The sequence below is a fragment of the Orcinus orca genome, chromosome 16 (assembly GCF_937001465.1).
Source record: "Orcinus orca chromosome 16, mOrcOrc1.1, whole genome shotgun sequence".
NCBI classification, from domain to species: Eukaryota; Metazoa; Chordata; class Mammalia; order Artiodactyla; family Delphinidae; genus Orcinus; species Orcinus orca.
This window is the reverse complement of record NC_064574.1, coordinates 28,804,966-28,946,980: the sequence shown is the minus strand read 5'-3', so window position 1 is coordinate 28,946,980 and position 142,015 is coordinate 28,804,966. Positions and strand designations below refer to the sequence as shown.

The 142,015-nt window shown below is 47.8% G+C and overlaps 3 protein-coding genes and 1 long non-coding RNA gene across 26 annotated transcripts; 2 read left to right on the top strand and 2 right to left on the bottom strand.

Annotated features, from left to right (window-relative positions):
- The first annotated feature begins 14,319 nt into the window (after positions 1-14,319).
- On the top strand, positions 14,320-38,860 carry FKBP1A (FKBP prolyl isomerase 1A). Of its 3 annotated transcripts, XM_004272662.3 has the most exons (5): positions 14,320-14,504; positions 14,584-14,631; positions 32,020-32,132; positions 35,679-35,843; positions 37,771-38,860. In XM_004272662.3, the coding sequence occupies exons 1-4, from the start codon at positions 14,468-14,470 to the stop codon at positions 35,805-35,807; spliced, it is 327 nt and encodes a 108-aa protein (XP_004272710.1). In that variant the 5' UTR covers positions 14,320-14,467; the 3' UTR covers positions 35,808-35,843; positions 37,771-38,860. The 3 variants fall into 3 exon arrangements, with proteins under 3 accessions (XP_004272710.1, XP_049555857.1, XP_033289278.1); XM_049699900.1 differs by lacking the exons at positions 35,679-35,843; positions 37,771-38,860 and adding an exon at positions 26,026-26,203 and having other exon boundaries at positions 14,330-14,504; XM_033433387.2 differs by lacking the exons at positions 14,320-14,504; positions 14,584-14,631 and adding an exon at positions 26,078-26,203.
- A 4,424-nt stretch (positions 38,861-43,284) lies between these two features.
- Positions 43,285-56,916, bottom strand: LOC117202439 (uncharacterized). 5 transcript variants are annotated; one of them, XR_007472343.1, is made up of 5 exons: positions 55,672-56,884; positions 54,685-55,200; positions 51,864-52,047; positions 51,452-51,527; positions 43,285-43,717 (listed from the first exon to the last, which is right to left on the bottom strand). It is a non-coding gene; the product is annotated as an uncharacterized LOC117202439 (long non-coding RNA). The 5 variants fall into 5 exon arrangements; XR_007472344.1 differs by lacking the exon at positions 43,285-43,717 and adding an exon at positions 50,495-50,839; XR_007472342.1 differs by lacking the exons at positions 43,285-43,717; positions 51,452-51,527 and having other exon boundaries at positions 51,664-52,047; positions 55,672-56,875.
- Positions 56,917-66,067: 9,151 nt separating this feature from the next.
- On the top strand, positions 66,068-83,781 carry SDCBP2 (syndecan binding protein 2). Of its 4 annotated transcripts, XM_033433397.2 has the most exons (9): positions 66,068-66,216; positions 74,154-74,226; positions 74,891-74,957; positions 75,590-75,690; positions 79,669-79,827; positions 80,483-80,658; positions 80,738-80,909; positions 82,913-83,004; positions 83,263-83,781. In XM_033433397.2, the coding sequence occupies exons 2-9, from the start codon at positions 74,173-74,175 to the stop codon at positions 83,315-83,317; spliced, it is 876 nt and encodes a 291-aa protein (XP_033289288.1). In that variant the 5' UTR covers positions 66,068-66,216; positions 74,154-74,172; the 3' UTR covers positions 83,318-83,781. The 4 variants fall into 4 exon arrangements, with proteins under 4 accessions (XP_033289288.1, XP_049555842.1, XP_033289290.1 ...); XM_033433396.2 differs by lacking the exon at positions 66,068-66,216 and having other exon boundaries at positions 73,233-74,226; XM_049699885.1 differs by lacking the exons at positions 66,068-66,216; positions 80,483-80,658 and having other exon boundaries at positions 73,226-74,226; positions 80,700-80,909.
- A 543-nt stretch (positions 83,782-84,324) lies between these two features.
- On the bottom strand, positions 84,325-126,267 carry SNPH (syntaphilin). 14 transcript variants are annotated; one of them, XM_049699876.1, is made up of 8 exons: positions 126,150-126,165; positions 125,799-125,905; positions 98,720-98,747; positions 97,759-97,901; positions 97,249-97,345; positions 96,456-96,662; positions 91,845-91,994; positions 84,325-88,738 (listed from the first exon to the last, which is right to left on the bottom strand). In XM_049699876.1, the coding sequence occupies exons 5-8, from the start codon at positions 97,296-97,298 to the stop codon at positions 87,550-87,552; spliced, it is 1,596 nt and encodes a 531-aa protein (XP_049555833.1). In that variant the 5' UTR covers positions 97,299-97,345; positions 97,759-97,901; positions 98,720-98,747; positions 125,799-125,905; positions 126,150-126,165; the 3' UTR covers positions 84,325-87,549. The 14 variants fall into 14 exon arrangements, with proteins under 14 accessions (XP_049555833.1, XP_049555831.1, XP_049555836.1 ...); XM_049699874.1 differs by lacking the exons at positions 97,759-97,901; positions 98,720-98,747 and adding an exon at positions 125,131-125,320 and having other exon boundaries at positions 126,150-126,267; XM_049699879.1 differs by lacking the exons at positions 97,759-97,901; positions 98,720-98,747 and adding an exon at positions 125,131-125,320 and having other exon boundaries at positions 96,456-96,563; positions 126,150-126,267.
- Positions 126,268-142,015: the final 15,748 nt, after the last annotated feature.

The following is a 142,015-nucleotide window of genomic DNA, read 5'->3' as shown; positions in this document are numbered from 1 at the left end:
TCACAAACATAAAGTTAATCAAAATAATCCAGACACAAAAGAGCAAATACCCCATGATTGCATTTATATAAAACTAATCTGTGGTGTTGGAAGTCAGGATAGAGGGTACCCTTGGGAAAAGAAAAGGAGCCAAGGAAAGGGCCCAAGGGGACTTCTTACTTAGAGGCTGGTCATATGCTATTTCTTGTTTGGGTGATGGTTTCTCAAGTGTATTCACTTTGTGAAAATTCATCAAGATGCACACTTTTCATTTTGAAATTGTCTATATGTATGTTACACATGAGTAAACGACTTTAAAATGAAAAAGAGAAAAGCATGGAGGGGTTTGCAATCGGCAGGGTGGGAGATGAGAGAGTGATGGAACCAGGCCTGCGGAGCTGGCAGTGGGGTAGGGAGAAGTGGGTGATTTGAGGGGTGGGGAGGGAGTAGGATTTTCTCAGTTGGTGAAGGGGGCATGAGAAGCCAGGAGGGTGCCCCGCTTCTGGCCGCTGCTTGTGGTGGTGCCACCAGAGACATGGAGAAGCTGGTGGGAGACACAGGCCTTGCCTGCGAGTGTGCAGGAAAAACGTCATGCAGAGAAGTGGCTGGAGGGGTCTGGATTCACAAGAAAGATCTGGAATCTTTCATTTCACAAAGCCCAACCTGGAGCTCAATCCAGGAGGAATTCTACTCACTGGGAGCCTATCTGGTCGAGAGAAACACAGCCTTGTGCCTCTGAGATTTGTCACTGGAGCCCTGGTGGCTTTATGGAACCTGGCAGGTCTAGCTGGTTGGGGGCAGAGTGGGGACAGATCCTGCCTTTCTCAGTGGTCAGGGCTCTGGAGCTGGGCCTCAGGAAGGTCAGTGAATGAGAAGGGGTGGAATAGATGTCCTCCGGGGCCACAGCCCTTTGCTTTAGGAGAAGTTAGGTCAAGGGCGGGCTGAGTTATAGTAACAGCGGGCCATTGCCAGGTGGTTCTGGTGTGGGCCACCGGGGCCCATCTGTACCACAATCAAGGGGGTGGACACAGGAAACTGATGTTTCACAGAGAAACTCAATGTAGTCTCTCGATGGAAAGTGAAATATGCTCCCTCCTTAGAGAGGTCGGAGGATCCCACTACAAGGTATCTATTTCCAAGTGGTCACAAGACGAAGCGCTCCAAGCCACATGCACCACTGCCTGCACCACCGTCTTCCACCACTCCTCCCCCGGCAGCCATCACCTTTACCACCATCCCCACAATTATCTGTACCTCCCCCTCCTCCACCATCTCCCCCTCCCCCTCCTTCCTCCATCTCCCCCTCCTCCACCCTCCATTTCCACAACCATCATCCCTATTTCTTCCAAACCTAAGCTATCTGAGAATGCCCCCACTGCACAAGGACGCTTTTTTTAAGGAAATATATTAATAGCTATTTTTTCTGGGTATACCTAATCATTTGAAACATAAAAAAAAAAACACAGATAAAGTTACTGGCCTCCATAATCCACTATCACCATCCAAGATAGGGGCAATGTGTCATTTAATGTAGATACTCCCCGACATTTTTCTATAATGACAGCTAATATTCACTGAGTGCTTACTTCCTGCCAAACACTCTTCTGAGTGCTTAAATGAAAATTTTCCACAGCAGAATGAGAAATTAAATCCTGACAACAACCTTATGAAGGGTGTACCATTGTCTCCTCAGTTTTGCAGATGACGAAACTGGGGCACAGCGAGGGGGACTGAGGGCCCCCCCAGCCCTGCCCCCCACGCTGGGCGTCCCTGCTGTTCCTCAGATGCACCCAGCACCCTCCCACCTTTGCACATGCTTTTCTCTCTGCCTGGAACACACTCCGCCCAGATCTTTACATGGCCTGTTCTCCACATAGACACACACACACACACACACACACACACACACACACACACACACACACACACACTGTATTCAGGTCTCTTCAAACGTCACCTCCTGGAAGTGGCCTCCTCGACCCCCAACTTCAACCAGCTTCGTTTTGCTTCATAACAATTTCCTCCACCTGCCACATTAATCATCCATTCAGCATATATTTATTGAGGCCCTACTGTGTGCCGGGCACAGTTCTGTGCACTGGGGCTGCAGCAGGGAAAAGACAGACACAAGCTCCACCCGCGCAGAACTGATGTCTGTGGGGGAAACAGACATTACACATAGGTGAGTGGTAAGCAGAGCACAGGAGGGACCCGAAGTGTGTGCTGTGGGGAAGCAGGGAAGGGGAGATCAAGATGCAATTTTAAGTGGTGAGTTCAGGGGGAAGCCTCACTGATAAGGTGACATTTGAGCAGAGAGCTGAAGGAGGCAAGGGGGTGAGTCATGCAGGTACCCGGAGGAAGAATGTTCCAGGTCCAGGGAACAGCAGTGGGAGGGCTTAGGCAGGAACAGCTTATGAGCACCAGGAGAGCAGGGACTTCGCTCTGCTCACAGCTGAATCCACAGCACCCAGCACAGCGCCTGGCACATGGTAGGCACTCAGTAAATGCTCTCTGGATGGCTGAGCACTTTCTATACCCCAGGCACAGTTCTAAGTGCACCGTACACTTTTCCCCATTGGTTCCTAACAGCTGGCCTATTTCTTGGCTCCATGTATGAGCTGTGTGGCTTGGGCAGCTTCTTAACTTTTCTGAGCCTCAGTCCTCTCGCCTGTAAAGTGGGACGAATCATAGAGCCCGCCTTTGAGAGATGTTGCAGGGATGAAATGAGTTAATATAATAGGAACTGTTCAATAATTGTTAGCAATTATTATTGTGGTTTTTGTTAGCATCACTAGGCTCTGTAGGGAGGCAGAAGAAGTAGTCACTATTTCCTCCGTCAACGAGGTGGCAGCTGAGTTAGGAAGTCGGGAAGGACACATAGGAGATGACCCTGTGTCACAGAAGTTTTTCAGGGCAGACGGAGAGATCAGTGGGGGCAGAGAAGGCATTCGAGAGAAAGCAGGCCTTGAGCCAGGACTCAAAGAGGTGGTGGGATTTGAAGAGGCGGGAGATGGGGAGAAAAGACCCTCCAGGAGAGAGTCACATACAAACAGAGGTGCGGAGGTGGGACTGAGCACCCAGGCCCAAGTGTGCCTCTCGTTCCTTCCTCTTGTTGCTTAGAGGAGGCCATGCGTTCCTGATGGCGCCCCCAGATGCCTCTCCTGCCCTGGGGACTGTGAGCATGAGGCTGTGGTGACATCCAGACAGAGGAGACTTGTCACCAAAGTATTAAATGAGGCTTCATCCACCCCTGAACCTGGTTGAGCCCCAGTAGTTTGCAGAGTGGAGCCCAGCCTGGCCAGAGCCACTTGGCCCTGGTGAAGACGGCGCAGCCCAGGTGTGATGATCATTTTGCCCCACCTTTCTGCTCTGTCACATTCATCAACACCTCTACTGCCAAGTCCAGTGGCCACTGCTCTGAGCCTTTGTCCTCCTGGGAGCCTCCACATAGGGCCCACTGGCCCCTTGGGGCTTCTAGGCTACCCCACTCTCACGCACCTGGCCCCTCCCAGCCTCCTTTGCTAGATTCTCCGGGGGGTGGGGCGTGCCTGAGCACTTTTCAACTTCCTATCACTACAAGATGCTCCAGCCTCATCCTGTATATTTCTACCCTCATTCGAGAATCAACTATCTATCCAAGGAGCCCCAATTTCTTTTATTGGAGAATGGTATTAGAAACCAAGATCCGGGTGTTAGGTATGCTCTTTGCTCTTTGGGTGTCTTTCTTTTAGGCCATCTCAGCTAACAGAGCAAAGAAATACATGCATGCATACTAACCCATAATATACACATACCTATAAATGTTTCTATCGGTAACCATCTGTATCTGTATTAAATTAAACATGAGTTTCTACTGAAGCCTCTTTTTTTATAAGGTCTATTACCTTGCTGAGATTTTCTCTATTCTCCCCCCCTTGTTTCTGTCATTGATTACTGAAACATTTTTATGATGGCTGCTTTAAAATCCTTGTCAGATAATTCTAACATCGGATTCAACTCAGTGTTGGAGTCAGTTGCTTGTCTAGTATGTTCGGAAACTCTGGGTCCTAGTTATAGTCTTTATTTTAGCAGCCAATCACCCTGTTTAGGCTGAACGTGCAGGTCCTGGACTACTTTTGCAGGCTGTGGTTCAGTTTCATTTTCAGAGCCTCTGGTGGTATTATTTTATTCTGCTTGGTTTATCTGGTGCTCCTGGGTTTCCCAGTGGCCTCAGCTTATGCTGCCAAGAGGGTGGAAGGGGTTTCCTTGGGCCTGGCCGCTGTGTGTCTCTTGCTGGGGAGGGAAGTGTCAGACCTGCTGTGGTTGCTTGCTGTGGCAGGATCCCTCCTGCCTGCCCCACCTGCTCACCCCATGTCTCCCTGTGGGGAAGGGGGGTGCTTCCCCTGCGTGCTTATTGTTGGTGGGACTCCCCATCAACCCCCCTTGCCAGTGGTGTTGGGATCACCTGATGTTGGCAGAGGGGCTCCCCTTTCATCCAGGGCTGCCTACCTGGGCTGCCTTCTGTTGGGCTGCCTTCTGTTGCTAGGTTGGGGGTTGGGAAATGATAGGTCCAGGTCGCCTTCCTCTGTTGGGTAGGGGGACATAAGGTGTCCTGCCTCTGTGTTGTTCCTCCAGTGCTGGGGTTCCAAACCGGTTCACCTTCCTCTACTACCTGTCAGAGTTGCTCCTCTGGTTGCCCCTTGCTTTATGGTCTTCCTCAACAGGCAGGAGCAGGGAGAAATGGGTCAATGTCAACTTGTCTGACCACAAGTCTGGTAAGCACATATTTAAGGCTATTGATTTGTGTGGCCGAACTGCTTTCTTGCAAGGCCATTCTAATATATATGTCCCCACAAACGATGCATGAGAGTGCCTACTGTTCTCCTGTCACAGAGAAGGAAACTGGCACTCAGAGTAAGGTCACCTGCCCAGTGTCACACAGGAGCACAGAAGCAATGCGGAGTCCTGCCCAAACCCTGCGTTCTTCCCCTGACACCCCAACATGCTCAGCACCCTCCCCAGTGCTCCGGGAAGCTCACAGCCGGCCAGGAGAGCACACCCCAGTCTGAGTTCTAGGCCCGGTTCTTTACTGACGAGCTGGGTTAAGAAGACCCTGGGCTATCGGAGAACTTGCTGACATGATGGAGAGGACATGCGTGCGATTTGCACACCCCATGGGAATTCAGCCAGTGTGGGTGCCCTTACCCAAGTCCCCCATCAGGAGCTCACAAAGAGCAGACATAGTATCAGTACCAGCTACCCAGCAGGGCACCCAGAGTGTGGGAGCCAGAGGAATAGGAGCCATGGCTCTGCCACCACAAGCCTCCTCTAATCACAGAGAACGCGCAAAACCCAAGGGCTGTGGTTGAATTGTGTCACGCGCACGTTTAACCGTCAGGGATTGGACTCAGACACAGAGCAGAGAGAGAGGAAGAGGGAGAAGGAGAGGGAGGGAGAGACACTACTCAGCAGTAAAAGGCTAACTCAGCAGGAAAAAAACTTGCTGGACAACAGAAAATAGAATGGTGGTTGCCAGGGACTGGGGAGAGGGGAGAACAGGGAGTTTTGTTTAATGGGTGCAGAGTTTCAGTTTTACAAAAAAGTTCTGGAGGTGGATGTGGATAATGGTTGCACAACAATGTGAACGTATGTAATGCCACTGAAGTGTACACTTAAAACTGGTTAAAATGGTGAATTTTATGTTATGTATATTTTACCACAATTAAAAATAAATTTCAGGGCTTCCCTGGTGGCGCAGTGGTTGAGAGTCCACCTGCCGATGCAGGGGACACGGGTTCGTGCCCTGGTCCGGGCAGATCCCACATGCCGCGGAGCGGCTGGGCCTGTGAGCCATGGCCACTGAGCCTGCGCGTCCGGAGCCTGTGCTCCGCAACGGGAGAGGCCACAACAGTGAGAGGCCCCATACCGCAAATAAATAAATAAATTTCAAAAAAATTTTTAAACTTACTCCTGAGGCAAATGACAACATGAACAAATCTCAAAGATGTTATGTTGAAACAAAGAATACAGTGTTATCCACTATACATTTAAACTAATTAAAATTAAATAGAATAAAAGATTCAGTCTTCAGTTGCACTTGCCACATTTTAAGCACCTAATAACCATATGTGGCCAGTGTATACTGTAAATGTGTGTGTGTATGTGTGTGTGTGTATCAGTTATAGAACATTTCCATCATTGCAGAAAGCTCTATGGAATAGTGCTGTTCTAGAACTAATCTGCAGGCATAAAAATCAGAGCAGTGATTGCCTCTTGTGGGGTGGTTGACAGGAAAGTGGCCATAAGGGAACTTTCGAAGGAGATGGCAATGGTCCATATCTTGTTTGGGGTGTTGGCTACAACTGTGTATACATTTTTCAAAACTCTATCTGTACACTTAAGATCAGTGCATTTTACTATACTAATTCATAAAGACAGTGGAGAATTCCCCAAATGGGCATCAGGAGAGAGGCAGGTTCCATCCCTCACCTCTTAGAGGGAGGGAATTTATGCACTGTGGGTGACCGGGTCTGCCTTTCATACAAACACAGTAGACTTGTCTGGAGCTCATCCAAGGAAAAGGCGGCTGAAGGATAAAATGGTCCTGGAGGACTCAGTGAGAGCCAGACACCTCCAACAGGGCAGTCTCCGAGGAACTGTCAAGAGTGATATCCACTTTCTGCAACTTGTGTCTTTCACAGAGAGTTTGGAAATTAACTGTGGACTAGACTTCGGCTCTCCTGTAATCGACAGCAGCCCACACTGGCTGAGGAATGTCCCTAAGCCCTTCCCAAGAGCGTTCGGGCACCACTGGGCATTTTAGAGGGGTGAACACATTCTGCCTCTTCCTCTGTTGCCCCCATCTCACCACCAACAGAGGGGAGGCCTCAATGCATAACATTTCCCCCACCCCCTCACCGATCACGACCTTATACTTCATTCAGCAACTCACATTTGAGCCTCTACTATGTGCCAGGAACTGTTCTAGAGTCACAGATCGTTACAGCCTTCCTGGGCCTTGGCGGTCATCTAGACAAACCCCTTCTCTTTACAGAAGCCCACAGAGGGGGACGGACTTACCCAAGTCACACGTCAAGTCACTGGCAGTGCTGGATCTAGAACCCAGAACTCCCACCCCCCTGCCCACAGCTCTTCCCACTTCACCCTGAAAACTTTCACAGGGATCCTTGTTCCCTGTGAAGGGCTCGTATTTGTAGGGAAATGCTCTGTGCTGGTGCCCCGACAGCACTGCACGCATCCACCTAGACCACAGAGGAAAGGCTTAACCACAGCTGACCTAAGCCTTGGTGGAACCCGCGAGATCTGCCGGAACGTGGGAAGTCAGGCAGTCTTGTGAGGAGCTGCCACGAGGCCCGTTCTGCTGTCTTGGCTACCCTGGTTCTGATGAGGTGGGGCTTCCGCGCGCCCTCCTCCCCGCAGGGTACAGCTCAGGCTGTAAAACCCCGTCGGTCCTGGTGCACGTCGTCTGGCCCCTTTCATTTCAAAGTCATCCTGTGGACAAGGGAGGCAGGGAGCTGAGAGCACGGCTGATCTTGCTTCTGCTGCTTATGTAAACGATAAACAACTGCCATCCATCAGGGCTTGATGTGCTCCCATCTGCTACATCCATGCTAACCTAACACTTGGAATCTATTAGCCTGTCTGACCATATTACTTTCAGGTCAGCATGGCTGTCCCCTCTGAGGAGCATCTGTGGCACATCCCTCATCCTGGGTTGTCCCTGCCCACCAGCCTGGGGACCCACATTAGGATCCCCAGTGATTCAGAAGCCTGAGCATTTTTCAGACTACCACATGTAGCAAAGTCGATCTACTTAACAATAATTTTTTAGAAGCACACCATGCTCCCCAAGCCAAATAATGGTCCCAAATGGGTTCTCCACACCCACTCCACCTCCATTAGTGCCACCATGGTGGAGGGGAGCATTTGTTTTCTCCACTGTGGCTCCACGGTGCACGGGAAGCAGCGGAGCTGTTGGGGCCAGACAGACCTGGGCACATTTCTGGCCTTATGTGATGTATTAGTTTCCTGAGGCTGTGGTAGCAAATGGCCACAGACTTGGTGGCTTGAAACAACAGGAATTTATTCTCTCAGTTCTGGAGGCCAGAAGTCCAAAATCAGTATCACTGGGGTAAAACCAAGGTGTCGACAGGGCCATGCTTCTTCTGGAGGCTCTAGGGGAGAAACTGTTCTTTGGCTCTTCCAGCTTCTGGCTGTTAATCCTTGGCTTGTGATGGCATCACTCCAGTTTTCAAAGCCAGCATCTTCAAATCTCTCAGCTCCATGATCCCATCCCCTTCGTGTGTGTGTGTGTGTGTGTGTGTGTGTGTGTGTGTGAAGTCTCCCTCTGCTTGCCTCTCACATACGTGTGATTACATTTAGGGCCCACCCTGATAATCCAGGATAATCTCCCCATCTCAAGAACATTAGCCTAACCTGCAAACGTTCTGTTTTCATGTAAGGTAACATTTACAGTTTCCAGGCATTACGACCTGATTTCTTTGGGAGGCCACTTTTCAGGCTACCTATAGGCAACTTACCCAATGTCACTAAGCCTCAGCTTTCCTTTTGGTAAAAGTGATATTGGGATGGGGATTGTATAAACCACTATATGCAAAGCACCTATCAATGCATTTCTTGCAATCAGGTCAGCTACCTGTTGCCTTGCTAGAGGGGAAGAAAGATTCCACTATGGGAGAAGCGTGGGGGTCACTAAGGGTGGGAGGCAGGTGGGTAGACATCTGTGTGTCCTGGCTTCCTCACAAATCTTGGGGAGGGCAGTGTTAGTTAGGATAAGGGGGAAATCAAAAGCACCGGAGAAAAGTCACACCAGGAAGTAAAGCCCTACATCTTAGGTGAGGCATACAATGTTTCCTGAAGTTTCCCACACATCTGGTCGGGCTGGGGCCCTGCTGCTATGTAGTAACTGTTTTGGAGGTATTTCAGTATGTGAATAATCATTGAGATCTTTGTGGCAGATTGTACATCCCAAAAGGGCCAGAACAAGATCCACCATCCGACATCCACCATCCACATCCATTCTTCTTAATGATGTGACTTTGACACTCCTCCCATTGAGAAGTGGGGTCTAATTTCCCTTTCCTTTAATCTGAGGAAGGGGGTTAACTATGGAGTAAGTAATGTGATGTGAGTTCCAAGATTAGGTCATAAAATGTGATATAGCTTCCACCTGGTTCTCTTGGGACACTCCCTATGGGAACCCAGCCACCATGCTGTGAGGAAGCCAAACAACCATACAGAAAGTCCACACATAGGTATTCTGGCTGTCATGGATTGAGTATCCGTGTCCTCTCTGAAATTCATATGTTGAAGCCCTAACCCCTGATGTGATGGTGTTTGGAGGGGGCCCCCGGGAGGTAATTAGGTTTAGATGAGGTTATGAGGGTGGAGCCCCCACGAAAGGATTAATGCCTAATTAGAAAAGGAGGAGACACCAGAGCTTCCTCTCTCCACCATGTGAGGATACAGCAGAAAGGCAGCTGTCTGCAAGCCAGGAAGAGGGCCCTCACCAAGAACAGAATTGGCTAGCACCTTGATCTTAGATCTCCCAGCCTCCAGAACTATGAGAAATAAATGTCTTTTAAGCCACCCGGTCTATGGTATTTTGTTACGGTAGCTCAAGCTGACTAAGACCCTGGCCAAGAGACCAAGCTGAGATCCCAGCAACAGTCTACATCAACTACCAGACATATGAGTGAGTGAACCTTCTGATGATTTCAGCCTCAGCCTTCAAGCTGCCCCAGATGACAATGCATGGAACACAGACTAGCTTTCCCCATCAAGCCCTGCTCAAATTGGACTGCATTCGGGGTCAAGAGACAACCAGAAACATCTTTAGCCATAGATGCCCAGAGGAACATCAGACTGGCCACCTCTCCATGGGTACTACACATGAACACCCAAGGCAGCACCCCCTGCCTCTAGTTCCAAGAGGATCTTAAGCCTTTACCTTCCCAGACACCATCTTGGGAAGGGGGATAGGGAGGCAAGAAATAGCTTTGAGGAGTTGTCTCAATATTTACCCCCAGACTGATTGTTTTAAATAAAAAGAAATGGTTCTGTTGTTGTTGTTATTTTTTATTACCATTTTTAATGAGGACTTTCCATACCAGCCACATTTATCCAGTTTAACATTTTTTTTGAAAATAATTTCAAACTTACAAAAAAGTTGCAAAAGTGGTATGAAGACTTCACATTATAGTCATTCAGATTCCCCAACTGTTAACATTTTACACTGGCTTTATCACTCTCCCTCTCTGTCTCTGGAAAAAGCTCTTTCTAGAATCAAACAGGACTGGGTCTGGCTCAGGTAGGACAGAGTAAGCACACTGCACTTTATTTATTCCAATGAATGCAACTATAAAACCCATACAAAATGCAGAGAGTAGCTATTTAAGAACTCTGAAGAATAAGTAGTAGCAGGTAGATTGAGGAACCAGACCAGAATCTGAGGTACTACCAATCCAGCCGTGAGTTAACCATTTTTTTCTTCCAGTACTTCCCAGCCTGGACTCAGTGCAGCTTGAAAACTAGAAGTATAGGAATTCCCTGAAGGTCCAGTGGTTAGGACTCTACACTTTCACTGCCAAGGGCCCAGGTTTGATCCCTGGTCAGAGAACTAAGATCCCACAAGCCTCGCTGCACAACCAAAAACAAACAAACAAAAGACTGGAAGTATACACCAGGGCAGACAGAGAAGCTCTAGGAGAAGCCCTCTAATTCTGATTTGAGGAGCAAGAAAAAGTCTCCTAATTCTCAGCATAAGGGCAATCTCCCAGCTTTTTCTTTCTTTTTTCTGTTCACGTTCACTGCAGCCCCCAGGAAATCCTATGATGAGGGTGGCAGCTAAAGCAACAGCAACGATGGCCTGTACCTGTAGGAGGCTAAAACTCTGAAAGATGGGAACCTGCCTCTCCAGTCAGAGGAGCGATGGCCCCAAGAGCATAGGGCAAACTCCTGCTGCTTTTTCTTTCTCTCTCTTCACTCACTGCTTGGTCCTGAATACAGGTGCAGTCATGGGAATTGACTGACATAACAGGGTAAATAACATCCCAGACTTCTGCTTAGAGGACCAAAAAGGGAAGCCCCAGTGAACCAAACATTATTGAGGCAATCACAGGGAAGAGTTCAGGAAAGCTACCCAATAGCATTGTTTATGAACTTCTGGGCTCCTCCCCCTGTTTTGCATGTGTGAGTTAAGTACTAAACAGCTCACACGGACTTTGAGAATTTATTACAGGATAAACTACTGCCCAAGTCCCAGATAGACCACTGAGTGGTGCATACCCGGGAAAGATCCAAATGACATTGGAAAGGCTCTGGAAATAAAAATAACATTAAAGCCACAGAAGGCTGGTTGAAACTCACAGCCTAAGCCCAATCTGGTCAATTTCCTGCTAAAACAGAAATATCAACATTCTTTATAGGATTTTTAAAAGACTCAAGTATTATAATATGATATTCAAAATGTCCAGGGTATATTCCAAATCACTTGACATATGAAGAAACATGGAAATCTCAAATTTTATGGGAAGACAATCAACAGATGCCAATGCTGAGACAACACAGCTGTTGGAATTATCTGACAAAGTCTTTAAAGCAGCTACTATAAAAATGCTTCAGCAAGTACAGCAAACCATCTAGAAACAAACAGAAAGATAGAAAGTTTAAACAAATAAATAGAACATATAAAGAACAAAATGGAAATCTTAGAACTGAAAAATAAAAATAACCAAAGATTTTAAAACTCCTTGGATGGGTGTGTAGCAGAATAGAGATGGCAGAGAAACAAGTCAGTGAAGACAGAAAAATAAAAATTATCCAATCTGAACATCAAAGAGAAAAAAGATTGGAAAAATGAACAGAATTTCAGGGATCTGTAGGACAATTCCAGAAGAGCTAATGATTGTGTCATCAGAATCTGAGAAGAACAGGAGAAACAGAGTGGTACAGAAAAAAATTTTTAAAGAAATAATGGCTGAAAACTTTTCATATTTGTTGAAAGATATAAACACACGGTCAAGGAGCTGAATGAAACACAAACAAGATAAACCCAAAGAAATCTAAGCCCCCGTTTTTCAGATTTTGGAGCTGCAAGGAAGGAATCACTCACCCTGTCATCAGGGATGCTTACACTTTGAGATTCAAATTACTCCCTGTCTCCTTTATAAACCATAAAAATAATACACACACAGAGTAAAAATAAAGTCAATCAGTTAAGAATGATATTAAAGGAAAAGTGAAATCTCCTGTTCTTTCTCCCAGTCCCACCTCTTAGGGTCACTCACTATTTCTAAGTTCTTCTGGTTGCTAAATAGGTGATTTTAAAAGATTTGAACACTTAACATTTTTATTAACTAATAACTAGGCTTAAAATAACAACTAACAAATTAACAATTTTGTTGTTAATCGACAATAACATATTAAGTCACGTAAGAAAATAAACCACATTTTTGTGGAAAAATTAATAACTAAGGCTATAGATTATGAACATAGAGTCAAAACCAATTTGGAAACGAACTCTTCCAGTTATTATAAAAATCTTACAAATGTTTAATAAGTGTTCCTTGTGTTGCACAGCATGCATCAGTTCTGGCGTTCAATTCACCTCAGGCCTACCCAGTACATCAACACTGGTGGCTCAAATGGGCACCACATGTTTTCTTTCCTTTCCTCAAAGCAGTGAAGAAGAGGTGGTGCAAACATGAGGTCCTTGGTGAATCCCCACAGGAAAAGGTAAACAAAGTCTTATATTGGACCCAAGAACTCTCTGCAGTCTGACTTTCTCTAGGTAGTGGTACAGTGAAGAGGGTATGCGTGGCATAGTGTCCTGGCAACTGCTGGGATCTCCCTTTTAAACTTTGTCTCTTAATATTCATTTTTCTCTTCTTCAGTAGGCACAGAATGCCTGATTTTCCGTTGGGCAAATGGCCACCCAAAATGAAGATTATATTCCTCAGCCTTCCATGCAGCTACATTTGGCCATACAATAGGTTGTTGCTAATGAGGTGTAAGAGGAAGAGATGTATGTAACTTCTAGGTCATGCACTTAAAGAGAGGGGGATATGCCGTCATATTCCACCTTTCCCCCTTTCCACTGGTTGGAATGCAAATATGTTGGAGAGCCGTCTTGGACCATGCGTATGACAGCAGGATCTTAAGAATGGAGAAGCACAAGTAGAAAGAGCACGGGTTCCTGGACAGCCTGTGAAGCCAAGCTGTCCTACCTGCCTCTAGACTGTTATAAGAGAGAGACACCAACTTCTGCCTCATTTCAGCCAGTTAATTTGGTTTCCGTTACAGCCCATATCCTAAATAATGCGAAAATTGCCAAAGCAGTCACAAGGCTCCCTGAGATTCTAGGGAAAGAGGGGACACAGATGCTGAGAAAAGTGTTAAAGAACTTTGGGGCCATGTTTAAAACACCTCAGGAGCACATGCAGGGATGTGGACTGGTCCACATCTGTCTCCCTCAGGTCCTAGACTGTGTCACAATGCTCCTTCTGGCTGCAATGCCTCTACCTGTTCCTTCTGCCTCACCTGCCCCAACACACACACAGCTGGTCAACACGTTCCGACCTAGACTAAACCTGGCTACCCCAGGGAAGCATGTCACCACAGTCCACGTTAAGTCAGGCATCTCTATTATATGTCCCTCAGAGCACAATGCCATGAACCGCTCTCACAGTACTTACAGATTTGAAACTTTACATTTACCTGCGTGGTTGATTGTCTCTTCCTCGCGAGACCGTTAAGTTCTGTAAGGTCAGGTACGGAGTTTCCTTTACCCACGTTTCCCCAGCACCTAACACAGTGCATGGCATAGAGTAGGTGCTCAGTAAGAATATATGTATGCAAGCTGTGAATGGATGAATGAATGAATGAATGAATGAATTCGGACAAGAGAGGACAGGCTTCATGCAGGGCAGTGTAAATGCTGACGCCTCCTCCAAATCAGAAAAACAGAACTCAGAATCGTGACCCACTGATTGAATGCTATCGCGAACGCACATTTGCTCGGACCTCTCACAACCATCCTTTTCACAGGGCAGGTGTGGACTTATCAGTCCCCTGGTCAGTAACTGGTAACTGGCCGACCCCCAACTCTGATTTCCATTTCTCAGATCCGGAAACTGGGCTAGAGATGCCTGCCCGGCTGGAAAAACGGAGAAAGGAAAGGTGAGGGAAGAAGCCCGGCCCCGCGGAACGACTGCATCCGGAGGCCTCGGGGCTTCCGGGCTTCCGGCCCCCCGGCCCCGCGGCCCGGGCTCCGGGGACGTGCGCGCCGTGTGGGGCGCGCACGCAGGGCGGGGCTGCGGGGGCGCGCGCGTGCGCCGCCGTTCCGCGGAGGGACGAGGCACAGCCGCGGAACCGCCGCCAGATTCGCTCTCTGTCCACGCCGCCTGTCGCGCCGGCCGTCGCGCCGCCCGCCCGCCCCGCGTCCGCCGCCGCCGCCGCCGCCGCCGCCATGGGAGTGCAGGTGGAGACCATCTCCCCCGGAGACGGTGAGTAGGTGCGCCCAGCGGCCTCGGAGTGCCCCGGCTGCCGCGCGCATCCGCTCACCGCGCCCGTCTGTCTCCTCAGGGCGCACCTTCCCGAAGCGCGGCCAGACCTGCGTGGTGCACTACACGGGTGAGTCGGCGGGCGCGCGGGATGGGGTTGGGGGGCGACCAGCGCGGCCTGGGGGCAAAGGCCCGGGGCGTGGCGGCGGCGGGCCCGCGTGGCCCGAGGCCGAGGCCTGGGCGGTGGCAGCGCCCCCGAGGGGACAGCGTCGGGCCTGCGGAACCCCGGACGGTCTGAGCCGGCGTGTGCGAGCGCTGACCGCGTGCCCGACGTTATCCTGCACTTCGAAAGCGGTTCTGTGCCTCAAATGCTGCCGTTTTGCCCACAGCGCGGATGGGGAAACTGAGGCTTGGGGAGGCGAAGTCACTTTTCCAAGTCACACGCTCAGTAATGGGCAGAGCACTGGCCAAGGACCATCAGAGAGGATTTATATCATTTCTGTGTCCCGGTTGACACCGTATACCCGCTTCCTCCCCGCCCTTCGATGGAGATAAGAAGGGCGAAGTAATTCTCAGTCCGTGGGAATTCAGCCTCTTTCCCGAGGAACTCGACCCTGCGCTGCGGGTGGGGAGACGTCCCATTTTCTAAGTCATTGCTCTGGCCCAGCCCGGCCTTGGAAGAACCAGATCTGCACGGTCTTTTTCCTCTTCTTACTTTTGAGCCACTTCACAAATCCATGCCTCAGTGGCAGTGATGGCCCAGGCTGACAGAACATGTAATTTAGCCCCCCCAACCCTTCTAAGAGTAGAGACCTATCCCCATTCTAAAAATAAGGAAACTGAGGCCCAGTTAGGGAAACAGACAGTACTGTAAGCCAAAGGAAATATTAGACTCTCAGCCACAATTCTAACATGACAGTCATATGCCTTGAGACCATCTTTTACTCCATGCCCTTACAAGGTCCTCCTGGGTTGTACTTGGTGGGGGAAGGGAGGGAGGAGGCTGAACAGGCGGAGACTTCTTAGCTGTAGGGGTGTGCTGGTGATTGGTGTAGCCCCAGCTGTTCATATGAACAACCTTCCCTCCCTTTCCTCCTTCCCCTTTCTCTGCTTTCCCACCCTTTCCTCTGTTCCTCCTCCTCCTTCCTCTGTTTCTTCTCCTTCCCTCCCTTTTCCTCCTCCTCCTGGGTAGTCTTCTGTAGGCAGTTCTGACCCCGCTGCTCAGGGATTAGCTCTACCCTTCTCTTCCAGATCATGGGGGGAGCCCCCTGTTGAGGGAAATGACTTTCTTTGGGAAGGAAAAAAAAGCAACTAACATTCCCTCCTCCCGTGCTCTTTTATTTCTCTGGCTTTTTTATTTCTCTGGCCCTTCTCCATGTGTAGAAAAGGGGGCCGGGGGTGGAGGGAGTTAGGGACTTGAACTTTTAAAAAGGCTACCAAAGGAGGAGGTACTGAAACCTGTCTTCACGGGAAGATCTCGTGCCTGCAAACGAAGCTGGAAAGTGGTTTTGATGTTTTAAATGGCTGTCTTTGTGGACCACAGTCAGCACCTAGGAGGTCTGCTGGAGGAGAACCTGCCAGTTTGGTTGTTTTTGATCTGCAGGATGAGAAGGGTAACAGTTGCCTTTTACAGTGCTGGGTGAGTGGGCAGTTCATTCAGTTCCCACAGACAACTGGGGCAGAGACTGGGACTCAGAGAGATGATGAGGTGACTTCTGACCCCTTCCCCCAGTTTGTAGGTAGACACATTAGGATAATTGGCTACACCTGTCCCACTCCCAAGTCTGTGCCTCTTGTCCTTGAATCACCCATCTTCTGGTGCTGATGGTAGGACTGGACACCCACATGTAGGCAGAACAACATTTCACTGTGCCTCTTGGTGAAGTGTCCCCGCACAGCATGTCTGGAGCCTTTTCCTAAGAGAACAGATGGTCGTGGGACCCAGAGCACCATCAGGGCTCCCATTGCCTCTTCTCCAAGTCTGTGTTTTCCTCGAGGGCGGCACCCACCCACACGTTCCCAGAACAGCAGCAGGACCCTGGCATGCATTAGGACAAAAGCTTTCTTTTTTATTTCATTTTTGATAAGCCCTACAGAGACGCCCTGGTGAGAAGCCAGCTCTGCCTCTCACACTCACAGAATAGGCTGTTCTTGGGCAGGCGGCTTTGTTCCTGTGGGTCTTTGCCACCAGCCTCCCAGAAAGAACCCATTTGAGACCTGTGGGGGCGTGAGAGGAATGGGTAGGCGCTTTGAGATTTCATCTAGAGCAGTTATGGCTTTTAAGGCACTGGGAACAGAATCCATCTCGAGGGAACATGGTGGGGAGTATCGTAAAAATCTGGGGGTCCTCAAAGGCAAGAGGCCCACTGGACCTCGAGAACGGAGAAATTCTCATGATGCTCCTACTTTTCATCTGTGTTTTTCTCTACCTGCCTGCCTCAGTAGTCTCCTGTTACAGCTCTCTCTTTTCCTGCTTCTCCCAAGTTGTAGATGGTGGACGTTCCTGCCTGCCCACCCAGCCTCCTCCCACCCCCGTGCCCCGTTTCAGTCTTCTTTTGCAGATCTAGCTCAGATTGCTTGGCTGTGTGGCTCCAGTGGTTACAGTTCCTAGGAGGGAGAATCTCATTGACCCAGGTTCAGGTCGGGTGAATACTCTAGATCCAGTCCGCTCTGGTCAGGTGTCTGCTACAGCTGATTTGGGGGCAGCTTCTAAGAATCAGCATTGGAAGTAAGGAAGCCAAAATCTTCTCTCAGTCACCAGAGATGTGATCATCACAGACTGACTTTGACCACATGGATGTTTTAAATGCTACTGGTGGCTGCCAGTTGTATCCTGGATGCTACTCTCTGGGCTCCCTCTGATACGGTCTGTGGCCTCTAGCAGAGCACAGCATGGGCACCGCCCCAAAAAAGGCCTGTGCCGCCTCATCGTAGTGCCAGAAGGGAAAATGCAAACTGTACTGTCACCAGCCAAGCACCTCCTAGTAGCATGACAGGCAGGCATTGAGGTGGGAGGAAGGAGGTGGAATGGTGATCTGCCAGATATGTGCCTTGAGGATCAAGTGGATCCTCATGGCTCTCTCCTTGCCTCCGGTAGCTTCGTCATCTTTATAGTTGAGCTTGTCCTGACACACAGCTAGGCTTACGTCCCTTTTACTCACATCAGCAGGCCACATGCCTGCCATTGTCAGAGCAGCCTCAAGCAGATTGAAGAATTCTGTTTTTATAGTTGACATCTTGTCCTTGGGATCGGGTTTAAGGTGTCTATAGCCTGGCTTCTGACTGAGGAAAACCAAGGGTCTCTTGGCTTCATCTCCTCAGGAGGTCCACTTGGAGGGACGATGCAGCTCCCAGGGCAGGTGTGGTCCCTTTCCTGCAGCCCCCCTGCCCAGCCCAGCCCCTTGCTTTTCTTTAGCCTCTGTCTCCCCTCTCCTCTGCTTTACTCCACCCACTCCCCTGCTGGGTGTTTCTTGGCTGAAGATCTGATGTCTGGAGGAAGGCTCGCCCCCAGCGGAGACTGCTCAGATGGATTCTGCGATGTGTGGCGGCTTCAGGCAGACAGGCTGTAACTGTTTGGGCGGGGCCACAACAGGACCCTTTTCCTTCCTATAGCAGATTGAGCAACAGAAACCAGCCAGGCACAGGGACACAGCCAGTGAACTAAACAAAGACCTGATCTGGTGGGGATGAGAGTAATAGCACGAAGGTGTGACACATCAGGTGGTGAGAAGCTCTGTGGAGAGAGATTAAAGCAGAAGACCTGGGAAGGGGATTTGCTGCTTTTAGTGAGGGTGGTTGGAAGAGGCCTCTGACAAAATGACATGTTAATATTTGCCCGAAGGAAGCTGGGGAGTGAGCAGTGTGGCTGTCTAGGGAAGAGTGTTCCAGGCAGAGGGAGGAGCTACTGCAGAGGCCCTGAGGCTGGAGCATGCTTGGTGTATGAGAGGGACAGTGAGGAGGCCAGCATGGCTGGAGTGGATTGTGTGAGGGAGAAAGTGGCAGGAGATGAGGTGATGGTGGGGCCTTGTAGGTTATTATCAGAACACTGGCTTTCTCTCTGAGATGAACCATTAGAGGGTCGTGAGCTGATTTGGGCTTTAACAGGACACACTGCATTCTGGCTACTATGTGGGCTCTTGGTGGCAAGTGCAGAAACAGGGCCCCGGTTGTGTCCTGGGTGTATAGAGTGTGCAGAGGTTGTACCAGGTGGACAGTGATCCCCAAAGAAGATGTGAGTCCTTTGCTGGGTTCAGATCTTAGCTTGGGTGAATTGATCCGCTTTTCTCAGCTTCCATGTGCCATCTGTAAAATGGGAGTAACAGTGCCTGCTATGAGGAGTTGCTGGGGGCAGGTGCATTCTGGGATGGGCAGCAGCAACAGTGACGCTGTTATTGCACATAATCTCATTAAAGGTCCCTGCGTCTTAGGCACTAAGTGGTGTATTGTCCCTGCAGTTTAGCATTGGCAGAGTTGGATAGGCTGAGACCTTATCACCCTTCCATTTCACAGATGGGGAAATAGGTAATTATAAAAAAGAGATGAATCTGAGTGAGGATTCACCTCAAAACAGGCCTACACATTGCCTACAAAATACATTGGCTAAGAAAGCTGCAGTTGTTCTCTTCAATTTGGGGACCAAGGGAGGTTTTTAGTGTTTGTTGTTGTTTCTTGGTGGGTATGAGAGGGGCAGGGTTGGGCTACATCAGCTTGGCTGTGTGAGCAAGTTAAGGTGTCAGTCCTTTTTCTCCTCAAGTTTCCTTAACATAACTGGATTTTAACATTTTGAAAATAGACCTTGCTATGGAAGCATTATTTTCTTTCCTCTGGGACTGTGATTACCAAAAAACAGAATCACACGGATGCCGAGCTCTCTTCTTCCACAGGTGAGAGCAGAAGAAGGCTCACTTTAAGTGAACCAAAGACTTCATAGTATTGTTGCATCTACGTGCAACTCTTATTTGTGAAGTTGTCAGACATAGAGAAAAATCAAAAAAGAATAATAGGGCTTCGCTAGTGGCGCAGTGGTTGGGAGTCCGCCTGCCGATGCAGGGGACACGGGTTCGTGCTCTGGTGCGGGAAGATCCCACGTGCCGCGGAGCGGCTGGGCCCGTGAGCCGTGGCCGCTGGGCCTGCGCGTCTGGAGCCTGTGCTCCGCAACGGGAGAGGCCACAGCAGTGAGAGGCCCGCGTACCACAAAAAAAAAAGAATATTAAATACCATGTGCTCACTACCTAGATTCCACGATGGTTGACATTTTGTCATATTTGCCATTTCTGTCTACTTATAGGTATATGTAGGTAGATATCTATGTCGGGTTTTTTGCTGAGCCATGTAAGTTGGAGACATCATGATACTTCTCCTCTAAGTTCTTGAGCATGCTGTAAGAATGAGAGTATTCTCCCTATCCTGCTACTGGTCACATCTGAGAAAATTTTAAATGATTCAGTAGTATCTAAAGCCAAATTCATATTGAATCTACCCCAGTTGTCTTCAAAGTGAAAACCAGAATTCAGTTGAGGTTCAGTTGGGTATTATGTCTATAGTAACAATCTAGAAGAGTCTTTATACCTCACACTCCTTTTCCAAAGAGAGAAGGCTTATTATCTTATAGAATACCCCATGTCTGTCTCATTGTTTTCTCTTGGCTGTTGTCTAACTCCTTCCACTGCCTTGATTTCCAGTAAACTAGGAGTTGAAATGTCTAAATAGTTTCTGGTTAAAACATTTTAACGTGAAGACTTCTTACAGAATGTTGTGCACTTTGTACTCAGCACACCGTGGGGAACATCACTATTTGTAATGCTAAATTTGATCTTTTTTATGAAGGTGCATTTTACCCTTTGCAATTAGTGGGCGGTCTGTGAAGTGCTTGGACATCCTCCATGTGCTCTGCTCCTCATCAACCTTTCACCTACTGGGTTTTACATCAATTGATGATTCTTACCAGAAGAAACTATTTCATTGGCATTTACAAAGTGGTAATTTAAAATTTTTTCTTCATATCTTCTACATTTATTAACTACCATTCTACTATTACACAGGGTAAAACTAATTCTTTAATCACCAATCACCAACGTCAGGAGTTGGCTTTATAGTCATCCCCCATGGTGACAAGGGACGTCCCCCCTCTGTTTGTTTGTTTGTTTTTAGTATACTAGGAGCTCATATTTTACTTGGAGCCTTAAAATCATAGATATTCGTTATTCTTTTTGGTGCTCACATTGCCCCAAAATTGGCCAGGAGGAGCCCCTTCAGGCAGGCTCCAGTACCTTTTTGACATGCTCCCACTATTTTTAATCATTTCCTTGTTTTACTTCTCTGATACTGGCATCAGTCACCTCTGCAAAGAGCTCTGGTTCCTTTCAGTGGGTCTCATAGACTTTTTTTTTTTTCATTAACAACTTTATTGGGTATAATTTATACCATAAAAATTTTAACTTGAACATGTTTGGTGGTTAAAAACTGATTTTTATAAAGTACTGATTGAGTTCATTGTATCTATAAACTCATTTGTCTGCCTTGGAGTTTTCTTTAAAAATAGTACTGTCACCTGCTATTTCCCATGGAAAAGGCCAGGGGTGTTTTGGATAACTTAGGCATGTATTATCCAGTTCTCCCTTTGGTGCTCATGGCAGTACTTGTTGATTCATATTTCTGTTTTTCCTATTTTTTTTTTACCTACTGAGGAACTCAATTGAGTCCTTGCATTTCTTCTCTCAGGCCCCTTTAACTTTGGCCTGATAAATTCTAGCAGTATAAAGAGCAGGAGGAGGAAAGGGAGAGAAAAGGGGGAATAATCAGCTCCTGGATGCTGCTGTCTCTGCTCTCATTGCCTTTACTTTTCCCTTCCCAGGAGCTCAGGCCATCCTGGCCTGCATTCAGTTCCCCAAACACACCAAGCTTTCCCCCCAGGAAGGTCTCTGCCCCTGTGCTTAGGTGCAGCCACACTGCCCCCACTTCCCACCACGTGGCAGGCTCTTCTTGCAGCTTAAGTGACACCCCCTCAGTGGGTCTCCCCTGACCCTTGACTAATGTGTGTCTTCACACATGCACACACACTCACGCCTCTGTCTCCAGCAAGGCTCCCGTCCTTTGCTTTCCCCACAGTCAGGCTGTGTGTAGTTATATCTGCCCTTTCCTCAGGAGACGGCAGGCTGCAGGAGGCCAGACCCACACAAGTGGTGTTCTCCAGGTTCTCTCCCCGTTGGTGCCTGGCGTGGAGTAGGTACTCAGTGACCATTTTGAGTGGTCAGTTAGGACCTGGCATTAGACTCCAGCTGGAGTGTGGAAAGCCCACATTCCTGTTATGATTGGTATCATACTTCTGTTGCCTTTGGGTTAGAATAAGAAAGAGAATATTTACAACATTTTGGACTTTGCCCAATCCCTGTGGATTGATACAGTTGTAACCACTCCTTCCTCTCTCACCCACACACTCAGGTCAGCACACCAAACCTTTCCCTCAGTCATTCAACAAATGTATTAGGAGCTGGGCAGCGGGGGAAGCCTCAACCTTGCCCTGGAGGTGCCTACCTTGTAGGGAGTGCCTTCCCTTGTGCTTAACATTATAAGGGAAGTGCCTTGAGCAGCCCACACTTGGGGCTAGAAGTGCGACATGGTCTTGGATGTGTGTGGCTCAGGGGCTTGCCAAGTGTGTGCAAGGCCTGGTAGGGGCAAAGGTGCCTTTGATTTTTCTACAAGTGTTGTTGACCATCTGTTATATGCAAGGCACTGTTCTGGGAACCAGGAATATAGGCGTGAAGAAGACAGAGTCCCTGCCTTCATAGATCTTAAACTGTAATGGGAAAGACAGATGATAAATAGGATTAATAAGCAAACATTGGACATTAGCCAGTAGTGCTGAGGGAACAGGAGAAGGTTGAAACTTTAGATAGAACAATGAAGGTGACATTTGAACAAAGACCTGAAGGAGGTAAGGGAGTAATCCGTGTGACTGGGTAAGAGCATTTTAGGCAGAGGAAACAGCAAGCTCAGAGGCCCTATGGTGGGAGTATTCCTGGTGTGTGTATACAGAACATAAGAAAACAGTGTTCTCGAGTGGAGAAGTGTGAGAGGAATCAGAGATGAAGTCAGAGAGGTGGTGCTGTGGGGTGGCAGCTCTTACAGGGCCCTGTAGGCCATTTTAAGGACTTCAGCTTCTATTCTGAGTGAAATGAAGAACTAGGGGAAGGTTTTGAACACAAGGGTAATAGGGTCTGACCTGTATTTTAAAAGAATGTCACTCTGGCTGCCATGTCAAATTTAAACTGTAGGAGAGCAAGGGCAGAAACAGGGAGACCAGCAGGGACTTACTGTAATAATCTGGAGCCAGCCTCCAGGATTCATGCCTTGAACCATTGTACCTGACAGCTCCTGCCTCTGTGTTTTCTAGAAAACAGAAAAAAGAAAAAATTCAAGATCATGCATATTTCTACCATTTCCAGATAGCCACTGTTAAGTAGTGTTTCCTTTTGTGCATCTCTTCCCTACCCGTATGAGACATAATGTGGCAGTCTTCTTATATTGTGATAAAATAGAAAATGGAAAGGCATGCCCACCAGAGCTTGCATTCTGGTTTGCATCCTGCAATTCTGTGCATGGGCCCTCCTTTGAAAATACACTTTTGGTCATAGAACCTAAAGGAATTTAACCAAAGGTTAGAAGCATTTTCAGAAAACAGATAAGAAATGTTCTTGCACTTTGTGTGATGGGGAAGCAGAAGCTGGTTCTCTCTTTGGGTCGGAATTTGACTTGTGATCATAGCACGTGCATGGGGTTCTCAGAATTCCAGTTCAGGAAGGCTACCCTGAGTTCAACTGCAGAGGCCTGGAAGTGGAACAAAGACATAAGCTTTGAATTAATGCCTCATTGTGTAGAATCTCACCCATCATGATTGGGACAAGGGGATAGTTGATATTTTAATCATAAAAGTGACTTGGTTCCTCTAAACATTTTATTTAAATCCAAACATAAATCATTTACTAAAGGGCCGTGTCTTTCTTTTAGGGTGGGTCTTCTGGTGGAGTTTCCTATCAAGGTTCTTGCACAAACTAATTTTGGCTTCTTTAAAGTAGAGCAAGGACTGTTGTGAGGTCATCTAAGTGCCAAACCTTTCCAGGTTTTTAAGACTTCTTTCTCTGAACATACATTTAGTCTCATCCACACACAGTTATTCACTAGCAATATTTTTTAGTGAATTGCCTTATTGAGTATTTCCAAAATATCAGCTAGGACTGTACTTTTTCTGTTCACACTCATATTTCATTTATTTACACACTATTTAGTTATATTATCTATCTTCAGTAAGTATAACTGACATAAATGGATTTGGGAATAAACATAGCTGATTGACCCTTGGAAAGCATAAAACTCACATGGGAAAGATGGAGTGAGGATGAGCTAGAGACTGGGGCACGAAGGAGCTTTCACAGCCCGAGGCTGTGCAGGCTGTGGTTTCTATAAGAGTCTCTGGCCAGGCAGCTCAGTAAACGGTAGTTGAGAGAGCTTCTGTATATAGTAAGGAGGAAGGGAGGCAGCTCAGCCTAGGTCAGTGTGCCCATCTGTGCCTAGGTCAGTACATCCATTTGGGGATGTTCCAAGTAGCTTCAAAGGCAAATCTTCAGAAAAATTGGTGATTTTCAGTTTGGTTCCCCCACCACCATTCAACCATTGCACTTTTTTGTACTCAAGAAACTACCTGGTATTGAGTTAAAAGTAGAAGTCCTTTCTCTGTCTCCCAACTGTAAAGTGGCAAGAATTTTAATATAGTTTGGGAAGTTTGGGGTTTGGGATATTCTGTTTTGTTGTTGTTGTCATTGTTTGGTTTAGGTTTGGGTTTTTTGTTTTTTAGTTTTAAAACTTGGCATATTTGGGGCCCTGTAGAATGCTGCCTGTGAAAACCACCTGCAGAAATTCATCAGCTACTGAAAACCACATTGTGAGTCATGAGCTTTAACTACAACAAGTGGTGAGGCCATAGCTTCAGTGCCTTCTTAAGTCATCTTCCTTTACCCGGTAGAGGGTGTTTGCGGACTGTTCCTTCCACAAAGCAGGGTGCCCTAGAGGTGGCTCCTTTTCTGTTGGATTGTAAGTGAAATGATAAGCTAGGGGTGCTCCTTGGGTCTTGTCTTTTTTTTTTTTTAAACATTTTTTTGTTTATTTTATTATTTATTTTTTATTTTTAAATTTTTTTCTACTTTTTGGCTGCGCAGCATGTGGGATATTAGTTCCCTGACCAGGGATCCAACCCGGGCCCTTGGCAATGAGAGACATAAGGACTTCAGCTTCTATTCTGAGTGAAATGAACTAGGGGAGGGTTTTGAACACAAGGGTAATAGGGTCTGACCTGTATTTTAAAAGAATGTCACTCTGGCTGCCATGTCAAATTTAAACTGTAGGAGAGCAAGGGCAGAAACAGGGAGACCAGCAGGGACTTACTGTAGTAATCTGGAGCCAGCCTCCAGGATTCATGCCTTTAACCATTGTACCTGACAGCTCCTGCCTCTGTGTTTTCTGGAAAACAGAAAAAATAGGATTAATAAGCAAACATTGGACATGAATAAGAGAGCAATGAGAGCCTGGAGTCCTAACCACTGGACAGGCAGGGAATTCCCTGGCCTTGGGTCTTAACCACTGCTTCTATGACATGGGCTGAGCATCAGAGACACAGTCCGAGGGACCTTTGCACAGGAGCTGCTGGCCAAGTCTGCCTCTGCTGGTTCATTTGGAGCAAGAAAGAACCCTCCCTAACAGATGAGCAGCAGAAAGAGCCGAGCCGTGGGAGGAGTGCTGGGGGGAGAGGACCTGGAGACTTCCCCACGCTCATGCGCACGCGCTGTTTTTTTAAAGCCCTCCTGCTCCCTCTCCAGGGATTTGAGTCTAGTTCTTCCCCCAAAGAACAGCTAAAACAGTTTGGGAGGAGACCCAGGCGAAGGTGATGTCAACTGCCTTCCAGCCAGAGGCTGCTTTAACAGTCCCTCAGGCAGCCATAGCTTTCACTCTTTTCATGGCCTTGTGCATTTAACTGGAGACCCCCCAAATTTTCACATTTTTCTTACTGACTAGTAAATTAAAAGTGCCAAAAGTAAAAACTGCCATTCTGGGACTACCCCTCAGATTCTTCTCACCATATAGGGAAGAGGTCCAGAAATGGAAGCCTCACGCTTGTCCTGCTAGTTCTTAAAAATCATGCAAATGAAGCAAATCGAAAAGTGCTCATGAGTGCCAGTGTTGTGAGTGCCAGGGGTTGAGCTGAGTGCCACAGGGACATAGAACTCTGAGTCCCGGTCTGTGACCTTGAGCTGCGTTCAGTCAGGAGAGACGAGAATTCTTGAAATCGAGAATACTTGGCTATCCTAGGCAATTTCTGGGTCATGAGGTATAGATTTGTGTGGAATCAGAAGTGGAATCAGTCAGTTCTGCAGATAGAAGGTCATGCTGGTGATCCAGGTTTTTGCTAAGAGTGGCTGTCACGTCTGAACTGTAACCTCAGTTGCCTTCTCTCAGCAGAGCGTGCTTTCTCTAGGAAATTACAGTGCTAACTTGGCAGGTGGTTTCACTGTTCAAGGGCTCCAGGTCCTGGCACGGAGATGTCCAGAGTTAAAATGGGAACAACTGCTGAGGCTTGACTTGCTGCCTGCTTTACCTGCTCCTTCCCAGACAGAGGAAGCACCTGCCATCCACTGCCAGGTTGGGTGTAGGAGGTAAACATATGTAGGATTTTAGTAAATCTCACTTTTTTCCCTTTCTCCCTGTTTTTTTAAAATAACAGTTTTACAGAGGCATAATTGACATGCAGTAAACTGCTGCTACTTAGCGTGTACAGCTTCATAAGTTTTGGTATGTTTCTTTGTTCCTCTTTGAAACCTCCCCCTTCTTCCCATCGCCAACAACCCCTGATATGCTTTTCTGTCAGCATAGGTCAGTTTGCATTTTTCTGAAGGTTTGTGTAAGTGGAATTATATAGTATGTACTCTTTTGGCTGGCTTCTTGCACTCAATAATTCATTCGTTTTTAATGCCAAATAATTTTCTGTTGTATGGATATATTTGGTTATCTGTTCATCAGTTGGCAGATGTTTGGGTTGTTCCAATTATTGGCTGTTACAGGTAAGTCTGCTGTGAATGTTTGTGTATATAAGTCTTTTTGTGTAGCCATAAGTGTCATTTCTCCAAATATCCAGGAGTAGAATGCCTGGGTCAGATGGGAGGTGTATGTTTAACTTAAACGGCCAAACTGTTTTACAAAGTGGTTGTTCTGTTTTAAGTTGCCACCAGCCATGTGTGAGAATTCCAGTTCCTCCACATCCTCACCAGTACATACATGATATGATGAGTCTTCTTAGTGGTACTCATTCTAATCGGTAGTAGTCATACCTCCTAGTGGTTTTAACTTGCGTTTTTGTAATGATGATAAGGTTGAACATCTTCATGTGCTTACTTGCCATTTTTTTATCTTTTTCAGTGAAATCTATTCAAATCTTTTGCCCTTTTTTAATTAAGTTGTTTTCTTGTTGAGTTTTGAGGGCTCTTTATATATTCTGGAAACAAGTCCTTTATGAGATACATGCTTCATGAAGATTTTCTCCCAGTCTGTGGCTTGACTTTTCATTCTCTTAAAAGTATTTTTTAAAGTGAAGAAGTTTTCATTTTTGATGAAGTTCATTTTATCCTTTATGGATTGTGCTTTTTAACCTCATATCTAAGAAATCTTTGCCTAACCCACAGTCACAAAGATTATTTCCCTATGTTTTCATCTAGAAGTTTTATAGTGTTCATTTAGAGTTGATTTTTAGTTGATATTTGATTATGATGTGAAGTTGATCCAGGTTTTTACTTTTTGCCTACGGATATCCAGTTGTTCTAAAAGCCCACTGTAGTTTTCATCTCAGGCATTGTAGTTTTCATCCCTGGAAGTTTGACTTAAATCTTATTGTCCTTCTCTGCTAATTCTAACCTCTGTATCAGTTCTGAGTTGTTTTCAGTTGATTGATTAGTTGCATTGTGGGTTGTGTTTTCCTGCCTCTTTGCATGCTTGGTAATCTTTGGATGCTAGACGTTGTGAATTTTATGTTTTGGGGTGCTGCATATTTTTATTCCTAAAAATATTCTTGAGCTTTGTACTGGGAAACACTTAAGTTACTTGGAAATAGTTTGATCCTTTGGGGTCTTGCTTTTTTTTTTTTTTTTTTTTTTTAATTCTTCCTTTCTTCCTTCATTTTTTGGCCGCACCACGCGGCATGCGGGATCTTAGTTCCCCATCAGGGATCAAACTCATGCCCCCTTCAGTGGAAGCACGGAGTCTTAATCACTGGCCTATCAGGGAAGTCCCTGGGGTCTTGCTTTTACGATTTGTTAGGGGGCTCCCGAGCAGTGCTCAGTTTGGGGCTGATTATTCCTCACTGATGAGGCAATATCTTCCTGGGTTTCCTACCCAGTGCCTCATGAACCATTACTTTCTTCAGTCTGGCTGATGGGAACAGACACTGATCCCAGCCCTGTGTAAGCTCTGAGCACTGTTTCTTCTAAACCTTTGGATGCTCTTCCAGGCCTTGAGAAGCTTCCTCAAACACATGCATTGATTAGTACTTACTATACCGAATACCCAAGGGGGACCCTCTGTATACCTCTGGGGGTCTTCCTCTACAGCTCTCTCCTCCCTGGTACTTGTCCTGTGGACTTGAGCTCCGTTCCACTTTCTTCTCCCTGGAAACTCCCAAGGATATAAGCTGGGGCAGTCATAGGGCTCGCCTTGTTAGTTTCCCATCTCTCAGGGATCACAGTTTTTCATTGCAGTGTCCAGTGTCTTAAGTGTTTAACTATTGTCAGGGTTGTTTCTCTCTCTTCTTTTCATTTCATTTCGCTTATTTTCTTTTGTTAGTTTGTTGTCTTTTTGTTTTCGTTTTAATTTTTGGTTGTTTAGTTAGGAGGGTAAATCTGATCCCTTTTCCTCCATCTTGGCCAAAACTACTGGTTTTGATGTTACAGCTTCTCTTATGTTCTGCATTCAGTACCGACAAACCTAATTCCCACTCCAGAAAGCATTGTATGCACATTCATTCCTGCTTCTTAATGGACATTGCTTCCTCTCTTGCATCACCTCCTTCCTCACCCTGCAAATTATAGCCATATAGAAGGTGGTCTCTTCCTCCGCGTTGGAGAAGCCTTTTTTCTAGCACCTCCTGGCCCCTTTAGCCTTTGCCAGTTGTGTGACATCCTGCTCAGATCTTTGGATATCGTTTACCCTTTGGACTTAGATTATAGGAAATTCCCTCTTCACATATAAGGAACCCATTACCAACACCACCACCTAACCGTCACTGTGAAGATTTCTTCTCCGAGGAAGTAGGTGAGATTGACAGAGGATGACCATGCTCTCAAGTTCTGGAGAGAGGCTCATGTCCTCTTCCCAGGGACAACAGCTCATCTGAAATAGGGTAGGAGAATAAGGATCCTTGGCAAAGCTCCTGCTTAAAGCCCCTTTACTTAGAAATCCTGTATCTTGGCTTTAATGTTTTCTTTTTGCCCCTCAGTGTCCCAGAAAAGCTTAAGGGGGACATTTTCCCAGACCCACAGTCTCTGCACTGAAGAGCATCCACTTCTCCAGTTTGGCTCAGCAGCAGGTAGAGGCTGAGTCTCACCTGTGCCTCCAGCCTGGTACCAGTCAGACAGTTGAAACATCTCACCTTCAGGCAAAGCAGGATGGATGCATGTAACATCTAGAAGTTGCTTGGCAATACGTTTGATCAGGAATAAAAGGAAAGTGTAGGGAGTCTGTCTCAGTACCCAGTGGTTTTTATTGCAGTTAAAATACGATCTTGCTCTGATTGGGTGCATGTTCAAATTTGGTAGGAAATAGTATAATTCTTTTGTAGGTATACTGTATTTTTTTAAACTGTGAGTTGCAACCCATTAATGTATCATGAAATAAATCTAGGCAGTCAAAATCAGCAGTCTTTTTAAAAATGAGAAGTGCGTGCCACATAGTAACTTACATGTAAATTTTGCTTCATTTATACACATTTATGTGTGTACTGGTTCCTGCAATAACACACTGGTCTGTCGTCACAGTGATAGCTCTTACTGATGTGGGTTGTTGAGTTCCATTTCTTCGTTACTTCTCTCATGGCAGCGCTGCAGTGGGGTGTACTAAGTAAATGTCAAATAAAATATTTACCTCATTCCAATTAGGTTACTTTCAGTTGCAAGTAACTAGAAATCTGACTTAAGGCAAAACAGATTTTTAATCACCTCAGAATGCAGGTCTTAAAGGAGGTGGTTTGGGGCTGGTTCAGAGCAATGGGACTACCATTCTGGGGTTCCTGGCTGACTTTGTGGTTACAAGGTGGCTGCCATGGCTCCAGACATCACATCCTTACATGACAGCATGCAACAGGAAGGGAGGGCAGGAGCTTTCCTCCTGGATGTGTTTCTTTTTTTAACCAATGAGGCAGGTCTTTCCTGCAAGATTCTAGTAGATTTCACAGTTGGTCCAAGTGCCCATACTGGCCCATACAGCCACCTCACACCAACTCTGGCATAGGAGGAAGGCTTGGATTGATTCCAGTTCGTCTCCTGGGCCAGGCTGTTGCTGCTCCTGGAAATTTGATGTTGTTAGAATGGGGGGTGGGGGTGCTGCGTCTGGGTTTTCCAAAGGTCTGGAATGTGCTACAGCCTGTGTTTCAGGTGCCCCTCTGGGCAGGTTTTCTCTTTGAGTTTTGTCCAGCCAGCCTTTGCAGATAGTCAGGACTTAGAGGCCAGGGACCACCCTCCCATCCTCGGCTCTTTCCCACGTGGCTTCCTCACCTAGTAGTTACCTGTCTACCGTGGTTGCTCAGGAAGCCCTGGGGCTCTACTCAGGGTCTGCTCTAAAGAGCATAGACCAGGAAGAGACTAGTTCTGGTCTTCAGTCTCCTCTCACCCTTAATGGCTGAGTTCAGTTGGGGTGGGTTCAGTGTATGAAGAACCTGAAATGGGTTAAAGGGAACGTCCATAGTATTATGGAAAGTGGAGACCTAGTCTTCTCCCAGTTTCTCATTTATAAAAAACTATTCAAGTCCTGCCGTTTATCATTCCTTTTATCAGGTAGTGATTGTGTTCTGGTAAAGGAGGAGCTACATGCACACCCCAGCTTGTTAGTTCTGGGGTGCCAGTTCCTGGCTCTGCACTGACTTGGCATGGGTAGATCTCCATCCTCCCGTCTCCCTCTCAGCCCTCAGCTCCAGGCTTCAGGCAGTGTCAGCACCCACTCTGCGCCCAGGACATCTGTCTCTCCCTCCTATTCTGTTAGGACAGCAGTTCCTTCCCGCCTCCCCCACCCCGTTTCCTATTTTGTCAAAATACAGAAAGTCTGGTGGCTGTGATAAAGCTGTCAATTGGTCTCTGCTTCCCCATTCCACCTACCAGTGTTGACATTGTTTTTTAGGCTGGGATTTCCCTCCACCTCTGAAAACATACAAACACAACAGACTTCTGTGTTTTGCTGGGTCTTCTGAGTGTTGCTTAATTTAGAACCATGGTGGCTGCCCAATCTCCGCCTCCAATGAAATCAGCTTTGTGTTAGTTACATGTCAGCAACTGGCTGGCCCCTTCCAGTCTAGGATCCTGGTGTGAGTTTTCAGAACCTCAGTGACAGCTATCACAATTGGCTGATACTGGCTTCCGGAGAAACCAATGTGATGGTCTTTTTTGAGCAAGGAGTTGCAGGTGTCTATTCGTCTTTTGTCGTGGCACTCACCCTCTGGCATCTCCATCTCTGGAATGCCCCCATTTAGTTGAGGTTGCCATTATGGGTTGTCTCGCTTCTGGGAAGCTGGAATAGTAGAATGAACATGGTTTTTGGATTTATAGCCTAGCTTTACAAGTTCACTTCTCTCTGCCTCCGTTCTGTGAAATGGGGACAGTGCTGTGGGAAGGATTGAATAAGTTCATATGTGGAGAGTGCCTAGCCCAGTCTCTGACTCGTAGTAGAAACACTGCCCACAGTTCAGAGTCGTTAGCAGTTCACTGGTGAAAGGTTTTTGGTGTCTTCCAATGCCACTTCTCGGATTCTCCGACACCAACTGGTATCCTCCAGTTCAGTTAAGTTCTGACACTACCCACATCTCTGTAAAAGGTGACGAATGAATTGAGGAAGGAATATGGCTTCTTGCACATGGAGTGACTTTGAGCTGTTCTGTGTGCCTAAAGGGCCCACAGTTACTCTGTCTGGGAGGAAACCCACAGGGTGCTGGGAATTCCTGCTAGGAGTGTGTCCACTTCCCCATTCTCCAGAACAAGGTAGACTACTGCCTGCCTCTGTATCAACTTACTGCTTGGAGCTGGGGAAGAGCGTTCACAAGCCTGGAGTAGAAGGACTACCCCAGCTCCTCAGAGGCCCACTGAGGACACAGGAAATCCTCCTAGGACACCCTGCCAGGCCCTCCAGTGCTGGCCCGTGGGACTGGCACTCTGCTGCTGACTCTGACTTGCCTCATGTCATTACTCCTCGTTGTTCATGTTACAACTGCCCTTTTCCACAGGGATGCTTGAAGATGGAAAGAAATTCGATTCCTCCCGGGACAGAAACAAGCCCTTTAAGTTTGTGCTGGGTAAGCAGGAGGTGATCCGAGGCTGGGAAGAAGGGGTTGCCCAGGTATGCTCTCCGTTGTTTCTTTGTGTTTCCTAGTGTCTATTTCTTAAATTACGTTTATAGGTGGGAAAAATTTCACTCCTAGCTCTGTCACCCAAATAACTCCTTTTATTAATGTTTCTTGTAGAATTTCTTTAAGTGCCCCCCCTTTTTTCTCTTAGACACACACACACATTGTTCTGTGCTTTGCTTTTTCACTTAATCCATATCTGATACTTTATATACCAGGATATAAAAGAGGAGGAAGCTCTCCTCCTCATAGAGCTACACAGTGTAGGCAGACCTCAGAGATATTGCAGGTTTGGTTCCAGACCACCACAATAAAGCAAATCTTGCAATAAAACAAGTCACGTGAAGTTTTTGGTTTCCGAGGGCATATTAAAGTTATGTTTACACTGTACTATAGTCTGTTAAGTGTGCAATAGCATCATGTCTAAAAAAACAATGGACAGTTTACCTTTGAACAATGTGGGGGTAGGGGCATCCCTCCCCCGCCCCCTGAACAGTTGAAAATCCACGTATAACTTTACAGTCGGCCCTCTGTGTCTGCAGTTCCTCATCCAGGAACTCAGCCAACCACGGATCACGTAGTATTTAGTATTGAAAAAAATTCACGTGTAAGTGGACCCACATAGTTCAAACCCGTGTTGTTCAAGGGTCAACTGTACATACCTTAATTTAAAAATACTTTATTGCACAAAAATGCTAACCATCATCTGAGCCTTCAACAAGTCATAATCTTTTTGCAGTAGTAACATCAAAGATCACAGATCGCCATCCAAATAATAATAATGAAAAGGTTGGAAATACTGAGTGAATTACCAAAATGTGGCAGACATGAAGTGAGCAAATGCTATGGAAAAAATGGCACCAGTAGATTTACTCAACAGAGGGTTGCCACAAACCTTCAATCTGTAAAAAACACAGTATCTGTGAAGCACAGTAAAATGAGGTATGCCTGTATTCCCTGGATTCCCTTGGGTGTGCTGTAATTTATTTGACAAGTACCCTATTGATGGCCATTTGGGTCATTTCCAGTATTTCGATATTGTAAACAATACTTCAGTGACTAATCTTGAATGGACTTTATTTTACATTTGTGCAAGTGTTGCCATAGGCAGATTCTTAAAAGTGGAGTGAGTGGTTCAGTGGCTGTGCGCACTGGATTTTGACCTACTGCCAGGTTGCCATCTGTGGGGATTACACTGAGTTGCCACCAGTGGGCTGTGAAGGTGCCTGCTCCTCCCAGGCCCTCCAGCACAGTGTGGTGTTAAAAACTTTTGGCTTCAGGACAATATAATGAGTGAAAAATGTTATCTCGGTATCATTTTAATTTGTGTTTGTCTTACTATTGACCATGTTGTGTCGGACCACTTCTGAGAGGTCAGACTCATGGAGAAAGTCATTTTGCTTGTCTTAAGTGTGTTTCTTCACCTCTCACCTCCCAATTTGTGTAAACAGCTTTTGTTCTGCCAACTCTTCAAAATTCCCAGTAGATAGTAGGGGACCCAGGGTTGCCAAATTTCAGTTGGATTTTATCCTTCCACTAAGCCCAGGAATTTTCTTCTTGGCACTAACCAGGTAAAGGGATGTTTACGGTGGCGTAAGACCCAGCGAGCTTTATAATAGGCCCTGCCACGATGGATAAATTAGTCTATTTCCTCTCACCAAAGAGAATTGGAGATTTAACCAGTGTGGAGAGAAGGATTTGTCTTTCTCTTTTCCAGAGTACACTTTGCTCTACTTCCTCTATAAAATATCACTGATTTATCTCCAAATAAACTGCTTAACTTTCAGAAACTTTAAGCTATCCTATTCCCAGGTGTCTAGATTTTTGTTCCAGCATGACTGAGGGTTGGCAGTACAAAAAGGAGAGGATCTTTGTGGCTTACTTCCCTTTGGAAACCTCTTCAACTATACCTTTCTGTCCCGTCCTGTTCCCACCCCAGAAGTCTGGCAGGCTCTTGCGTCTGTAGCCCATCCCCCATCTCCCATGCCAACCATTGTCCACCCCACAACTCATCTTCTGTGGCTGTTCCAGCACTGGAACAATCATTGTGTTGTGTGTTCCAGGAGCCATAGCTGCCACCAAGATAGTGTTACCAGTCTATTTCACATCCCAGGCTTGGTGAGGCATGGTGGGGTGTTGGGGAGATGCCCAGTCTCCCCCTGCACCCAGGGTTCTTTGGGTCAGTCACAGCTCTGTTACTTGTGAGAAGTCTGGGTGGTCTGAGACCTACATAGAGCATCTTCTTTTAAATGCCTCTGTAGAATATTTATTTAGCAACTAAGTTAAAAGCACAGGAAGAAGGGAGGTTGTCTTGTGCCCCTTTTCCTATTCTCTTGATGTTGTGTTCTGGTTTTCTGTGTTTACAGGTCTGCAATCCTGCCACATGTACTATTTTGGCAGCTTGCTTTTTTCATCTAACGATGTGTCTTGGACGTCTTTCCATGTTAGTATAATTAAGGCCACTGTATTCTTTCTGTTGGCTAACCCGTGGTGCACATGTGCTGTGAAACCACTCCCCTTGCAGTGGGCATTTGGGTTGCTAGCAGATTCTGGAAGTGGAATTGCTGGGTAAAAGGATATGATAGTTTTGAATTTTATTAGATTAAGCCATATGCTTTCAACTATCCTTACTACCTTGGTCCAACATGTCCCAGTTTCTGAAGGGAGCTGTAGGAAGTAAGCCTGAAGCTTTCTCTTCAGTCACCATCTCTTGTTCTGGGTCACCCAGAACCAGGAACGCACACATGGAGACTTAAAAAAGATAGGTAAAGGGTGGGAATAGAGCAGAGAACCTGTTCACTGTTCAGAAAATAAGTACTTAAGCTTGTGTATTTGATTAGAAAATGAAAAACTACAAATACATTTTAATAAGTGAAAAATTTCCCTCCACCCTCTGTTCTCCCCATAGAGAAATGATGGTATTATTTGTGTCCTTCCAAAGATGTTTTCTGTTTATACAGGCAGGTATAAATATATACTTTCCTCTTTTCCACACAGTTGGTAGCATGCTGCTTTGTACAGTGTAGTTTGTACCCCAGAAAATCATACTGTCCTTTTTAGTTTTTCTGTATTTCTGAGTACAAGTATAAATCTAGAAAGTATAGAAAAGTATACTGCCTCAAATATTACTTTCTGTGTGTTTTCTTTTAAAGCAAAGTTTTGATCAAAGCACTCCTTTTTGAAGAGTATAGATGCCTCTAGTGACAGGCCACTGAAGGATTAGGTGGTGACACCTCTAGAGTGATGGCTGCCCAGAGTCAGATCGGTGGGACCTGGACAGAAAGCTTGAGAGCCTGATGGTTCTGGGAGGCGAGAGGGAATTTTATCTGCTGTCGGCTACCTTGGAGCCAGATATAGGGCTCATCCAGCCTGATCGCCTACCTCCACATCCCATAGAGGGTGTGCCCGCTGCCCAGGCAGCCTTGCAGTCACTGGAATGTCCTAGTCACACCGTCCTGGCAGGTAACCACAGCTCTGCTTCTTAAGGAGATATTTGGGGGGTGCCTCAGCTCATTCATTCTTCCTTGCTCTTTTCACAGATGAGTGTGGGTCAGAGAGCCAAGCTGACTATCTCCCCAGACTATGCCTATGGCGCCACTGGGCACCCAGGCATCATCCCACCAAATGCCACTCTCGTCTTTGATGTGGAGCTTCTAAAACTGGAATGACAGGAATGGCCTCCTCCCTGATCTCCCCATTCTTGGGTAAGGATCTTAGTGCTGAAGGACCTTCCTTTAACTCCCTTTGCTCCTCCCAAGTCAGGCACAGTGTTTGATGAGCATCGGAGAGAACCAAAAATGCCATGCGTTTTTTTTCCCTTTACATTCTTCCTCTATTGGCTATCCTTTCAGTTTTAAGTGTACACCTTGGAAAGGAATGGCATGTGCTCTTGAAAGAACTCGTGGGGATGGGGAGCTGATGGTAGCTGTTTAAATTAAGTATTTTTATATGTAGCCTATAAACTAAAACTGAGTTGGGAACTGGAAATATAGGCCAAATTTTTAGTGCCAGCATTTTAGTTCTTTAGAGGTAAGATTGGGATGACTGACTTTGTTTGCCCTGCCTAGTTTCTGCAGCTCCCTCATCCATACAGTCTGTGGTTACTGCCTGTTAGAGGATATGAGAGAGGCATTACCACCTGGGCCACCTGCCTCGGGGAGCAAGCCCAGGACACACGAGGACAGACAGCAGGCCAGCTTGTTATCAGTGGGTTGAAAGGTGAGGCCTAAGGATGCTTATGAAGTGTAAAGGATGCTCTCAGTCTAGGAGAGGCTCTTAGGGACCTAAGCCTTTCTGTGCAACAGGTGAGGAGACTGAGGCCCAGAGAGAGAGAGGTCTTACTCAAGGTCACATCCAGACAGTGGCAAATTAGGACAGAACCCTTTTCTGCATCTCCTTCCTGGACCTTTTTTTCCTTCCTCTACCCTCATTTCTAGGCAACCAAACTCAATATCCTAATGGCGTCTAACTTTTCATGTGGGTATTAGAATCATAAAACACATGAATGTCTGTCATCTTCTTTCCACTTGGCCCCAGACCTCTGCATTTGCTCCCCTCCCGCCCCTGGAACCAGAGGGTCACAGCCAGGGGCTGGGTGAGAATGCTTTTGTTTGAAAATGGTAGCAAGTGGCAGCCAGCCTGTTATGGAGTACCTTTGTCCTACTATGGACTTTTTAAAATAGAGGAGCCTTTTTTATTATTAGCTATTTCCTCCCAGTGGTTTGATCCCTAAACACCTGGGTCATCCAGGCCTGGTCAGGTTTGAGGACGCTGGCTGCTCCACTTGTCATTCCTGCCGGGAGGGAATTCTGACACTTTATAGAGCCTCTCTCTGCCCAGAGGTCTACACCTAGTCCTCACCCTGGAAAGCTGAGTCCTTTGAACATAATGTACTTGAGGAAGCCTTGGAGTTACCCTGATTTGGGAACAGGCTTTCTGGAAATCTGGAAGGACAGAGGAAGGGGAGAAAGAGGGGAGAGAGGGCTGAATGGCTATGAGTCACCCTGGCCTAAGCCTCCCCACACACTGCCAAAGCACAGCTCAGAGCTTCTCGAAAGGGTCTTGAGGGAAAGCCCAAGGGCAAACCCAGAAAGTTACAGGTTCGAGTGAGTGAATGAAGACTGCAGACATTTTCTCGGTCTGTTCAACATGAGGAAAACCAGCTTCGGGCTGTGCACATTAAAGCCCCTGGGAAGCTTTAAAGACTCTCTTGATGCTCAGGCTACCCCCCAGACCAGTTAACCGCCACCACTGGGAGTGGGGTCCAAGTGTTCAGGTTTTTTAAAGCCCCCAGGTGATTCCTATATGCAGCCAGGTTGGAGACTCATTGATAATGGGAAACTGTATTGTCAGCTGCATTGGTGGACTTTGCCTCTCCTGCTATCCTCAGCAACAGAAATGTGACCTTAGGTTTAAAAAAACACAACCAAGGTGAGCAGAAAGAGGCTGCTCACCTGGGAATCCAGCCCGAGCCCAGTGGGCCCTCCCCAGCTGGAGCAGAAGGGGCGAGGGCCAAGTCAGACCTCACAGCTGTTAGGGAAGGGACTTGGTGTGGCAGCAGCCTGTGGCTGTCCCTACTGCACCCAAAAAGCACTGAGTTGCTGGAACTCACCAACTTTCTGTCCCCAACAGATGTGCCATGGAAGGATCTGGCGCCTCCAGATGCGCACAGCGAGTCCGTACGGAGCTTTTCCTGATGTTCCACTACACTCTTTGTATAAACATCTTCCCTGACTGAATGTGTTCTGTCACCGGCTTTGCTCTTCCCCTTTCTCCTCGTATGTGTGTTGACCTGAACTATATGCCATAAACCTCAAGTTACCCATTTTAGTTTGTTTTCGTTTTGGGGTGAAGATTGAGTTTCAGTCCTTTGGATCTAGGTTTCCAGTTAAGTACTAGTCAAGTATTAACAGCACAAATAATGGGTTAACTTTAGAATAGGAATTGGTGTTGGGGGGAGTGCAAGAATCTTTATTTTATTTTATTTTTTTTTGGATGAAAGTTTTATCTATTATATATTAAACATTCTTGCTGCTGCGCTGCAAAGCCATAGCAGATTTGAGGCGCTTTTGAGGGCCGAATTATTCTCCAAGTTGAGAGATGTCCTCGGGTTGAATTAAAAGCCCTACCCAAAACTAAAGTGGGAAGGGGAGAGCCTTTGCCTCCACTGCCCCACCCCCACCCTCCCCTTAACCCTCTGCCTTTTGAAAGCAGATCATTTTCACTGAGATGTTGGACACTACAGGTGTGTGTCACCGGGCCAGCAGGGACCTCTGAAGCCTTCTTCATGGCCTGGCTTTTTTTTTTTTTTTTTTTCCCATCCTGTGGTTTTTCTAATGGATATTTAGGACTTTTGTAATCTCATAGCTATCCAGGCCCCACTTCCTAAATTTTAAGAACTTTAATCGAAAGTTAAATTGAAGGTGCTGTTTGTAGACACTTAACACCCATGAAAGCCCAGCCATCATGACAAATCCCTGAGTGTTGTCTTAAGAAAATGATGCTGGTCATCACAGCTTCAGCATCTCCTGTTTTTTGATGCTCAGCTCCCCCTGCTGATCTCAGAGTTTCCTGGCTTCTCCTTCCTCCCTCTCACCCTCTGCTGTCCTGTGTAGTGATTTGGTGAGAGAAATTGCTGCCTTCTCGCCCACCCCCACCCCACCCCCTGCACTACATATGAGTTTCAAGTTTTATTATTGCAATAAAAGTGCTTTATGCTGGCTTTTCTCAGCTCTGTGTGATGGTGGTTACTTTCAGGTGCCTCCCCCTGCCCTTTGGTGCAAGGGGATGGGGTTGGGGCCTGGCAGTGGGGGTGCAGTGCTGGAGGATGTGTCTTAGCAGAAGAACTGCAGCAGGAACGTCCTTCCCCGGTGCCCTCTTGGGAGATGGGATGGGGGGCAGTAGATCTGCATCTTCACCCATGGAGGGAACTTTGTGGAGTTCAGGCTGGGGTCGTCAGGGAACCCCACCCCCTTGCCCATCATCAGATGTTCATTAAATGTGTGGTCTGGGTAGAGTTCTATGCTGGGTTCTCTGTGGTTGCCAAGAAGTCGGGGATGCAACCAGCAGCAGAACCGAGCCACCACCCATTTGGGGATGTGTTACCAGCAAATTGATGAAATGTTACGAAGGGGAAGATTTGGGTTTTAAATACGTGTTCCTTGGTGACACTTGGTGTGGAGGCTTTTTGTCACGTGGACGGTTTGGTTGCAGTAGCTTCCCTGGCCCTACCCTGTATATGCTAGTCATATTCCCCTCCTCTGGTCACGGACACCAAAAATTGCGGTGTCCCACACCTTTCTAGACACCTTCCACAATTTCCCTGGTTGAGAGCCTTTGATTTTAAATAGAGAGATGGTTTAAAGACTTGCTTAATGATTTTCCAAATCCATCCTTTTATTAATTTAAGTCACCAGAGTATCATTTCAGGGTTATGTCTTATTTTCCCCAAAATTCTTTTATAAAAATTGCCAAGCAACAAATAAAAGATTTTTCTCATGAATATCCATATACCCACCACCTAGATTCTGCCATAAACATGTTACTGTACACCTGTTTATCACATATTTATTCATCCCTCTGTCCCTTTATGTTACATTTCAGAATAAACAGCAGACATCGCTACAATTTCCCCTAAATAGATACCATTAGAATTTAATATTTGTTTACACTTTTGTACCCTAAAACCCTATCAAAATACAGAAAATCATCTCAGAAAGTTCCCTTATGCCCTTTCCCAGTCAGTCCCCAGCCCACCCCCAGAGGCAACAGTTGTTTCGCTTTTTCTACCATAGTGTTGCCTGTTACAGAATTTAATTTCAGTATAATCTTAAATGCTATGTCTTCCTTCACTCAGACACATAGGGAAAAGTTCAAAGAAATCGTCTGGATCAGGGTCAGGTATCTGACAGGCAGAACCATGGGCCCCAAAGATGCACACATCCTGATTCCCAGAGCCTGTGAGTACCTTACATGGCAAAAGAGATTTTGCAGATGTCATTACATTAAGGACCTTGATGTGGGGAGACTGTCATGGATTACATTGGTGGGTCTAGTGTAATCACAAGGGTCCTTAAATGAGTCAGAGATGTGAGGACGGAAAGACATCTGAAGATGCCATGCTGCTGCCTTTGAAGATGGAGGAAGGGGCCACAAGCCAAGGAATGCTGGCAGTCTCTAGGAGCTGGACAAGGTGAGGAGAAGAATCCTCCCCTAGGGCCTGAAAGAACCAACCCTGCCAACACTTGGATTTTAGCCCTGTGAGAGCCATTTTGGACTTCTGACCTCCAGAACTGTAAGATGATAAATCTGTGTTATTTTAAGCCACTAAGTTTGTGGCGATTTGTTACAGTGGCAATTTGAGCAAGAGGAAACTGGTACAGAGTCTTTGTTTCTTTTAATGTATAACAGAACAGAAAAATAACAAATCAGGATTTTTTTAAAATCTCCAGGATTCTACAGCTCTAACAAATCAGACTTCAGTTTTTTTCTGCTTCTTCCCCTCTAGTTCTTGCCCTAGGCACCTGCCATTTTTAGTTTCAGTCACACAGCCTAGTATAAATTTTGCATTCTGGTTTTTTCTCCACTGAATGTTTTTGATTAAGAATATTTGTTCTTGTTGCTGTAAGGTCTTTATAACTATCTTAAGAGGGCTGTAAATAAAATCAAATGAATACACTAAATTTAACTGCCTTTTTTTTTTGTCCATGGCTTGCAGGATCTTAGTTCCCCGACCAGGGTTTGAACCTGGGCCCCGGCAGTGAAAGTGCCAAGTCCTAACCACTGGACCGCCAGGGAATTTCCCTTAACCAACTTGTTAAAGGACAAATGTTTTTAGGAAGTAAAATCATGACTCAAATACAAAATGAACATGTTAAAGACTTTAGTTAACTCATTAATTAATGAGAGAACCAGTAAGACGTTTTAATAATAAGTCCAGTAGGAATGCTGAAATGAATTTGCTTAATATATACAAAACTGGCCAAATTGGCCAGTATCCACAGACAATCAGTTAAATTCCACTGGATGAAATCTGCATTTCTCTGCACAAGAATCATCTGCATTATCAGTTTCCCTCAATGTACGTCATTGTAAGGTAGCTTAAAGAGAGTGAAAGGTGGAGACAACCCAGAAGGGTGGAGGGTGGATGGGTAAATGGAACACCCAGTAACTGGGGAGGGAGGGAAGCTCTTTCAAAGTCTTTCACGTTTCCTGACACCCTATTGTTGGTTACTTAGGTTATTTCCAATCTTTTGCTTTTATTAAAAAGTCAGTATACATCTTTAAACATGTAGTTTTTTTCTTTCCTAAATATCTTGATTCTATAGGATAAAACACTAGAAGGAGGGCTGTAGGGTCAAAAGATTTTTATGACTTTCAGTTCGTGTTGCCAAGTTGTATAAGCCTCTTCCCACACACCGAAAACAAACCCCACCTACGTCGCATGGCAGAAAATGGGTTGTCTCTTCCATGGTCTCCTTAAAAAACAAGCACTTTCTTTTTCGAGACACCCACCCACCCATCCACCCACCCACTTTTCCCTCATGGTCCTTGGTCAGAATTAAATCTGTGGAGAATTGACTGATCTGGACCAGAGATACATCACCCCTTCCCCAGTGCTGGCTCCCCTGAAGCCCAGCGCCTCTGAGCCCCAGAACGGTATCCAGGATCTACTGACTTTATTTTCCTTTTCTTCGTTTTTGTTTTATTTTTGAGAAGCATGACAGTTATATTCACAGTCCTAAGATTCAGGAGAACTCTAATTCTGCTTCTGACCTTTGCTACAGCTTAGGCACTGAACTACCCTGTTTCTGAGTGTTTCCATTTGTTGAATGGATTCGGGGTGGGGGCTGGGGCATGCATGGTAGGTCAGAGTGACCAGGTGAACTTTAAGATAACTTCCAGCTCTAAAACTGTAATTATCATGTGGCCACACACCTCCCCTGCCCCCCAATAACCAGGATGACAGTTTTGACTACAAAAAAGCGTTCTACTGACCCCTGTTTGTTCCAGGAAAGGGCTGGCCACACACCCTCTGCCCCTTCCTCTTTTGAAATGTCCCGAAACTGCCTGGCCCCTTGCAGCTAACCGAGGATGGCCAAATGTACTTGACTGGTTAGTCTGTCCGTCGTTCCACAAATCCTGCCTTACGGGAACGTTTTCCAATGAGATACCGCGTCGGTATTTCCTTTTTATTCAATAAAATATACTCCCTGACACCTTTGAACTGCTGCTGAAGCAAAGGTGACAGCAAAAGAGTTCCCATGCTGCAAGTTTCTGAATAAACAGGCTTTATTAACTTTATCTTGAACTTAGATTTGTCTTTGACACATGTGGGATGTGTGTCTGTAAGAATTCTGCCCTCAGCATGCACCTGCTTCCTGGATAAATGTGGGTTCACTTTGGTTGACAGCCTTGGACTGAACCGTGTTCTTAGGAACCACCGAGAAAGCAGAGTTGAGGGATTCTTGTTCAGCTCTCTAATTAAATTCAGTGAATTAATAAGAGACAGCTGACAGCAAAAATGCATTAAAATTAAAATGCCAAGGGCAGCACTCCCCTGGCTTCTGCCCAGAGTGGGTCTTCTGAGTTCCCCGAGTTCCCTACATGCATCGGGCAGATTGATTACAAACCATCAGAAGCCAGGCTTTGCAGCAGCTGCCCTTTAGAGTACACGGGAAAACAGCTGTCAGCTTTTATTAGGAAGGTGGAAATATTTGCTAGTGAGTGTGTAGGTCTGATATATTGTTGGATCTGTCTGCCAAATGCCACTGTAGTTTTTCCTAGTTTAGAATTAATTTGTATATTTCTCAAAGCAATCGATTCCCAAGATTTAGGGAAATAAATTCAGTTAACCACAGAGTATATATATTATGGTATGCCATCCCTGTGATCAGTGCTGTTCTAGGTGTTAGAAGTGAGTACAGGATAGGAAAGAGAAAGGTGCCACCCGCAAGGACCTTCCGTTCTAGTGGAGTTCCAAAACATGCACAAATAAATAATGTCAGGTATCCAGAGTGTGACGGCAGTGAGGAGAGTGGCAAAGTAGCCAGCTGAAGGCTGGGAGGAAAACTGTTCTAGGATAATGGAACAGCACATAAACGAACAACCAGCTCAGGGAAACCACAGAACTGTGAGACTTAAGACCCGGGTTTCAAAGTGGTTTATTTCACAGCCATGGATAATTGAAACGGGGGTAAGGAGGGAAACACACACCAAGGAGCCGGCTGTTGGGGTTGCTTCAGCCAGAGATGAAGGAGGCCTTGACCCGACTGGTAGGAGCGAGGGTAGTAAGGAAGCGGTCAGGTTCAGGACACACTTTATCAGTGTGATTTTCAGGCTGGACTGTGAGGGAAGGAGTCCTCCTTTCCTGCCTGGCCCTTACCCCAGCCAGTCCATAGAGACAACTAGTTCAAACTCCTCACTCTCTCTTCTACAGTTACCACCATGTTGCACCAATTGCTTATACTGTTGTTGTTGTTGAAGAATATAAGATTAAAGTAAATCTTTGGAAAGAGCCTGCTTAATCAAGAAACAGAATCTCAGACACACAAGGGAAATTATTGACAGATGTGACCACCTAAAAATGAAATAAAGAACAAAACTTCTGCATCATAAAGAATACCATAAGCAAGAGAGCCATAATGGAGAGAAAATTTTTGCAAAATATAACAAAAACCTCATACCCTAAATATATAAATAATTCTAAAGAAAAAGGCAATTTAGTAGAAAATAACATTAAGCTACTCTAAGAATTTTACATTACGTTGCTGTGTCTCAACCTATCACTTTTAGATATCTTCTCATGTGGCCTCTTGTCCTCCAGTAGACATGCCCAGGCCTCTTCACGGCATGGTGGTCTCAGCTCCACCCTGCACTAATGTGATGGGGGGGGGGCAGGGGGACACCCCTCCCCCACACACACACTCCACATTGTGCTATGGACAGTGCAGGGTGGAGCCCTGTCATTCTCCATGCTCTGCACTAAGCAAAGGTGACAAAGGGGCAGCACCCACCCCCTCACAGCCAGAGTGTGTGGGGAGGGTTACAGAGAAGGGGGAGCTGCAGAAAGATTCTTTCAGTTGGTGTATGAAGTCCTGGGCACACACTAAAGTGTCTTATGCGTGAAACCCACCAGAATTAACATACTGAAATCGTTGAGAACTGAACTGTGAAGTGGAATACTGCGTGGTTTCAGATTGGCCTCTGGGTAGCACACAAGCAAGGCAGACCAAAATAGCCCTGAATTTGTAACTAAATTGACCTTCAAACACACAGACCACAAAAGTGAGCCGTGATATGCATTCTGAACTGAAACAGGTTGAATGCGTGCTAAAATGGAAGGTTTTAAAAGGGAACAGAGTCTTATAACATAATACCCAAAAAGTCCAGGATAAAATCAAATATTACCAGTCTGAACTGGAATGAGAAAAGGCAATCAACAGATGCCAATATCAAGATGACACAGATGTTGGGGTCATCTGACAAGGATTTTAAAGCAGCCATCATAAGAAAAAAGGAAGAGGGGAGGGGGAGAAAGGAAAAGGAAAAGGATAAGGATCAACAAGCAACTATTAACACCCTTGAAACAGAAATACAAGATATAAAGGAAAACCAAATGGAAATTTTAGAACTAAAAAATACAAAAATAAAAAACTCGTTGGATGGACACAGTGGCAGAATGGAGATGACAGAGGAAAGAAGCAGTGAACCTGAAGATGTACCAATACAAATTATATAACCTGAACAAAGAAATAATAGATGAGAAAAAGAAACAGAACTTTAGGAGCCTGTGGAACAATACCCAATCTGCCAATACTTACGTCATTGGAGTCCCAGAGGAGAAGAGAAAGAGTGCAGTGCAGAAAACATACAAACAAATAATAACTGGAAAATCCCCAAATTTGGCAAAAGAACATAATAACCTTCAGATTTAAGAAGCTGAGTGAACCCCAAACTGAGAAGACATAACAGTCCAAAAATAGTATGCACTAAAAGCCAAATTCATAGAGACAGACAGTAGAATGGTGGATTCCAGGGGCTGGAGATGGAGGAAACTGGGAGATACTGGTCAAAGGGTACAAACTTCCAGTTGTAAGATGAATAAATTTTGAGATCTAAAGTACTGCATGGTGACTATAGTTAACAATACTGTATTATGTACTTGAAAGTTACTAAGAATGTTTTCACCACAAAAAAAAGAAATGGTAGTTCTGTGAAGTGATGGAGGTATTAACTAATGCTACTGTGGTAATCATTTTGCAATACATAAGTGTATCAAATCATCACATTGTATACCTTAAACTTACACAATGTTATACATCAACTATATCTCAATAAAGCTGGAAAAAATGCAAAGTGGAAAAAATCTAGAACAGAATATCTATGAATTGTGGGACATTTACAAAAGGTATAACATACACATAATGAGAAAACGAGAAGAAGAGAGAAAGAAGCAGAAGACATATCTGAAGTAGTAATGACTTACCATTTTCCAAAATTAATGATAGACACCAGTCTACAAAGCCAGGAAGCTCAAAAAATACCAAGCAGGATAAATACCAAAAAATCTACAACTAAGCATGTCATATTCAAACTACAGGAAACCAAAGACAAGAGAAAACCTTGAAAGAAGCCATAGGGTCGGGGGGACATCTTACTTGCAGAGGAACAAGGATGAAAATTACACTGGACTTTCTCATCAGAAACCATGCAAACAAGAATAGAGTGGAGTGAGATATCCAAGTGCTGAAAGAAAATAACCACCAACCTAGAATGTTGTATCCAGCAAAATTATTCAAAAATGGAAAAACAAATTCTTTCTCAAACAAAAAAGTGAAGGAATTTGTGCTAAGTAGACCTGCCTTGCAAGAAATGTTAAAAGAAGTTCTTCAGAGAGAAGGAAAATGATACAGGTTGGAAACTCAGATCTACCTAAGGAAGGAAGAGTATCAGAGAAGGAAGAAATGAAGGTAAAATAAAATCTTTGTTGCTTGTATACCTACCTAATCTTAGAGATAATCATTTGTCCAAAGTAATAATAGCAAGAATGAACTGGGTGATTATAGCATATGGAAAGTGAAATGAATGGCAGCAATGTTACAAGGGATGAGAGGGAGGAATTGGGAATACACTGTTATAAGGCACCTGTACTGTATACCCATGAAGTGGTATAGTGTTATTTGAAAGTGGACTTATAAAAAAATATCAAATCATTATGTTATACACCTTTCAGGTAATATAATGTTATATGTCAGTTGTACCTCACTAATTAAAAACATAAAAGAAAGTGGACTTAAATTAGTTGCAAACATATATTGCACACTCTACGGAAACCGTTAACAACTTTTTTAAAGACGTAATTGAGAGGAGAAAATGGAATCATAAAATTAAAACCCAGAGAAAGTCAGGAAAAGAGGGGACATTTTTTTTTTTTTACGGTACGCGGGCCTCTCACTGCTGTGGCCTCTCCCGTTGTGGAGCACAAGCTCCGGACGCACAGGCTCAGCGGCCACGGCTCACGGGCACAGCCGCTCCGCGGCATGTGGGATCCTCCCGGACCGGGGCACGAACCCGTGTCCCCTGCATCGGCAGGCGGACTCTCAACCACTGCGCCACCAGGGAAGCCCGAGGGGACATTTTTAAAAGAAAAAAGAAAACAAAGAAAAGCCAAATGAATAGAAAACAGTTACAAAACAGTAATAGCAATAATTACTTTAAATGTGAATGGTTTAAATACACTAACTAAAAGATCAATTCAAATCCATTGTCAGCGTGTATGAAAAAAACAAGACCCAACTATGTTTTCTACAGGAAACCCACTTTATAAAGACACACATGGATTAAAAAGTAAAGGGATGGAGAAGGATATACCATGCCAACATCAATCGAAGGAAATCTGGAGTAGCTATATTAATTTCAGACAAAGCAGACCAGAGCAAGGAAAATTATCAGGGATAGAGAGGGGCATTACATAATGATGGAGTCATTCTATAAGAAGCAATAAAAATCCTTAATTTGTATGCACTTAACAACAGAGCAAGAAAGAATATGCAAGGCAAAAACTGATAGGACTGTAAAGAGAAACAGATGAGTCCACTGTTAGAGTTGGAGATATCAACACCTCTCAATCAGTAATTGACAGATCCAGCAGGCAGAAAATCAGTAAGGATATAGTTGAACTGAATAGCACCAATGATCGACTAGATCTTACTGATGTTTACAAAATACTTAACAGCAGCGGAATTCACATCCTTGTGAAGTTCACATGGAACATTCACCAAGACAGACTACATTCTGGGCCATAAACACACCTTAAAATTTTGAAAGAATAGAAATCATACAAAGTTTGCTTATAGACCACAATGGAATTAGTTAGAAATCAATAACAGAAAGACAACTAGAAAATCTCCAACTATTTAGAGATTAAACAATATACTTCTAAATCGCACATGGCTCAAAGAAGTCTTGAGAAATTTTAAAATATTTTGAGCTAAACGAAAGTGCAAATACAATTATCAAATTTGGGGGATGCAGTAAAAGCAGTGCTTAGGGGGAAATTTATAACATTAAATACATACTTTAGAAAAGACTATTGATTAATCTTTTTGCTTAATTATTGATTAAGCAATTATCTGAGCTTCCACCTCAGTAAATGAAAGAAGAGTAATATAGGCAGAAGAAAAGAGATAATACAAAATTAGACTAGAAATCAATGAAATTGAAAACAGGAAATCAACAGAGATCAATGAAACCAAAACTGGTTCTTTGAAAAAAAATCAAGAAAAAGGAAAGAAAACACAAATTACAAATATCAGAAATGAAGGAGGGGTCACGTTTATTGATCATGTGGACATTGAAAGGATAGGAGAGGAATATTATGAATAGCTTTATGCCTACAAATTTGATAACAGGTGAAATGGACCAATTCCTTAAAAAACAAAAACTACCAAAACTTATAAAAAGAGAAATAGATAATCTGAATAGACCTATATCTATTAAAGAAATTGAATCAATAATTAATAACCTCACAAAACAAAAAGCACAAGGCACAGATGGTTTCACTGGCTAATTCTACCAGACATTTAAGGAATAAATGATATCAGTTCTCTATAATCTCTTCCAGAAAATACTTATAGAAGCAGAGGGAATACTTCCTAACTCATTCTGTGAGGCCAGTGTTACCCCAATACTAAAAGCAGATTAAGACATTTATAAGAAAGGAATATTACAGACCTATATCTCTCATAAACACAGATGCAAAGATCCTCAAAAAAATCATCAAATTGAATCCAACAATGTATAGGAAATTATACAGCATGACCAAGTGAGATTTATTCTAGGTATGGAAATCTGGTTCACCATTCAAAAATCGGTTATTATAATCCCTCACATTGATAGGCTGAAGGAGAAAAATCATATGATCATATCAATAGATGCAGAAAAAGCATTTGACAAAATTTAACACCCATTAGTGATAAAAACTCAGCGACCTAGGAATCATAGGGAACGTTCTCAAACATTGATAAAGGGTATTTACAATAATCCTACAGTTAGCATCATACGTAGTGGTGAGAAATTGGATGCTTTCCTCCTAAGATTAGGAAATGCAAAGATGTCCTCTCTCACCACTCCTATTCAGCATCATACTGGACATCCTAGCTAATGCAATAAGTAAAAGAAAGGTATACAGATTGGCAAGAAAGGAATAAAACTGTGCACAGATGACATGATTATCTATTTATAAAATCATAAAGACTTGACCAAAAAAAACTAGAACTAATAAATGATTATAGCAAGGTCACAGGATATAAAATTAATATGTAAAAATTGATTGCTTTCCTATATGCCAGCAATGAACAGTTGGAATTTGAAATTAGAAACACAATACCATTTACATTAGCACCAAAAGTGATTAAATACTTAGGCATAAATCTAACAAAATATGTACAGGGTCTACATGAGGAAAGTTATAAAACTCTGATGAAAGAAATAAATAAATGGAGAGATAGTCCCTGTACATGGATAAAAAGATTCAATATTTTTAAGGTGTAAGTTCTCCCCAGTTCAATCTATAGATTCAACACAATCTGAATAAAAACCCTAGTAAATTTTTTTGTTGACATTGACAAACTGATTCTAAGTATATATGAAAAGGCAGAAGATCCAGAACGGGCAGCACAATACTAAAGAAAAGTCACAGGATTGACACCACCTGACTCTGAAGCCTTATTATAAAGCCACAGTAATCAAGACAGTGTGGATTGGTGAAGGAATAGACAGATTGATCAATGGAACAGAATAAATAGCCCAGAAATAGACCCACGCAAATACAGGCAACTGATCATTGACAAAGGAGCAAAGGCAATTCAATAAGGGAAAGGATAGTCTTTTTAACAAATGGTGCTAGAAGTCTTTTTAACAAATGGTGCTAGAATAATTTGACATCCATAGGCAAAAAAAGTGAAGCTAGACATAGCCTTTAAATTTACTACAGAAGTAAATTCAAAATGGATCTTAGACCTAAATGTAAAATGCAACACTATAAAACTTATAGAAGATAAATTAGAGCAAATCCAAGTGAACTTGGGTTTGATGATGAATTTTAAATTCAGCACCAAAAGCACAATCCATAGAAGAAAAATTGATTACACTGGACTTTATTAAAAGTAAAAACTTCTGCTCTGTGTTAGAATGTTAAGAGATTGAAGAGGTACGTCACAGATTGGGAGAAGATATTTGCAAAACACATATCTGATAAAGGACTGGTATCCAAAATATACAAAGAACATTTTAAACTCAACAGTAAGAAAACAAACAACCCAATTCAATAATGGGCAGAACTTCTGAACAGACACCTCACCAAAGAAAATGTACAGGTGCAAAATAAGCATGTGAAAAAATGCTCAACATCATATGTCATTAGGGGATTGCAAATTAAAATGAGATATCACTCCATACCTTTTGGAATGGCTAAAATCCACAAAACTGACAATACTAAATGCTGACAAGGATACAGACCAAAAAGAACGCTTATTCATTGCTGATGCAAATGCAAAACAGTACAGCCACTTTGGAAGACGATTAGCAGTTTCTTACAAAACTAACATATTCTTACCATACGATCCAGCAATTGTGCTCCTAGGTGTTACCCAACTGAATTGAAAACATGTCTACACAAAAAACTGCACATGCATGTTTATAGCAGCTTTATTCATAATCTCCTAAAACTGGAAGCAACCAAAATGTCCTTCCGTTGGTGAAAGGATAAACAAACTTTAGTAACAAACCTTGGTATCCATTCCTTTTGAGGAACTACCTATATTACTATATTGGTTCTCCTGGAATTCGAGGGAATGTGAATGTGAAAGACCTTGTGGCATAGCAAGCACTCAGCCTTGTTCTCTGCTCTGGAAGGATCGTAACCACTCAGAGAAAGTAGCAACAACTGCCAGGTCCTGCAGGGAAAGGGAGAAGCCCAGCCACCACCTGCTGCATCTGCTCTTGCCCCTGTGGCCACCTTGCTTCCATGAGATCTGTACCCTTGGCTAAATCCTTTTGATATTAGGGTGTGCATTTGAGTGTGTATTCTCTTCCAGGCAGCCTGGTGTCCCCACGGCCATCAGATTAAAAGTGGAAAGGGAGCAGAGGTTCGGAGCAGGGAATGAGGCTGCCTCTTAACCAACTTCCCCTGCAGCACAGCCTACAAGAAAGGAGATGGCCGAGTGACAGGATTGAAAGAGGAGGTCATTTGGGGCCCCAGTCCGCAGCTGTGGGGCCTCTGCAACAGCTGGACACTGGGAGGACATTTCTGTACAGGCTGGGAAAGAGGTGGCCACAGTGGCAACCATGAGGCAACTCCAGTGGCAGGGGTCACTGGCAGTTGGGGGTATCCAGGGCACTGGAGATCAGTCCCTTCACGTGAAGGGGGCATTACAGCACATTGAAGGCCTACAGATAGCTAGGCAGCTGAAGCAGGACGGGTAACAGCGAGCGAGGCTGCGCCAGCGTGGGTTCGACTCCTAGAGTGGTGTCCAGGGCTGGAGCAGGCATGCATTTGTCACTTGCTTCTGCCCCTAGGCCCGACCTCTCCATCACCCAGGCTGAGTAAAGCAGGGGAGGGATAACCCATCCCGTTGGAAGCACAGAGAGGGTGTGACTTCTTAAAGACACACAGCTTGTTATAAGGAGTTAGGCCTGGGACTCAAGAGGCGATGGCTCCCTGTTCTGGTCTCCCTCCCTCCTTCCCTCATTCACCCCTCTCTGGGGGTGCCCAATGGTTAAAGCTTGTGTTGATCATCAAAATGACACTTACCAGGGAATGAGCACAGTGGAGGGCCAAGGGTGGGCAAGGGGAGGCTGTGCAGTGCAGGCAATGAGCGGGGTGTTATCTGTGGAGTTTAGAAGCAATAATGAAACCACTGAAAGTCGCCTGCTTTTTATTATCACCCTGCACTGGCAATTCTAACCGAAGTCAGTGCTTAAATTTCTCCTCCTGGTAAAAATTTTTTGTTAGTCTAGGTTCTAAATAGTCACTGTAGTTACTGTTAAGTTTTAATAATAGGCTATTAATACATTTTAAAACTACTTTTCCTGTAATAAACATTGTGTTCTGCATGGAAGCTAATGCAGAGAACTTCATCATACACTTGGCTCCCAACACACCCAGATTCAACTACAGGCATCTGTTTCAAGTTTGGTAACATTTTGTAACGGTTAAACTCAACTCCAGACACAGCTGGTGCTCCCTCCGGTGTTCTGCACACCCCCGCACCTGAACAGCAAGTGAATAAGCAGTTGACAGCGCTGTGACCATGAGGGGCAGAAACGGAGCCCGAATGACCTCCTGCCATCGCTCCATGTACAGATCACACTCCAAACTTCTCGGATTCACTTTTTTTGGAAGCATTTCTTAATGTGTTGTTTTTTGTAAAAAAAATAAATAAATAAAACATTAATATGACTTAAAAGTATTAATTCATTACTGTTTTCCTTTTTTTTGTACTATAATACTGTATTTGTTGATTTAGTTCATTATTTTTCACTGCCACAATTATATAAATGTGAAGTCTAATAAAAACATTTTCACACTGAATTTCTTTTCTGTACATTATTATTATTTATTTTATTTTGTGATTATTAATGACAATAACTATGTTGCATACAGGAGGGGGTAGTGAGAAAACAGCTGATCATGAAGGCTAATTCCTAGTCAGGCTGTGCTCAGCCCTGACCTCACCTGAAATTTCCCATCAACCCCATGAGATGGGCTTTTGTAGCCCATTTTACAGGTGAGGAAACTGAGGTTCAGAGAGAGGGGGAAAGAACCCAGGATTACACAGGTAATAAGTGGCAGGAAGAGGATTCAAATCCAAGCTTGGCCTGACTCCAGAGGCCATGTCTGAAATGCCAGCAAGTATTGAGACCCTGCCAGAGAAATGAACAGGGACATGGACTGGGGTGGTCAGGCAGGGCTTCTTGGAGGATGTGGTGCCAGGAGGGTCTATGGGGAGCAGTGAAGCATGAGGACCATGTGAGGAGTCAGAGAACAGGGGTTCCAGCCTGAATCCAGGTCACTCCCTGGCCATATGGCCTTGGACAAGTCCCTGGGCCTTGGTGTTTCCTCTCTGGAGTTTACAAAGGCCCAGGATTCACGAATCAGGCTGAGACAGTGGTCTGGGCAGTGAGCTTGGCTGGTGAGCAAGTATGATCTTTCCCTGCCCCGGCTAAGAACTGGACCCACAAGCCCTCCCTGGCCCACCCCACCCCAAACCTCTGGGGTTAGGAGCCCCGCTACTGGCTGGAAGTCCAGATGGCATTAGTTACAGACATAAGGCTGGGTACTGGACAGGCCTGGCTTTGAGTCCCAGATCCACCACCTCCTTCTCAGATGAGTGACCTTGGACTTGACACTTCTTGTCCCTGTTCTTAGTGTCCTAAACCTTAAAGTAGATCATATTGATCTCAAAGAGCAGTTGTGAGAATGAAACAAAATAATAATACCTGATATTTATTGGGCAATTCTGATATGCCAAAACTTCTCTAAGAGTTTTACATTGATTTTTATCATTAAACCTTCCCAATGACCCTGTGAAACTATTATTCTCATTTACAGATGTGGCAGTTGTGGAAGAGAGTGATGTTACTTGTCCAAGTTCCCACCTCGTTCTGCTTAGCTCAGTGCCTGTCCCACAGCAAACGTCTCATAGTTATGATAGTAACTACAGTAGTTCTGACACATGGGTCCCACACACACATTTCACTGGTTCTGGAATGAGGATGTGTCCCACAACTGATGTCCAAGGAACATGCCAGCCAGCAGGCAGAGGGGGAGTTTGGTGTCCTCACTGTCTGCTTCCAGTTGCTCGGGCGGCTGAGATCCAACCTGATGGAATTTTACCAGATTGGATCCTTAATTATCACTTAAAGTGACTTCTAAAGTGATGCCACATGGAAATAAAAGGTTACTGAGTGTTCAAAAGGCTATCATCAGGCAGGCAAAATAAAGATTGCGGAATTCATCCAAAGAATGTGAAGAACTTTGATCAAGTCACCAAAGTGACTGTGATGTGCAATTTTAGAACTAAAAACATACTACTCTCCATTTTTAAAGGGCACACCTAATATGCTTCTTTTTTTCACCGAGAAGTTATTAAATACTGTAGATATATTTTTCTTAAAAAAAAATCTTACAATTGATGGTGTCATAGAATCAAGTAAACCCCAAAATGGTCATGATTCTTTAGGTTGTGAGCACCAGAAAATCCACTTCAAACTGGTTTAAGTGAAAAAGGTATTTTATTGGCCCTTGGACAAGGAAAACCTAAGGGTAGGCTGTATGCTTCAGGCACAGCTGGACTGGAGGGCTCAGGCTACGGCGCCAAGCCCTGACGCCCCAGTCCCCAGCTCTGCCTGCTCTGCAAAGGCTCCATTCCCAGCAGAGGCAACTCCAGCCGCCAGCCCTCCCAGGTTTGATGCTTCCATTCTTCTCAACATTTGGGACAAGTCCTAAGCCCGACTGCTGGTGACGGGAACAGGGCTGCATGACTACCCCCTGGACAGTTCACCGGAGCCTCGGGGAATGGAACTCGGGTGTCGGCCTGGCCTGGTCACTCTCATCCCCTTGTAGTCAGGGGTAGACTCAACTCCACCCACTGCACGAGGCTGAGGTGGGAGGAGGAAGGCTTCCCCTGAAGAAAATTGGGGGTTGATACCATAAGAAGGGAAAGTGGATGCTGGGTGACCCCAAAATTACAGCCATCTTTGGAAGATAATAATTGGTGATGAAAGGAAGGTTCAGAGAGGTGACTTGTACCAGATCATACACCTGGGCAGCTCAGGTGGCCCCAGAAAGGGAAAGTGCTGTTGTCAGACCACCTGTCAGAGTGGGAAGAGTCCTTGGAGGTCCCTGGTGTGGTAGGGATGGGAAGCTAGAGGCCCAGAGAGGGAGAATGATTGGTCCAAAGCCATACAGCAGCCCCCGACGGGGATAAAACCAGAGCACAGATCTCAGGTATCCTGGTTCCCCATCCAGTGCTCCCAGCTGACCTTGTGAGGGCAAGAAGGCTTCGGGAGGGGGGGTCTCCAGCTGGTTCATCATTTTTGGAGGAGAAGCCCCATCAGCCTCTTTGGGAAAAGGGCTTTCTCCCAGCAGATGTAGTGGAGTGGCTTTAACAATCCCCCGCCTCATCCCTGCTGCACCTGGGGATCCCAGTCTGTCTCAGTTGGGAGTAAGAGGTGCCCTAGATTCTCACGTGCCTTCCCAGTCGTTGGCGGTGCCACTTTGACGCCTTAATCTCGTATAAAATGCAAGCCCCAGCCCGGTGCCTCCACCTGCTCCAGCTACCCAGGCCTTCCGGAGATTCTGGAGCCACCACCGCTGGCCAGGCTGGGTCTTCCCGTGTCTCCCGCGGCGCTAGGAAGGGCCAGTCTTCACCCAACCGGATCCTAAGAAACCTGCAGTGTTTCCTCACCTTGTGTTCAACGCTGGGAACCGGGCAAGCACGAACCCACCAGCCTGCTGTCTCCGGAAATTCTCTGTGGGAGGAGCTTGGGTGCAGCAGTCTAATTGGGGTGGGAAGGAGGCCGGTCTTAAAGTTTCATTTGCATAATAAACACGTCATTTTATCTAGACGGTGCGTCTTTTTAGGTGGTGGAGGTGCTTCTGATGGAGATTAGGAGGTTCTTAAGCACCCACGAGCCCACCCCTGGGTGCCACCAATTTAAGTTAGAGGAACCAAACCTAACTCAATGATAGGGCACCAGTGGTGGAAACGCAGGCGCCTCAAATGGTGGGAGAGACGTAGGGGGTGGGGGCTGGGTGCATGGACAACATCTCCTCAGAATGTTAGGACTTTAAACAAGGCTGAGGACTATATTTATGACATAGAAAGCTGCAAATGCTTTAAGTGAAAAAAGGAAATTTACGAGAAAATGTGGGGGTGGGGTAGGGTGTATAGAGTTTATGCTGGTTAAGAGCATAGGATCTAGAGCCACACTGACTAGGTTCAAATCTCGCTTTCACCTCTTACTTACCTTGGGCATTTTATTTAAACTCTCTGTGCCTCAATTTCTTCGTCTGTGAAATGGGGCTAAATAGGGATAAGGTGCGGATTCCTCTAAAGCGTTGAAAGCAGGTCCTGGCACACAGTGAGTGCTCAAAAGATGTTAGTCGTTAATCTCATTAGTCTCCTGCGCAGGGACCTCGTTCCCACAGTCTTTGTGGCCGCCAGGCCCCAGCCCGCCCCACCCCTGCTCCGGAAACCAGCAGCCCCGCTGCAGCCGCTGCCCATTGTTCCCGCCTTCCTGCTCAGCCCTGCTCTGGGAACCCCGCGGGGCAGCTCCAGCCGGCTGGGGGCGCATCCGGGATGAGGGGCCCGCCCCCGCGCCCCGCCCCGTGTGGCGCTCCGCCAGGCCCCTCCCGCCTTGAGCGCCGTGGGTTGGAGCACTGGACTGTGAGTCCCGAGGCCTTGGTCCTACTCACCCCAGTTTCCTCTCTGGAAAAATCGAAAACAGCGGAGGTGCTCAACTCACAGGGTTGCCTGAGGGTTCAATGAGATCACATGTGCAGAAGGCCGAGCCCCACGCCTGGCTTCCCACCCTGGGCACGGCTGTACTCGCAGGTACTGTCTCTCTGGGGTGGGCTCGCCAGGGCGCAAGGGGGACCGGTTCAGTCCTAGTGTCTGGGCCTGAGTGGAGTTCTTAGATCATGCTGCCTCTCCTCATCCCACCTGCTCCACCTCTCGCCCAGCACAGGCCAAAAGTGGGTGAAAGAGCTGGGCAGCTTTCCCAGGCTGGCAGCCAGAAGAGATAGGACCTGGAGTCCCTGCATCCTGGCTCTGCTATGGAATTGCTGTGTGACCTTGGGCAAGACCTTCGCCTCTCTGTGCTCCAGTTTCTATCCTCCAATGGCTGTAGAACCCTGGCTGTACCACTGGCTGGCTGGGTTACTGTGGGAAAGCTGAGCCCTCCAGGACTCAGTTTGTCCTATCTGCCACGTGGCCTGCACACCTAGATGAACGGGATAACTCCAGATCTCGGGAAGTTTCTTTCTTGTCTTTCTGCCACCCTGTCCCCCATTTCTCCGCTCAGAGGAGGAGCCGCGCCACCACACTGGGGCTGGCCATTTGAGGCTTCTGGAAGTGTACATACAAGCCTTATTGGCGTGTCTCTCTGTGCTGGGCAGGACCAGGATCCGGGTTTTTTTTGTTTGTTTGTTTTTTGCAATACGCGGGCCTCTCACTGTTGTGGCCTCTCCCGTTGCGGACCACAGGCTCCGGACACGCAGGCTTAGCGGCCATGGCTCACGGGCCCAGCCACTCTGCGGCATGTGGGATCTTCCCGGACCGGGGCACGAACCCGTGTCCCCTGCATTGGCAGGCGGACTCTCAACCACTGCGCCACCAGGGAAGCCCAGGATCCGGTTTTTGATATGCTTTCTCATCATCCTCTGCCCAGGAAGCAGAGCAGGCCTCCATGTCCACGGTTGGCTTTGATGTGACATGGACAGCACAGAGCAGCATGTTGACTGACCGCTGTGCAGGAGTGAGCCTCCTGTCATCAGAGGGAGTTTGCTCAAAACCTGAGGAGTGGGAAGGAACTGCGGCTTACATCACATCTCACCTTCAAAGCCTCACCCTATTCTGAGAGTAGCCTCCTGCTGCCTTCATGCACCCAGAGGACTTCCCTGGCGGTTATGTACACGCCACCCTCTGTCATCACGCTGCCTTCCCTCTCCTGCTCCCCTCTTTTTGCTTCCCCAGCTTGTGAACTGCCGCAGGAACCCCCAAATCTTCTCTTCCTGTTATACAGAAAAATTGATCTGTTCCCAGTTTCGATAGGGGCAGTTGTGGGGGCTTGGATGCCCCCATAATCTCCATCAACTCCCCCCAAACCATCCCATATAAACAAGGTCGCCCCCAAAGAAATCTTAAGAATATTTTGTGCTTTTTAAGCACAATTTTAAAAATAAGCCCCTTCCAACCTGCCTCCCCCAAGCTGCATTTCACCAAGCTCCTGCTGTCAAATTTTCCCACACGAGTTCATCAAAGGGCTCACAGGGCAGAGGGCCTTCCACTGAAAAGTTATTTCCTTCCGTGGAAGGCTGCTGGGAGTATAAAGGCGCATTTCCCCATGTTACTTGTGTATTTTAATTAATCCTCACTAAAATCTGCCGGATGGGAAATACTATTCCAGTTTTGCAGAAGAGGAACCTGGCTCCTGGCTGGATTGGAAGGCCTGTCTGGCATGACAACCCCAGGCTCTGGGGTGTCAGATGTCTTTCTTCTCTTCAGCCCCCTCACGCCAGGTGGGTCCCCGCTGGGCTCAGTGCAGCACCACCTCACCCCCAAGACAGAGCTGCTCCCTCTGCCCCTGCACAGGTGACCACAGCTGCCTGGCAGACACCCCAGACAGAGGCCTGAGGTGGTCCTTAGGGTCATGCTCCATTTATTTCCCAGGCTCTGCCCTCCAGGCATGTGAGTAGGCGCTTCCTGTCCCCTTGTGACCGAGTGGGGTCATATGTCCAGCCCTGGCCGATGAGGTGTGAGGAGAAGTGACTTGTGTCACATCAGGCTGGAGCATTCAGTTGCCAGGTGGAGACCCTCTTCCTCCACTGTGGCTTCGCACAGCCTTTGAGGTGGTGGCTGCCCCATGGTCTGGGCCCTGGGGGGAGCCCCGCCAGCCCTCCGTAGACGTGCAGGTGCCTGGGAAGTAACTTCATGTTGGGAGCCGCTAAGACGGGTTATTTGTTATTATTGCAGTACGACCTCGCCTCCCTTGACTAGTACGGATCTCTGGAAAGGAAAACCAAGATGGAGCTGAGAAATGGCGTGGAGGACGTTCTGTCTCTGGAGACCTGTTTCATATTCTTTTATGGGATGGCCCATCAGCTGCAGCCACAGAGGAGACAGAGGAGAGGCTCAGGAAAACGAAGGTTCTTCTATGCACAGGTCCTAGAGACAGGAGGCATGTGTGCCACATGTGGAAGAACCCAGGGTGCTCAGGAGGGGCAGGGGAGAATGCTTAGGCCACAGCCTTTACTGGGGTTTCCATGGGAAAGACAAGACAGGGCAGGGTGAACAGTTTGGGCTAGACTGGTCTGAATACTTATAGTGGGCTCTGGGCTGTAGGGGTCTTTAGCTGCTGGGCCCCTGGCCCTGGGGTGTTTAAGGCAGAGGAGTATGGCCTCCTGGGGTGCACAGCCTGATGGAGGTCTGGCTCAGCATGTGTGATGCCAAAAGCCCAGGCTGGACACCTGTGGTGTCTCGGCCCAGCAGGGACCAGGTGACGCTGAGGTGGCCCTTTGTTGGACCTTAGCACATCTTGACATGAGTGATTGAGATTGCTTGTTGCCTATGCAGTACCCACGCTTCCGTTGTCCTTTGTAACAGAGCCCCAGTATTACCTGGCAACATGCCCAGCCTCGCATGCCACTGCGTGGCCACGTGATTAGATTCTTGCTGCCTAAGTAAGTTGAAGTCCACTTGGACTTCTTGGTGGGCTTCCTACAGGAGCTGACTCAGCTGGAGGTCCTTCTGCCTCCTCCTTCCTGCTACTAGAAACATAGCTGTCGAGGCTGCAGCCCCAGCAGCTGTCTTGGGTGGTACAGGTGGTTGACAGTGAGTGTGAAAATTGTGAAGACTGGGAAGAAGTTTCAATATCTAATGAAGGTGTCATAAAATCTCCTATAAAAATTGACTGTCTAGGAAGATGGGCCACAATTCCCATGTGGCTTTTGTACCCAGCTAGCAAAGCCCTACTGTATCAAGTAAGTCACAGAAGGGGCTGGAAGAGATATCTCTGGGTGGGCTGAAGGCACTGGGGACATTTCTCCAGCCCTGGAGGAGGGCAGTTCTTTGGCAGAGCAACTCAAACAGCTGGAGAAGCAGGGCTTTGATCGTATATTCTAGGGCTCTCTTCACCTTCCTTCTCCTGCCCAAGTTGCACCAGGGCCCCCGCACTCCCACCCCACAGCCTCCCGCAGAAGCTGGCTCTCTGCCAGGCTAAGGTAGTGGGTGGGGTGTTCCCAGCTGGCTCTCCAAGCCACCTTCAGAAGAGCAGCCGGGCCTCCCCAGGAAATGGGGCAGAGAGTAAGTGAGAGAAGGCCGGTGTGGGGAGACCTCAGACCTACAATGACTGCTTCCTGATCTAGACAAATCCCTCCCCGCAACTTAGGTTCCCCATCTATAAAATGGGATAATAGTACTCACCCTGCCTCCCTCCCAGGGATGCTGAGGGGTCAGCCTGCTGAGCTAGGAGGCGTGCAGGAGGCAGGTGAAAGGCAGGTGTGCAGTCTGGAGGGGTGGGGGGCTGGTCCCAGTCACAGGAAGCAGAAAGCAATCACGTATGTCCTGGTGGTCCCCAGCCCTGGCTCAGGTGTCTGATGGACCCAGGCTCGATAGCGTCACCTGTCACTCACGCATCTTATGATCCTGGGCCTGAGCTTTCTCATCTGTAAACTGGGCATTATTTCTGTAGCTAAAGATTGAAGCTAACAGATGTGAACCACTTGGCACAGTGCCTGGTGCATGGCAGCCCTCAGCAACTGCTGGGTCTTTGACCACCCGTTCCTGGTCTCAGCTGGACATCTGCATTCTTACTGGATGCCCTGTTTTCAAGCCACCTTCCCATGTCTGGTGAATTCCCCACCTAATGACACTTCCGACAGAGCAGCCTCAATTTACCAGCACGCTTTGTAGAAGGGCTGAGCACAGGACCCAGACTCCCCCAGTCACACCCCCCAGCACAGAGCTCTGAGGGAATCCATGGCCGAAGAGGCAGGGGCCACACAGACCCACTTTGGCAGTGCCTACATCCAGTGTCTGGAGTCACCAGGGACAGAGGTTCTGCAGGGACTGGCCAAGATCTGGGTGTCAGTGGGACAGGCTGCTGTGTCAGTGCCTCATGGTGGGGGGCTGAGGGGTGATCTGGCCATGAGACCTCCAGGCTGGGCTCTCTGAGTCTCTCAGAGGTTATGGGCTCCCCAGTAACCTTTAGTAAGTTCCCTTCCTGCTTAAGTAACCCGCAGCCGGTTTCTGTTGACGGGTGATCACAAACCCCAGCTCAGGCCCAAATGCTGACACCTTCCCTACCCCAAGCTGCCCGGTATGTTTAGATGCTCCTCCTGTGCCTTTGGCCAAGAAGCTTGGCTGTAGCAACCAGCTTTCACCAGCAAGTTACAAAGTTAGACCCCGGCCCAGACTAATGAGGGTACTCAGGCACAGCCACATTTACGGGAGAGCAGCATTTGCAAGGGGAAAGAAGACAGATTCTGGGTTCAAATCCCAGGTCCACGGCTTACCACATGTGATCATGGGCCCACAGCATACCTCTCTGAGCCTCAGTTCCTTTATCTGTCACAACTCCCCAATGGTCATTTGTTGTATGTTTTAGGGGTTTAAAGGAGGTGAGGGATGGAAAGCCCCTTGCCTCATGCTTAGCTCTCTGTAGGCATTGGATCTGAGAAGAAACTGGGTCAGGAAGGAGCAGGACATCCGTTCTCACGTTATAGTTCACATCTCAATCACCTGGAAAGGTAAGTCAAATGCAGAGCCGGATGCAGCAAGCCTGGCTGTGCCCCTGGGATCTGTATTTTTAGCAAGTGTTCCCTGCCCAGAGGTCTTTGTTGCAGGTGGCTGGGGTCAGTGCACTTGGAGAAATACAGGATCCAAGTCCAAGAACAGAGGAGGGGAGGGCGCAGATAGCTGGGCCACTACAGCAGTGGGGCCTCTGAGGACCTTAGCTTCCCTCTTGCTGGAAGCTTCTACAGTGACCGTCTGAGGGAGGATCCAACCTGGATTTATGTTCCAGAAAGGATACAAGTAATTTCTGTTTGTTTGATCTTTGATCACATTTAGAACAGTAGTGGATACATTTTTCTCACTTGGATAATGCAAAAATCCAATAATGTGCATATTATAATAGTTCAAATTTAGCTGGCTCTTCCCATGAGCCCCGCAGTACTTTGTCTGTGCTAATAAATACAAAGTGAAATCATTCTCCCCATCTCACAGGTGAGGAAACTGAGGCCCAGAGAGGTAAAGTGACCTGCCCAAGGTCACGTGGCCTAAGCGTAGGGATTTAAGCCCAGCCAGGCTGGGATTCCACAGCCATACAATATGCCCCTTTAGGATATCACTTTGGGGTACTGTAAGGGCATTATAGGTTGTAGTCTCTGGCAGGTGCCTGTGCTTCCAAGCAAGGGGCTGGGGTCCTGGGCAGGACTAAGTGGGGTGAAGTGTGACGGGGTCAGCCCCCCACCGGGCCTCTGACTCACCAGGGCCCTTGGCCACCACCTGGGAAATCCATGACTCAGCTGCGTGGGGATGGGAAAGGCTCCCGGAGCCCCAGTGGCCCCATTCAGTTCACAGCCAAGGCCTGTTCACACACTCAGGCTGTGTGACCTTGGGCAAGGTGCTCCACTCTCTGAATCTGGGGGCTGCTGGGAACAATGTGAGACCGGGTTCTACCCCATGCCCAGCAGAGTGCCCAGCATGCAGACAGAGCACTTCCTGTTATCATTCAGTGGTACTGATGCAGCTGTGGTGATGTAACCTGGGTTTTCTACGCCATCCCGATTCCATGCAGAGGGTAGAAGTGCACAGCTGGTGCTTCTCTCCGCCCAGCAGCCATTCTCCCTTCTTCCCCAAAAAGCACCCCGATTTTCACTTGAACCGATGACTTTTGTTTCTGTAACTTGTAGCTGGACTCATTCCAAGAGGAAGTTGGAAACTTACATTTATTGGGTGCCAGCCACGTCCTAGGCACTGCACATGATTCATTTAATCCTCAGGACAAGCCTGTAAAGCAGGTACCAACACTCCATTTGTCGATGTGGAAACCGAAGCTCACAGAGGTTTAGTAACTTGTGCAATGTCACAGATCTGGGACACAGATCCGATGCCCCAGCCCAGCCCATATTTTAAATGAGTTAGCCATTACATTTATAACTGAGATTGACTTTTCTAGGAGGGGCATTCATTCACTCAGTAGATACTTACTGAGAGCCTACTATGTGCCAGGCATGATGCTAGGCCCTATGGATAAGAACCCCACAGACAAGTCCCTGCCCTCAGGGAGTGCCCATTCCAGATGGCACAGAGGTTTCATCTCACAGGCCAAATCCAGGTGGCACTAGCTACCTGCAACATTACTGTGAGAGAATTCTGAGCCACCTCTGGGCTCAGCAGGAAGGGGTAAAGTGGCTGATTACTCAGATCTGTGAAGGGTGCTGTTAGAGAGTTTCCAAGTATATGGTCCACATTGGATACCCATGGTTTAGACTTTTGGAGATTGTTCATACAAATGTATAACAAAGCAGAAACATACCCTGGTCAGAGCACAGGTTCCAGTTTTCATTTTGAAAATAGCCACTGTAGATCTAATAACTAGGCCGTACCCTCAAGGAACTTACGGTCTAATTTGTAGCCTAAGACAGATGAACAATACAAGATGATTACTATGAAAGAACAGAACGGGACAGCACAGTCTGATCCAGACCTCAGAGGCGGGACAGGCCACGTGGATGGGCGTGACAGGGAGACTTCCTGGAAGACGAGCTCAGTGGGTATGGCTAGGTGGAATGGGGGCAGGGGGAAGGCATTCTGGGAGAAGCAGCAGCACAGGCAAAGGTATGGAAGTGTGAGGTGGGAGTGGAGAGGATTGTGGCTTGGCTGGGGTAGAAGCACTGGGGGAACAAGGCTGAAATGGTAATGATGGGGCTGGACCATGAGTGTCAATGTCAGGCCCGGGAATTCAGTTCTGATCCTCACACTCCCTGCTTCCCCCTCCAGTAGGGAGCCACTGAGGACTTTGGGCAAGGGATGCCAACAAAAAGTACCAAAATGTTCATTGCAGCTCTATTTACAATAGCCCAGAGATGGAAACAACCTAAGTGTCCATCATCAGATGAATGGATAAAGAAGATGTGGCACATATATACAATGGAATATTACTCAGCCATAAACAGAAACAAAATCGAGTTATTTGTAGTGAGGTGGATGGACCTAGAGTCTGTCATACAGAGTGAAGTAAGTCAGAAAGAGAAAGACAAATACCGTATGCTAACACATATATATGGAATTTAAGGGAAAAAAATGTCATGAAGAACCTAGGGGTAAGACAGGAATAAAGGCACAGACCTACTACAGAATGGACTTGAGGATATGGGGAGGGGGAAGGGTAAACTGTGACAAAGCGAGAGAGAGGCATGGACATGTATACACTACCAAACGTAAGGTAGATAGCTAGTGGGAAGCAGCCCCATAGCACAGGGAGATCGTGACCGCCTGGAGGGGTGGGATAGGGAGGGTGGGAGGGAGGGAGATGCAAGAGGGAAGAGATATGGGAACATATGTATATGTATAACTGATTCATTTTGTTATAAAGCAGAAGCTAACACACCATTGTAAAGCAATTATACTCCAATAAAGATGTAAAAAAAATAAAATTAAAATTAAAAAGTACTTAATTGTTGGCTGGAACAGGAGAGAAGTTAGAGGTGGAGGTGGCTGTAACACCAGGGCATGGAGTGAGTGCCCCTGCACGTAGGTGGAGGTGAGGGGATGTGGGTTCTAGTCCCAGATCTGTGCCAATGTGCTGTGCGACCGCAGGCAAGTTCCATACCCTTCTGGAAAAGGCCCCTTTTAGACCTTGGCTGAGTGAACTGAGGTGTGTATGGGGGCAGTGGTGTCACTTGGTTCACTTAGGGTCTCTATTTTCTACTTTTCTTTGGTCTTGAAGACCTGACCTAAGGTGAGTCCATCACTCATGGTTTACCACATGCTTCAGGACCATATGGCTCAGCCCTTGGGTGTGTCCACACCTCAGCTTCAAGTGCATTTGTCTCACAGATGAGAAAACAGAGGCTTGGAGGCACTCTGCAGCTGTGTTACTTGAGAGAAGGACTTTGCCTCTCACCTGCTTCACAGGGATGGCAGGAGCCCCGGAGATAATGACTGTGAAGCACCTGGGGCCGGATCTCGTACTCTGCAGGCCATGAGGGCTCCATTATTGGCCACTGCCTTTCTTGCCGTGGATCCTGCTTCTTGCTGTTGTCTCCAGCGTGGGCCTCTTGGCTGTAAGCCCCTGAGGCTGGCAGTGTCTCCTGCATGGGCTGAACACCAGCTGGGCCCCGGTCAGCATCTGACGCCCAAGGCTAGTGCCCCTCCACCCAGGATCGTCATGGGGACTGTGACGTGGGCCCGCCTGGCCTGCCGAGCAGCCCCGATGCTCACCCCACCCTGGGCGGCTGCCCTGCATCATTCCTCCCAGGACCACCCAGCACGGGGGGCTGCGGCCCTCCCCAGGCACCTCTATACATCCAAACCCACCAGGACCTCTGCTAAATTCCTCCCCCTTTTCTGTTTAATTTTGTATGATTATTTGGAGGGATAGTCAAAAGTTAAATTTTTTCAAAATTTAAAAGGCACCAAAAAGTACGCTATTCAAAAATCCCCTCCCACCTCAGCACACAGCCCCCTAGTTCTCCTTCCTGGAGACAACCCATCTAAATTCCTTTTTAAAACAATTAACCTTAATTTGATCCCCCCCGATTACAAAAATCATAAACATTCAAAGCAAAAACTAACTTCAAAAGAAAACAAAACAAAATCCCACCACCTTGAAACAGACACAAAAGTACAAACCAAAGCCCCACCCACAATCCCACCATCCGGATTTCCAGCGTTTTAGGATATGCCCTCCCAGACTGTTTTCAGTGCATATTCACTTTTCAAAAAATGAAGACAAAACACAAGATGGTTATCATGATATTGATTTTTCAATGTCTTGCCGGAACACTTCCTCATGGCTTCTTCCTTAATGACGTTGCCAGCTTTGTGATCTTCCACAGATGCTGCCTTATTTAACTGGCCCTAGCGATGGGCATTTGGGGATTTCTAGATTTCTCTATTATAAGAAACACGGTGGGCCCTGAGACCTCACTGCCTACTTGTTTATTTTCTTGTAACAAATTCCTACAAGAGGAAATGCTGGGTCACAAGGTACAGCCTTTTTTTTTTTGCGGTACGCAGGCCTCTCACTGTTGTGGCCTCTCCTGTTGCGGAGCACAGGCTCCGGACGCGCAGGCTCAGCGGCCATGGCTCACGGGCCCAGCCGCTCCGCAGCATGTGGGATCTTCCCAGACCGGGGCACGAACCCGTGTCCCCTGCATCGGCAGGCGGACTCTCAAGCACTGCGCCACCAGGGAAGCCCAGGTACGGCCATTTTTTAAGACCCATCAAACTGCCCTCAGTGAGTTCAGCAGGACTGGTTGTCCAATCCAAATCCGATTTCCTCAAGGCCAAGAAGTCTTGGTTCATCACCCTCTCAACAGGAGCTGTGAGCCCCTAACCCCACCTCCACATCCAGACTACGGCCAAAGCCCTCCTCTGAGCCTGGTGACCTAGGGGCAGGCTGAGTCAGCCGCAGGTCCTTACCTGGGCCCATCCCAGTCCTGGGTGAGTCAGCTGACCAGGGAGCAGGAACCCAGCTGGGACAAGGGCCGCCACCTTCCAGGGAGGGGACCAGACTCCATCAGCAGTGGCTAGACAAGGACGAGCAGCAGCACCTGGCCTGCAGGTAAGAGTGGGGCAAGGGGCCCCTAGAGGTGGGCACAGGGATAAGGGAGACCTGCTCTCACCTGTCTTCTTCCCTCCCTGTCCTGACCCTTCTGGGACTTCCAGGCCTTTTTCTCTCAAAGTGCTTTTCTCTGGCAGTGAAATGTGAACTGGGGCTTCCTCTTCTGAGCCCAGCCCTGGGCCAGGTTCAAGGGCTGGGTGATACTTATCCAGACATCACAAGGGCTCCAGGCTCCTCCTCACTGCCTGGGTCAGTTCTCACGGAGATGGGACCCACACTTTGCTCCTTGAAATGGGCCCCTGGAAAGCCAAAGAGCAACTCCCACAGGGAACTGAGTGGGGGCCTCAGTTTCTGTCACTTACTTCTCTGCCTGAAGCTGTTTCCATTAACAAGCTCCCTACCACGGCAAGGAGAACCTGCTGGGGGAACTGGGCCAGTGGCCTGATCTGAACACTGGTTTCCTCCTGCGGGAACTCCCATGCAATCAGGGGAACTGAATGAGGCAATGGATATAAAGGGCTGGAACATGCCCTCCACACAGCAAGCCTCAGAAAATGCTGCTTAAGATGGGGCTGCCGTGTGCTGGGCCAGCACTGCACTGGCTGCTGTACATACGGTGGCCCCAACTACTAACAACTGCACCACCATCACTTCTCGCCTGGGCTCGCTGTCCACCCGTGTCCCCTAATCTATCCTCCAGATGAAAGTCAGACCATGTCACTCTGCTGCTCAGAATTCTCCAGGGGCTCCCATCTCATCAGAGTAAATGCCAAGCCCTCGGCATGACCCACTAGACAGGACCTAGTCCCTCTCGCTACCTCTCCAGTCTCCTCTCCTGCTACTTCCCTTATGAACTGACTTCAGTCTCACTGGTCAGATGTTCCCTAAACGGAGGGCAGTGCCTTGCCCTCAGCCTCAATGCTTCTCCCTCCCCACTTAGGCTTTTACTCAAAAGCCACCTGTCACCCCACCCACCCACCCGCTGGCAGTGAGGCTCTTCCGCACCTCCAGGCTCTACCCTCCACTCTGCTTTATCTTTCTTCCCATCTCTTCCCACCACCTAACATGACATAAGCACTTATTTAATCCAGCTAGAAAGTGACACTCAAGGACAGATTTTTCTTTTGTTCCCTGCCTTATTACTGGTACTTAGAACAGTACTGGGACTTAGGTGCCCAGTAAATGTACTGAATGGACAATAGCTAACGATTACTGCATGCCCTTTATGTACTAGTGCTTTCTATACGTATCTCTTTTATTTAAGAATCTTTTAATTAATCTCCACAATAACTCTGTGATGCAAGTATTGTTACCCATATTGCAAAGGAATGAATGACATGCCGAAGGGACTTGTCCATGCTTGCTCTCCCAAGTCAGAGGCAGCAGTCTGAACCCATCCTGCCTGCCTCCAAGGTCCTTGGCTTCACCCTGCCTCTCCTGCGCCTGGGTTCAGGAGTGTCCGCACTCCTTGAAGAAGTCCACAGCTTTTCTCCAGCAGGTAGTGCAGCCTGAGAGAAGGAGGGGAGTATATGCTGGTGGCTTAGCAACAGCCTCTTCCCTTCCAACTCACCACGTCCCTGGGCTAATTTGGCCTTCCAGGAGCTGTTCCTCTGACACTCTAACCCACGCTTCCCTCCCGCACGCTGTCTTCTGAAGGATGGATGAGTTGTCCATGGGAACAAGTGGGCGTCCCATAGTTTCAGCTCTTTGGAACAAAGTGTTCCAAAGGAGTGTTCTCATTCCGAAGTCCAAAGATGGGGGCTGGCGACCCCTTTTCAGCCCTGCTGGTCTCTGAGGACCTGATTGCTGCTTTGTTGTGGGAGTTGTTATTGCTCAGAATACAGCAGCTCAGGGATGGAAATCCTGGAAAATGCAGTGGGAGAGGAAAATTTCTCTGGGTGAGATAGGTTAGATGGGTTCCTTTCTTTTCAGAGGAGCCAGTTAATTTCGGGAAGTCATCAGCACCGAACTGAGCAAACTCTTCCATGGTCAGACCGCAGGAGCCAGCCTTTCAATCTACCTCATCAGGGCACTGTTTTTACTCCCCTTCTAGGCCAGGGTTTTTCTTCAAAGGACTTTTTGGGGCTTTCTCTTCCCCTTGGGTCTGCTTTTCTACTTCTTTAAGGAACAGTAACTGGATGCCTGCTGTGTAGCAGGCAGTGGGCACAGCACTGGGGCTTCAGAAATGAGCGACATTCCTGACCAAAGAGGGCGACAGGCAAACAAATACAGCTCAGTGGAAATCCAACCCAGGAAATGCAGAAGACCTTGCTCACAGTGGGTGCTTAATAAACAGTAGTGGAATGAATGATGAATAGGCAAATATGAGATTCTGTGGTCTAGAGAAGGGAGGCTTGCCTAACGCTGTGTTTGTTTGGCTGTGTGGGGTATTAGTTCCCCGACCAGGGAAAAAGCAAGAAGCCGGGTGAGTTTAGCCGGCCAGCAACCCGCGGGGCAAGGAGACCGCCATTTGCCACCCCACAATCGCAGGATACCCTGGGAAGCGCCCGTAGGCACGCGCAGCCCCGTGCGGGTGACACGCACGCGCCCTATCGGCGCGTTCTAGTGGCTTGGCGGGGTTTTTGCGCAGGCGCTGTAACCCATAGCAACCAGGGGAGGTCGCCTCAGGCGGAGTTTGGAGCTACCGGAGCGTCAGGGTGGGGAGTCGTTTGAAGAGCTTTGATCCAAGATCGTTGGCCAGATTGGGAAACTGAGGCCTGGGGTGAAGAACAGACCCTAGGAACCGTTGGGGCTTTCTCCAGTGCCCGAGTGCTCGGAGTTTTGTGCCTGGCTGCATTCAAAAAGCGGGAAATTGAGGCTGAGGGAGGGGGCGGGTTCGTCTTGAGTGGTGGTTCAGTGTCCCCCCACCCCGGGTTAAAAAAAAATAAACGTGATGCCCTCTCTGTACTATAAAGGAGAAATGAGAGCAATGAAAGTAATTTATAATAAACGAATATGCCCTTCATTATGTAAAAACTCAGGCTGGATGACGCCTGGTCACGTCTGTACCTAACTTAAAATGAGAAAGTTTGGATTTAATAGATAGTATTCAACTAAGTTTTGCCAAAGTTTACATTCATCATCTTTTGTTTGTTTGGCTGTGTGGGGTATTAGTTCCCCGACCAGGGATGGAACCTTCTTCCCCTGGGTTGGAAGGCGGATTCTTTACCACTGGACCACCAGGGAAGTCTCTCTATGTGGCATCTTGAGTCGAAGGTTAAATGTATTGTATACAGGCATGCCATCACTGTGACAGCTACAAACGCAGACACACATGGGTGCGTTCTGGTGACTCACCTGTGCTCAAAAGGATTGACAGTGATTTTCCACAATGGTGAACAAAACAATAACTTCCTCGGTTAAGCTGGTGTATACATTTCTGGATAATATATTGTATATTAAAACCAGGGAAAGTTTCATTGTATTTGTATATAAAACAGGTTATAAACAGGTTTTTTGCCTCCATGAAGGTTTGGCAGGGTATTGGAAAGTTGTGCAGGACAGCTTTGTTGGGGTGAGCTGTTCTGTGCATTACAGGGGGTCTGGGTCTCTACTCCCTGCTTCCTAAATGCTAGTAGTGTCCCCTCAGTCATGTGACACCCAAAAATGCCCCCACAAATTTCCAATCTGTTCCTTGGAAAACCACTGATTTATTCAGTCGAGTAGCAATTTTTGCCGGCATCCATGTGCTGGGTGCTGCTTTGGTGGGGAGGCATAGGGTGGTGAACAGGACACAGTCCCCACCCTTCCGATTTGGGGCCCGGTATGAGGAAATACCCAGATAGTAATCACACAATATGATAAATAACTTGACAGTAGGGGCGGTACAAGTCAGTTTGGGAACACATGAAGACCTGGCCAACTAGCAGGGGGTCCCATGGTCTGAAAAAGCCAACCAGAGAAGAAACATTTGAGCTGAGCCTTGAAAGAGCACCATGCAGAGAAGGCTGGTGTGCCAAGCAGAGGGATCAGCATGACTGAAACAGATCCAGTGTTGCTAGCACGCAGTGGACACTCCAGTGTTGTGAATGAGTAGATGGATGACTGAATGAGACACGCATATTTGCTGGCAGGGAGCCATTCCCCACTATATCATGAACCGCTAAACCTGCCTCTTGATTCCACCCAGGGCCCAAACCTTAGTTGAGAGTAGGTGGCAATGGTGAAAGGGTCCCAGACACAGAGGAAGGGTTGTGTGGTCTTAGCCTGGGAGTGATTTCCAAGAAGTAGATCTCTGATTCTGCTCTCCCAGAGGGCAGCTGTTAAAATATAACCAGCTCTGCAGCTTTAGTGTTTGAAAAAGCAGGGCAGGAGTGCCTAATTTTCACACCTGTCGTTCATGTGTGATCCTGGTAGCAGGGCATGTTTTTGGCAAATGGTACCTCCTGAGGACTGTCCCGAGATAAAAGTTTCCCAGAGTGTGTGCACAGTGGAGAAGACCACAGACGAAGTGGTCTCTTCCCCCAGCTGATTTAAAGGAGGTCAGGGCCAGTCTCTCTCACCCCCTAGGACAATCCCTGTCCTCTTGAGATGATCATTCCTGCCCCAAAGGCTAAGGCAAAGATCTGCAGCTGCCTGCCTGCAGGAGCCAAGCAGGCAGCATAAGTCAGCTGGATGGGCACTTCGGGAAGCAAGGAGGTGCGTGCAGCCCCATGTTATGGCAGGCTGCGACTTGGGCCTGGCTGACTGTTGCCGTGTATGATTCCTGCTCTTGCATTGCCAAATAGTGTGATTTTTCTTTTCTGTACAAGTTAGAAGTGAAGAATTTTATATCTCCAGATTTTAAAATGTTGGCACTAATTCAAATGAAAACAAAACAAGTCTGCGAGAGGCGAACAAAACCTGTTTGGGACCTCTCATCCTTGTTTCCATCCTAGGAAGGTGCATGTCCATAGGACATCAGAGCTTTACTTTACAAGGAGAAAAGTGGAAGCCCAGGCAGAATGCATTGCTTCTGGAAATATTATTGCGTTGGTGTCCGTGCTAGGGGCTAGGAGTTCCATAGCAAATTAGAAGGTCCAGTTCCTGCCCTTCTGGAACTCCCAATAGGTAGACAAAGAGGCAACTACAGGAGTAGTGAGTGATCAACAGAGTAGGAACATGAGTTGGGTGAGGAGGGGGCTTTGGGGGCGGGGGGAGCACAAATCAAGGCAAGCTTCCGAAGCGAAGAGCCTCTGGTCTGGGACTTGAAAATAACTGGGAGTTAGCTAGGCAGGGAGTGGAGGGGGTAGAAACGTATTCCAAATAGAGGGAACAATAATACATGCAAAGGCCTGGGGACAGGAGAAAATTCGATTAATTCGAGGATCTGAAAGCAGCTCATTATGGCTGAAGCTGAGGGTGGGGGCTGGGAGAAGGACGTGTGGAAAGAAAGAAAGCAGGAGAGGGCTTCCCGGGTGGCGCAGTGGTTGAGAGTCTGCCTGCTAATGCAGGGGACACGGGTTCGAGCCCTGGTCTGGGAGGATCCCACATGCCGCGGAGCAGCTAGGCCCGTGAGCCACAACTACTGAGCCTGCGCGTCTGGAGCCTGTGCTCCGCAACAAGAGGCCGCGATAGTGAGAGGCTCGTGCACCGCGAAGAAGAGTGGCCCCCGCTTGCCACAACTAGAGAAAGCCCTCGCACAGAAACGAAGACCCAACACAGCAAAAATAAATAAATTAAACTCCGACCCCCAACATCTCCTTTAAAAAAAAAACAAAAAAGAAAGCAGGAGAATTAGGCAGGGGGGTGCAAGCAAATGTCTATAGGGTCTCAGTGCCAGTGAGTAAAGCGGTCTTGATGTAAGAGACAGCAGAGGCTGGTGGGGTCTGGGACGCCCGGGAGTCAGCTGCGACTCAGCTGTAGCCACTCAGCAGCGGTCCAGGGTTGCCAGAATGTCGTGTTTTTCAGGAGCAATGTGAAGTTAGATTATTAAAAGCAGCGTCTTGGACTTCCCTGGTGGAGCAGTGGTTGGGAATCTGCCTGCCAATGCAGGGGACATGGGTTCGAGCCCTGGTCCAGGAAGATCCCACAGGCCTCGGAGCAACTAAGCCCGTGTACCACAACTACTGAGCCTGCGCTCTAGAGCCCCTGAGCCACAACTACGGAGCCTGCGTGCCTAGAGCCCGTGCTCTGCAACAAGAGAAGCCACCGCAATGAGAAGCCTGCGCACCACAATGAAAAGTAGGCCCCACTCGCTGCAACTAGAGAAAGCCCGCGTGCAGCAATGAAGACCCAACACAGCCAAAAATAAAATTAATTAATTTTAAAAAAAAAGCAGCGTCTTGAGTTATGCATTTAGGGGGCTAGTTTGAATGTATAAAGCACTTGGCAACAGATTTTTTTTAAAACATCTTTATTGGAGTATAATTGCTTTACAATGTTTGCATCTGGCCTTTGAGCCACCAGTTCCAATCTTTGGAGGAATCGTAAAGGGAATGTGGGCTTGATTCTGAGAGTGTGGAGCCACTGGGGGTTTTCAGCAGCGCGTGACATTCCAGCCTCATGCAGAAAGGGCCTGGCGGCTGGAGAACAACAATAGAGGAGCTAGGACTCATTGGAGATGTTGTGGTACCTGCAGAAGGGCGGGGAGATGGTGGAGGTCTGCAGACAGCATGGGGATTAGGGATGGGATGTGGGAGAGATGGGATTTGACGGCAGATTAGGAGGGATGGGGGAGGTCGTTGGGGAGTGTTAAGGTTGATACAAGGGTCAAGGCAGCAGGTACAGAGGAAGGATGAGGAACAGGGATGGATGAAGATGACCTTAGCCCCTGTGGGTCACTCAGGGGAGATGCCCAGAGGATCTGGACCTGGTCCAGAGAATGTGGGCCCAGTGGGGTGAATAGGACACCCCTTGACCCCAAGGAACTGCAGTTCAGGTGGGAAGACAGACTGAGGACGATTGAAGAGTCCAGGGCCGGAGGCTGGCCCAGAGTCTCTTCTGAGGGCAGGGCCCTTGGGAGCAGCAGTGACCTCATTGTCTGAGAAGCCAGGGTGGGAGGGCGGGGCAGAGACATCCAGCTAGTGACGACTGGCCCAACAAAGGCCCGGAGACGTGACAGAGACAATGTGTTAGTGGGTAAACGGAAAAGAATCCAGAAAGACAAACTGCTCCTTCCTCACATTTCAACTAGGAAGGAAATAAAGCATTTCTGTGAGGTAATTTCTTTGAATTTCTTTTGGTACCTTGCTCTGAGGTCCCTGGTTCTCCTCTGGACAGGTAGAAGGCATTCAGTAAATGTTTATCGTGCTTCCCCCCATTTCCTTCTCCCTCTGGAGCAATACTCTACTGAGTGTATAAATTCTGCTACAGTTTGTGTGCATGTTTTTAAGAGTTGCCTTTGGCCTTACCTCATTGTGGTCAAGATCAAGAGTCACCAGTGAGACCGGAAGTGGCTGGTATGCAGCAGGAGCTCAAATGCCCAGAGATGGAGAGGGCTGTGGGGGCTGGGGAGGACTCCTAAAGCGCCTGCTGCCTTTCTGTTGTAATATTAAGTCCCCGCCCACTTGACACTGGACTGAACCCTGCGTAGTTGCGGGATGATGCTGTGCAAACCCCTGACGGTGGCCGGGTATACAGCAGGTACTCACTACCCACCAGCTGGACTGGATCTAGGTCTTGAGTGATCAGACCTCATAAGCCTCTCTGACCTTTGAAACAGGACAGGGAAGGACGTGGCCCCCAATCCTGCTTTGCCTGGTCAGCATGTGCTAGGTGACCCTGGGTCTCAGGTTCTAAAGCCCAGAGTCAGCTGAACATGGTGGGATGGGATTTTTGCGGGGTTGAGAGCACAGGCTTGGGAACCAAACAGACTTTGGGTCAAATCCCAGCTCCCCCATCTCTAAAATGGGGATAATAATACCTTTGTGACATCTTTCTCGTCCTGAGAGTGCTGAGTGGCACATGTCCGTGCCTCCTCTCAGCCCTCAGCCCTCCTCACCCTCTGTGCCCTGCAGCGTGTTCCAAAGAGCAGCCATGTCCACCCTGTACCCATCTCTGGAGGACCTGAAGGTGGACCAAGCCATGCAGGTAAAGTGCCAGGCTACCAGCCTGGGGTCCCCTGACGGGGCCTTCTGGATTGTGCCAGGGTAGCTAAGAGAGGCTTGTCTTGGGTCAAGTGCTGGGGACCCCTGGGAGTTCCTGACTGGCCCCAGGGCATGCAGGTCCCCACTGCAGGGCCTGCTGGGCAGAGCAGGTGTCCAGAGGCCAAGGCAATGGAATTACAGCAGGTGGAGAAGACCAAGCAGCTGCAGACCGGCCGTCTGGTGCCTGCTCTATCCCAGTGCTTCCTGCATCCGGGTTCGTGTAGAACCCGTGCTCTAGGACAAGCTTCCAGAGTAAACCCCCGTGGTCGTGGCGTTTGGCCTACTCGGCCCCCAGAAGCCCTTTTCTCCTTCCGTCCCACATGAGGGCCTAGTGGGTTTTGAGAACTGGGGGCTTTTCGACTGAAAATCTGCCTTGGCTGCCTCAGGTAGTAAACGAGTGACATTTGGTGGGTCGCGGGCCCCTGGGAGAACCTCCTTCCAGAAGCGTGGACATCTGCAGACGCCATATTTACTCCAAGGGTCATGGACACCCCCCCTCAGGCCGCCAGCATACCTAATGCCCTGAGCCCCAGCCTCAGGGAGCCCCAGGCCTCAAGGGCTCTGGGGCTCATGGCCACAGCTGACTGGCACTCCCCATCCATCCCCAGGCGGAGGCCAGAGCCGTACCCAGGATGCCCGCCCTGCCGGGGCAGGGAACAGACTCCCAGCCTTCAGGTGAGTGGGCTGGGGTTCTCCTGCCTCAGAGTGACCTCTGCTGGACATTTCCGAGAGCCTGCGTCCTTCCTGCCGCTGAGCCGTGGGCACTATGCAGGTTGACCCTCCCTAGAACCCCCCCTTTGAGGGGGACACTGAGAAACCTGCAGCTTTGTGAGGCCACTGACTGCCCTGACTTGGGGCCACCAAGGAAGGCTGCATGTGGAGACCAGGACGTGTGTGGTGGCCCTGGAGCTGCTCGTGGCCGTCTTGATTCAGGCCCCGTGGTAGCAAACTTGAACTCAGGCCCAGCTCTTCTCCTCCTCACCATACAGGTCCCCAGCGCTGCCCTCGGGTCTGGCCGGTGCCAAATAAAATCAGTTAAATTGAACACCAAAGTGATACATGAGGTACTCAGCGTCCCAGGCTGCTCCTGGAGAAAGCAGACCGTCTGAGGGGAGGACCCACAGTGCCAGTGAGCGTTCCTGGGAGTGCAGAGCCAACTCAGGGGTATAGTGCATTCTTGGGAGTAAACAGCATCCCCAGGCCCTGTTTCTTAATAAAAATGAGTGACCACCTGGGAGCCAGGCAGGTGTGGCTAATCTCAGGCCCGGAGTAACGCCTTTCTTCTTCCTTCCTTCCCTTCCCATCAGTTTTGTACCCAAACCTGGCGGAATTAGAAGGTTATATTGGTCTTTCGTTCTCCAGCCACGAAGTCCAGCAGAACCTGCCTCAGATTCCAGAAGGTGCCAGTGTAGGTATTTGTCTTTTGCCTGATGGGCCCTCCTTCTTGGTCTTACCATTTAAACAGACTTGAATCTCCTCTTTCCCCAGCGTTGCTGCGCCTCTGTTGTTTTTTTTGCGGTACGCGGGCCTCTCACTGTTGTGGCGTCTCCCGTTGCGGAGCACAGGCTCCGGACGCGCAGGCTCAGCGGCCATGGCTCACGGGCCCAGCCGCTCCGCGGCATGTGGGATCTTCCTGGACCGGGTCATGAACCCATGTCCCCTGCATCGGCAGGCGGACTCTCAACCACTGCGCCACCAGGGAAGCCCCTGCGCCTCTGTTTTTTGATGGCACTTCGTATTTTCAGCCTTCATTAAAAGTGCTGTGGGGTTTCGTGGTTTCCTGCGGGCCTTGGGGCTGAAGGGCCACTGCCTGCCCTTTGACCTCTGACCTGCTGGCCTGAGCCTGCTGGAGGAGAAGGGAGGACATTAAACCTGGCCTGAGCCTGGGTGCTTCTACTGAAGGGCTGCCTGTGACTTGACAGCAGCTGCATGGTTAGGCAGAGCCCGGTGGGAAGGGGCTTGTCATCCAGCCCCACTCCCCAAATTAAACAATAATGCTTGATTCCTGCTCCGCATGGCTTCAGGGAGCAAAGGAAATCATAACACTGAAATATTCACTCCTGAAAATGTATTCACCTATAGAATCAGTCCCAAACCCTCTCCCAATCAGCTCCAGCCTCCCTGCGGACCATCTGTCAGCTGTCCCTGTCTGCCAGCCCCTCCCTGGTCCAGTGCAAATCGATTGCACAGTGCAAATGCAAATCTTACTAAGGCCGCAGGATTTCATGAAATTGATGGAAATGAGGATGAGAACTGCCACACTGACAAATGAGGATTTCATAGGAAAAATCAGAAAGGATGAGGACATGTGGGACCCTGAGAAAAACTGGTGACACCCTGGGGTGTTTCTCCAAAATGACGCTCTTGACAGTCATGTAGGGAAGTACACACATGAAGCAAATAGGTCATGTTGCAGATAGTCCAATTTTAATCCATTGATTTAATCCCTCTTTGGCCCAATAATTAGGACAACCTAAATTTTGATAAAAAATGACAGATAGGGCTTCCCTGGTGGTGCAGTGGTTGAGAGTCCGCCTGCCGATGCAGGGGACACGGGTTCATGCCCCGGTCCGGGAAGATCCCACATGCCGCGGAGCGGCTGGGCTCGTGAGCCATGGCCGCTGAGCCTGCGCGTCCGGAGCCTGTGCTCCGCAACGGGAGAGGCCACAACAGTGAGAGGCCCACGTACCGCAAAAAAAAAAAAAAAAAAAAAGACAGATAATGCATTTTTATAATTAAAATTTTTTAGTTATTTTATTTCATTTTAACTTTTTATTTTTAAGTAATCATAAATTCATAGGAAGTTGAGAAGATAGAGAAGTCCTTTGTGCTCTTCACTCAGTTTTCCCAGTGGTTCCGTTTTATGTAACTACACTATAACGTCAAAACCAGGCATTTTACATTGGTACAATGTGTGTCTGTTGTTCAATGTCATTTTATCACCTGTAACCACCAGCGCGATCAAGATAGAGAACTATGTCATCACCACAAAGGTATCTCTAGTGTTGCCCCTTCATAATCGTTCCCAGCCTCCCTCTCACCATCCGCAGCCCCTTGGCAACCACTAGCGTGTTTTTGTCCCTATAATTTTGCCATTTCAGAAGGCTATGTAAGTGGAATCACGCGGTTTGTGACTTTTTCAGATGGACTCTTTCCACTCAGCATCATGCCCTGGAGATCCTTCGAGGCTGTTGCCTGTATCAACAGTTCATTCCTTTTTATCGCTGGGTTGTGTTCCATGGTGTGTCTGTACCCCCAGTTTGTTTAACCTCTTGAGGGACATTTTAGTTGTTTCCAGTTTTTGTCTATTATAAACTAAGCTATTATGGATGTTTGTGTACAGCTTTTTGTACGGATGTAAGTTTTTGTTTCTCTGGGATAAATGCCCAGGAGTGCAATTCCTAGGTAGTGTTATAACTGTATGGTTAATTCTTTAAAAAAGGAAGTGCCAAGCTATTTCCAGAATGGCTGTGCTATTTTATTTTCCTGCCAGCAATGCATGAGTGTTTTCAGTTTCTTCACATCCTTGCCAGCATTTGGTATTATCACTGTTTTAAATTTTAATCATTATGGTAGGTGTGTAGCATTGACTTATCATTGTCTTAATTTGCATTTCCCTAACGCTAGTGATGCTGAACATCTTTTCATGTGCTCAGTTACCAGCTGTATATTCTTTTCAGTAAAATGTTTCTTCATATTTTTGCTCATTTTCTAAATGGATTGTGTTTGTAAGTCAACTTTTGAGACTTTATTCTAGACCCCTTTGTCAGATATTTGATTTGTAAATATTTTCTCCCACTGTGTAGCTTCTCCTTTCATCGTATTAAAAGGGTTTCTTGCAGAGCAAAAAGTCTTTAATTATGATGAGGTCCAATTTATTGATTTTTTTCTTTTGTGGATTATGCTTTAGTGTCCTAAGAAATTTCACTGAGCCCTAGGTCCTAATGATTTTCCCTTTTACTTCTAAAACTGCTATAGTTTTATGTTTAAATTTATGGTTGAATTTGAGTTAATTTTTGTATAACCTGTGGAGTCCGTGCTCACATTTTGCCCACGGATGTTCAGTTGCTCCCTCACCATTTGTTGAAAAGACTCTTCTTTCTCCAGTGAATTGCTCTTGCACCTCTGTTAAGAAGTAGTTGCCCCTCCTTGTGTGAGGCTATTTCTGGATTCTCTCTTCTGCTCCATGATCCATGTGTCTGTCGCTCCCCAATACAACACTGTCTTAATTACTGTAGCGATACAATAAATCTGGAAATTTGGTAGAGTGATTAATCCTGTTTTATTCTTTTTATCAGAATAGTTTTAGCTATTCTAGTTCCTTTGTCTTTTCATATAAAGTTTAGACTAACCTTGCATGTATCTACAAAACATCTTGTAGAGATTGTGATAAGAATTGCATTAAATCTGTACATCAATCTGGGGACAGTTGACAGCTTTACTGTGTTTTCCCAATCCATGAATACAGAATATCTCTCTATTTATTTAGATCTTCTTTGATATCTTTTATCAGTGTTTTTTTCATTTCCAGCATACAATTCCTGCATATGTTTTATTAGATTTACACCTAAGTATTTCTTTTTTTTTTTTTGAGTGATTGTAAGTGGTATTGTATTTTTAATTTTAGCTTCCACATGTTCATTGTTAGTATTTAGAAGTACAATTGATTTTTTTGTATATGTTGGTCTTGTATCCTGTGACCTTGTTGAACTCACTTATGAGTTCTAGGAGTTTACTTGTAGTTTACTTGTAGTAAACTCTAGGAGTTTACTTGTAGATTCCTTGGAATTTTCTAGTGAAGTATCATCTCATCTGCAAATAGAGACCATTTTATGTCTTCTTTTCCAATCTCTATGCCTTTTATTTCCTTTTCTTGCCTTATTGCTCTGGCTAGTTTTTCCATTACTGTATTTAATAGTAGTGGTGAGAGTGGACATCCTGACCTTGTTCCAGATCTTAGGGGGAAAGCACTCACTCATTTTGGTATTTTACCTTAATTTTTTTCAAGGCAGAGATCAACTTGAGCCCATTTCCCCCCATCGTTCACTATTTTCTGTGGAACTTTTATTTTTAAGTGGATTTTAAAGGGCTCTTCTCCTGACCCCAGTTTGCCTTGGAAAACGAGGACCCCTTTCCTATTTACCTGTCCTCTCTTCTCTCCCTACTTTCCCGGCTGTTTTTCAGGGGTGTGGACTTTGACGCCCCCTAGTGGCGTCATTGAGCCATGTTCCCTCTCGCCCGCACGCGGGAAAGTGTGTGAGCTGGGGTGGACTACGACCCAGGGTCCACTCCATTCTCCTTACCCCATCCCTGCTCCCACCCCCGGGACTCTTGTGGCACGAGGCCCCAGGCGCTGGCTGACCGCCTGCTCTTCTGATGTCTGCAGGCAGCGGTCTCGGGCCCCTCACCGGACCAGGTGGTGGCGCCGGTGTCCGGGAACAGCTTGGGCGTGCTGCCTGGGGAGGTCAAGCCCGGGGTGCGCGAGATCCACCTGTGCAAGGACGAGCGCGGCAAGACGGGGCTGCGGCTGCGGGCCATCGACAAGGTGGGACTGGGGGTCGGGGGGAGAGGAAGGGCCCCGCGGAGGGCGGAGGGCGAGCCCGCGTGCTGGACAGCGCCTGCCCGCTGCCCGAGTTGCCCGCCCTCCGCGCGCCTCCGGGGTTCTGGCCGCCTCGTCCACCAGGGGGAGAGGAGGCAGAGCAGGGAGCCCCATCCACAGTAAGGAAGGGGCTGCGCGGGCTGGGAGCCGAGGCCCACCTGACCCTAGGCCAGGCTCTTTCTCTCAAGCCCCTCCTACAAGGCCCGAGGGCTGGCTCTGGGTTGCGCCAGGGATCCTCTACCTGCCCCTCCGTGGGCTCCTTGCCTCCTTGCCCCCCAGTCAAAGGGATCTGGCTTCTGGGCGGCTGTCTGCAGACAGTGGAAGCCGGGGGCCCTGGATGCCAGTGTGAGAGGCCTTGTAGTCCAGTGGTTGGGGGTGCAGCCTCCAGTTGGGGTTGAATTCCTGACTCCGTTGCTTCCTAGCTGTGTGGCCTGGAGCGTTTCCTCGCCAGGAAAATGGGGTTGCCCTTGTCTGCTGCGCAGAGCTGCAGTCCCAGTGCCCTGCAGGCTCTGGGAGGATCGGGAGGCAAACAGCAGCTTGGAGGAGGGAGCTGGGCTCATGGTGGGCCGGGAGAGCTGACTGTGGGGACCGCCTCCCCCAGGGGCTCTTTGGGCAGCTGGTCCAGCCCAACACCCCCGCGTCCCTGGTGGGGCTGCGCTTTGGGGACCAGATCCTGCAGATTGATGGACACAACTGTGTCGGGTGGAGCACAGACAAAGCCCACCGGGTGGTGAAGAAGGCGTCGGCTGAGAAAATTGTCATGGTTGTCCGGGACAGGTGAGTAGCTGGGTCCCAGGAGCCTCTCTGTCCACCCCCAGCCACGCCCCAGGCCCAGCTCACTGTCCGTCCCTGCCAGGCCATTCCAGAGGACCGTCACCATGCACAAGGACAGCACAGGCCATATCGGCTTCGTCATCAAGAAGGGGAAGATCATCTCTTTGGTCAAAGGGAGTTCTGCGGCCCGCAACGGGCTCCTCATCAACCACTACGTGTGCGAGGTGAACGGGCAGAACGTCATTGGGCTGAAGGTAAGCTAGGCAGAGCAGCGGCTCTGTCCCGGGACGTCAGGGGCTGGGACACGCCAGGTGGTAGGCAGGTTCGTGTCTGTGGGTGGGCTGCTGCCCCCACCCCAGCCTCAGTTCCTCATCCTAAGGCTGCCACAGGGATTCAATGTGACAAGGTACACAGAGCTTCGAGCACAGTGCATGCACAAAGTAATTGCTCAGTAAATATAAGCTATTGTTACTTACACGTGGAGGCCAGAGGTGTGACAGGGAGCCGGGGGGTGGGGGTGGGGGTGGTTGATGACCTGTGTAAGGACGTAGGTGCCCAGGTGGCTCCTGGCTGCATGGACACCTCCTTACTCTGTGCGGCACTTCTGTTTGTATCCTGGATCTTGTTCAGTAATAGGAATATTTTAGAAAATTGCTCTTCAGAAGTCCATTTCTGACCTCTTTTTTTGCCCTCCCAAGGGGGTTTGCATGGCGAGTTTTATCTTTAAATACAGAAGGAGCAAGTGGTCTAGGCCCAGTGCTGTGACCCGGACTCGGGGGTGGGTGCCTTTGGGGAATGGACCCTGGAGGAGGATGAGTCACGCCGCTTCTGGCCCCTGGATAAGTGAGAGTGGTTTATCCCGACTTGATACCACCAGGACCGAGAGTGCTTCTTAATCCCAGCTGTGGTTTAGAGTGAGGGTCCCTGCCCTGCTGCAGCCAGGGCTTTGGGGCTCACAGGTAGGGCTCCCCGGGTAGAGGTGGCTTGGGCGGTGGCATCTCACTCCACAAGTGGCAGAGTCTTTTAAGCCAGTTATCCCCTTCACAAGGGCCATCACCATCACCATTCCTGTTGCACATCTTCCTCCCTGTGCCTGACAGTCTCCCCACCTTCCCTGGAGGCTTGTCCTGCTGGCTCATGAGCATAGTGACCAGCAAGTCCTTCCTAATGTCTGTCTGACATCCCTCCTGCTGCATCTCTCCCCTTCCTTGGGGATTAGGCATGACAGTCCAAAGGGAATCCATTGTAGCTAAAAAGCTGAGTACAGTAATACCAGCTCTGAGGGGCTGGCTCTGCTGGGTGTGAGTGGACCCACTCCTTTCAAAGCATGGCAGTTCTTTGTTCTTATCTGTTCTGGAGAGCAGTCCTTCTGAAATGTGCTGCAGATTCTCTCGTCCTCACTGATGGTTCAAGGCTTCCCTATGAACTTATCAGTTATCCTACCAAACAATGGCGTGAGGCTCTAAGGACTGGGCCTGTCCCTTTGCTGAATGGCCCCAGATAGCTATGCGTCTTGAGATCATTTATCTTCTCAAAGGTCTGTCTATTTCTACTCTGTGGCCATCACTAGTCCCACCTAGCACATCTTCTCCCATTTATCCTGGAACAGCTAAGAAAACACATACCTGGGTTAGACACCTGTGTAAAGTAAAGGTCATGGTGTCTGAGTAAGGGCCAGAGGCTCTTCTAATGGCCATAGCGTTTGTCTTTGGACTGTTTGGCACACTTTGTGTAGATGCCTTTTGTTTCTTGTTCTCCCCATGATCTGAATGGCTTCTGCGGGCCTCTCTTTTCACTAGTCAACAAGATGTAAGAGGAAGAAGTACCACACGGGCTCAGCTCAGGCTGACAGGAGCCCAGGGGAGAGGGTGGGGGAGCCCCTGCTGTGCCCCCACTGCACGGTTATTCTCTTTGTGCTTTGGGTCCAGAACCCGAGTGTGACGGGGTCCTGGGCAACGGCATACATGTGTGCTTGGTGAGATTCCCAGGGCTCTTTGGGGACAGTCACGTTTGTGAGGCCCTGTTAGGTGTCAGGCCCACACAGGCCCTCGAGCTGAGGGTGGGAGGGGCACGCTCATTTTACTGACAGGGCCTCAGGTGGGAGGCCCACGTTCTGGTTCACCTGAGGGGCAGCCCTGTCCCTGATGTCAGAATGTCAGTGGCATCCTTCAGCGGGGGCCGTGCTGACGTCTCCACAGAGGTGCCTTCAGAGTTTCCCCTGGCCCCCGGGGTGACCGCTCACTCACCCCTTCTCCAGGACAAAGAAGTCACGGAGATTCTGGCCACAGCCGGGAACGTCATCAACCTGGCCATCATGCCCACTGTGATCTATGCGCACATGGTCAGAAAGTAAGCCTGGTCCCCTCCTGCCCCTCCCCCCTCAGCTCCCCACCTCCCGTCCACCCAGGCTTCCTCAAGGCTCCTGCAGAGCCCAGACCAGCCTGCCCTCTGCTCTCCTGCCCTTGCCTCCCTTCACACTAGCCAGTGGCTTCTGGTGATTTGAAGGTCTTAGACTCGGAAGTGAGGGTCCACAAGGCATGCACAGGCTTTGCGGGGATGGGGGAAGGTGCTGCCAGTGTTGGCGACTGTCCTTGTTGCTGTATCTAGGTTGTCCCCAGCCCTGCTCCACCACACCATGGACCACTCCATCCCTGACATCTGAAGCCACGGGAGAGCAGCTCAGCCCTCTCACCCTCCAGCAGGAAAGGGAGAGTCCTCAGGGGACAGACTGTGGAGGCCTCTGCCTGGGGGCGGGGCTGTCTCGAGGCGGGCGTGTTCTGGGTGGGGCAACATTGGATCACATGGGCCTGTCCTTTATACACACTGGCCTCCTTGCAGCCTCAGCCTCTTAACTGGGCTAAGGCAGGGGCAGGGCCCACAGGCAGTGATTCTCTGAGCCGATTTAAATGCTGGGCACGTAGGCAGGCCGACTAAACACTTCCTAAAGTTGCAGCTGGGTCCCTTTCAAACTTTTGCCTCTACCAGTAAAACATTTCCACGGTTTGAGAGAACAAATACATTTTTTTGGGAGAATTGTTTCTTTTTCCTTTAGTTGTTCTTTGTCACAAACTGTATTTAGTTATAACCCGTCACTGTCTTTGAATAAAGATTTGATTTTACATAAAATCCCTTCCTCAAAAGTAACTGAAATTCCAGAATCTTCTGTCTCATGACATGCCAGAGCTGGTTTTCTTTTAAGCAGTGGTGAGACCAAGGCCTTTGCTACATATTGCCTCTGAGAGCAGTGACTGGGCTTTGCCACCGTCACATGCCGCCGGTCCGGGGCATGGATGGCTAGAGGGGGACAGTGTGGGGCCCTGGAAGGGGGCCCTGGCTTTTGCGCACCCCCTGCTCAGCGACTGCAGCTGGCTTCCGCATCTGCAGAACGGGCGTGAGGACCACTTCAAGGGTGCTGGAGAGGATGGAACACGTGCACTTACAGGGCCCCACGGGTCAGACGGGGGGCGTGGGGTGTGCCAAGTGACCCCCTGGAGGGGAGTCAGAAGCACGCAGCTCTCTGGTTCCCTCAACCTCAGGAAAGATCTGTCTGCTCAGCTTTTCCCAGGATGCGTGTTATGACTCCCATGCAGGTGGGGACAAGTGTGAGCCCCCTTCATCCCCCTTGCCCCCACCCCCAAAGGACACAATATAAAGAAAACAGGCCAAGGATCTTGTTGTGTTTTCATGCTTTAATTCAGAGCTGTCTGCTGTAGGTACAACTCTGTCTGATCAAAAGGACAAAGAAGACAAAAGTGAAGACCCCTCCCCACCTCCCCCTCCTGTATCCCCTGAATTCTCTGTCAAGGGCATGGCTGAATGTAGCAGTGCACTGTGACTTGTGTGCACTGATCCCTAGGCCAGGGGGGTAATGATTTCCCTGGGCAGAGGCCCCTCTGTAGGCCTTTACCCCAGAACCTTGTCATCTGCCCCCACCCCACCCCCCAAGGTGCTGCCAGATACCCCTGTGCTAGTGGCGACTGGGAAGGGTATTCAGTGAAAAGCTAAGTTATCCCCTTGGGAGATATTTGGGATAAACTCCATTTGAGGCCAGCTCTCTGAGCAGAGTCCCGGCCCCAGACTGATTTCTGCTTTGAGCCTGGACGAGAGGAGCAGCACAACAGCTCTGGACTGGACCCTATAGCTTAGGAGAAGCCACTTCTGGAGGTGGGACCCCAAGGGACCAGCAGTTCCAGAAGGTGGTTCCTGAGAACATGGTCCCTTAGGATCTAATCAGCTCTGGCCAGAGGCTGGGGACAGACCCCAAAGATCTCTGCTGCAGAAGCGGAGGGCGGGAGGGAAAGGTCACAGCCCAGCAGGAGGTGGTATTAAGCAGGAAGGAAAAGGGGAGCCTTGGAGGATGAGCACTTAGCGGGAGGCCCCCGGGCCCTGGCCTCGCTTCCTGGTCCCACATCCTGTGTCCTGCAGTCAGGGCTTGGAGCCTGAGCCCGTGGGCCGCTGCGCCTCCGCCTCCGCCCCTGGGAGCTGCCCAGGCAGCGCTGCCCCTTTTGCATAGATGCAGGATACCGAGCACACACATGCACACACGCACAAGCCGGGGCCTGGCCGACACCGTCCCAGCGTCTGTCCCAGGCCTGGGCCAGAGAGCTGCCTCCTCCACCGACAAGAGGCAAAGCCCGTCAAGGTCCCACCAGACCCCCCAAAAGAGAGGCACCCCCAACACTGTGGGCTGGAGGCCCTCTGACCAGACAGGCAGGTCTTGAGCCACAGCAGGAGCAGAGGGCGGGGCCAGCTCCGCTCACCTTGTCCAGAGTCCTCGGTCCACGCTCTTCACGAGCGGCTCCTCCAGCATCAGGGACAGAGCGGACCACAGCCCCGGCCCTGACCACGTCCATCAAAACACAAGACACAGTAGGAAGGCCACAGACAGCAAGACGCAGACCGGAGCAGAGCGGCTACGCAGCTCGACTAGATTCCAGTGGTGAAAAATATATAGATTTTATGTTGTCAAATATAATAGTCATACATTTATTTTCTCGGCAAAGCTGTTGACTATTTCTAAGGAGACACCACGCAGCTCCGTGAGGACGCGGCACGGGAGGCGGGGTCCGCGGCCAGTCCTGGCTTGGCTTTGGGTTTGTCCACTGCCGCTCCACGTCACGACCCCCAGGTCCCGTGGGGCAGCCCAGCCTGGCCCCAGAGTTTGGGTTTGGTTCGACTGGGGTGGAGGGGTGCTCCACAAAGGATGGCAGGTCTGAGGCCCAGAGCGAGGAAGGGGAGCTTCGGAGGCACAAAGCGCGTGGCAGAGGGGCTCTCCCCACAATGGCTGGGCCGGCTGCCCACCCCCAGTGCATGCAGGCATCCCCCCTCAAGTAGGCGGCACAGAGAGGAAGGGCAGAGCCCATGCGTCAGGCAACAGCTGTCGGAGCAGCGGGGGTGGGCAAGCAACCTTGGCAGAACCAGAGTGGCCCCTAGGCCAGAGGGGTGAGTGAGATACAGGGTCCCACCAACACCCTCCCCCCGCCGCAATGTAGGGCCTAACTCTGAAGAGTGGGTGGGATGACGAGATAGGTATAAGCCCTGCAGAGGAAGAGGAATGGGTTTACTCTGTAAAATAATAATGCAAATAACATGTCAGCAGCTTTGCAGAGGGACCTAGATGTGGTCCCGGGGAAGGAGGGGGGCCAGTGAACCTTCCCAGGCTGACTGGGCTTGGGCTGGGAGTCCCACTCCACCCCCTACCTGGGAAACATCCCAGGACACCCTGCTTAGGCCTGGACGGACATCATGGCTTCAAAACCTCATCTTGCCATTCATCCCGCTGGAATTCCCCTCAGAGGCAGAAAGGTGTAAGATTTAGGAATCCTTATCCTAGAAAGCAAGCAGCCACGTCACAGGAGACCCTGGGATGCGTGAGAAGCAAGCCCCAAAGTGAACACAGTGCAAAGCAGAAGCTGGTCCTAAGGTCCCCGGATAAACTAGGGCGTGCTCCAGGGCAGTCAGACCTGGAGCAGTCAGCTGGCGGTTGCCGAGTCCAGCCCTGCCTCCCAGGCTGCAGGGCCCTGTCTCAGAAGGCTGGAGGTGCCCCCTTAAGCTGCCAGCCCCCGCCTCCTCCTTTCCTGCTGGCAGCGTCTCCAGACAGGAGCTGGGCTCAGGCTAGCGTTCACACCCCGGCACTCGCCTGTCTGGCTCTCACAAAATTATCTGACACACTCAGAAGCGCCAGGAGGAAAACAGATGTGGGGAAGCTCTGGGACGAACAGACAGACACAGAACCCACACCGCCCTCTGCCCATCACCATCTTTCCTCCAGCCCTTGGCCTTGACCGTGCTCCCAAAGCGGGGAGCAGCCGGAAGGGGATGGAGCTCAGCCCAGGCCAAGTGGTTCCAGACCCGCTCGGAGTCCCGGTCAGTTGCCTGTACTTTGGGTCGCAGCTGCCTCCGTCTGAGGAGGTAATACCGGCCCAGAAGCCTGGGCTGAGGGCAAGGGGTGGCTTGGGAGAGAAGGCTTGGGGTGGGCAGGGAACTGGACAGGACATGGGGGTGGGGGATGGGGAGGCTTGGCACACAAGTTAAGCCCGGCCTCCCCAGATCAGCACACCAGAGACTTCCTGAGCAGGGGCTGCCCTGTGTGAGAGGCCAGGTGGGCAGGGGGGCCAGGTTGGGGGCCTCACCACCTTCTTTCTCTGCAGTGTGTCCCATCCCTGTGCCTCCCTGCCCTTGGTCTCTCTCTCTTCCCTTCTCTCCTGTTGCAGTTTTGGGACACCTTCCCCCACCCCCCGCTCCCAGCCCCTGACACTGTTACCATTCTGAAAACACCACCTCCAAACCCAAAACTAAATAAATAAGATGATGCCCCACGGGAAGGTGCGAGAGGGAGGACGGCACCCCTACAATCGGTAGTCAGGCCTCCGGAGCCCGGGCCGGGATGGGGCCTCAGAGCTGCGAGCTGCCGCCTGCAGCAGTGCTGGCGCTTGGGCCCTGCTGGCTCAGCGAGCGACAGCTGATCCTGCGGATGGAGTGCAAGGCCACGGTGCAGCAGCCCCGCAGCAGGGAGCTGATGTTGTAAATGGGCTGGCCCTGGCGCCGCTGGGAGCGGCAGAGCCAGGCCACCGTGGGCACGGCTGGCACCACCACCGCCAGCAGATCCACGATATAGTGGCGGCTCCAGTAGCTCCTGGGCTCCTTCTCGGCTGCGGCCGCCTCCTCCTCCTCTTCCACGGGGCACACCACGCCCACCGACGGGCTGGGGTTGGGGTTGGCACCAGGGTGGTGTGGGGTGGGCCCCCGCGTGATGGGCTCCGGGGCCTCGAGCTCGTCACCCACCGTCACCACCACTGCAGAGTTGGGGTCTCTGGGCCCCAGGGGGTGGGGATCCAACTCCGGGCACCTGTCCCCTGACTTGGGGACTGTCCCGGAGACCTGGGCCTTGGTCACTTTCTCCAGGATGGTGTCCAGGTCCGGCTGGTACTGCACGAAGTCCGTCTGGATGGCGCGCTCCTGCATGCAGCTGGCCTGCACGCCGGCCTCCGTGCCGCACAGCAGCTTCTCGTAGGTGTTGCTGGCGGGGAAGCGGGGGCCCAGGCTGAAGGAGCCGTGCAGCGAGGAGCCCTCCTCGGGGCCGCAGTCCACCCCCGAAGATAGCAGGCTGCTGGCCTCCAGTGCATCCGTCCGGCTCAGAGTGTCGTCGGTCGCCGCGAAGCCACTGTCAGCCCCGTCCTCCACAGAGGCGCCTGGGTGGTCACCCGGCAGGCGGTCGCCGCAGACAGCGGGGTCGCTCAGCTTTGTGTAGGTGGAGCTACGGGTAAGGGAGCGGGCGGGGGACCCGCCGGCCGACTCGGCGGCGCCGTCCTCCTTGGCGAAGCCGTTCTGGGCCACCTCCATGCTGTGCAGCAGCGTCTCCAGCTTCTTGTTCTGGATGTTGATGTCCACGAAGTACTTCTGCAGCCCCTTGTCCTTGTCAATCAGGTTGTTCTTGACGGTGTCGATGACCTGCTTGAGCTGCTTGATCTCCTTGCGGGCCTCCTTCAGGGCCAGCTGGGCCTCCACGCGGTGGCACTCCTCCTCGATCCAGTCCTCCTGCATGCGCGACAGCTGCATCTTCAGGTCATCGATCTCCGTGTCCCTGTGAGCAGATGAGACACACATGCTCACCGCCTGGCCTGTCACCATCACCAAGGACAGACAAGGAGGGGGCTGTCCCCAAGGACACAGGGCCTGTGCTGCTGCCCCTCAGAGCTGAAAACAAAGGAACGACTCAGAGTTCCTTCCTCACCCTCTTTATTCCGTCGGGGAAGCAGTGGGGACGGGAGAGGGGCCAGGGCTCAGGACACGAGAGACCTCCTCTTCAGGGACGAGAATGAGCCACCATCTCCTTGCCACCCCCTAGAGCCAAAATGCAGACAACTGTCCACATTTATATCCACTACCCAGAGAAGACAGCAGACGATAAAGATTCTCAGTTTAAAGACGCTACCGCTATAAAAACTTAATACATCCATTTAAAAATCTTAACATAAAACAACAAAAGCTAAACCTAAAATCTCTACTCTGCAGAAATGGATGTGGCCTCCTACAAAAGCCGGTGGTGGAAATTTTCAATGGAGGCGATTTGGCCAGAGACCCCGGGGAGAGAGTGATGATCCACTTTGTTTTTATGAGAGAAATTACTGCCTTGAATGTAGCTGGTAATTTTACATCTTCCCTCAAGTGGAGGGATGAGAAGTGGTGGATGAATCAGAGGAGAATGATGAGAACAGAGTGGCTGTCTTTTATCCATGCTAGATGTTTCCTCTCTGTATCTACTGTAGAGAGGGAAGACCCAGAAGATTGCCGGAAAAGGCACAGAGCTATTCCCGAAAGAAGAGGCAAGAGCAGGCAAACGAGACGGTCAGAGGACTCTTGTCTAGAAACTCGCAGGCTTTTAAAATCCCTGAGGCATAGATGAATCCAAGGGGTGCAGGGGAAGGAGGTGAAGTAGAAAATGATGCCATCAAGTCCAGAGGTAAAGCCAGGGTGAGACTGAACAGGATGGACCAAAAGCAGTGAGAAAGGAGGAGACTCCTTCATGGGACTGAACTCCCACCCTGGGTGCTCCTCCTTCGGCAAACGTCTTAGTGATCCGGCCCACACGCAGCCACTCAGCCCAAACCCTACATTCACACAAATAAAATCCAAAAGGCACGACATCACTTTGGATTTTATGAGTCCAGCAGAGTGACCAACCCAGCTCAAGCACCATGTACTTTTCAAAGTCAAATTAGAAATTCAGGAAATGGGCCCAGGAGTCTCACTCCACAAAACACTGAAGGGACTGGGCCTGCGGGGCTGCAGCGGCCACAAGGTCAGCAATGGCATCAACTGGAAGGGGAAGGAGGGGAAGGGCTGCCCAACAGGATACAGCTTGGCGATGGACGTGGGATGGCAGCAGGGACCTGGAGCTGCTCAAGAGCTACGATAACAGACATCCCCACAGGTGTGGGGATAACGTTCATTCCTCCTGCCTCAGGGTGGGGCGCTCACTCTAGGATAACCCTCCTCACTGACTCTGAGCCCTGGCAGAAAGAGTGAGTTTGAAAGGAGGGACTGGGCATGCTCAGCTCAGCTGGGCCCCACTCCTCCTGGGAGCCAGCAGGACCCCAGAGCTATGGCTTCCCAGCCCTGTCTAGGTCTCAGGGGGCTGCAGGATGTTACATTTGAACTGGGTCTTATAGGATGAGTTTTCCAAAGGAGCAAAATGAGAGAAAGGGTATCTTAGAAGTGGGGACACAATATATGAAAGCACAGCGTGTAGAAGCAGAGCTCCTTCTCTGAGGAGGAAGTAGGCTACAGCGGGAATGAGAGGATCAGACTGAATGCTCAGAGCCTGTGAGGAGGCTGACGATACAACAAGTACAGAATGGCCACAGGTACTACAAGAGTATCAGGTGCAGAGGCCGGGGAGCTGAGGTGCAGGCGTGTCCACTACAGGGCGTCCTGCCCAAACCACACAGGGCAGACTGTCTGCTCTGAGCCACAGGGCAGCCCTAGAAAGGAAGCAGGGAGATGGGCTGTCTGCTTCCTGAGGACATCAGTGTAAATGGCCAAGCAGACGCAGGGCATCAGTGAGAAGACAGTGGGAAATAGAAATAGAAATCCTAGCTCTACAGACAAGGAGGTCCACAGAATGCCACCTCTACCCTCCCCAAGTTCAAAAGCACAACAGATACAAACTGGATCAGCTACCTGGCAGAGCTCTGGTCAAGAGAGACACGGTCACGCTCACTGTGTGCTCCAGTTTACATGGAATATAATAGACAAATCCACAGAGGCAGAAAGATTAGTGGCTGCCAGGGACGGCGTGGCTGGGGAGAGATGGAGCGTGATTGTTACTGGGAACAGGGTTTCTTTCTGGAGTGATGGAACTGTTCTAGAATTAGATACTGTTGATGGTTGCACCGTTCTGTGAATATACTGAAAATCACTGAATTGTTTACTTTAGATAGGTGAACTGCATGGTATGTGAATTACATCTCAATAAAGCAGTTATATTACAAAGAAAGAAAGAAAGAAAAGATGAAGGAAGGCGTGGTAGTGGTGGCCTCCCCGCCTGCCCTCCAGCGCCCTGCACAGCACCCTGTCCAGCTCACAGTCGGCTGCGTATCCGAATTGACACAGTCTGGAGAAGACGGGTAGGTGATGAAGAGATCAGAGGGCAGCCCTGAAGCTTCGATCATAAAGATGAAGCCACCAGCCTGGAAACGGGGAGGCCGGGAGGATCAGGTCTGGAGAATGAGCTCAGACGGGCCCACGGGGGCTCCTGGGAGACCCCTGGGCTGGGTGGGAGCTCCGAGGAAGGTTTCTCACGATCTTACATCATCTATACGTGGATGAGGAGGAAGGCTTCTGGGGCCTGAACTGGCGGGTCACGAGCCCCTGGTGACCCCCTGGGAAGAAGCAAAGGAGGGCTAAGGGGTTGTTTCTCCCCCACAGAGACAGGTCAGCCAGGAAGAGTGCCCTGTGCCGCTCCTCCCCAGGTAGAAAGGAGCCAGGGCACGAGAAGTGGCCAAATGGGGCTGCCAGGCTACAACTGGGAGAGCACTGCCGTGGGTGGGAGGCCCGATAGACCCTCGCAGGGGAAACTGCTCCCGGCCTGGCCCCAAGAAGCTACCTGATGCTTCAAGGAGCAGCTGAGGAGCCCCCAGCCACGCCTTCCTCCCAGAGATACTGCAGGGCCCTGGCCACCCGCTTACCGGTCCTGGAGCCGGTCCTGTGTGTCCTTCAGCCGGGCCTTCAGATGCCGGATGCACACTTCCTTCTGCTGCAGGGGGGTCAGGTACTGCTCCGGGGTGGGAGGCTTGATGCCATGGTTGTCACTGCACAGCGTGTACTTCATGGCGCGCCTGCCGGGGACGCTTGTCAGCAGGGAGGGAGGAAGGGGCCTGGCGAGGCGCTGTGCCTCCAGGAGCTAGGGGCCCCGCCTACCCATTCTGGTCCCCTGGCCACTGAAGCGCTGCAGGCCAGGCCTCCCCCACGGGGCCCCTGTGGGCACGAGAACATGCACCCCCTTTGGGAGGTGGGTTTCATTAAGGCTCTTTCGAGCACAGCATCAGGGTGGGGAGCTCAGGGCTCCTCTAGCTTGGGCTGGGGAGACACGTCACAGAGCGCATGCACCAGCCTGGCGCCACCCAGGGTGGCGCCCCCTCCGCCAGCCCAGTCCCGGCGCCGCAGCCCAGAGCTCAGGTGTCCACTCTCCCAGCCCAGAGACCAAGGCTGAGGGTGGGAGAGGTCTCCCCCTCCGTGTAATTATCCTGGGGCCTGCATGGTGGGCCAGGATCTATCTGCTGTGTATGTGTATATTATCCTGGGGCCTGCATGGTGGGCCAGGATTTATCTGCTGCGTATGTGTATATTATCCTGGGGCCTGCATGGTGGGCCAGGATTTATCTGCTGCGTATGTGTATATTATCCTGGGGCCTGCATGGTGGGCCAGGATCTATCTGCTGTGTATGTGTATGAGTGATTTCGTGTGAAAATCTAGTAACTGTATGGCGGCCACCGTTTGAGCCGTCTCTGTGTTGTCATCATCACTACCGCCTCAGCATTCAGCGTGTAGAACACTGTGTGCAAGACTGGTACTAAGGTGGCAGCCTGTCCTTACACTGGCATAAGGTGAGTGATAGTTGATATAATATTAATAATGCGTTCGTTTTCTTAGTGTTCTACAACTTTGCTTTCAAAGAATCACATTACCCTACAGTATGCCTTTCTCTCCCAATTGGAGAAAATGCCTATCAGCCTATCATCACAGGTAAGAGGTTTTTAGAAAAATGTAACAATGTTTCTAATACCATATTTTGAATATGACTGTAATACTGTATGCCATAAAAACTTTATAATGATTCATTCATTAGATAAGCTAGGCAACCATTGCTAGCTTCTCTGTTACCAACACATGCACACTATACCTGTAAATAAATATGAATTTCTTTTTCACATGATCTTTTCATTTTTGATGTCTAGTCTTAGTAATACATGTAACAGCTACAGTGTTTTGTATCATGTAAGACAATATTGATGTACTGACAGATGATTCATTTTAAAAACAATGTAAACTTACAGTATCAATAAATACAGTATATTGCTGTAAATGTATTTTCTCTTCCTTATAATTTTCTTTTCTCTAGTTTACTTTATTGTAAGAATACAGTAAGTCCCCTATGTATGAACCTTCAAGTCGCAAACTTTCAAAGATGAACGTGTGTTCCCATGTCCAATCACATAAGTTAGTTCACATGGCTGGTGTACTTTTCCAGGTACTGTACTGTAAGATTAAAAATGTTTTCTTTATTTTTTGTGTTTGTTTGTTTTTTATGTATTATTTGTGTGAAAAGTGTTATAAACCTATTACAGTACAGTACTATATAGCCAATTGTGTTAGTTGGGTACCTAGGCTAATTTTGTGGGACTTATGAACAAATTGGACTTAATGAATGCGCTCTTGGAACAGAACTCGTTTGTATGTAGGGGGCTGACTGTATAGTTTATAATACATATAACACACCAAATACATGTCAATCAACTAATTACGTAATCAGGAAGGCTTCTGGCCAACAGTAGGATATTAGCAGTTACGTTTTGCGGGAGTAAAAAGTTATACGCGGATTTTCAACTGCACGAGGGATCAGTACCCCAACCCCCGTGTTGGTCCAGGGTCAACTGCTCTAGGACACCAGCCCATGAACACATTCACACAAACGCAGGCAGACCCTTTCCATCTGCATGTGCACGCTCTGGGGGCACACGTGAGCACACACGGGAACACTGGCTGTCTCTGGGCATTGCCCTGTTCACAGCTGTACCCTGCAGCCACAAACACCCTAGCACAGGGTGGTGCAGACGCACGCGCGCGCGTGTGTGTGTGTGTGTGTGTGTGTGGTGAGCACGCCCCGGTCCCATCAGGGCCGAGGAGGAGGAATTCCCACCCAGTGGATGAGGGAGGGCCGAGGCTTTCACCCAGGGAAGGGGAGCACCCCATGCCACCAGCAGACCACGGCCAGGCCACCTCAACTCACAGCTTCCTGTCGGCTGTTCTGTTTGGGAAGAAACCTCCTCGGATTTTGGCTTAAACACCTGGGCGTGTTCTCACACAATTTGGCAGAGGCCTTGCCGCCATCCAGCTCTGTTCCTTTAGGGGACGGGGGGTCCCAGGTCTAGCAAGAGGCAATCACATTTTATGGATGTAGAAAAGATAGGCCCTGGTGGGGCCCATTTGCTGAAGGAGCCAAGTTGGAGGCAGTTTTAAAAGTTTTGGGGAAGCTGTCTAACATTTACCGAGGAAAAAGTATTTGTAAATTGTAAACTGTTGAAGAGAAAGTGTGGACAGAAGTGGAGGGAAAGAGAAACTATTCTCTTCTACTCACTCAGCTCCTGGCCTCTAAGTTTAACTCAAGTCAGGTCACACACTGGCTTGTTTTCTGTGTGGCAAGGGGAAGAGGCGCGGTGTCGGGTGGGACCTTGGGGTCCCCTCTGATGGGCTCTAAGAAATCTCCTTCCAAAAGAGAGGAAGCCAGCAGGGGCCCTGAGCCCCATGTGTTAGGCCAGTAGACATCCTGGTGCCCTGCAAAGGCTATGGTGAGAGGGACCCAGAGCTGTGGTGAGGAAAAGAGGCCTTTTCCCTGTGCCGGGGTAGAGGAACCAGGATTACTTAAACTAGTAAGAGCTGAGGATTATAAAGGAAGTAACTATTTTAACTTTTTTCCGTATGCTTTCACTAGTTTTCCTTCTCAATATAACATTTAACACTGATATATTTTTAGTCACTAGCTCTTTGTGGGAAAAAATATTTTTTAATATAGTATATATTTACATATATACTATACGTACCTGAGAAGAGAAGTATACTACAATTCATGTCCCTCAGCTAGTCACACCTTGGAACACCTGGCTACTTATAGTGAGGCTAGAGCCGAGGCACTGCTCACCAGCAACTCTGGTGGTGGCAAGGAGACCCTTGCATGGAAGCAGCTCTCAGCCTCAGGGCTGGGACTGCCCCCATGGGTTTCAGTTATGACATGTGTGGCAAAAATCTGCTACCAATAAAAAAGTATTAAAGTTGCCAATTATACACTTTTCAAAAGGTAAATTAATGCATCATCAATCTCACTCACACACCACCACCACCCCCCACCCCCGTTCTGGGGGCAGCTACAGACAGGATGCTGGGGCATGGGTCCAGCATATGTGTGTCACCCATCATGCGTGTCATGGTGGAAAACTCAGAACTGCCGCCTCAGTGTGATCTGGTCACACAAATGACACTCACTCAAGACAAGCCTTCCCAGGAGGAGCTCTGGCCATGGGAGCTGCAGGCCAGAGTCTCCTGGGCTTCTCTCGCCTACGATTCTCAAGTTGAACCAAAGTCCTAATGAGAGTGGTTACACGTTACGGGCCAGCAGCAGTGTGTGGTGGGTGCAGATATCAGCTCCCTGAAGCCTCCGGGTCGTAAGCTCCACTTTACAGATGAGGGAGTGGAGACTCAGACCGATTCACATCCTAAGCCCGTGCTCCCCCCTCATGCTCCTGGGAAGCAGGATGGGCGCCGCCATCACAGCCTGCACGTCCTGGTCTCTGAGGACCCACTGCTCACCTTACCCATCTCCCCAGCCCGATCCTGCCTTTCCGCTTTGCTGAGAGCCCAGAGCACACGCTGCACTTGTAACACACTTCACTTTCTAGAATAACTCCTCTCTGCCACCCTCACAGTGTACCACCTAGAAGAGCAGGCTGGCGGACGCCATGAGTTGCCTCCCAACATCCATTCTTGCCTTTTCTCCAACAGAACTCCCAGTTTGCTTGGGTGGCCCTACACTGGGGACCACTAACTCTCCCTGTAGCCAGTCATACCTGGCACCAGCCGGCACAGTATAGACAGAATTTCCTGGGCAATGTGTCCTGTCTCAAAAACACGAGTCTCTGGGGGTTCAGGGGCTTTGGCCTTTCTACCTTCTTCCTTCCTGGATGCTGCCCTGATGCCTGGAGGTGTAGGAGCCAGCTGTACACCAAGGATGGTGGAGATGGGGTCCCTGACACTTCGGGGAGCTGCCCGCCTCTGGCCCCTTGTTTTGAAAGCATCACCCCCAGTTTGTCTCAGCTACTGACTTTGGTTACGTGCAGCTGGGTATGATCATACCCATCTTACAGATGGGAACTGAGGCTCAGAGAGAAGTGACCTGCTCAAGGTCACACAGCAGGGAAGTGTGCTAGAGTTAGGGATGGTTAGAACGTCCACCTCCCCCGACCCCCAGGGCACTCAGGGTTCCAGCCAGCTTGGCCAGGCCGGGTGCAAGGGAGTGGCTGGTTACCTGGGCGTGGGGCTGCTGTCACTTCCCTTGCAGGAGCCCGAGTTACTGCTGCTGCTGAGGGAAGAGGTGCCGTGGGCATCCCGCACGCTCACAGGGGGAGAGGTGCGCCTGGAGGCAGGAAGAAGAGGCAGGTGCTCGTTCTGGCTGGTGGGCAGCTGCGGACACTGGACGAACACCGCCAGGCCGCTGCGGCCCAAAGGGCCCCCACTTCAGGGTCACCGCCGGGGAGAGAAGCGTGGCGGGGGGATGCACAGACAGGGGTGACAGAACAGACAGTGCAAATCAAGGTGCAAAACCAGAAGGAGGCCGGTCCTCGGGACTCCCCAGAAGGCTGAGCAGGGCTGCGGGCCAAGGGTGGGGTCCCAGCTACCCCTACCAAGGGTCCTCAACTTCCAGGGTCCCCCAAGCCCAGAGGGAAAGGTCCCTGCACGGACTGAAACAGAGGTGGAGAGGAATGGGGCAGGCAGGAGGAGGGACAGGAGGAGGGGCGCACGGGGAGGCCGGGGAGCCTGGGTGAAAGGCTGCGTGCCGTCCCTGCAGTAACTGTGAAGATCGAACAACAGTACTGGTGACGGCAGGGATCCAATGGTTTAAGTCTTCAGAGAACTTTTATACCCACTGTGTCATTTGAGCCCATAAATAGTTCCTGAGGCCAGTGTGAGCAAGCCCATTTTAAATATGGGAAAACTGGGGCAACAACTAGCTCAAAAACAAGCCGGTGTTGGACTGGAGACAGAGACCCTCCCTGCCCCCACCTTCAGAGGCCAAGGCTCCGGGCATTGGGGAAACTCACCTGCGGGATCCAGCAGAGGCCCGTCTACTGCCTGGCAGGGACATGGCCATGAGGCTGTGGGTCCGGGTGAGGGGCGGGATGGGCGGTGTCCCCGGGGCTGAGGAGAGAGGGTGGGTTGGGGGGGCCGCGGGGGTGGCCGGGCCCGGCCACGTCATCCTCTCGCTGGGGCCGCTGCCCGGCATGGCTTCTCTTCTCACCCTTCAGCAGGACACCCAGGACCGAGCTGGGGGCTGGCAGGCCAGGCTCAGGCCACAGCTGCCTCCACCAACAAATTTAGCAGGCTCTCACCCCACCACCCGACTTAAAATCACGATCATCAGAGCCTCAGGGCGGGCAGAAATCATCAGTCCAGCCCCGTGTCCTCCACATGAGTGAATGTGCCCCAGAGAGAACAAAGGCCTCGCCCAAGGTCACTGACACTGGGGCAGGGCCTCCTAATTGGCTCGGCCCAGCACTGAGTCCTCTACGCTACAAGCCAGGCCCCCAGACCCCTGACTCTCGGACCCCCACCCCCACGCTGGTCAATCCTCCCTCGGCGGGGGCTGCAGACTGGAGGCCTCCTGGAGCAGGACCAGGAACCCCAGATTAGGCTGCGCTAGTCTCGATGTCACCTTCTCACAGTGCCTGCTGGTGCGTGGCTCGGGGCTTCCCGTCTACAGGGGAGACAAGACAGACCAACACACCACACACGTGTAGAAAGACATATGGATACACGCGAATATGAAAAGGTACCACGTCCCCTCCATTCCAAGGCATGCCACACGTGGCTCAGTGAACATGCTCAGGGGGCCTGCCCACAACGCAGGACATGCAGCCCTCGCCTGCCCCGCCCCCCCCGCCCACATGCTGCACACAGGCATGCCTGCACCCATCCGTGCCAATGCTCATGCTCATTGTGGGGTGCACCAGGAACTCAGGGCACAGGCTCAACGCAAATGAGGAAGGAGACAGATGGGAGATGAGGACTCCTCCCTGCTCCCAGGGGGTGTCTCTGTAGGCTGGACCCAGTAGGAAGTGACCATGCCTGCAGAGATCCATCCTTGGCCCTCTTGACAAATCAGTAGAGAGACTCAGACCTGGCCTCCTGCCCAGGAATCCCAAGGCCCCTTTCCTGGGTAGAGGTTTGGGCTCCAAGGGCAGCCAGCCCTACAGAAGTTTAAGGAGGGGAGAGGCCCCATCCTGGGCTGGTGTTGGCTGCTGTGGAAGGAGGCCTGCACAGGGCATTAGCCCAGAGCTCCTGGAGTCCGAGGTGGAGAGGCCTGGGCTCTTCGCAGCCAATGTGCTAGTGCTGTGCCAGCTCCAGAGACCCTAGTCCCCTCCTTCCACGCTCAGAGCAAGAACTAAGGACAGTAGCCTGGGTTACAGGAGATTCAGCCAAGGACACAGTGTGCTGGACCTTCCCCCATGCAGGGAGAGAAGCAGTGACCAAGCCCTGCTCCACACCAGACCCCGTGCCAACCACATTACGTACATTACGCCATCGACTCCTCCCAACAACCCTATGAGGAAGTGCTGTGATTAGTCCCTTTACAGATGAGGAACCCGAGAGGGAACGGACTGCCCAAGTCCCAGCCCCAGTGTGGCAGGGCCAACACCTGAACCAGGCCAACACCAGATGCTGAGGGGCTGGGTCTCAAACCCCAGAGCCCCTGCCCAGGGCACCACCCCTTCCCACGTCAGGGCCTCTGGGGATCCCGGTCATCCCGGCCAGCGGCGGGGCTGCGTCCTGAGTGGACAACGGCGCTACTCAGGTGGCCTGTTTCCTGGCTGTGACACAGACGTGGCGTGTTCCCTGGAGGGCTCGGACATTGCCAGCATTGTCTGCCTAGAGGTGTCAGGTGCCAGGCACAGGAGCCGCCGACACCCCACCTGTCATCTGAGCTGCTCGCCCCAGCTTGGCGATGCATCCCACCCACCATGCCCCAACTGCCCAGGTGGGGCCTCCTGGAACTGCAGGGCCGGCTTCCGGAGGAGGAACAGTGAGACAGGGGCTGAGGGGACAACAGTGCTACTCCACACTTGCCAGGAAGGCCACCAATGGCTCACCACCTCCTGGGCACAGGAGGGCCTCGACTAGGAGCAGCTTGGGACGGGCTGATAGTCCTTGCTCGTGGGTGGACGAGGGCTTCAAGGATCATCTGTCACTGATTGAACACTTCTGCGGCCAGGTGACCGTGCTGAGTGCTTTTATGTGCCTTGGTCCATTACTTCAAATAAAAATCCTTCAAGGCAGGATTTTTTATCACATTTGGGTCCAAGGTCACACAGCTGCACGTCCAACAGACCCTGGCTTCTAGCCCCAGCCAGGCTGGCTTCACTGGCCATCCTCCCATCACCACTTCTGGCTTTTGGAAGGATGCTGTGATTTCAGGAGGACTTCTCAGCAGAGGCAGGACTCAGAGCTGAGGCAGGGCCTCGCTCTTCCAGGCCAGCTCTGGTGAGCATTGCTAAGGAGCTCAGAAAGTCCGGGTGGAGCTCTGGGCCCAGGTCCTGGGAGGCGGGAACGATGCCTGCTTTGCCTTGGAGCTGCGTGTGGCCTTGGTACAATGAGGGCTTTGTTGTCGCTGTCCCTGCTCCTACCTTGCTTGGCAACCCCACGCCTCCCTCCTCTCTCGCTCCCTCTTCCTTCCTCTCTGGCCAGGGGGGTGGGGGTGGGAAGGGGATGGCATTTGTACCTGGTTGGAGCAGACAGTCTCCTGGGAGGCCAAAGCCAGCCATTCATCTGGGACAGAGGTGGAAGTGGCATTTCCCCTGCTGGGACGGGACCTTGCAGGCTGGGGTCCCTCTGGGAGGGCAGAAGACACCCAGGCCCAAAGGGAGTTGTCTCCCCAGGATCTAGCCCAGAAGTGTCAGTGAGCACCCTGGGCTCTCTCAGGTCCTCCCGCCCCTCTGGGCCCTAGAGAGGAGGCAGATTGCCATGGCGTTTGTCTCCATGCCACCTGTTCGGCCTGGAGTCCCGCAGGCCTGTACCCAGGTAGCCGCTTGGAATGTAAGGTGGAAAGGAAACCCCTAGCCGTGGGGAGCTGGGCTGACAGTTGCTTATCACCTCCACCCCAGGTTAAGCCCAGCCCCATTTCCCCATCCTGCCCACACCATGGCAACCCTGCTGCATCTACCCCTTTGATTAGTGCCTCACACACCGAACAGTGGGGGTTCAGGAGATATAGCAGGATCCAGGGAACAGGAGATGGAAGGAGTCAGAAATAGTCAAAGATATCTGGGCTCAAATCCCAGCTCTGTCACCCTCCAGCTGCAGGCAGTGGGCGAGTCACACCACTTCTCTGAGCCTTAGCTTCCTCATCTGTAAGTGGGGCTGTAACAGAATGCACCTCATGTGGTTACTGTGAGAATAACACAGGATCATGCATGCACAGGGCTTAGCCCAGTGCCCACCACACAATAAACACTCGAAAGTGGGAACTCCCAGGATTTTGGCACTAGATAATTGCAATGCAATGTGAGCTTCAAAACAGAAAGACTCAAGGCTTAATAGTGGCTTCAGGAGGGTCAGGGAAAGCGTCTCCAAAAGGAAATTTACACTAAGTCTTAAAGGGTGAATAAGAGGTCACCAGGCAGAGAAAGTGAACGGGAGGGATGGAGAAGCGTGGGCAAAAGCCGTGAGTAATGCAGTAGCATGGCTGCTCAGGAAACTAGGGGGCCTGGTGGAGGCAGAGGCACAGTGGGCCTGAGGCTGTAGAGGAAGGTGGGGCCAGGCCACACCGAGCCACAAAAGCCAGGATCTTGTCCTGTGAGCAACAGGGAGCCATGGAAGGTCCTTAAAAAGGGGACGGACACAATCAGACTTGCGTTTTAGAAAGCCCCTGCGTAGGGGGCCTTTGTGGACTATAGCTGGAAAGGGACAAGAATAGAGGCAGGGAGACCAGTTAGGAGGTTATCAAGAAATTAGAAGGGCCTGGGTCAGGGCGGCAGCAGGAGCAATGGAGAAAGGGGCCTGGAGCCTTCTCAAAATTCATCAGAGGCCCCCGATTAAGTAAAAATTAGGGCAAAACTCTTGATCCTGGCATTCAAGGCCCTCTTGTCTATACCCTTTCCAACCTGCTCTCAGCTGCTTGCTGACCCCAGGGGAAAGCCCTGTTCGTTGCTCCCACATCTTTGCAAAGGCTGTTTGCCCAGCCAACAGCACCTGCCCTGCCCTGCCCTGCCCTGCCCTGCCCTCATGCACACGTCACACTTTCCGTAAGGCTCTGCCCTACAGGACTTTCCTCTTGGGACTTCACCCGTCACTTACTCTCTTGACCACTTAGCGTGTCATGCCTTAGGTTGAAACTCAGGGAACACCCCCCTCTGGGGAATTTCATAAAAATAAACACAATCAACACACAACCGTTAGAAACGCAATGAGTTAAACAGGCACATTTGATAGACCAAGGGGTTGGATTAGATGGTCTCAAAGACACCTCTGGATCCACCATTCTCTGATTCTAGGGCTGTAAATGAAATAGAGTTCTAATTGATGCTTTCTTCCCTTTCAGTTACTAAGACTCCTGGATTTCAGTTTCTACATCTGTAAAACTAGGAAGCTGCGTTCTTCAAAGAGACACTATGGCATTTTGCTCAATCAGCAAGTCATGGGGGAAAAACCAGGCACTAGGTTAATCTAATATTCTAGCTACGTGAAAGTCCCTGTATGCACTATAAATTATCTTTTTTTCCCCAAAGAATTAGCCATCAATAAGAGAAGAAAGCTATCCTAAAATCCAAAGGAACAAAACAATCTGTGTCTGATGACTCAAGCCTCTCACAATTGTGGAAAGCAGAGCAATGCAACCAATAGAACAGAACTTGGGAGGAATCTTGTCTCTGCCAAGGCAACGCTAGAATGCAGAACATTCCACCCTCAAACGGCAGAACGCCTGGTGCTCCTAGAATGCTAATGCAGAGGGAAGCGGGAGATGGAAGATGGGCCTGGGAGTGTTCCAGCCGACCTCTCTGGACCTCAGAGGATTAGTGCTATGAGGGCTACTCATGGCTGAGGAGTTTGGTAAACCTTCCATTGGCTTCACGACCTCATCAGCCACTATGCTTCTCTGCACTATCAGCAAAACCAGGACCTTTCTTCCTAGACTTGGGAAGGGGGGCAGTGGTGGCATTTCTCCAGTTTGCTTCCTGTTTCCTACACAAGCTGTCCTCAGAGCTGGAACCATAGATGGAGCCACTGGACTCCTTCTCACTGTGGCAACCCCAGTACAGCGCAGGGCAGACCCACAGCTTGGCCAAATGTTGCGAGGGCTCCCAAGGCAACCAGGATGGGCGTGAGGGCTGAGGCGTCTGCTATGCAGGTAGTCTCTGGTGGTTCGACTCAGATTCCAGAGCCGGGAGGGCACCAAGAGCCAGTGGTCTTCAAACCACCTGGAGAACTTGCCTCTGGGACTATGAGGGGGTGGGCTCAGGCCTCCTTCCCCATTTCACCTCGAGAGACTCCTCTTGTACCTGTTCTACATATGGAAGGTCTGAAGTAAGACTACATTTTTAAAAGGGTTTTGCAGGTTAAAAATCTATGTAATATATATTTTCCACAACGAGATACTATTTCACATCCACTAGGATGGCTATAATCAAAAAGACAGACAACAACAAGTACAGGCGAGGATGCAGAGAAATTGAAACCCTTGTGTATTGCTGATGGGAATGTAAAATGGTACAGCCACTGTGGAAAACAGTCTGGCAGTTCCTCAAAAAGTAAAACATTGAATTACCAAATGATCTAGCAATTCCACTAGTGGGTATACACCCCCAAAGAATAGAAAATAGGTGTTCAAACAAAAACTTGTACAGGGATGTCCATAGCAGCACTATTCACAACAGCCCAAAGGAGGAAATGACCCAAATGTCCATCAACGGATGAATGGACAAACAAAATGTGGCCTATACATACGATGGAATATCATTTAGACGTAAAAAGGAATAAAGTACCAATACACGCTACAACATGGATGAACCTTGACAATATTATGCTAAATGAAAGAAGCCAGACACAAAAGGCCACATGTCGTGATTCCATTTATACGAAGTGGCCAGAACAGACAAATCCATAGACAGCAGATTAGCGGTTGCCAAGGGCTGGGCCAAGGAGGAATAGGGGATGACTGTTAATGGGATTGATGAAAGTGTTTTAGAGTTAGATAGTGGTGACAGATACACAACTCTGTGAATATACTAAAACCCTTTGTATTGTACATTTTAAAAGGGTGGATTTTATAGTATGTGGCTATATATCAATAAAAAACAAAAATAATCTATATAATATATATTTAAAATGAACCATTGTAAAAGGACAGGCATGGTCCAGGAAGGGGAAGGGAATGGCCCAGGATGGCTCAGCAAGTAGTGACAGGACAGGAACTAGAAGCAGCCCTCCTGCCTCTACCTGACTTCAGGCAGCTGGGCCCAGGGCAGGTACTGCCCTGGTCCTCCTGACTCTGGGTCAGCCTGGAGGAAGCAGGCGACTAAGACTGACCCTTTGAAGGTCTGGCATAGCCCCAACCTCATCTGATCCTCACAAATTCCCTGTGGAGGGAGGCCAGGTGGAGACTGATGCGTAGGACACATGGGAAACCTGAAGCTGCGGAGCTTTCGAGATCACTCAAGGTCACACCTGGACGTCTAGGTCATGAGTGCCTGCATTTCTACTGCATCATGACTGCCTCATAGTACAAGAGAACTGGGACACATACCGCTATGCTGCATGAAAAAGCAAAAATCTACTTTCCCAGGAGATTCTAAAATACCAGGATGGAGATGCAGGGGTTACATCCCCGCATCCTGGGCTCCTCATGCTTCCATAAAAGCAGAACATCGCATGTGGAGAAAAGGGAACCCTTGTATACTGTTGACGGGAATGTAAAATGGTGCAGCCTCTGAGGAAAACAGTGTGGAGGTTCCTTAATATACCGAAAGTAGAACTACCATATGATCTAGCAATTTCACTCCTAGGTATATATCCAGAAAAAACACTAACTTGAAAAAGTACATGCACCCCAACATTCAACAGAAGCACTATTTACAATAGCCAAGACATGGAAACAACCCAAGTCCCATAAACAGACGATTGGATTAAGAAGGAATGGTATATATACATATACACACACACACACACACACACACAATGAATATTATTCAGCCATAAAAAAGAATGAAATATTGCCATTTGCAACAATGTGGATGGACCTAGAGAATATTATGCTTAGTGAAATAAGTCAGACAGAGAAGGACACATATATGATCTCACTGATATGTGTAATCTGAAAGCTAATATAAATGAATCTATATACAAAACAGAAATAGACTCACAGATATAGAAAACAAACATGTGGTTACCAAAGGGGAGAGGGAAGGGGGAGGGACAAATTAGAGGTATGGGATTAACAGCTACGAACTACTATATATAACATTGATAAGCAACAAGGATATACTATAAAGCACAGGGAATTATACCCATTATCTTGTAATAACCTAAAGGAATATAATCTGAAAAAAATACTGAATCACTAAGCTGTACACCTGAAACTAACCCAATATCATAAATCAACTATACTTCAATAAAAAGACAATAAATAAAATAAAATATTCCTGAAAAAAAGCAAGTGGACCTCACAGAAACAGGAGGTTAGCAGAGCAAGGAAGATTGTTCAAAAAGAAATTCTTCATGTGTCTTCTCCCTAAACAGTGTAAGTCTCTCCATGTCCCTCAAAGAATCAGCCATGTGGGCAAAGGAGAAGCCCTCACCATGAGGACCACTGTGTTCAACTCTTCCAACAGCTGCTGCATCCTGCTCACTAGCCCAGGTGCTGTGCGAGCCCAGCACTGAGAGACCCTCAGCTCCTCAAGCCACAGCACATGGTCCCTGTCGGTGACCTTGCACCCTTGACCTGAGTCTCAGCTGCCTCATGCATTCAGTGGGACCCACCCTCCTGACCCTGCCTTATCCAACCAAGGCAATGAATGGAGCAATGGGGGAATTCCAGACAAACAGAGGACAGAACATTTCTTGCCATTACTACTGCTACCACTGCCTCTTATAGGGGATATTTTCTCCTTTTTCAGAAGTATTATTCCTTGCTTTAGTGCAAGTCAGAGCAAGCCCAGGTGGTGACTCTGAGATTACCGGCACCCTCTGCCGAGCCGACTGCCCTGGGGTGGCTCTCCAGGCCAATGCCTGGCAAGCCTCCTACATGGGGAGGGGCAGCAGGGGCGACACTGGTTTCCATCCCTCCACAGCTGTGCCAGGGCTGCCCCTCTGCAGACAACCATGGGGAGGTGTGGGGGACAGAGGGGCCCTGGTGCTAGCCCCAGCTTGGGAGCTGCTTGGCAAGTGGCTCCTGGCAGGTGGAGGTCCTTCAACGACCTTGGCCACAGCATGTGCTTCCCTGGGCTTCCCGGCTGATACAGCTGTCAAGCCGCAGCCTGGCTCCTCTCCTGCCACCGCCTCCTCCTGAGGTTCCAGCTTTAAAGCATGACCCTATGGACTCTCTTTTCTTCAGATCTCTGCTGCAGTTCTTAGGATCCTTGAGTCAGTGTCCACCCCTCCCCTGCATTTACCCCAAGTACCTACAGGAGCTAGAACACACTCACAGAGCTCTAGAATGGAAAGAATGTTGGGTAGACTTTGTCACAGCCCACCGTTTTACAGACAGAAACTGAAAGCCAGAGGGAGCACGCCATATGTCTAAAGTTGCTCAGCAAGTGCAGCACAAAGCCTGGGCTGGGAGCTCACCTCCTGACTCTAGTGACAAAGCTTCTGCACTGCAGCCCCACCCCACACCGCTGTTCGAATCCAGGCAGGAGTCTGATAAAATAAGAACAGAAGGCGGCTTTTTGAGTAAAGAAGTCATGGAAGGAAAGCCAAGGGTAAAACAGAAGTCTCACCAATTTTAAGGCAGCTCACAAATGACACAGTAAAATATACATTGAAACCGAGGCCTGGGGAAGAAGGGAATGCCACAGGCTGACCACACATGCAAACGTGGCAGCAATAACGAGGTTCAGATTCCACTCTGAGCTTCCTGGCCATCAAAGCAAAAAGAGAAATTATGCCCAGTCTTCTTGTTCTTATAGTTAGGGGAGAGCAGGAAGCAGACTAGTTCTTTAGGAGACATAAAGCTCTCCCTAAAATGAACGCTAAAAGAAACATTATTGCATGTGATTTGCTGTAGGGATAGAGGACTGCCTATTGTGAATCTGCAAGGAGGATCCCAAGATAAAGGAAAGATGGTGGCCTCAGAGCTCAGCCAAGTTACCCTGTATGTGCTGTGCTCTGCTGACATGAGATTGAAGGACCCATGGAACACAAGGACCAAAGGGCTAAAGGGATGTTCAGATGTCATCTGATCTGCCTGGGACCACAGCTCCTTTCCATGGAGATAGCCCCCACCCAATCTGAGATCAGAGAGCTCTATCTTCCTGGGAATACAAAGCAGGGAACCACATAAACTCATGCTGTCTCTTGCATTCTCTCTCGCTCTCGCTCTCTCTCCTGGCATTTCATGACAATCTAGTCCAACTGCCACATTTTCTAAGCAGAAACTGATGACTTGCCAAAGGCCACAATGTGAGCTGTAGGAACAGGGGACATGAGACCGAAGGTGGGCCAGCTGATTCCAATCCACCAGCCACTGTGGGCATGCTGCTCCTGTTGGAAGCCAGGTCTCACCTATCTTCTTGAGGCTCCTGGGGGCTTTGTACGGAGATACAGGCCCAGCTCACCCAACTGTTCCTGTTTAGCCCAGGAGCCATGCTGATCCCAAATCAGCATCCTTCACCTCTCCTCCCAGACCCCCTTTCTTTCTCCAGCTGCCAGCTTCCCTGCCGTCCTCAGCAGCTGATTCCTGTCCAACTGACTTCCAGTGGCACTTCCCTCATCAAGCTGAATTATTTTGCCTTCACTAAGATCTGGGGCCTTTGACAGCGCCCAACACGGCTCACACGTGCTGAAAGAGGGTGGGTAATTATAAACCTCTCTCCCCAAAAGACTTCCTACTCTGGAGAAGCTGCTCCACCCCTTAATTTAGCTAAAATGAGCATTTTAAAATGTTTTCAAAGGGAGACTCTGTAAAAATCTATGTCTATATTAAAATCCCTTTGTCTCAGAATGAGTTTTTCCCCTTTGCTGGGAGGCTAATTTAACAAAAAGAAACCATGGCTTTGGGCTCAAATATGCCAGGATTTGAATTCCAAACTGCACTACCCACTATCTTTATGACAGTGGGAATACCACTTTACTTCTCTAAGCCTCAGTCTCCTCATCTGTAAAATGGAGCTAAGTACAGATATTGTGCACAAGTACAGTCACGATTAGCAGTTATACGTGCTAAATGCCTAGCAAGGATCTGGCATAGGGAAAGCACTCCATAAACAGTATTTATTTATTCACCTAAATAGTCTTGTTCTTAATGTTGTTCATATATGTTACATCTTTATTCCACTCCAAAATCTTCATCTGAAATATTATAATAGTTTGTATTTCAGGGGTCTCTTTCTTTCTCCCCATGCTTTATTTTCTCCACAGTCCTTAGCAACAGCTAATGTACTTTGTTTATTGTCTCTAGAATATAAGCTCTAGGAAGGTAAGAATATTTGCCCATTTATTTCTTAATTTAGTTCCCAGCGCTTAGACCAGTGCCTGGCACCCCACAGGCCCTCAACAAATATTTGCTGGATGAATAAGTGGTTCTGCACTCACTTGGGTTGATATCACTACCCAAGTAAGTGCGGGCTTCTTAGCAAGTAGAAAAAGGGGCAAGAAAAGCTTTGCAGTACTTAGTTTATATTATTATAGTCCTTCTCACACATGGCGTCCTATTTAGGTGGGCTGGTCTCTCCTGCTAGATTTGTAAGCCAGGGATTTATCCATCTCTGAATCCTTAGTATCTAGCAGGGTCTTGAGTACAAAACCCTTAAAAACTGCATCTTAAGGGAAAGCATGAAAGCACAGTTTGAAAGCTGTCATTTAATCAGCCTCTTGCCAGGCACTGTCCTGGGTGTTCCACATTTATCCTCTCAGTTCACCCTCACGTTAGGAGGTGTGCCCTCCATTTTACCACCAGAGACCAGCGAACTTGCAGGAGGGCACGTAGCAAGTAGGTGGTAATACTGAGAGTGGAACTCAAACGATTCCTGCTGCCCCTCTAAATTACATCTCCGCACTCAGAAAATCCAATTAGTTGTGTCAACAACCCCAAATCCTGACAGCAGCCCTCAGAGAAAAGTGAAAGATACAACATTACAGTGGACCCTCATGGTTTGCAGATTCTGTAGTTGCGAATCATCTACTTGCTAACATTTATTCATAAGCCCCAAATCAATACCCAGTTCCTTCACAGTCCTGGGTGGAATGCACAGAGCGGTGAAAAATTTCAGTTGCCTGATGCCCATGTTCCCAGCTGAGTGGAACAAGGCAACCTCCCGTTTCATTTCTTTTCTTCTTTTTTTTTTTTTAAATAAAATTGATTTTAAAAAATAGTATTTTAAACTGCACAGTTTCCAGGAGTACACAGTTATCAAAAATGCACACACTTCACTTAGCTTGGTTCCTTTCTTATACTATAAACAAGTGTCCTTTTTGTGGTCTCTTTAGAGCTATGTTTTTAACATATTTTGTGCTTTGCTGGTGTGGGGGGGTAATTTTGCTATTTAAAATGGCCCGCAAGCATAGTGCTGAAGCACTGTCCAGTGTTCCTAAGCTAAGGAAGGCTGTGACGTGCCTTATGGAGAAAATAAATGTCAGATAAGGTTCGTCCAGGTGTGAGTTATAGTGCTGTTGGCACGAATTCAATGTGAATGTACCAACAATGTATATTAAAGGTGTCTTTAAACAGAAACACAAATAAATAAAACAATGTTATGTATTGATCAGTTGATGAAAATGTTGTGACCAGAGGCTCCCAGGAGCCTAATTCTGTATTCTCCCTCAGGAGCAATGGTTTTGTACTAATTCAGGGTTCACAGCTGGTTTATAGAACATCACTATTGCAAATAACAAGGACTGACTGTATTAAGCACAGGTGCCCAGCACCCAGATCTGCACACAACAGGTCCGGTTGTGTCCACGCACAAGTACACGTACAACCACGCTCGGCTGTGTGCTCAGCTCCGTGTACTCAACACTGCCGTCCGCACCAGCACCCGCCGAGCCCTCGGGGGGCCGTGAGGACTAAATGCAGGAGCTCGGTGGGTACAGCCAAACACTCCTGGATTCAAATCCCAGCTCAGTGGGGAGCTGTGTGCCTGCAGGCCTGTCATAATCAGGGCCAGTTTCCTTACGTGTACGTGAGGTTAATCGTTGTCACGATGGTAAAGTGGGGCTGTGCAGGTCAAGCGCAGGGGTAGGGGTGGGGCTTGGGGCAGGCAGCAGGACAGAGCCTTTTCAGCCCTTGTATCTGTACAGGGCATGGATGGGGTCCAGGAGAGCCAAGCTGAGGGCCTCCCCCTCCTTAGCCGACTGGCCTCCCTGCTCTCGCAGGCCTGGGCCTCACTCCGCCCAACGTTTCCTCGAGGAGCACCTGGAGGCCAGGAGGCCAGGGACCAGAAGGTCAAAGCCAGAAGGTACTCAGAGACAGGCAACTCCAGGGGTCCAAAACTGGCAGCCCATAGGCTGTATCGTGCCTAAAGACCACTCTCCTTTGGCCTGCATGTACGTGTATTTTAATTTCAGTCAACATTTATAACTTGAGAGACTGCATACTTAAAGAAACCCAGATTTCTAGCTTGTCTTAACCCCAAAGATCCTGCAGCTCCGCGCCTGCATTCCTGCATGGCAGTGATGGGCTGAGGCTGAGGAGTGGCCCCTTTTTGCCAGTTCTTACCTGCACTTGTGCTCTTTACCTGGGCTGTTTCGTTTGTTAGCTGCCTGGCATTGGGGTTTGGAATCTCCAGTCTAGTCCCATCCCATTTTATAGATAGAGGATCTGAGGTCAGGGGGAAGGCGTGGCGCTTGCCCAAGGCCCCAGGCATACTGGTGGAGCTGAGATTTGAACCCTTGCAGCTCTGAGCCCAGGGTGCTGGACACGCAGGGAGGCTGGGAACACAGAACGGGGGACTTGGGCTGAGGGGCAAATCCTGTTCAGGAAAAGGCTGCTGGTGCCAAAAGGTAAAGCAGAGACCAGCAGCTCTGGCTGCAGTCAGCAGAAAGCTCTCCTTCCCACCTGCGGGCAAATACCAGCCTCCCCCACCCTGTAAGATAAACTCCTCCCCGGCTCTGTTGACACAGGGCTCTCAGGTGTCCCTCTGCCCTGACATTTCCCCTGAGCAGGCAAAGATCTTCGTAATCGCAGGGGCCCCCAGGAAGGTGTGCAGAGCAGGGGCTTTTCCTAGAGCAGAATCTAGCTGGAAAACCTAGGTCTCAGCAGAGGACTGACCATGGGCTATAGCTTCCTCATCTGCAACATAGGGTTTCAACTGCGAAGATCTAATCAGATAATGCTGTGAAGAGCCCTGGCACACGCTGCCCAATGAGCAGTCATTTCTTTCCCTTATTTTATAAACCAAGGCCCCGAGACATGTGAATAATTCACCCCAAGAAGGTCACGGAATTAGCTCCAACTGGGTAATTTTTAAATGTTAAATATAGTTCTATTTATGAATGTTGTTATTATAGCTATAAAGTAGCACACATCTTTTTTTTTTGTTTTAAAAGCCTCCATTTTTGCTACTCAGAGATAAACCACTGATTAATTTGGAGGCTGCTCCTCCTAGCTTTTTTCTAAGCATAGAAGAAAAACTATTTTGGAGGCGGGTTTTGTTATTTTTACATAGTTATAAACATGGTAGAGAGGCACCTTTATATCTTTTTAAAAAATTTAACATGGTTTATGAATTGCCCATGATATGGCATATTCTTTATAGGAAGTATCTTATGGGCTGTATAATAGTCCATTTCATGGGTCCATCACTGTTACCTTAACATCCCCCTCTGTTGAACATATAGACTTTTTTACTATCAGAAAGAATGCTACAACAGACATCTTCATGCATTATTATTTTTCTGTAGTTAGAATTATTTCCTTAGGAAGGATCCCCAGTAGTAGGTTTATAGGGTCAAAAAGTTTGAATATGCTGCCGAACTGCTTTTCTAAAGGGCTGAGTTGCTAGTTGATTCTCCCCCCATAACATACGCACAGCAGCTGTGTTTCCCCTTGACAAAACCACAGGCACTTAGCCTTGCCTCCTGAAAGGCAAGGAGTTCGAGCTCAAAACAGGAATTACCAAAGATGGTCTTTCTGTGTCTCTCTGGCCTTGTGACAAGTGTCTTCACCTCACATGGCAAAGAGGGAAACTGAGGCCTCCTGGAGAGACGTAGCTCGAAAGTGGCCTAGCTCCAAGATTGAAAGCAGGTCCCCTCAAGCTTCTCCTCTCTCCTAATCAGAGTACTTCTTACCTGTGTGGCAGCTCTGGCAGGGACATTTCAGTCAATGTTTACCAAGCGTCTATGTGCGCTGGGTTCTCCCCAGTAGTCCCAGTAATCAAAGCGTGTGTCAGGGAGGGGCTGGGCAGAGGACAGAGGGAGCCTCTCTGCAGAACTCAGGAGCAGGCTTCTGCAGGTGGATGCACAGATGTCTGTGGAGGAGCATTCCAGCTTCAGTGCAGGGAAGGGGGGTCAACGTTACAGAAACATGCAGGAGAAGGGGAGATACAAGGGGCTGGGTACACGAGACCAGACAGTGTAGGGACAAAGGGGAGCAGAGGGGAGACCAGGCACTGGGGGAGCACCTTTTGAGCCTACAGAAAAAGTTCTGAGCAGAGGAAGGACGAGGTCAGGTTTAGATTGTAGACGATAACCCTGTACCAGCTCTGCTGAGAATGGGCTGGAAGAGATGAGAAAGGGCACCAGGAAAGCCAAGACGGGAGAAGAGGAAAGGAAGTGAGAGAAGTAAAGATGGCTTCGAGAGAAATTTAGGGAGTAGACAGGGACCAAAAGAGATGGGCCGTGGGACCAGGGAGAGGGAAGAACCGTGATGATGCCCAGGCCTCTGGGTAGGTGGAGGTGATGCCCACCCAATGTTCATCTCCCCTTCTCCCTTAATAACAGAACCCTATTTTTGTTCAGGGTTGGCAATATACCCAGCTTAAAACACACCAGTATCCAGAGTGGCGCTGGCAGTTCTGGCCTGTGTACTGTGAGCATCAGCACCGGGCCTGAGAGTCTGGCTAGTTGTCATCTAGCATGAGAGGCCGGAAGAGAAGTGGGCATCACGCCTTCAGTGGCTCAGTCTCCCAGGTGCCAGGAGCAGGGCCAGATTCAGAATCAAGGGCTAGCAAACACGAGCTGAAGGAAGTCAGGCAGCCAACCAGGTGATCTGGGACCTGAGAACCCCATGCACAGTCAACCTAGTACCAGGAAAATGGCCTCGAGGCCACCGTCCATCTACCCTGGGACACAGCCCAGCACAGGAGAAAGAGCACAGAACTGGGAACCCGTACGCTCAGCTCTGCCATTGACTCACAGGCCTGAGGGCACCCTTCTTTTGAGTTGATACCTCAGTGTCCCCGTCTATAAATGGAGATAATGCCCCCACCTCATGGAGCTGTGTGACCACCTGGCCTCTGCCATCACATCTTCCCAAATATCCTCACTGATTCACCTCATGGGTTCACCATGCTTTCGCCTATGCAGTGCCCTCTGCCTAGAAAGCCCTTCCAAGCTTCTTCTACCTGCTTCTCTTCCAAGCTCAATTCAAGCACGGATGCCCACGTGTGGCTCCACGGGAGACAGAGTTCACAGCTCTCGCCACGGTGGCCCCATGGCATGTGCTCTTTTGTTATACCAGGAGGACACAGGCTGTTTACACACATCTGCTGTGGATCACTATCTTCCATTTTTTGAGGGTTTCTAAGTCTACATACACAGACACACAGACACACAGACACAGAGGCGTTTGGCTTAAGCAGCGATGTGCACTGCTGGCGAGCTGTGCAAGGGCACTGGCAGAAGAGGTAGTGATGCCCTCAACCAGGCTCCACACACCCAGAGCAGAGCAGAGAAGGTTGCCCTGCGCTGTTCCAGCCAGTGCATCTCGAGCCTGGCCCAGCGTGGAGCTCAACAAACATTCCTTAATGAATATATGGCTCCTCCTCCTCTGTCTCCCAAATGCCTTTTGTGACGATAGATGGTGCTGACGCGCTCCTTGTCCTTGGAGTTGAGATGGTCAGCTACAGAGTTCTGCACCTGCCTCTCACCCACAGAAAGGCAGTGCCGTGCCCACTGCACATACAAGGCGAGGGAGAAAGGTGACCTGCTTCACCAAGTGTCACCGGAATCAAAGGCATCAAGGCACCCAGCATGGGCCCTCTTCCTCTAGAGATCAGAGGTCTGTGTGGGCCCTGACGCTACACCCCATGGTCTCAGGAACTCAGGCCCCCTGTTTGCAAAACAAAGCTGTGGAGATGTGCGAATTTTAAGTACCTCTAGGTGCTGTCCTGTGATTCCACATGATAGTTGAGAAGGACTGAATTCAGAGGCTGCAATCTCTCAGGAAGCTAGTCTCTTTCTGAGTCTCTCTCTCTCACACACACACACAAACACACACACATACATACATACACACGCTGAGTCTGAAACTCCCACAGGGCTCTCTGGGGCAAGACACAGATTGGGAGAAAATAGCTGCAAAATATATATTTGACAAGGAACTTGTATCGAGTATGTATAAATAACCCTTACAACTCAATAATATTAAGACCAACAGCCAAATAGTTAAATATTTAAAAGTTGGCAAAATACTTGAACAAATAATTCACCAAAGATATATGGATGGCAAATAAGCACACAAAAAGATGCTCAACATCGTTAGTCATTAGGAAAATGCAAATTAAAGCTATAAGGAGATACCACGATACACCTATTGGAATGATTAAAATTAAATAGACTGGGGCTTCCCTGGTGGCGCAGTGGTTGAGAGTCCGCCTGCCGATGCAGGGGACACGGGTTCGTGCCCCGGTCCGGGAGGATCCCACATGCCGCGGAGCGGCTGGGCCCGTGAGCCATGGCCGCTGAGCCTGCGCGTCCGGAGCCTGTGCTCCGCAACGGGAGAGGCCACAACACTGAGAGGCCCGCGTACCGCAAAAAAAAAAAAAAAAAAATTAAATAGACTGATCATACCAAGTACTGTTGCGGATGCAGAGAAACCAGAACTCTCATACGCTGCTGCTGGGAATGTAAAATGGTACAACCACTCTGGAAACACTTGGGCAGTTTTTTTAAAAGTTAAATATATATTTACCAAATGATCTAGCCGCTCCACTTCACTCCTAGGTATTTACCCTAGAGAACAGGAAGGTATGTCCATACAAAGACTTATACACAATTGTTCACAACAGCTTTATTTATAATAACAAAAAACTAGGAAAAAACCAAATGTCCATCAACAGATGAAGGGCAAAACAAATCATGGTTTACGCTTACATACAAGGGTGTACTATGTGTACTCAGAAATAAAAAGGAATGAACTGATGTACACAACAACTTGAATCTCTAAATAATCATGCCGGTGAAAGAAGCCAGACCCCCACCGCCTCCCAAAAAGTATATTCTGCATGATCCCATTTACACAAAATTCTAGAAAATGCAAAGGAATTGATAGTGACAGAAGGCAGGCCAGTGGTTGCCTGGACAAGGGAGGGGAGAGGGAGGCATGAGAGGAAGGAATTACAGAGGTGCAAGAGGAAACTTTGGGGGTTGATGGATGTGTTCACTATCTTAATTGTGGCGATGGTTTCATGGGTTACATACTATGTCAAAACTTACCAAACTGTACACTTTAAGCATGTGCAGCTTGATGTATGTTGTCTGTACGTCAATAAAGCTGGAAGGAGGGGAAGGGGCAGGGGAAAGAGAAGAAGGCAGGGCAGCATGAAGCAGGAGGAGTCTTTCTGGGAAGCCTGGGACCTGGACACAGACACACGGACGTACATGCACTGAGTATGAACCTGCCACTTGGCCTCCAGGGGAGTCCTAAGAGTCTCTCAACTCAGGATTCCATCTGTGAGAAACACCAAGGCTACTGGCCATTTGCTCGTTATTCGTCCAGAATACTTCCTGTGTGCCTGGCTTGCGCTGGGCACTGGGGATTCAGAGATAAATCAAACACAGGCCTTGCCCTGGGCAGTTCATGCTATTGGCCATGGGGAAGTCTTCCCAAAATTCAGCCTAAACATTTAGCTTCATGCCCCAAATATACCAGGCAGGTTCCCTTCACAGGAGCTATGAGAACTCTTCTTCTTAGACCCAATTTTGTTTCTAGCCTTGCCACCTCTTGGGAGAAAGCTCGTAGCTCCAGCCGGATTCTGTCCTGTATCTGTGCTAAGCAGACATCCAAGCTGAACCCCAACTGATTTCTAATAACTGACTAATGAGATCTGAGTCAAAGTCTTCACAGAATTGCAGAAATTCAGGGCAGGAAAAAATCTGAAGGTTTCAAAGCCCAACATCCATCTGATTGAAGCTTCACTTCTCTGAATAACATTCCTGTTCTGCAGTCACCCAGACCCAGTTTGAATACCTCTAGTGAGAGAGGAGCTCACTACCAACTGAACATGTATCGGATCTTTGGAGAACTAGAGAAGTTATAAAGTTCTTTCCTTCTAACTGTGCATGGAAGGGTACTGGCGTTTATTAAGGACCTACTGTGTGCTAAACCCTGTGCTGGGGGCTTTACACATATGGGATTTCTAATCTAGTTTAATTCTCTACCCAGCTTTGCTCCTATGAGGCTGGGATTATGATTATGATGCCCATTTTTACTACTGAGGAAACAAAAGGTCAGAGAAATCAAGTGACTTGCCCATGGTCACAAAGTAAGTCCATGTTCGAGACCAAGCATGTCCAACTGCAAAGTCCATGCTCTCTGTTCTCGACCACTCAGCCTGTCTAGGCTTGGATCCTGGTCTCCTTCATCTGAAGGCTAACCTCTGGGATTCCTTACAATGGCGATCTCCTGCCAGTCCTAACAAACTCTGAAGCCCATCTTCTCCCAGGCACGGGCCCCACCCCCTTCCTTCCAGAAGGAAGCCACAAAACAGAGAGTTGGCTCAAGGTGTCCTACAGCTCCAGGCTGGGCCCTGGGTACTGCCCAGCATGGGCTGCTCTCTGCAGGGCAGGGAATGGGAAGGCATGGAGGGTCAGGTGCTCTCCGTCCTCTGCGAACACAGACCTTGGTCTGGTGACTAGGAGCCGGGGCTCTGGGAAGGAGCTGATGAAGAGGGACCCTTGAAAGATGTCATGTGAGCTGGGCCTTGAGACAAATGGGAACATGGGGAGATAGCAGTAGTGGTGGGAAGAAAATTTCAAGCAGAGGGAACTGGGGTGAGTAAAAGTAATTTAGGTAGAAAGGAAAGGCCCGTGGAAGGTATACTGCTGACCTGGGATAGAATGGGACCAAGGGTCCCTTAGGGACATTTCTGAAGTAACAAAATGCCTTTCTCTAGCTCTTAGGCCGGCTCACTCCAATCAGGCCCAGGGCTGGTAATCTTGCTCGTAAGAGCCCAGCTAAGGGCTGAGGAGGGACGAACAGATACTCACAGGCCTGAGAACAGAAATAGGGAGAGAAAGAGGATGAAAAAGCAAAGGGAGAAAAAGGGGTGGAGAGAAGGTGGGCTCTGGAATCAGATATTTGGTAGCTAGGCCGCATATAACAGACAAGTTGCTTAAATTCTCTGTGACTCAATTTCCTCTTCTATAATAATACCTTCCTCACAGAGCGGTAGGAGGATGCACTAAGTCACACATCCCTGCACCTAGTATGTGGTGTCCCTCTTATCATTCACCTGGACAAGGGTTAGGACCCAGTGGGCAGAGAAGCGATTGAGGTTGTGCAGAAGAGGGGCATTTGTGCGGACATCTGCTGTATGCCAGGCCCTTTCAGCAGATCATCACTCTCCTTTCAGGCAGGAATGATCGATCCCTCTTTGGTAGACGAGAACATGGCCCTGGGGGTAAGACAATTTGTCTGAGGTCCCAGGCTAACAAGGAGCAGAACTGGAGATGAGCCAGGCCTGACTCTGAAGCCAGTGCTCACCCTGAGCAGCAAGCAGCTGGTAGGAGGCCCAGGTCGGCTTCAGCTCTGTGCCCGAATGCAAGGAAGGTGGCCCTTGTCAGACGCTGCGGGCTTCGCCTCACGGCAGAGGCCACGTTTGGCACACCTTTCTCCCAGGGAGCTCAATGTCCAAAGTCTGCCACCTCTGAAAGGGAGGGTGGGAGGAGGTGAGTGGTACAATGAAGAGAGGAGGGAGGGATGGCTGGGAGGTAAGAGGGGGATGTGGTACCAAACCAGCCTCCTAATGAGGAAAGACCCAGGACTCACTGTGTCATTTCCACCATTTAAAAAGCCCCAGAGAACAGGGGAAGACCCTTTGCTGAGAAGCACTAACCCCACAGCCCAGCTAGACTGGCGGGCTCACCTTACCCAGTCCTACTCCTCTCCCTTTTCGCAGCCCTTTAGATGCTGCTCTAGTTCCTCCTCCAGGAAGCTTTCTCAGATAGCTCCAGCCTACAGTTACCCTTTCTCCTGGGGTCACCAGTGGTACCCACTGCTTGCATCACCTGTGACCAGTCCTATACTAGAATTCCAGATCCTCTAGATTGTAAGACTGCCAAGCACAGCCATTCCAAACCCCATTACATTGCAAGAACTCCTTCTAGAACATCCAGACCTATGTGAGCTGCCCAGAGATGAGGAGCTAGCTCTCAAAACATATTGTTTCATTGCTAGATGTTTTGTTTTTTTGTGTTTTTTTTTGCGGTACGCGGGCCACTCACTGCTGTGGCCTCTCCCGTTGCGGAGCACAGGCTCCAGACGCGCAGGCTCAGCGGCCATGGCTCACGGGCCCAGCCACTCCGCGGCATGTGGGATCTTCCCGGACCAGGGCACAAACCTGTGTCCCCTGCATCGGTAGGTGGACTCTCAACCACTGTGCCACCAGGGAATCCCTGCTAGATGGTTTTTCAATTTAGAATGTTCTTCCTAGAACTGAGCCAAAATTTTCCTCCCTGGCTGGCACTTGTAAGTGCTGGTCTGGGGTCTGCCTCTCAGGGCATATGGAAGCCTGGGCTCTTTCCTGTGACTGAACTTTGAGTATCTGGAGACAACTATCTTTACCCTCAACGGCTACTATTCTGTCCCAGCAGTGTGGGAAGTCATGTCCAGTATGCCTAGATTGGGGTCCCAACCCTACCACTTCCTGGTTATATAACTCTGGCCAGTTCCTTCTTTCCACTAGACCCAGCTTCCTCAATTATAAAAACTCCTGACCTCACCAGGTGGCACTGCCTCCCCTGCCCAATGTGGTAGTTTTATTGTTCTGTTCATTAACCACTTCTTTAGAGGCAATATGACTTAGAAGAAAGAACATAGCTTCGATGCCAAACTGACCAGCATTTAAGTGTAGGCTCTGCTACACAGCAGCTGTGTAACTCTGAACAAACTACTTCCTCTCTCTGAGCCTCAGTGTCCTCATCTATAAAATGAGGATAACATATGCTAAGTGGGCCTGAATTGTTTTGCTTCTTGTTTTCTCTGACCCATCTGTGTCTTGGCCTTTCTTCTGGATCTGCCCAATTTTCCAAGTTAACTATAATGCAGCTACCCTTTTATTGAGCACCAGTGTGTGGCGGGCACAGTGCTGAGCGCTTCAGATGAGGATTCCATTCAATCCCAGTACCCACTCTTTAAAGCAGGTACTATATGGCTAGTATCTTTTACTCAGAAGGCACACAATTGAACAGCAGCTGTTATTAATATTTCTATGAGCCAGGCTCCATGTACCATCCATATATATTTATCAGCCTAAAAAGCTCCCTAAGGGGAGGGACCACATCTTGGGGCCTGCTTACAGAGCAGACACTCTGTACACACTGGCTGAATGAATGGATGGAAATACTTCTTTGCATTCTCCCACAGCAGCCCGGATAAAGCCTGACCACAGTAGGTGCTTGATGAATATTTGATTAACTAGAGCCACAAAAATGTAAACTGTCCTCAGTGGCTTTAGACTGGATCCCAGAATGTCCTGAAAGCATGTCAGCGGGACCCCTCCTGCTAATTAGGAGCTCCTCTGAGGTCCTTCTCTGAGAAGGCTCCAGGCTTCCTCCACACTCAGATCCCAGCTTTTCCTCGGTGGTGGCTGTGTGGCAGAGCTCTCTACAGAGAGACCACTTGCTGTCCAGACCTCATCACAACCCAGGCAGAGGTGGCAGAACCAGCAGGGCTTTCAGAGAACAGGAAGCACCTCTCCCGCTGAGGAGCTGCCAGAGCCTCTCCTCGGGTGTGGCTTCTATGCCAGCTTCATGTGCCATCAGCCAAGTTCCCTCTTCTGAGGCTGCCCACCAGGCTTCCAGAGACCCTGTGGTAGGGAGGCCGACTAGTGTGACAGCTTCAAGGGGGCTCAGAGGTGCCTGGAGGCCTCAGTCTCTAGAGGCTCCATTCTGACAGTGCTGCCAGAACGGAAGGGGCACTAATTAGGCCTTTGAAGCTGGGGGCCCAGAAGCAGAAGATCACAAGTGGCCAAAGTAATATGTTCCCTTGCCTTGCAGATAGGGCATCCCTGGCCCAGGCCTGCACTTCCAGCCTCGTTTCCCTTCTCCGCCCTCATCCTCAGGTGACAACTAGGAGCACTACGCACCTGGCATCTAACACTGTACATCAGGGGACACAGGCTGATGGCCTGACACAGACACACATTAATGGGTGCGTTTTAAAGTGTTTCCTAGTTGGCCACATTAAAAAAATCAAGAGATGTCACAAACATCCAGATTTCTTACAAATGAGAAGATCTGACAACACGAGGCCCAAGTTCTTGCATGGCAGCGGTGGCGAGAGCAGGCTAGCAGCCACCTCTTTCAAGCAACACTCTCTAATTTGCTATCACCCCCAAAGAGCCCAACATAGACAACAGGGTTTGAGGTCCCTTGCTTTTCATGTTTTATCATGGCATGCAGACCTCCTAATGACCTTATGAGGTAGATAGCATCATGTCCCCATTTCACAGATGAGGAAGCAGAGGCTCTGAGAGAAAAAGTAACTTGGCCAGGATTCGAACCCAAGCAGCCTGACTTCAGAGCCAAACACAAGGACACTGGTCTGCAGCAAAAGCATGGACAATGCAGTGAGTTTTTTTTTTTTTTTCTTTTTTTTGTGGTACGCGGGCCTCTCACTGTTGTGGCCTCTCCCGTTGCGGAGCACAGGCTCTGGACGCGCAGGCTCAGCGGCCATGGCTCACGGGCCCAGCCGCTCTGCGGCATGAGGGATCTTCCCGGACCGGGGCACGAACCCGTGTCCCCTGCAACGGCAGGTGAACTGTCAACCACTGTGCCACCAGGGAAGCCCCTGCAGTGAATTTTTAATACAGCAAAATGCATTCAGTTTGAAGGAATACTTTTTTCTGATTTTATATAGCTTCTTACTTTGGGGCTAAAGGTATTAAAATGTTCTTTCTCTCACTATATGATAGTAATAGTAAACAGAACAAGCGTCATGTGTCTTTGCCTGGCAGATTAAAAAGTTGGCCAACCTAGGATACATTCCCAAATGTACTGATCTTTGAAGTCTAAGTCTGAGGACCATTGCTCTGCTATACAGCCTTCTTGTCACAGAATGATAGCATGTTTCTGCTACTCCTCCTGGTTCAAAAAAACCCCACCTCTATCTACATCTCATCTTATCTTTGAAGAGGTGGCTTTTGAACTGAGCTTTTCCCAAGCCCTCTCCCTCTAGCAAACTCACAGAGCATTTGTTCATTCCTCTTGTTATATTTATCTCATTCTTCCTCAAGTTACAGTTATCTGTATCCTATCCACTCTTGTACCCCCTAAAGTGGTTCTGGAACAGAGGGAAGAGATACTGAATTATTAGCCAGTCAGCACATAAAGAGCCCTTAGAGATCACCACCTCTGACTATCATTTTGCAGGTGTGGAAAAGCAAAGAGTCTCGCCCCAGGCCACCCAGGGAGTCCTGGCAGAGCTAAAGTGAGTCTCCCGGCCCCTCGGTGCTGGCTCTTTCCACTGCACCAGGCTGCTTCCCAGATGCTCCCTTTTGGTTGGCTCAGCACCTCAATTCAGAGGTGCTAGCATGTGACAAACACTTCATAAATATCTCTCCACTAAGCAGTAAAAAGCAGCCTGGGAACACAGGCCTCATCCTCTATAAGGGCCCTCAGCTCAAGCTTCACATCACCTGCATCAAACCTCCCACTCAGTGCAAGCTGCCCATCAAATGAAGAAACAGCCCCTTAGGTCCCTGGTGACCCAGATGTAGAAAGATGCACATATGGCTCAGAAATGCAATTCCATTAGGCCAGAGTTCTGATCCCAGCCTTGCTGAGTAATCTTGGGTAAATGCCTTCATCTCTCCAGGGGTCAGGTGCTCCAGACAGGTGAAAGAATGACATGAGGAAGAAGTTCCCAAGCCTATTGCATTGTTATAGGCACTAGACAGGCTTTCCAAGAGGAGCCTCAGAGTCCTGCCTCTAGAGGCCTCTGATGACAGGGAAGGTTCAGGCCCACCTGAGACAAATGGATGGTTCCTTTGGAACTGTGCCACAGAAGGGAGTCTGGATGGCCCCTCAGACTCTGTGGCCACATTTTGGGTTGCTGGGGTCAAGAGCCAAGAACTGTTTGAAAATGTCCTAAGTTGCGTAGAACATTTATTATTATTATTATTACACACACATTCAACACAGAAAATGGCATCACCCTCACCTTCCTGACCCACTGAGTAGGAAAGGCCATCCCCCCTCCCTGTCCCATTACACCCACATCAGTATTATCACAGCTCCTAGATGGTTCATCATACCTACACATTTAGATATTTGTCTCCCTCTGTTAGCCGTGAACTTCTTGAAACTAGGGACCGCCTCTTACTCCTTCCTTTATCCTGTGCACTTGGTCTAGGGCCTGATAAATAAATAATAAACAAAGGCTGATATATGTTTAGCTAGACAAGGAATCCCCTCCACTCCTGTTCTGGGATAAGGCAGCATTTAGGCCCCTTAGAGCCATAGACACATCCAGCCCATTTGTGACATGCAGAAGGAAACTGGCCGATCCAAAATCACTCCGTCAGTGAGAGGGCTCGGACTAAAAGCAGCCTTTCCAACTCTCAGGACAGTGCATTTCCAGCTAAACTGTCTCGAGTTCTACCACACATTAGCTGTGTAACTCTGGGCGAGATCCTTTGCCTCACTGCCCTGGCTTCCTCACTTGTAAAATGGGTAAAATTGTAGTGCCTACATTATAGGGTTGTCTGAGGAGTAAGTGAACCTGTGTAAAACAGAGCACAGGACATAGGAGGAGCTCAAAAAGTGTGCCTGTCATGACTGTCATTCACTCCTGGCTGTTCTCCTTGGTAAAGGGGCACCCACCACCCATCAGCAAAGCAGAGCTCACAGCGCAAGGAAGACTTTCCAGCACTGACTTACACAGTCTTCAACCCAGCAAGTCCCCTGCAACAATCCCTTTGGGGAAATGCCTGATCTTTTGTCACGAATCCTTCACAGCTTTCCCTCCTCCAAAGCCTTATGCACGTGTGCAAGTGTACACACAATTCACAGTGATGACAAGGAGAGGTTGTGAAACCTTTGCAAGAGCTCACCCTTTCAAGTCAGATAGACTGGGTGTCAGATAACAAGTCTGCCACTTAGAGCTGTGCAGTCTTAGGCAAGTCGCTCTCTCTAAGCCTCGGTCTCCTCATCTTTCAAAGTGGTATAATCTGGGCTTCCCTGGTGGCGCAGTGGTTGAGAGTCTGCCTGCCGATGCAGGGGACACGGGTTCGTGCCCCGGTCCGGGAGAATCCCTCATGCCACGGAGCGGCTGGGCCCGTGAGCCATGGCCGCTGAGCCTGTGCGTCTGGAGCCTGTGCTCCGCAACGGAAGAGGCCACAGCAGTTAGAGGCCCGCGTACCGCAAAAACAAAAACAAAACAAAACAAAGTGGTATAATCTGTTATGAGGATTACCTAAAATATGTAATGGTCTGCTATTCCATAAATGATACTGAAAGTAATAATAGTTGTCTCATTTTTATTTAACAAAATCCACTTGACAAAATGTCAGAACCAGAAGGGGCCTTAGGGATCATGTGGTCCAGTCTTCTCGTTTTATAGCTGGAGACCCAGAGGTCTTGAGTGGAGGCGTGATTGGCCCAAGGTCACACATTGAGGTGGTGGTGGAACAAGACCTGGGACCTGGGTCTCCTGATTTTTTGCTACATGTCCATTTTGGCCCGTTTGATTCTCCTTATCTGCCCCCTCCCCGAAACACAGGAAGTGGCTGGAATCACTCTTTTCCCATCCTCTTCCCTTCATGCTTATCTTTCACCAGCCAGAACCATCTGTTTGTCAACATAATCACACCCCCCAGGCACATCTAGTCCCTTCAAGCCTGACTTGAGGAGAAGGTAAAACAACTGTTGGCCCCTGGCAATAGCAATAATAACAGTAAGAGCAATAAATAACGACAGTCAACAACTGGCACAGTACCCTGTACTTTAAAATGCTTTTCCCTACACTGTCAACACATTCTCACAGTTTCTCCCTAACCTGGTTGGCTTAGGAACATAATTTCCTCCAACTTATTTGATTCAACACTTCCTGAGGACCCTCTTTATGCCTAGCCATGGGCTAGAGATTGGAGACACAGAGAGGAAAAAGTCCATGCCTCTGCCGGAAGGAGCTCACAATCTAATGGGGATTGAGGGCAGGTGGGGACATAACAACTTCTTTTGGCCCAAACGGTGCAGCAGTAAAATGCCCTGCCCCACCCTATGGGGAGGCTTCTTTATCATGCTGTCAAGCGGCAGAATGTATCTTTGAAATAAACTGGAGCAAGAAAAGATGAATGAAAGGCTGAACAGGACAGCAGGAGGGAAGGTAGAGAATAGAAAATACAGACACCGAAAACTTGACCTCCTTGTCTCATGGAGATTCTAATGAGAGATTCCTGGAAGGGCAAGGGAGCAGCAGTGGGATCCATGTGAAATCAGAAAGCCACAGTCCCTGCCTCCCTGACAGCACACAAGATTCTGATGCTTCTGTTCCCTTAGGGATTCTGCCCTCGGATGCCAAGATTTTCCAAACCCAGTGCTGGGCTATATATGCCTCCTTGGGACCATCGTTGCTGGAATGACGTCAGTGCCCTTGCAGTGGAAATGTTTGTACCTCCTGATTGCTTCCTAGGCCCCTCAGCCTGGCAGCCCAACACACTCCAGCATTCATTATCCCCTGGCAGGAAACCATCCGCAGGGATGTAAAAGAGACCGGTGGGGTGGGGGAGGTGGGAGAGAACCGGACAAAGAGCAGCCACCCCTCCTCTCTCCTCCAGTCTATCTCCCAACTCCTGTGTCCCTAAGAACCTACTATGTGCCAGGCACAGGCACTATTTTAAGTGCTTTCATATATGTCTCATTCAATTCTTATATCAACCCTCTGAGATACATACCCTTCTTCCCAGATTTACAGATGAGGAAACTGAAGCTTGGGGAAGGGAGGTAACTTGACAAAGGTCATCCCAGTGATGACGCAGAGATGACAATATAGGACTGTCTGATACCTCCGGTTCCACGAGGCCCACACAGTCAATGTTTCACATGAGAAGTCTCGAGTTGAAAAAGATCAACTGAGGAAACCCCAATTATTTCATAGACCCAAGTTTAAATTCTGGGTTGCTTTAATAGGGATGTCTCCCTGACATGTAAGAGCTGCTTGAATGGCATATTAAAACTGTACAGACCATCTAATCCAACTCCTGAATTTAACAGATTAACAGACAGACACCCACGCCTACAGAATTTTAAGATGGCTACTTGTGGCCTACGAGCAAGCTAAAGGACTAGAACCCCAATCTCTGGCACTTTCCCTACCCGACCATGCCTGCAGAGATCACCTTTTTCTGGGAAGCAACTCCAGCCCATCCCACCTCCAGATGGGCAGAGAAGGCAGAGGAAACAGGCAGTGTGTCGCCAGGCCTCTCCTCAATCTGCTGGGTTGAGTAAGGGTATATGGGCGCTTCCCAGGCTAGGAGGTGTTCCCAACAGCCCAGCTCCCTCCCAAGGAGCAGAAGAAACCATCACAGCCTGTGGAGAATCCATGGAGACTGAGGCTTAGATCTCCTACTCTAGGGGTCATGGACATTTTTTTCTTCTCGGGGGAGAATATGGGAAGGAAGCAGTCATTGGCACTTGACCTTGGGCTGGGTGTGGGGTTCCCTGCTTCCCCCTCCCCCAGGTACTCTTGCTCCTCCTCCAAGAAAGAAAGAGGCTTAAATGTTTGTCAAACAAATAGGAATGGGGTGATCCCCAAAATCCTCCAAATAGCCCACTTTGGGCATCTTCTCTGCTGCCACCAGCATCCTCTAATTAGTGAATTTCTAGGTGGTGGTGGTGGGGCGCTTCGAGGGATGTAGGGGAATGAAGGGATGGTAAGAATGAGTCACAGTTAACCCCTCCTCGGCTGGTGCCCTCTGAGGAATTCTACCGCAGAGAGCAGCCCCCGCCCGCCGGCCGCCGCGGTGCAGCGAAGGCCCCCATCCCTGCTCCGCCGAGGCCTCCTCACCTGAGTCCACTCGCCCTCCGCAGTCCCGCCGGCTCTCACCACTCCGGCCCGGCTTGGCGCAGCGCCTCTGCAGTCGCTGCTGCAGCTGCCTGGCCCAGATCAGCAACCTGCGGCGGTGGGGAAAACAGACAGACAGGGGCGGGTGAGCGCGGGCGGGGACAGCGCGCAGCCGAGTCCCCGACCGCTGACAGCTGGGCCGCCGCGGCCGGAAAGCCTGGAGGGCCGGCTGCCCGCCGGGCGCTCCGGCCGCTCCCCTGCGGGGCCCGCGCCTCCCCTACCCCCACCCCGCACTTGGCACTCTGGGCTGCGGCGGCACAGCTGGGCGGTGGGCCCGGAGGTTCCTGTCATCACCTGCAGAGGCTTCCATAGCTTCGGCTGCCCTGCCCAGGCCGCCGAACTGCTCTCTGGAGTCCCTACTGGAGGCGGCTAGCTGCGTGCTCGCTGGGGCTGGGGCTGCCGGGAGGGAGGGAGGGAGGGAGAGAGGGGAGGGGAGGGTGAGGTGGATGGAGGGGACCAGCCAGTCGGCGGCTCGCCGGCAGCTGCGTAAGCGGCCCGCTTCACTTTCCTTCTTAAAGAGATAGTTAATGTCTTGCTCCAGAGAGCGCGGAAGACGCCAGCATGCGTGGAGTTAGGGGCCTCTCCTACCTCCACACCGGCCTGTACTTATACCTGGGCGGCGGGGCCTGGAGGAGAGCACGTTGGCCCACTGACAGGTCGTGTGACCCTGGGCAAGCCCCTTCACCTCTATGGGCTTCAGCTTTCCCATCTGTAACATCGGATGATGGTAACAGTCTTACTCCCTGTCACACGGTTGGCTTAAATAGTAATTTGATCCGAATTCCTCTGAGAACATTTTTCACTCCTCAAATCAAGTACCTCTGAGTATTTAATGCAAACAGCACTCAGACTACTTAGAAAAATGATAGCAAGAATCTTAAACAAGATGGTGAATCATTGGAAACATATGCAGTCACAACCTAAAGTAAGTGTTTATTATACACCTGTCCCCTCTGTGTCTGTCTTCCACCCACTATCACAGGGGAAGAAGAGGAAAAACAAGTGGGAAAAGTAAAGAAAACTGGACTCTCTGCCTAGCGTTTCCACTTCTAGCCTTGCAACTTTAGATAAGTTAACTCACTCTCTGGGCCTGGTTTCTTATCTGCTCCATGTGTGGGAAGTGGGGCTCAATGGGAAGGGGCTCCCTCCTTCTGAACCAGCCCTAACTATCTGATTTGTCATTCCTCTGCTCAAACCATCTGTCACTTCTTCCAGATCTCTGCTTAAATGTCACTGTCCCAGGGAGGCCTTCCTTGACCACCTAAAATAAAATAGTGATTCCCTCCTCCCTCACTTCCTCTGCCCCAGTTTTGCTGTATTTCGCCACCAGATTGTATTTTTACTATTTGTAGTCTTTCATTATTACCCCCACTAGAATGTACACTCCATGAAGGAAGGGACTTTGTTCTGTCTCCTGCCATATCCCCAGTGCTTACAATGGTGCCTAACACATATCAGTTGCTCAATAAATATTGCCTAAGTGAATGAGAGAGCAAGCATGCATTGTGCCAGGCCCTAGTCTTCTATAAGAACACAAGGCCAGATGCTATCCTCGTCTCTTAAGACTTTTAAGTCCTAAAGTCTCAGTCTACTTTTGGCAAGGCTGTACCTAGTACCCTCCACCCTAAACTGAATTTTCCAAGAGAAGTATTTGTAAAGTGACTTCACCAACTTCATATCATGACTCTGCAATACTGGCCTGGTGAGAAATAGTTAATATTTACAATGTACATGAAAAAAATAATTATTTTAAATTAACTGTTACTTTTCAAAGTTAAATCTTTTGTGTAGCTCTGATTTGTGGTAAATCCATCACTCTATAACAATACATATAATTTTGCAACAAATGCCTATACTTTTTTTTGCATTGGTAATATTTTTCCCTCATTCAATTAAACTGAATTCTCCTATCAGATGGCCATCATTATATTATGCTTTGTGGAAAAACATGACAGCAATCGTGGCAGAAATAGGAAATTGTAGTTGAAAAAGCCATGTGAAATAAGGCCTTCTGTCTAAAAACAAACAAACAAAAAACTAACGCTAAATTAGCAAGTTAATTGATGAAATGTTTTATCTGCCCTAAGGACCACCTAAATTATATAAGTGACTTATTTACACTTAAAGCAAAACCAAAGGAAGCCATGTAATTGTTGTTTGTTTATCAGGAGATAATTCCTGAGATCCTTATTTAAAAAATACGTTTTGTTTGTCCTCAGGTTTTTTCCCTTGGTACTTAGAAGAATACATTTCCCAGAAATATCCACAAGGAACTTCACCCCACAAAAAGAGAGAGGACCTCTAACCACATTACTCCCATCTGGGATGGTGTTAAGAATCTCTCCTCAGTAACATAAAGCGTGTGAGAAGAAGAGAACCAATGTTCAGTGACAACATAAATTATAAATAAGTGAGGATTTTAAGCATAAAACAAATTATTCTAAAGAAATTAGTAGTTTTTGTTTTGTACACATTGGGAAATACTTCAATTTGTTTAGTTTCAAAAGCAATTTTGGTTCCAATTCTGGGTAAGCACATTCCTCCCACTGAATGCCACAATAAACCTGAACAAAATGTATGTAGCGGCTACTTGAGGACTCCGAAAATACTAGCAGGAAATTGGGGAAGAAGGATAGAATCTGACATACCACTGACTAGTGAATTTACCAGTTTTTCTTCCTCTGGTATCCCCCAGCCTGGTCTGAAGGAAGCCCAAAACCTGGACTTGGGGAATCAACACAGAGAGAGTGCCCATGAATCTCCCTAGTTCTGACTTTAGGGTTAGGAAAGGAGACCCCTAATCCTCAGGGTGAGAGGGGGAAATAATTTTTCTTTTATTTTTTAATCTTTTCTCCATTATCTCATGCCCAAGCTCCCAGGGAATCCTGCAGTGGTGGCTGTGACATCAGGCACCCACAGATCCCTAAAACTCTGAGGGAGGAAAAACTTCTCCAATCAAGTATCTGTAGTCCTAAGAGAGTGTGAGCCTCTGCTGGTTTTTTGTTTTTATTTTTATTTATTTATTTTCTTTTGTCTCTTTCCGTCCTCCCACCATTTGGCTTCAGATGCAGGTGCAATTGTGGGGAGAAGGCAGCAAAACAGAGCAGAGTAAACAAAGCTACAAGCTCCAGCTTTCTGGTGAACCCCAAAGAGGATAAACCAAATAATGATAATAATAAAAAAATAATGATCCCAGTTACTATTGAAGACTAAAAATAAAGAAAAAATCTTGCAAGCAATCAGAGAAAAATGATGTGTTAATTACATAGGAATAAAGATTTGAATAACTGAATTTCTCAACTGAAACCATGAAGGGCAGGAGAAAAATGGAACAAGAATTTTAAATTGCTGACAGAAAAGAGCAGTCAACCAGGATTCTATACCCAGCAAAAATATCCATCAGGAATAAAAGTAAAATAAAGACATTTCTCAGATAAAGGTAAGTTAAGAAAATTCGTTGTCAGCAGACCTGCTCTGAAAGAACTGTTAAAGGAAATTCTTTAGACAGAAGGGAAATTATATTAGAAGGAAACTTAGAACATCAGGGAGGAAAGAAGGACAATAAAAATGGTAAATATTTGGGTAAATTTAATAGACTATCCTCCTCTTGAATTCTTTAAAATATGTTTGACAGTTGAAAGCAAAAATCATAACACTGTGTGATGGGGTTTCAATGTAGGTAGATGTAATACATGACAATTTTGATTACACATAAAGCAGGAAATATAAAGGAACTTATATGGTACAAGGTTTCTACACTCCACTTGAAGTGGTAAAATACTGATTCTAAGTAGACTGTGAAAAGTTAAGTATTTATTTTGTAATCCTTAAAGAAACCATTTAAAAATATCTATAACAAAAGATACAGTAAAACACAACAGATAAATTAAAATGGAATTCTAAAAAAAAAGTTCAAATATTCCAAAAGAGGGCAAGAAAGGAGGAAACAGAGGAATGAAAAATAGAGGAAACAAACAGTAAACAAATAATAAAATGGTAGATCTAAATCCAAACATGTCAATATTTACATTAAATGTATAAACATCAATTAAACAGAGATTTTCAGGATGGATAAAAAATGACTTAATTAGATGCTTTCTACAAGAAACTCACTTTAAATATAATGATATAGGTAAGCTAAAAGTAAAAGATGGGGAAAGATATACCATAATACGAATTAAAGGAGAGCTGGAATGGCTTAATATGAGAAAAAGTAGACTTCAAAGCAAAGAAAATTACCAGAGATAAAGAGAATCATTATATAAAAATAAAAGGGTCATTTCACAAGGAATACATAATAATTGTAAATAATTGTAGAAGAGCTTCAAAATACATGAAGCAAAACTTGTCATAACCGAGAGAATAAATAGATTCACAATTATAGTTGCAGACATGAACACTCCTTTCTCTGTAATCAGTAGAACTAGTAGACAGCAAATAAGCCAGGATATAGAAGAACTGAATAGCACTAACAACGAACTAGGTTCAATTGACATTTCACCTAACAACTGCAGAATATATTCAAGTGTCACCCATCAAGACAGACCCTACACTAGGTCATAAAACAAACCTTAATAAATTTAAAAGAATCAAAATCATTTAAAGTATGTTCTCTGACCATAATGAATTAGACTAGAAATAATTGCAGAAAGGTAACAGGAAACTCTCCCTTGAAAATTAAACAACATACTTCTAAATAATCCACAGGTCAAAGTGGAAGTCTCAAGGGAAATTAGAAAATATTTTGAACTGAACAAAAATGAAAATACAACATGTCAAAATTTGTGCAATGCAGCTAAAGCAGTGCTTGGAGGGAAATATATAGCATTAACTGTTTAAAGAAGGTCTCAAATCAATTAAGCTTCCACCTTAATAAAACTAAAAAATAAGAGCAAAATAAACTCAAAGCAAGCTGCAGGAAGGAAACAATAAATATCACACCAGAAATCAATGAAACTGAAAAAGAAAAGCAAAGGAGAAAATCAATGAAACCAAAAGCTGGTTCTTTGAAAAGACCAATAAAATTAATAAGCCTCTAATATGATTTAAAAGAAAAAAAGAGAGAAGATACAAATTAACAATACATGAAATGAAAGAGGAATTATTACTATGGACCCTGCAGACATTAAAAGGATAATTAGGGAACACTCTAAACAACTCTACACACATAATCACCAATTTAGATGAGATGGAACAATTCCTTGAAAACCACAAACTACTAAAACTCACCCAAAATGAAATAGATAACTGCATAGCCTTACAACTATTTTAAAAATTGAATTCATAGTTTAAAACATTCCAAAATATAAATCTCCAGATCCAGATGGTTTCATGGGTGAATTCTACCAAACACTTAAAGAAGAAATAGTACCAGCTCTACACAGTCTTTTCACAGAAAAATAAAATAGGAGGAAACACTTTCCAAGTTATTTTTATGAGGTCAGTACTTCCCTGATCAGAAAACGGCAGTACAAGAAAAGACAAATACAGACCAATATCCCTCATGAACACAGATGCAAAAATCCTAAACAAAATACTAGGAAATCTATGTGAAAAGATGATCAACATCATTAGTTATTAGGAAAATGCAAATCAACACCATGAGATATTATTTTATACTCACTAGGATAGCTATAATCAAAAAAGGGGCAATAGCAAGTGTTGGCAAAGATATAGAGAAATTGGAACTCTCATATATTGTTGGTGGAAATTTAAAATGGCACAGGTACTTTGGAAAACAGCTTGACAATTCCTTAAAAAGTTAAACATAGAATTATCATATGACCCAGCAATTCCACCCCTACATATACATCCAGGAAAGATGAAAACATGTATACACAAAAAATTATAAACTGTTGTTCACAGCAACATTATTCATTATAGTCAAAAAATGGAAACGACTCATATGTCTAGCAACAGATGAATGGATAAACAAAATGCATATCCATATAATGGAATATTAATTTGACCATTAAAAGGAATGAGGTACAGATATATTCTACAACATAAATGAACATTATGCTAAGTGAAAAAAAGCCAGAAACAAAAAGCCATATATTATACGAGTGACAGAAAGTGGATTACTTGTTGCCAGGAGCTGTGGGGAAGGAGGGAGTGAAGAGTCATTGCTTATGAGTATGGGGTTGCTATATGAATGATTAAAATGTTCTAAAATGAGATAATGGTATTGGTTGCATAATACTGTGAATATATGAAAAACCATGAATTTAACACTTTATAAAAAGGTTTTTTAACACTTTAAAACTTTTATCATATGTGAATTATATCTCAGTAAAGCTGTTAAACTATATTAGCAAATTGAATCCAATGATACATAAAAGAAATAATATACCATGACCAAGTAGAGTTTATCCTGGATATGTAAAGCTGGTTAAAAATTCAAAACTTGGTTGGTGGGCTTCCCTGGTGGTGCAGTGGTTAAGAATCTGCCTGCCAATGCAGGGGACATGGGTTTGAGCCCTGGACCAGGAAGATCCCACATGCCGCAGAGCAAAAAAGCCCACGCACCACAACTACTGAGCCTGCGCTCTAGGGCCCAAGGGCCACAACTACTGAGCCTGCATACCATAACTACTGAAGCCCCTGCACCTAGAGCCTGTACTCTGCAACACGAGAAGCCAGGACAATTAGAAGTCTGTGCACTGCAACGAAGAGTAGCTCCCACTTGCCACAACTAGAGAAAGCCCACGCACAGCAACGAAGAACCAACACAGCCAAAAAAAAAAAAAACTTGGTTGGTGTAATATTTAATAGTCTAGAGAAAAAGCTCAGTGTCTAATCAATTCAGAAAAAGCATTTAACAAGTTTCAATATACACTCATTAAAAAAATATATAAAACCGGACACCCTCTTGCGAGAGCACCAGAATCACAACTAACTGCTGAACAATCATTGACAGGAAGACACTGGAACTCACCAACAAAGATGCCCCATATCCAAAGACAAAGAAGGAGCCACAATGAGATGGTAGGAGGGGTGCAATCACAATAAAATCAATTCCCATAACTGCTGGGTGGGTGACTCGCAAACTGGAGAACACATATACCACAGAAGTTCACCCACTGGAGTGAAGGTTCTGAGCCCCACGTCAGGCTTCCCAACCTGGGGGTCCAGCAACGGGAGGAGGAATTCCTAGAGGATCAGACTTTGAAGCCTAGCGGGATTTGCTTGCAGGACTTCAACAGGACTGGGGGAAACAGACACCACTCTTGGAGGACACACACAAAGTAGTGTGAATATTGGGACCCAGGGGAAGGAGCAGTAATCCCAAAGGAGGACGAACCAGACCTACCTACTAGTGTTGGACGGTCTCCTGCAGAGGCAGGGGGTGGCTGTGGCTCACCGTTAGGACAAGGACACTGGCAGCAGAACTTCTGGGAAGTACTCCTTGGCGTGAGCCCTCCCAGAGTCCGCCATCAGCCCCACCAAAGAGCCCAGGTAGGCTTCAGTGTTGGGTCGCCTCAGGCCAAACAACCAACAGGGAGGGAACCCAGCCCCACACACCAGCAGACAAGCAGATTAAAGTTTTGAGCACTGCCCATCAGAGCAACACCCAGCTTGACCCACAACCAGTCCATCCTATAAGGAAACTTGCACAATCCTCTTAGAATGCCTCATCCACCAGAGGGCAGACAGGAGAAGCAAGAAGAGCTACAATCCTGCAGCGTGTGGAACAAAAAACACATTCACAGAAAGGTACACAAGATGAAAAGGCAGAGGGCTATGTACCAGATGAAGGAACAAGATAAAACCCCAGAAAAACAACTAAATGAAGTGGAGATGGGCAACCTTCCAGAAAAATAATTCAGAATAATGATAGTGAAGATGATCCAGGACCTTGGAAAAAGAATGGAGGCAAAGATCGGGAAGATGCAAGAAATGTTTAACAAAGGCCTAGAAGAATTCAAGAACAAACACCTAGTAGAATTAAAGAACAGACAGAGATGAACAATAAAATAACTGAAATGAAAAACAGACTAGAAGGAAGCAACAGCAGAATAACTGAGGCAGAAGAATGGATAAGTGACCTGGAGGAGAGAAAGGTGGAATTCACTGTCGTGGAACACAATAAAGAAAAAAGAATGAAAAGAAATGAGGACAGGCTAAGGGACCTCTGGGACAACATTAGACGCAACAACATTTGCTTTATAGGGGTCCCAGAAGGAGAAGAGAGAGAGAGAAAGTACCTGAGAAAATATTTGAAGAGATTGTAGTCGAAAACTTCCCTAATGTGAGAAAGGAACTAGCCACCCAAGTCCAGGAAGCTCAGAGAATCCCAGGCAGGATAAACTCAAGGAGAAACACGCCGAGACATATAGTAATCAAATTAGCAAAAATTAAAGACAAAGAAAACTTATTGAAAGCAGCAAGGGAAAAATGACAAATAACGTACAAGGGAACTCCCATAAGGTTAACAGCTGATTTCTCAGCACAAACTCTACAAGGCAGAAGAGATTGCCATGATATATTTAAAGTGATGAAAGGGAAGAACTACAACCAAAATTACTCTACCTGGCAAGGATCTCATTCAGATTCAAGGGAGAAATCAAAAGCTTTACAGACAAACAAGAGCTAAGAGAATTCAGCACCAACAAACCAGCTCTACAAAAAAATGCTAAAGGAACTTCACTAAGTGGGAAACACAAGAGAAGAAAAGGACCTACAAAAACAAACCCCTAAAAATTAAGAAAATTGTAATAAGAACATACATATCAATAATTACCTTAAACCAGAATAGATTAAATGCTCCAAACAAAAGACACAGGCTCCCTGAATGGATACAAAAACAAGACCCATATATATACTATCTACAAGAGACCCACTTCAGACCTAGGGACACAAACACACTGAAAGTGAGGAGATGGAAAAAGATATTCCATGAAAATGGAAATCAAAAGAAAGCTGGAGTAGCAATACTCATACCAGATAAAATAGACTTTAAAATAAAGAATGTTCCAAGAGACAAGGAAGGACACTACATATTGATCAAGGGATCAATCCAAGAAGAAGATATAACAATTATAAATATATATGCACCCAACATAAGAACACCTCAATACATAAGGCAACTGCTAGCAGCTATAAAAGAGTAAATCAACAGTAACACAGTAATAGTGGGGGACTTTAACACCTCACTTACATCAATGGACAGATCATCCAAACAGAAAATAAATAAGGAAACACAAGCTTTAAATGACACAATAGACCAGATAGATTTAATTGATATTTATAGGACATTCCATCCCAAACCAGCAGATTACACTTTCTTCTCAAGTGCACACGGAACATTCTCCAGATTAGATCACATCTTGGGTCACAAGTCAAGCCTCAGTAAATTTAAAAAAATTGAAATCATATCAAGCATCATTTCTGACCATAACACTATGAGATTAGAAATCAATTACAGGGAAAAAACGTAAAAACTGCACAAACACATGGAGGCTAAACACTACGTTACTAAATAACCAAGAGATCACTGAAGAAGTCAAAGAGGAAATCAAAAAATACCTAGAGACAAATTACAAGAAAAACACAATGATCCAAAACCTATGGGATGCAGTAAAAGCAGTTTTAAGAGGGAAGTTTATAGCAATACAAGCCTACCTGAAGAAACAAGAAACATCTCAAATAAACAAACTAACCTTACATCTAAAGGAACAAGAGAATGAAGAACAAACAAAACCCAAATTTAGTAGGAGGAAGAAATCATAAAGATCAGAGCAGAAATAAATGAAATAGAAACAAAGAAAACAGTAGCAAAGATCAATAAAACTAAAAGCTGGCTCTTTGAGAAGATAAACAAAATTGATCAACCATTAGCCAGACTCATCAAGAAAAAGAGGGAGAGGACTCATATCAATAAAATTAGAAATGAAAAAGGAGAAGTTACAACAGACACCACAGAAATACAAAACATCCTAAGAGACTACTGCAAGCAACTCTATGCCAATAAAATGGACAACTTGGAAGAAATGGACAAATTCTTAGAAAGGTATAACCTTCCAAGACTGAACCAGGAAGAAATAGAAAATGTGAACAGACCAATCACAAGTAATGAAATTGAAACTGTGATTAAAAATCTTCCAACAAACAAAGTCCAGCACCAAATGGCTTCACAGGTGAAATCTATCAAACATTTAGAGAAGAGCTAACACCCATCATTCTCAAACTCTTCCAAAAAATTGTGGAGGAAGGAACACTCCCAAACTCATTCTATGAGGCCACCATCACCTGATAGCAAAACCAGACAAAGATACTACAAAAAAAGAAAATTACAGACCAATATCACTGACGAATATAGATGCAAAAATCCTCAACGAAATACTAGCACACAGAATCCAACAACACATTAAAAGGATCAAATACCATGACCAAGTGGGATTTATCCCAGGGATTCAAGGATTCTTCAATACAAGCAAATCAATCAATGTGATACACCATATTAACAAATTGAAGAATAAAAACCATATGATCATTTCAATAGATGCAGTAAAAGCTTTTGATAAAATTCAACACCCTTTTATGATAAAAAAATCTCCAGAAACTGGGCATAGAGGGAACCTACCTCAACATAATAAAGGCCATATATGACAAACCCACAGCAAACATCATTCTCAATGGTGAAAAACTGAAAGCATTTCCTCTAAGATGAGGAACAAGACAAGGATGTCCTCTCTCGCCTCTATTATTCAACATAGTATTGGAAGTCCTAGCCATGGCAATCAGAGAAGAAAAAGAAATAAAAGGGATACAAATTGGAAAAGAAAAAGTAAAACTGTCACTGTTTGCAGATGACATGACACTACATAAAGAATCCTAAAGATGCCACCAGAAAACTACTAAAGCTAATGAATGAATTTGGTAAAGGTGCAGTATACAAAATTAATGCACAGAAATCTCTTACATTCCTATACACTAATGATGAAAAATCTGGAAGAGAAATTAAGGAAACACTCCCATTTACCATTGCAACAAAAAGAATAAACTACCTACGAATAAACTTACCTAAGGAAACAAAAAACCTGTATGGAGAAAACTATAAGACACTGATGAAAGAAATTAAAGATAATGCCAACAGATGGAGGAATATACCATGTTGTTGGATTGGAAGAATCAATATTGTGAAAATGACTATACTACCCAAAGCAATCTACAGATTCAATGCAATCCCTACAAAATTACCAATGACATTTTTTACAGAACTAGAACAAAAAATCTTAAAATTTGCATGGAGACACAAAAGACCCCGAGTAGCCAAAGCAGTCTTGAGGGAAAAAAATGGAGCTGGAAGAATAGACTCCCTGACTTCAGACTATACTACAAAGCTACAGTAATCAAGACAATATGGTACTGGCACCAAAACAGAAATATAGATCAATGGAACAGGATAGAAAGCCCAGAGATAAACCCACACACCTATGGTCAACTACTCTATGACAAAGGAGGCAAGGATATACAGTGGAGAAAAGACAGTCTCTTCAATAAGTGGTTCTGGGAAAACTGGACAGCTACATGTAAAAGAATGAAATTAGAACACTCCCTAACACCATACACAAAAATAAACTCAAAATGGATTCGAGACCTAAATGTAAGACCAGACACTATAAAACTCTTAGAGGAAAACATAGGAAGAACACTCTTTGACATAAATCACAGCAAGATCTTTTTTGATCTACCTCCTAGAGTAATGGAAATAAAAACAAAAATAAACAAATGGGACCTAATGAAACTTAAAAGCTTTTTCAAAGCAAAGGAAACTACAAAGAAGATGAAAAGACAACACTCAGAATGGGAGAAAATATTTGCAAACGAATCAATGGACAAAGGAGTAATCTCCAAAATATATAAACAGCTCATGCAGCTGAATATTAAAAAAATAACAACCCAATCCAAAAATGGGCAGAAGACCTAAATGGACATTTCTCCAAAGAAGACATACAGATGGTCAAGAAGCACATGAAAAGCTGCTCAACATCACTAATTATTAGAGAAATGCAAATCAAAACTACAATGAGGTATCACCTCCCACCAGTTAGAATGGGCATCAGCAGAAAATCTACAAGCAACAAATGCTGGAGAGGGTGTGGAGAAATGGGAACCCTCATGCACTGTTGGTGGGAATGTAAATTGACACAGCCACTATGGAGAACAGTATGGAGGTTCCTTAAAAAACTAAAAATAGAATTACCATATGACCCAGCAATCCCAATACTTGGCATATATCCAGAGAAAACCATAATTCGAAAAGACACATGTACCCCAATGTTTATTGCAGCACTATTTACAAAACCAGGTCATGGAAGCAGCCTAAATGCCCATCGACAGACAAATGGATAAAAAGATTTGTTACATGTATACAATGGCATATTACTCAGCCATAAAAAGGAACGAAATTGGGTCATTTGTAGAGACGTGGATGGATCTAGAGACTGTCATACAGAGTGAAGTAAGGCAGAAAGAAAAAAACAAATATCATATATTAACGCATATAAGTGGAACCTAGAAAAATGGTACAGATGAATCGGTTTTCAGGGCAGAAATAAAGACACAGATATAGAGAAAAAACGTATGGACACCAAGGGGGGAAAGTGGTGGGGCGGCGTGATGGCGGTGGTGTGATGGATTGGGAGATTGGGATTGACATATATACAGCAATATGTGTAAAATGGGTAACTAATAAGAACTTGCTGCATAAAAAAAGTAATAAAATTCAAAAATTAAAAAAAAAACTACAATGAGATATCACCTCACACCAGTCAGAATGGCCACCATCAAAAAATCTACAAATAAATGCTGGAGAGGGTGTGGAGAAAAGGGAACCCGCTTGCACTGTTGGTGGGAATGTAAACTGATACAGCCACTATGGAGAACAGTATGGAGGTTCCTTAAAAAACTAAAAATAAAACTACCATACTACCCAGCAATCCCACTACTGGGCATATACCCTGAGAAAACCATTATTCAAAAAGAGTCATGTACCACAATGTTCACTGAAGCTCTATTTACAATAGCCAGGACATGGAAGCAACCTAAGTGTCCATCAACAGATGAATGGATAAAGAAGCTGTGGCACATATATACAATGGAATATTACTCAGCCATACAAAGAAACAAAATTGAGTTGTTTGTAGTGAGGTGGATGGACCTAGAGTCTGTCATACAGAGTGAAGTAAGTCAGAAAGAGAAAAACAAATACCGTATGCTAACACATATATATGGAATCTAAGGCAAAAAAAATTGGTTATGAAGATCCTAGGGGCAGTACAGGAATAAAGATGCAGACGTAGAGAACAGACTTGAGGACACGGGGAGGGGGAAGGGTAAGCTGGGACGAAGTGAGAGAGTGGCATGGACTTATATATACTACCGAATGTAAAATAGATAGCTAGTGGGAAGCAGCAGTATAGCACAGGGAGATCAGCTCGGTGCTTTGTGACCACCTAGAGGAGTGCGATAGGGAGGGTGGGAGGGAGACGCAAGAGGGAGGGGATATGGGGATATATGTGTATGTATAGCTGATTCACTTTATTATAAAGCAGAAACTAACACACCATTGTAAAGCAATTATATTCCAATAAAGATGTTAAGAAAACAAACCAACAAAAAAATCTACAAACAATAAATGCTGGAGAGGGTGTGAAGAAAAGGGAACTCTCATGCATTTTTGGTGGAAATGTAAATTGATACAGCCACAATGGAGAACAGTATGGAGGTTCCTTAAAAAACTAAAAATAGAAATATCATATGACCTAGCAATCCCTCTACTGGGCATATACCCAGAGAAAACCATAATTCAAAGGCACATGCACCCCAATATTCATTACAGCACTATTTACAATAGGCAGGACATGGAAAACAACCTAAATGTCCATCAACAGAGGAATGGATAAAGAAGATGGAATATTACTCAGCCATAAAAAGGAATGAAATTGGGTCATTTGTAGAGATATGGATGGATCTAGAGACTGTCATACAGAGTGAAGTAAGTCAGAAAGAGAAAAACAAGTATCGTATATTAACACATATATGTGGAATCTGAAAAAATTGGTATAGACGACCTTATTTACAAAGCAGAAATACAGACATGGATGAGAGAACAAACGTATGGATACCAAGGGGGTAGGAGGGAGTGGGATGAATTGGGAGATTGGGATTGACATATATACACTACTGATACTATGTATAAAATAGATGGCTAATGAGAACCTACTGTATAGCATAGAGAACTCTACTCAGTGTTCTGTGGTGACCTAAATGAGAAGGAAATCCAAAAAAGAGGGGATATATGTATACATATAGCTAATTCACTTTGCTGTACAGTATAAACTAACACAATATTGTAAAGCAACTATGCTTTAATTATAAAAAACAAAAAACATGCACTTATCATATGACCCAGGCCTAGACATTTATCTTAGAGAAGAAACTTTTATTCACACAAAAACTATACACAGGGCTTCCCTGGTGGCGCAGTGGTTGAGAGTCCGCCTGCTGATGCAGGGGACACGGGTTCGTGCCCCAGTCCGGGAAGATCCCACATGCTGCAGAGCGGCTAGGCCCGTGAGCCATGGCCGCTGAGCCTGCACGTCCGGAGCCTGTGCTCTGCAACGGGAGAGGCCACAACAGTGAGAGGCCCACATACCGCAAAAAAAAAAAAACCAAAAAAACTATACACAGGTATAAGTAGCATCTTTATTTATAATTGTCAAAAGCTGGAAACAACTTAAATGTCCTTCAGGGGGTAAATGGATAAATAAACTGTGGTATATCCAGACAACAGAACACTACTCAGCAATACATAGGATTGAACCACTGATACCTGCTACAATTTGTACTAAGCTCAAAGACACGCCCAGTGAAAGAAGCCAGTCTCAAAAAGGTTACATACTATGTAATTCCATTTGTACGACATTCTTAAAAAGATAAAACTATAGTCATTTAGAAGAGTACTTGCCAGGAGTTAGAATGGGGGAAGGGTGTGACTACTAAGGGATAGTACAACATAGTTTTTTTGTATCCTAGTTCTGGTGGTGGTTACAGGAATCTATACATGTAAAATTCATAGAACTGTGCACCAAAATTAAAAAGTCAATTTTTTCTGTGTGCTGATTAAGAATTAAAGGAAATTTATAAAAAGGCAATTTTGACATTTAAAACTTATAGTTAATACTTTCAAAGGGGTCATTTAGAATTTAGTCTGTAGCATAATTCCAGATACAATAGTATTTTAGACAGTCCCACAGGCTTCATTTTATAGCACACTATGGAGCTCACAGAACATTACATGAAAATTTCTTAACTTAAACTTCAACTAAGAAAAAAGAAAAAGAATGGATGTAATATCAAAAATGCTCAGTACTCCCTGACTTCAGACAATACTACAAAGCTGCAGTAATCAACACAGCATGGTACTGGCACAAAAACAGAAAGATAGATCAATGGAACAGGATAGAAAGCCCAGAGATAAACCCACGCACATATGGTCACCTTATCTTTGATAAAGGAGGCAGGAATGTACAGTGGAGAAAGGACAGCCTCTTCAATAAGTGGTGCTGGGAAAACTGGACAGCTGTATATAAAAGTATGAGATTAGATCACTCCCTAACACCATACACAAAAATAAGCTCAAAATGGATTAAAGACCTAAATGTAAGGCCAGAAACTATCAAACTCTTAGAGGAAAACATAGGCAGAACACTCTATGACGTAATTCACAGCAAGATCCTTTTTGACCCACCTCCTAGAGAAATGGAAATAAAAATAAACAAATGGGACCTAATGAAACTGCAAAGCTTTTGCACAGCAAAGGAAACCATAAACAAGACCAAAAGACAACCCTCAGAATGGGAGAAAATATTTGCAAATGAAGCAACTGACAAAGGATTAATCTCCAAAATTTACAACCAGCTCATGCAGCTCAATAACAAAAAAACAAACAACCCAATCCAAAAATGGGCAGAAGACCTAAACAGACATTTCTCCAAAGAAGATATACAGACTGCCAACAAACACATGAAAGAATGCTCAACATCACTAATCATTAGAGAAATGAAAATCAAAACTACAATGAGATATCATCTCACACCAGTCAGAATGGCCATCATCAAAAAATCTAGAAACAATAAATGCTGGAGAGGGTG

Bases quoted from the DNA above. Each gene is read 5' to 3' on its own strand.
- FKBP1A (XM_004272662.3), top strand. From the start codon at position 14,468: ATGGGAGTGCAGGTGGAGACCATCTCCCCCGGAGACG. The intron at 14,505-14,583 runs GTGAGTAGGTGC...CTGTCTCCTCAG, and splicing joins GACCATCTCCCCCGGAGACG to GGCGCACCTTCCCGAAGCGC. The intron at 32,133-35,678 runs GTATGCTCTCCG...CTCTTTTCACAG, and splicing joins GGGAAGAAGGGGTTGCCCAG to ATGAGTGTGGGTCAGAGAGC.
- SNPH (XM_049699874.1), bottom strand. From the start codon at position 125,158: ATGGGCTGGAGTTGCTTCCCAGAAAAAG. The intron at 97,346-125,130 runs GTGATCTCTGCA...CTCTCTCCTCAG, and splicing joins GAGTTGCTTCCCAGAAAAAG to CCCCGGGGACACCGCCCATC. The intron at 96,663-97,248 runs GTGAGTTTCCCC...GTGACCCTGAAG, and splicing joins GCCTCTGCTGGATCCCGCAG to TGGGGGCCCTTTGGGCCGCA.
- SDCBP2 (XM_033433396.2), top strand. From the start codon at position 74,101: ATGTCCGTGCCTCCTCTCAGCCCTCAGCCCTCCTCACCCTCTGTGCCC. The intron at 74,958-75,589 runs GTGAGTGGGCTG...CCTTCCCATCAG, and splicing joins AACAGACTCCCAGCCTTCAG to TTTTGTACCCAAACCTGGCG. The intron at 79,828-80,482 runs GTGGGACTGGGG...CGCCTCCCCCAG, and splicing joins GGCTGCGGGCCATCGACAAG to GGGCTCTTTGGGCAGCTGGT.